The sequence below is a fragment of the Haliotis rubra genome, unplaced genomic scaffold (genome assembly GCF_003918875.1).
Source record: "Haliotis rubra isolate DU_JTF1 unplaced genomic scaffold, ASM391887v1 Scf1488, whole genome shotgun sequence".
NCBI classification, from domain to species: Eukaryota; Metazoa; Mollusca; class Gastropoda; order Lepetellida; family Haliotidae; genus Haliotis; species Haliotis rubra.
In genome coordinates, this window is record NW_025765434.1 from 36,005 (window position 1) to 170,582 (window position 134,578).

General features: G+C 39.6%; 1 protein-coding gene and 42 non-coding genes across 43 annotated transcripts; 22 read left to right on the forward strand and 21 right to left on the reverse strand.

Annotated features, from left to right (window-relative positions):
• Nucleotides 1-3,779: 3,779 nt before the first annotated feature.
• LOC124269907 lies at nt 3,780-10,685 on the reverse strand. Its single transcript, XM_046704952.1, has 7 exons — nt 10,670-10,685; nt 8,279-8,712; nt 7,024-7,069; nt 6,638-6,751; nt 5,681-6,395; nt 5,317-5,505; nt 3,780-4,003 (listed from the first exon to the last, which is right to left on the reverse strand). The coding sequence occupies exons 1-6, from the start codon at nt 10,683-10,685 to the stop codon at nt 5,388-5,390; spliced, it is 1,443 nt and encodes a 480-aa protein (XP_046560908.1). The 3' UTR covers nt 3,780-4,003; nt 5,317-5,387.
• A 70,005-nt stretch (nt 10,686-80,690) lies between these two features.
• Trnal-uaa lies at nt 80,691-80,773 on the reverse strand. The gene has a single exon. It is a non-coding gene; the product is annotated as a tRNA-Leu (tRNA).
• Nucleotides 80,774-81,301: 528 nt separating this feature from the next.
• Trnar-acg lies at nt 81,302-81,374 on the forward strand. The gene has a single exon. It is a non-coding gene; the product is annotated as a tRNA-Arg (tRNA).
• Nucleotides 81,375-81,559: 185 nt separating this feature from the next.
• On the reverse strand, nt 81,560-81,642 carry Trnal-uaa. Its single transcript has one exon. It is a non-coding gene; the product is annotated as a tRNA-Leu (tRNA).
• Nucleotides 81,643-82,170: 528 nt separating this feature from the next.
• Nucleotides 82,171-82,243, forward strand: Trnar-acg. The gene has a single exon. It is a non-coding gene; the product is annotated as a tRNA-Arg (tRNA).
• Nucleotides 82,244-82,429: 186 nt separating this feature from the next.
• On the reverse strand, nt 82,430-82,512 carry Trnal-uaa. The gene has a single exon. It is a non-coding gene; the product is annotated as a tRNA-Leu (tRNA).
• Nucleotides 82,513-83,042: 530 nt separating this feature from the next.
• On the forward strand, nt 83,043-83,115 carry Trnar-acg. The gene has a single exon. It is a non-coding gene; the product is annotated as a tRNA-Arg (tRNA).
• A 185-nt stretch (nt 83,116-83,300) lies between these two features.
• Trnal-uaa lies at nt 83,301-83,383 on the reverse strand. Its single transcript has one exon. It is a non-coding gene; the product is annotated as a tRNA-Leu (tRNA).
• A 526-nt stretch (nt 83,384-83,909) lies between these two features.
• Trnar-acg lies at nt 83,910-83,982 on the forward strand. Its single transcript has one exon. It is a non-coding gene; the product is annotated as a tRNA-Arg (tRNA).
• Nucleotides 83,983-84,169: 187 nt separating this feature from the next.
• On the reverse strand, nt 84,170-84,252 carry Trnal-uaa. Its single transcript has one exon. It is a non-coding gene; the product is annotated as a tRNA-Leu (tRNA).
• A 995-nt stretch (nt 84,253-85,247) lies between these two features.
• Trnar-acg lies at nt 85,248-85,320 on the forward strand. Its single transcript has one exon. It is a non-coding gene; the product is annotated as a tRNA-Arg (tRNA).
• A 189-nt stretch (nt 85,321-85,509) lies between these two features.
• On the reverse strand, nt 85,510-85,592 carry Trnal-uaa. The gene has a single exon. It is a non-coding gene; the product is annotated as a tRNA-Leu (tRNA).
• A 988-nt stretch (nt 85,593-86,580) lies between these two features.
• Trnar-acg lies at nt 86,581-86,653 on the forward strand. Its single transcript has one exon. It is a non-coding gene; the product is annotated as a tRNA-Arg (tRNA).
• A 185-nt stretch (nt 86,654-86,838) lies between these two features.
• On the reverse strand, nt 86,839-86,921 carry Trnal-uaa. Its single transcript has one exon. It is a non-coding gene; the product is annotated as a tRNA-Leu (tRNA).
• A 528-nt stretch (nt 86,922-87,449) lies between these two features.
• Nucleotides 87,450-87,522, forward strand: Trnar-acg. The gene has a single exon. It is a non-coding gene; the product is annotated as a tRNA-Arg (tRNA).
• Nucleotides 87,523-87,709: 187 nt separating this feature from the next.
• Trnal-uaa lies at nt 87,710-87,792 on the reverse strand. Its single transcript has one exon. It is a non-coding gene; the product is annotated as a tRNA-Leu (tRNA).
• A 992-nt stretch (nt 87,793-88,784) lies between these two features.
• On the forward strand, nt 88,785-88,857 carry Trnar-acg. The gene has a single exon. It is a non-coding gene; the product is annotated as a tRNA-Arg (tRNA).
• A 185-nt stretch (nt 88,858-89,042) lies between these two features.
• Trnal-uaa lies at nt 89,043-89,125 on the reverse strand. The gene has a single exon. It is a non-coding gene; the product is annotated as a tRNA-Leu (tRNA).
• A 528-nt stretch (nt 89,126-89,653) lies between these two features.
• Trnar-acg lies at nt 89,654-89,726 on the forward strand. Its single transcript has one exon. It is a non-coding gene; the product is annotated as a tRNA-Arg (tRNA).
• A 1,028-nt stretch (nt 89,727-90,754) lies between these two features.
• Nucleotides 90,755-90,827, forward strand: Trnar-acg. The gene has a single exon. It is a non-coding gene; the product is annotated as a tRNA-Arg (tRNA).
• Nucleotides 90,828-96,040: 5,213 nt separating this feature from the next.
• Nucleotides 96,041-96,113, forward strand: Trnar-acg. The gene has a single exon. It is a non-coding gene; the product is annotated as a tRNA-Arg (tRNA).
• A 185-nt stretch (nt 96,114-96,298) lies between these two features.
• On the reverse strand, nt 96,299-96,381 carry Trnal-uaa. The gene has a single exon. It is a non-coding gene; the product is annotated as a tRNA-Leu (tRNA).
• Nucleotides 96,382-96,904: 523 nt separating this feature from the next.
• Trnar-acg lies at nt 96,905-96,977 on the forward strand. Its single transcript has one exon. It is a non-coding gene; the product is annotated as a tRNA-Arg (tRNA).
• A 185-nt stretch (nt 96,978-97,162) lies between these two features.
• Trnal-uaa lies at nt 97,163-97,244 on the reverse strand. Its single transcript has one exon. It is a non-coding gene; the product is annotated as a tRNA-Leu (tRNA).
• A 529-nt stretch (nt 97,245-97,773) lies between these two features.
• Nucleotides 97,774-97,846, forward strand: Trnar-acg. The gene has a single exon. It is a non-coding gene; the product is annotated as a tRNA-Arg (tRNA).
• A 188-nt stretch (nt 97,847-98,034) lies between these two features.
• On the reverse strand, nt 98,035-98,117 carry Trnal-uaa. Its single transcript has one exon. It is a non-coding gene; the product is annotated as a tRNA-Leu (tRNA).
• A 524-nt stretch (nt 98,118-98,641) lies between these two features.
• Trnar-acg lies at nt 98,642-98,714 on the forward strand. The gene has a single exon. It is a non-coding gene; the product is annotated as a tRNA-Arg (tRNA).
• Nucleotides 98,715-98,898: 184 nt separating this feature from the next.
• Trnal-uaa lies at nt 98,899-98,981 on the reverse strand. Its single transcript has one exon. It is a non-coding gene; the product is annotated as a tRNA-Leu (tRNA).
• A 523-nt stretch (nt 98,982-99,504) lies between these two features.
• Nucleotides 99,505-99,577, forward strand: Trnar-acg. Its single transcript has one exon. It is a non-coding gene; the product is annotated as a tRNA-Arg (tRNA).
• A 186-nt stretch (nt 99,578-99,763) lies between these two features.
• On the reverse strand, nt 99,764-99,846 carry Trnal-uaa. The gene has a single exon. It is a non-coding gene; the product is annotated as a tRNA-Leu (tRNA).
• Nucleotides 99,847-100,374: 528 nt separating this feature from the next.
• Trnar-acg lies at nt 100,375-100,447 on the forward strand. Its single transcript has one exon. It is a non-coding gene; the product is annotated as a tRNA-Arg (tRNA).
• Nucleotides 100,448-100,633: 186 nt separating this feature from the next.
• On the reverse strand, nt 100,634-100,716 carry Trnal-uaa. Its single transcript has one exon. It is a non-coding gene; the product is annotated as a tRNA-Leu (tRNA).
• Nucleotides 100,717-101,241: 525 nt separating this feature from the next.
• On the forward strand, nt 101,242-101,314 carry Trnar-acg. The gene has a single exon. It is a non-coding gene; the product is annotated as a tRNA-Arg (tRNA).
• Nucleotides 101,315-101,498: 184 nt separating this feature from the next.
• On the reverse strand, nt 101,499-101,581 carry Trnal-uaa. The gene has a single exon. It is a non-coding gene; the product is annotated as a tRNA-Leu (tRNA).
• A 527-nt stretch (nt 101,582-102,108) lies between these two features.
• Trnar-acg lies at nt 102,109-102,181 on the forward strand. Its single transcript has one exon. It is a non-coding gene; the product is annotated as a tRNA-Arg (tRNA).
• A 184-nt stretch (nt 102,182-102,365) lies between these two features.
• Trnal-uaa lies at nt 102,366-102,448 on the reverse strand. Its single transcript has one exon. It is a non-coding gene; the product is annotated as a tRNA-Leu (tRNA).
• A 532-nt stretch (nt 102,449-102,980) lies between these two features.
• Nucleotides 102,981-103,053, forward strand: Trnar-acg. The gene has a single exon. It is a non-coding gene; the product is annotated as a tRNA-Arg (tRNA).
• Nucleotides 103,054-103,238: 185 nt separating this feature from the next.
• Nucleotides 103,239-103,321, reverse strand: Trnal-uaa. The gene has a single exon. It is a non-coding gene; the product is annotated as a tRNA-Leu (tRNA).
• A 532-nt stretch (nt 103,322-103,853) lies between these two features.
• Nucleotides 103,854-103,926, forward strand: Trnar-acg. Its single transcript has one exon. It is a non-coding gene; the product is annotated as a tRNA-Arg (tRNA).
• Nucleotides 103,927-104,122: 196 nt separating this feature from the next.
• On the reverse strand, nt 104,123-104,206 carry Trnal-uaa. Its single transcript has one exon. It is a non-coding gene; the product is annotated as a tRNA-Leu (tRNA).
• Nucleotides 104,207-104,743: 537 nt separating this feature from the next.
• Nucleotides 104,744-104,816, forward strand: Trnar-acg. The gene has a single exon. It is a non-coding gene; the product is annotated as a tRNA-Arg (tRNA).
• A 186-nt stretch (nt 104,817-105,002) lies between these two features.
• On the reverse strand, nt 105,003-105,085 carry Trnal-uaa. The gene has a single exon. It is a non-coding gene; the product is annotated as a tRNA-Leu (tRNA).
• A 13,203-nt stretch (nt 105,086-118,288) lies between these two features.
• Nucleotides 118,289-118,364, forward strand: Trnan-guu. The gene has a single exon. It is a non-coding gene; the product is annotated as a tRNA-Asn (tRNA).
• The last annotated feature ends 16,214 nt before the right edge of the window (nt 118,365-134,578 follow it).

Below are 134,578 nucleotides of genomic sequence, written 5' to 3' on the forward strand. Positions count from 1 at the left end.
CACACAATGTAGTAACATTATCAGTGACATGTCAACTCTATGTCAGAATACTTGGCGTCACACAACGTAATAACATTTCATAGTATAATCATAAAAGTTACAAAAACCTTTCCCTAATCACAAGAAAGTCCACTGACTACATGTCAACTTTGTGTCAGAATGCATGGCATCACACAATGCATTAACATATCCTGGTGACCCCATAGAAATAGAAGCAATAAAAATATTTCTATATTCTTTAAAGCGATTAAAACTGTTAAAATCCTAAACTAAAAGCGTGAAAACTCTTTCCAATCATCACATAATCAAAGCAAAAAGTATCGTTTGTGTAAGCATAAAAGTTACAAAAAACTTTCCCTAATCACAAGAAAGTCCATTGACGACATGTATGTCATAAGCATGCATTTATGAATAAGTATCAGCACATTATTATGCCACATTATCTTGAAAACGTGAGAGTATGCTGTCCGACTGGCGGCACCCAATCTGATGAAACACAGGAACATATGACACAAGTAAGGGCCCCAACACAAGGGAGGTACTAGGTAAAGCCACCACAAGAACACAACCAGTCTCGATTATCCGTCCAGTGACTCTATGGGTTGTGACATGCAAGATAGCTGCGAAATTTCTATAACTAGATCACTGCTAATCTACAAACACATTCTCTTAATCAGTTCCGGGTTGCTAACTTCAAATATGTCCAATGACAGGTACATAAAATTAAGTATAAGGAACAATTGTCTGAACTTCCCAAAATGATAGGTTCTTTAAACCACTCCAAATTGATTCTTGTAACCTTAAGAGGATGTTTTGTCGACTGTGTGACCAGATCAGTCACCGGAGATCTACGTTATGATAGTGTAGAATACCAAACATCAAAACCACAATAATGATAGCGATCACAAATGGTACCAAGTTTACTGTACTCTCCCCTTTAACCCTCGAAGGGTGCCGGTCATGCCTGCTCTCCAACATGTATTGAGAGAGTTCTGTTCCTTCAGTTCTTTTCTTTCGAACTTTGGAAATCTCCTTCACAATGCTTGATGTTTATTTGCAAAAGCTAACTCATGAGCTGTTTTGTTGTCTTCGTCTACCTTCTGAGTGTCTACCTTCTCCTGAGAAAGAGTTTTACTATTTTTAGATGTCCTTCCTCGCAGCAATGTGAAGAGGAGTTCTTCCCATCCCCATCATGACAAGTTCGGATCAGCCTTGTTTCTGAGAAGGATTGTACAGTTTCAATGTGGCTGCCCTGAGTTGCTAAGTGCAGCGCTAGTTTCAGATTTCTCGGTCATCAGGTTAACCTCGCTCTTGTTTTGCAAAAGTCTTCCTAATACATATTCATAACCCCACATGGCTGCGTGGTGAATCGGTGCCATGCCATGAATATCTTTAAGATCCACAGACACCTCGGACAAAAAACGCTTTCCGTCTTGTCTAGAAGTAGCTGAATTTCTTTCTATGCTGAGAAGGGATCCACAACAGAGTATCGTCCATTTGTAGCTGCAATATGGAGAAGCGCCATCCTGTCCATGTTTCCTTTCTGAATGTCTAAACCTTCTTTTAAGAGAAGTTTGATCACCCTGTCTGGCCCTTTATTGCTGCCAGATGCAAGGCCGTGTTTCCAAAGGCATCACAGTGATTAATGCATCTATGATCTGTTTTCAGTGACAATTCTAGAATAGACACAGACCCAACAAGTGCTGCTATCAGAAAGCTTGTCCGACCATACTTATCTTTGAGTAGTGTATTGGCTCGAGCTTTTATCAAAGTTTCTGCCACCTGTTCATGCTTACAATACAAAGCCATTGCCAACGCGGTCTCCTTTTCTTATTCAGAACATCAACATCAATTTCATCCTGATTCAAGAGGAGAGATAACAGTTCCAGGTTATCCGAGCTGGCTGCGTGAGTGAAGGGCTGTGTTGCCCGTTTACTGGTGGAGTTGACATCCACATACTTCAACAAAACCCGACATCCTTCTGCATGGTTCCACTTAGCACAGGTTCTAAATAATTCTCCCTCGTTGTATCTCTTTGCTGCAGCATGGAGCATTTTTCTCGATCTTCTCGATAAGCAGTCTCATGAGTCTTACATTACCATATCTGCTACACATCTGAAAGGCATTGCAATGTGGAAATACTTCCTGAAGCTACTTCCAACAATTTCAGTTCTAAGGAGGGTATGTTGCAAATAGGAATGAAGGACAGTATTTGTTTCTTTGAGTGTGCATCTCTCATTTTGAAATTCTCTCTTTGAAGCAGTGTTTGAATTGCGTCGCGATATGCGACTGGGTGTGTCAGTGACATGTGAGACATGACAAACTGAAGATGACCTTTCAACAGTTCTTCACACAGGCGTTGTGCAGAACCGTTGCTGACTTTTGGTGGACGATAATGGCATAATCAAACTCTGCAACTTCATTTGGCTCCAAGCGGACGTGCTCTAAATACTTGAGACTGCAATGAACTATAAATGTAGTTTCATCAAGTTCAGCCAAAACCTTCGCAACTACCTCTGAAGTCCATGCGTGTGAGAACACGAATCCATGAGCTGACTTCTTAAGGATGTAGCTGTCCATCTGTGTAAGAAGTGCCTCAGAGAGCTGCTTACTTCTCAAAGGAGATGCCCCGGACGCTTGTGCACAGTCTTCCTAGTTCCACATTTGAGAGTTCAGCTGGATGTGGGATGCAGTCCTGATGGATACAGATTTGTAAAGTAGACAGAATCCTTCATTGACCATCAAGTTCTTGAGGATTTGTGAAACCTACTTTTCCCTGTCCATGGCCTGAGTGTTAAAAACTTCATGTCTTAGTGTTATCATCATACACAACTTATTGTAGCAGGGGTGATGTTGTCTTTGAACAATCAGTGACATGATCATTTGATGTTTTATCAGCTGTCCTGTCAGTATCCAGTGTTATTTTCTCTTCTGCTTTATAAATCTTTTCAAAGTCAATTCTTTGATGTTCAGAAAAAAATGTATTTTGAAAGGAGTGATATATTTGAGTGCTGTTTGAAACACATTTTTCCTGAACAGGAATATTGTATATACCACTTGACATCTTGAAGCCGACGCTATTTTGTTCCTGACTTTACGTCTAGCAGGACAGGATGCCATTTTTTCGGTAGTGGTCAAACTGAAAGTTGGGATTGCCAAAAATGTTGCTGAAAAGAATGATATACCTGTCACTCTTTTGGATCCGAAAATAATCCTGTGGTGTTTCCACAACATAAACTTTCCATTTCTTTCTGTGCATTTCAGACAAAACCTGGAAAGCAAGAGTAGTTTTGCCATCACCGGGCTGACCAATGATCGCTGTACAAGAATGTTCCTTAAGGCATTTTGTCACATGAGGGCAACGGTGAAGATGCTGCATTCCTGAAATACATTGCTTGATGGTTTGCTCAGCAGTCTGAAATTGGAATATGCAGTCATAAATATTCATCATAGTGGTATTTTAACTAAATATTTTGTGCAAGATTGACGGTTTGGCATTTGAACACAAGAGCTGAAAAAACGTCTGAACGTTTTTAGAAATTCCTGTTAGATCAGATGAGCAATGAATACATGACATTTGTCTGGATAACAACTTCTCTTTTTTTGTTCTTCATAGGATGTTTCAGAGATAATTCTTTCTCCTTCATCAAGTGAATACTGAGTCAAAAGTGCACAGAGTCAATATATATAGATAGAACATGTTTACATAAGGCAAGGTGGAGAATTTACAAAGATGACAATATAATAACATTGCCACAAACATAATGTAAGGCAGCATTAGACAAAGCTTATTCGGAAATAGTCCTACCACGTAGACTGTCATCTCTGGACTTATCTTGCAGCTGTATTTCACCTGCTTCCCTTGCATCATCACTTGATTGTATTGCCTCCATGTCGTCATCATCAGATTCAGTCACCTCCGACCAGTACCCATCCTCATTTCTAGAATGGCTCATGTCATCAGCACTTTCATAAGTAGATGTTTCTCCAGAAAAACTGAGTTCTGAAAGTAAGTGAATCATAAAAGATCACAATACTTGTAAGTACAAATGCAGCATGGAAAATCAAAACATGAATGACATCAGCTGCATCGTTCAATTTCCTGTATCATAAGCTTGCGATGATACTAGGTGGGAAAAGGTATGTTGCAACATCACACACAGCGACAGACAGCAAACAGGAAGGAAAGGCTGAACCATTACTTTGTCATACAGTTTTTTCCATGTCAAGAATAAGAATCCTGATGTATAGATCCAAATGCTTTTGAAATGGACAAGGCTGTTTCACTGTTTCAAGTTGATATTTAGCTAATGTTATATATGAGTGGAAGGGAACTGGCTATTTGTCCATTATGGAATGATATCTTCCATATACCAGGCCCACATTTCTTTCGAAACAAAAGTTCTTACTCAAATTTCTAACTGAGTTTGACAGTTTGAAACAGCTAAATTATCACTTTTCTCGGTGAACTTTATTTTAAATCCTTTTATTTTATGAACCCATATGGTATTTATTCCACTGGTCCTAAATACTTTTGAGGAGAATATATAAAATTCTAACTTAGGAAAAAATAGACATAGTTTGTTTCGAAATCGGGACCAAGACTCTTAAGTCGGACATCTTTGCAAAATCCTCTTGTTCAGATTTTTTGTTCAAACCTGATGACTCGGTAAAGAAAATAGAAAAGTGGAACACATGGTGGCGTTTACTCTGATCAATGTCCTCTCACTGAATGTCTCACTGTGTTGTCTATGAGAAGTCCACATTTCACTTTTCTCAGTGAACTTTATTTTAAATCATTTTATTTTATGAACCCATATGGTATTTATTCCACTGGTCCCAAATACTTTGAGAATATGTACAATCATTCTTCCACATTTAGTTTCAGCAATACGGTCACTATTTGCAACATGGATTTGGTTGTACATTTTCCTGGACCCAACATTATATCTCTATTTGTCAGATTGTCTTGTAGCATGAGATTGCCCATGAATCACAAAGCCTTTCCTTACAATGTTTTGAGAGCCTTTTAGAGTATTATTAGTATATATATTTTTATTATCAATTTACAGTGGAGTCAAAATAATGAATTGGTTTGTTCTTACCACTGTTGTCGTCTCTCAATTCATCTGCACGCTCAAGGGAATGCGTCCTCTCGTGTGTGGCGTTTTCTTGAGCTGTCAGAATATCAAAAGCAAATTTGATATAATATCAGTGTGATATACATTTTAAACTCTCTGATTTCGTTCTTCCTGTTGTAAGAATATCTAATGTAGATTAGTTTACAACCAGTTAGTAATTCCATTACATAGTTACCCTCAGAATTGTGGAAAAGCCAAATGACAGTTTGTCCACTTCTTTCATGGTCTGGTTGAAGTTTCTTGATGTCATTCATTTTTCATATTGGCTGCGACGATGTGTTGTATGTTAGGATAGTTATCTCTAGAAACGTCTTCCAGTTCGTCAGAAGCAAGTATATGAGACACAATGTCTGCATGTTGTTCTCTGGAAAAAAAAGATATGTTATTTAGTCCAAATCCTCATTTATCATTGTAAATACATCACCTTCTTACAGGTACCCATTGGGCAGTGCAGAAAACACACATTAGCATTGGCCCGGTAAGGTATGGAACAGCTATGGTGGTTGTATATATTCTGAATTATGAGTCCGACCACTCACTGCAGCTTTATCTTGAGGTCCTCCTGGACAAGAAGGATGGTTGGTCCCCTCTTCTCTAGCCTCCTTGCAACTTCGATCATAAGTATCTCTGAACATCCATCTGCTTCTGTACTTGTGGCCTTGTCAATCACTACCATGTCCTTATCAATGTTTTCCACCAAATTGCAGAACTGTTGTTTGGACAGTAAGCGCAGTTCCGGTTTCATGCTGTGTCCTTCTGTGAGATCAGTAACTGCTACTGCAGCAAGAAAGGCACGTATTATGTTCATACATTTCACATTGTTCATGCTAAGTGCATGCAAGCTGCATAAAGCAGAGGTTTTGTCTTCAATCGACCTCAAGACATCAGCGAATAGGTTGTCTGATTCTAAATCACCAGGGTCCAGGAGACCATAGACTGCGCTGAAATGTTCATCTGTATACTTCCGGATTTGATTTATTGCTCTCCGGGCAAGACGGAGAACATATTTCCCGAGATCGTCTCTTTTCTCACACACAAAGCAGAGGATCATTGATGGACGATCTGGAAGAACATAGAATACTTCCGATATCACTCCATCTGGAATATCAACCTTCGGAAGATTCAACACCACTGCTAGTGATCTTGTCACAAAAGACAATCCTCCTTCGAAATGTTTTCCATGAATCTGAATTCTCTGGTATAGGATGTCTGACATGGTGCGTGCAGTCTTTGGTGGATATACCGACAGCTTACCTGAAGAAACAAAGCATTGCAAAAAAACCCATCCTTCACTGGTCGTCATGATTGTTCAATAGATGATAACTGATAGAGGAATGTTAACCTATATGATATTCTCGTGATTAATACGATAATCCGGTTATAGCTTCTGCCTTCATTACCTCACTATTATAAACAAAACGTTACTTCCACTTAAATGTAACTAATTTGTCCCACTTAAGATTTTGTCATCATAATGTATGCTGTGAATACGTCACCAGAAGTGAGGACATGCGTCTGGATTGCTTCAAATAGTTTCTCTTGCAGTCTGACCCTCGGAAGAAGTGGGGAGTTACTTGGCCATGAAACAACAACTTCTGTGTTTCGTGGTTCTGAAAGAATGAGTGTTTTTAGCACAAGTTTGGTGATATCACATCATGGCAAGTAATGTTAGGAAATAAAGATCTCAAATATCACCCGTCGGATTAACCGTTGGACGATGACAAACCAACAAACTTAATCTCTGTGACCAGACCTGAAACGTAAGACGTTTTTCGCGGGATAATGCAACATTTCCAATGAGCATTTCGTTTTGGGTAATATCTGAATATCTCTTTACTGATTTAAAAAATAAAAACAAGGGGTACAGTAGATAAGTGTTTACCTTTCATATAGGCAACACCGGCCATGGTACACACGCTTTCCTTCACCTGGATACCATACAATATTAATAAAAAGATTTAATTATTAGGTTTTACGAACATTTAGAAAACAGAATTCGAGGGATCATTCAAAGGGACACACGCAAAGTCTGGATCACATCTGTTTAAACAGTTTTGAAGTAAATGTAATAATGACCTCAGCTAGTCCCACTACAAAGGTTTCGGTACATCTACAACCACTAACCATCTTTACAGCTTGATTGTCAGTTGGACATATGCAATGTTTCAGCTGCCTACAGTCCGAAACTTTTGTTTATCCTGTGATGATTGAGATTATAAGCAACAAGTCATTTTCTCTATCATAATAGGGCGGAGTGAGTGAGTGAGTTAATATTTAACGTCACATCGGCAATAAATAGGGCGGAATACCAATTACTGCTATAATATATGACTTGTAACTTTCTCCTTGAAGATAACGTTGAAAATGACAGGACACACCCTCAAGGGCTATCGGTCCCTTCAGTCAGATTGTCCGGTATTAAAATGTGTCCACTTATCAAATCACTCCTTCTTGTCGTCTGTTATCACTCATTTGGACTGATGAGCAGGTTGGAAAGTCTTCACTTTTTCAAGCCACTCGGAGAAGTCTACTGCTTTCATTTGATTACTCCCCTCAACCATGGTATAGACGTCTGGCGTATCATAGAAGACACATCCAGGCGTGTACCCTACTGCCACTTCAAGGATGTACACTCGGCCTTTGTCCACTTCATGAAACTTAAATTTCACCAGCGAGTCTGCACTACGAGGTTGGGCTACATTCCCTTTTTGAACTGTTGTGTGTTGCCTGATCAACTCTGTCAAACCTTTTTTTACAGTCTCGTGTAAGCTCGGTTCAACACGAATCCCAGAAAGGATCTTGGACTTTGTCTTGTAATTATAACCAGTAATGTCTTCTAAACCTTCGCCTATTCCTAGGTAATAGGAACCACCGTCTTGGTTTTTTGTGAAACAGGAAATATATTCTCTCAGTCTGAGATCCTTCCAAATGTATTCTAGTACTTTTTGAACATTTGATTGTGTAATGATTCCATCAAATAATGTCTTGTCAAATGATTTAAATTCGATATCCCTGCCTTCCTGGATGGATTCTAGGCCTCTTATTCTTGGACGTTTTTCCTTTTGTTGTTTCTCGCTGAACAACAATTTTTGAATATTGAGGGTTGTTGGACGTGTTAAGTTTTCGTCGGAAGTCACCTTGGTTTTGAAATCTGCTGTGGTCAAAGAAGGGGATGACTTAACAATAAGCAGCAAATACTCTTGGTATCCTTCACTCGTCGTGTGTTCACTCAGCCAGATTTTGGTGTATGTGTCGACAAACAGAACTCCGTCTTCGATCAGTTTTGTTAACGTGTCATCGACATATTCGTTAAAGAGCCCGAGACAGCGATCATTGGGTGACAGACCTTGCAGATGAACGAACAAAGCCCCTCCTCCAGCGTTTCGCAAGGCTGAAACCTTTTTGGTCAGCTCTTCAATTTTATCCTCCCTGGCAGTCTTCCGGATTTTCTTATCTTCCTTTGTGAGTGGTTTGTTGACCAGGGTGGCTTTGATGTCGATTGTTAGGCGAAATGGCTCTTGTAAAGGGATGTCGTCATCATTAACAGCAGTCTCGCACAAATCACAGGCATCTGAAATAATTACATTAATTTTATTCACAAAACAGGAAATAATCTATCAGAAAGATGGCGGTAAAGAAAAAAATTGATATAACTTTGGATTCAGATATTTTGCCAGGGTATAAAAGTGATCACTCAACAATAACATTACCCTTTTCAAACTCTTTAAGCTAGGAACGAGTACATGGGTACTGGAAGTTTAATAATTCCTTGTTGTTAAATCCTGAATACGGAAACTTAGTCAGAACGATTTTAAATGACACTGTTCAGGAATACTCAACAGAAAAAATGGATAACTTTAAAAACACTGAAAATATTAAACTTACATTTTCCAAGTCTTTATTTCTAGAAACAGTATTAATGAAAATCCGAGGAAAGACCATATCTTTTTCATCCTACATAAAGAAAACAAACGTAAAACATACAGAAGAACTAGAATTAAAAATAAAACAGGTCGAACATACTATTCGAAAAAACTTCCAAAGCATTGATGAACTTTTGAATAAACTATCAAAATATAAGAAAGAAATGGAAGAAATGAAAAATGAGGAAATGAAAGGAATACAAATCCAAAACCGAATTCTGTGGTATGAAGAAAAAATCCCAAATGCTTGAAATTTTGAATCAGTTCATATCACAAAGAAATGTATTTTTCTGTAGGACGTCATCCACCAGTGGATATATAAATCGTTCAGGTTTCCAGGCATGGTTGTCAAGCTAAGGCAGATCCAATATCGTTGAAGAGTATAAGTAATACTTGAACAAATGACAAGCAATACTGTGTTTTATCATATCATAATCGATGTATTGATTTCGCTGTTTGGATCTGCCCATAATGCTTCTGAAGGTCAAAAGAAGGCAGTGTAACGAGAGCGATTACTTCACTACCTGCGAACAATACATCACATCTCATGAGGTACACTGTTATAGATCGACATACAATTCATGCTCAGAAGAATTTGCATCAAGGGTACAACATTCAAGGCCTCACTAAATATTTTGGAAATTCGCTAGCAGTCAGATGGAGCCAACTTACATTCTGAGGCTACAGTACTGAGTAACACAACCTATTCTAATGCAATTGTCTATGTCTACGTATGTTCCCAGTATTTTCGGATAAAAAATTGAATTGTATGATCGGTTCCAACAGAGCAGTAGGATACGTTCCCTTGGTATCACCATTATGTGATACATAACACATGCTGACAGAAACAGAGCCCTTGTGTGATGAGCCAAAGTATTAACACCGCTACTCAACAGAACGATGTATTTTTTAAAATCCAATACTTGTTGCCACAATCATTTAAGGTCAAACTTCAATGCGTAAAACATATCATTATGTATTTTAAACATGAAATGTGATCAGGTTTAGCTCCGAAATGTATTTTCTTAACTCAAGGAGACGACCAGTCGAGCAATGCTGTTGAGCGACAATCTGTTAAGTTAATAGTCATTGCTTCGAAAGCATATTTCTGTTTTGTTTACTGGGATGGGAACGCATATTCCCTACCTCAACATAATTCCACTAAAACTATTGTCTACTATAGTAGAGTGTTTAGTCAACCGGAGGCCCTAATTAATTAATTCTCAAATTACATAAAGTAAACGTCTCAATTTTCCACACCTTGTAGATTACGTAATGTCCACATAGACCAAACAACACTAAGCTGTGAAGCTGAATACGTATTTAAGTCTCTTGGATAAATACTCCATATGGGTACACTGACTGAGTTTGGCTTTACGTCGCTTTTAGCAATATTCCAGCAACATCACGGCGGGGGACACCAGAAATGGGCTTCACACATTGTAACCATGTGTGGATTCGAACCCGGGTTTTTGGCGTGACGAGCCAACGCTTTAACCACTAGACTATCCCACCGCCCCCCCATATGAGTCCGACGTGGAGCTATTGCTTAATTTCTTCGGATAATGTTTTAGAAATTGCGGATTGAAAGGAATTAACACTCACCTTGCACCCCTGCCATTCACGTTGAACGTTCACCTGACAAGTTGCAGTCCCACCAGTAATAACCAACACTACGTACTACGTATCTAAGGGTGTATACGTGGTGGGTAACTGTGTAAGATTGTTCCGTGATAACTCCCTGTGAGGCAGCCTTCTGTAATCACTTTGTCAGGCAACACAGGTCAGCTGCTTATATATCCATATACTATGACGGCTGGTTCAATTACATACACACGATGCCTCCTGAATGTGACTGTGCAATACTAACCTCTACACCCAGATAAGGATATAATCAGTAAAGTTTTTCAATTTTCAATCGGAGTGTTGCTTTATCTGGCAACGACGACATGCCACATACATTCATAGATAAAAGGCTTACTCGTTATATTAATAGCACGCGTACACTGTGTCACAGCGACCTCCAGTAAAAAAGCTCCAGTACTGGCGTGGTCTTAATATAGTACAGGAGCATGGCCAGGTAAACAACTTGTTGATTTTGATTTAAACATATTTTATTCACAAATGTGAAAGGGATTGGGGACAAGTAATCCAACTTAAAATACCCGCTTGTTAACACCTATTACATATGTCTGTTCTACGGGCATATCCAAATGTACAGGAGCATATCCAGGTAAAACAACTTGTTAACACCTATTACATACAATGTCTGTTCTATGGGTATATCTAAATGTACAGGAGCATAGCAAGGTAAAACAACTTGTTAACACATATTACATACAATGTCTGTTCTATGGGTATATCTAAATGTAGAGGAGCATGGCAAGGTAAACAACTTGTTAACACCTATTACATACAATGTCTGTTTTACGGGTATATCCAGATGTACAGAAGCATGGCAAGGTAAACAACTTGTTAACACCTATTACATACAATGTCTGTTCTACGGGTATATCCAAATGTAGAGGAGCATGGCAAGGTAAACAACTTGACACCTATTACAAACAATGTCTGTTCTATGGGTATATCCAAATGTACAGGAGCATGGCCAGGTAAAACAACTTGTTAACACCTATTACATACAATGTCTGAATCTACGGGTATATCCAATTGTAACAAATGAAATGAAATCCCTATTTCACAACGAACCGTAAACGTTTGTCGTTGCCTAAAACATTGAATGATGGAAAGTTGATGCAGTGATTGTTTGTTTGATTGTTTAACGCCGCACTCAGCAATATTCTAGTTATATGGTATGGCAGTGGTCTGTAAGCAATCGAATCAGGACCAGACAATCCAGTGATCAACATCCATCGATCTACGCAGTTAGGATACGATGATATGTGTCAACCATGTCAGAGCGCCTGACCACCCGATCCCGTTATATGGGACGAGTCTTTGCGCCATACATATCACATAAAAAGAAGTCCAGATGTTGTGTGAAGATCACTTTCACCCTGCATACTCAGCCTAGGCTTGACCCCTTTTATAGCACGGTGAATATCATCATCACTCTCTGTATTACTATAATCACTGTTTTTTTTTATTATGCTGCCCTTGAATTTGTATGGCAACTCCATTTTAGTGGCAGTGCATTTCCTTTGAAGTGATTTGTATATATTAGTAAACATAGTTATATTTCGAATACATCTGTTCACATTCCTTTGTTGTTTTGGTTTCACGCTGCGGACAAATTCCTGTTAGCAATAGTGAACTTGGTGTTAATCAACACTTTGTATGAGTGATGGCGAGGCTTAGAATAGAAATCTAAGCTTATAATTTGTGTAGATAATAAACTTAGGCTCTATCTGCTTACAAAAGGCAAATTCAAAAGACTCGATTCAATATGACCATTCGCATCGGTATGCTCCGATACAATTTCTCAAAACTCATGCAACCGGAGTGTTCAACTGATAAAAGTCATAGATAATGTTATGTATTCTGACAGACAATTGTCACACAATCGTTAACTTAGCGTGATAATACCTGGCAAAATTGCGGAAGCGTTCGAGTCAGTAGTTGACGTTGCTGGACACGGCTATCGAGTTAATCCCATAGATGGTAGTCATTAAAGTACAGTAATATATAAAAATACCTGCAACGTGGTCGTTGTCTCGTTGAGGAACGATAACAGGAAGTGGGTGAAACTGGAATACACTAAACGCCAAAAGAAACGTTACCCTCCTTCCTTAATGACGGAGGTACCTATCTTCAGCTGGCGTTGTGATGCGTGGACGTCCACTTCTTGGTCTGTCTACGGTGATCCCGTCTGTCTGAAGCCCTGAAGAAGTCTTATAACCGTGATACGGTGGCATCCGTGGGCGTTGGCAACAGCATTGTATGTCGATCCCATCTGCACCATCCTGATGGCTCTTTCTCTCCCTTCAGCTGTTAATCGTGGCATATTTCTGGTACTTGTGTATCAGATCATGTCTTCTATGCTCTCTTTATACCCTATAGAATAATTCTACATATGAAATGGATGTAAATACTGCTTGAATATTGCTGCGTATTGGCAATTGATATTGCTATGTGTAAACAGAAAATGGAAAATGTTACTTTGCAAGCAAACATGTTAACAAAGATAATACCATCAATATGCATATTTTAAGGAAATACATTTTTTATCAGAGCCACTAATGTTAGAAAACTTGAAATATCAATTTACATAATTTTAAAATATTTCCCCATGACAACACGTTGACTAGAAATACCTAAACAACATAGCTAACTATTTCACTAACATTCGAAAACAGCATTCGTAGTAGGGTATTAGGTGCATTCATACTAGGTGTACAAACCTTTGTGGTTTAGAAATTAGAAGCTAATTGAGGCTGTCAGATGCGCTTCTCTGGGAACTGACTCTGGTAGAACAGGACAAGCTAATTCTACCGAGGAACGAAAGCCGCACAGCCATCTCTAAGCGCATACAACTTTATAGACATTATTGCCCCAGATAGCCCAAGCTGCCTTTGATGCTCCAGAGGGTTAGTGGTCACATGGCCTATGAGGCTCTAGAGGGTTAGTGATCACATGACTTATCCTACCGGGTACCCATTCACTGCTGGGTGAATGGTTACAGTTCGGGAAAACCACATTATGAGGCTCTAGAGGATTAGTGGTCACATGGCATATGAGGCTCTAGAGGGTTAGTGGTCACATGACTTATCCTACCGGGTACCCATTCACTGCTTGGTGAATGGTTACAGTTCGGGAAAACCACATTTCAAAAACAGATAGCCAAATTTGATGTAGCTCTGCCGACAAAAGTTATGGTTGCGTGAGCGTAGAATGTGGCTTTCCCCGGCTGTGCTGTCAAAACATGCTTAGTGATTCAAACAGGTTACCGTATTTAACAAAACAAAACATGTTTCCTCATAATCGTATTCAGATCATAACAGGGTAATATCTTCATTAGAACAATATAATATACTAATAGGTATATTATGTATAACATCACTAATAATAATAAATGTTAATATAAAACAATAATAATATTGATAAGGGCCTGACGATGTACGCCTCTTCGTGGTGGGCGCCACACACACACACACACACACACACACCACGCTAGGAACTTACTGCGTTACAAACAATAGACACGCAGAATTCAATCTTATACTTCCGGTTACCGAGAGCCAAGGCAATTATCATCTTTCAACTCCGCAGCCTAGTCAGCCTCCCCCCGGTAGTCAAACCAACCTTACTGGAGAAATGGACTTGCCGCAGGGGAAGGCACAGAACCCGACCAAGAATATCTTGGTCAAACCATCTTAAAACCACACTACTTGAGTGTGCGAGAGCGACAGGATGGCCTGAAAATGCACGTATCAATGGCAAGCCGCTGAAGCTTCATTGGGACAATGCCATGCCCATGTATGCTTACCTGACGGAGCAAAAGCTCCGAGACCAATTGGGGCGGCTTAAAAATCTCGAGCCCCGTGAGCCAGTTGAACCCACAACTGGAGCCCGTCAGGAGCCTTTGCATCAATAGAGTGCTCAAGTGGAAGCAGACCCAAAACTTCGGATGGACGTCCGTGTCAACCTCTTTCCCCTTGCTGATGGAAACTCTTCCGACATACGGCCAATCGGCTCCGAAATTTCTGATCCAAACTCTTCTTCTTCCTCACAGATCTTTCCGAAAATCCTGTTTACATTTTGTTCAATTCTATTTATTAGGAAATTTGTGATTTACCTTTAGAGAAACGGAGGCCAATTAAACAACTAAACGTGTCTTTCCCCCCAAAAATGTAATTGACTGAGTGGGTGAGTGAGTGACTTAATGAAACTATTTCTCTAAATCTTTCTAGGGGCTGTTCGTTACATGAAGTAAATTGCTGTGTCTGTGCTGCTGCTCGAACTTTGTAGGAACTTCACACAGTTACTAAAGACAAACCATCTATTGATAACAACAAAAGATCAAAGAAAAACCGGTTTCTTGTAAAACTTACTGGAACTAGAAGAAATATTTTCTGGATAGAGTGGGTGAGTGAATGAGTGAGTGAGTTGGGTTTTACGCCGCTTTTACCAATATTCTATTTTCTGGTGGGGGGCACCAGAAATGGGCTTCATACATTATAACCATGTGGTGAATCGAACCCAGGTCTTCGGCGTGACGAGCGAACGCTTCAAACACTATAGGCTACAGCCCCTCCTAGATAGAGCTGTGTCTTAAAATAACATCGTCAGGGAACCGAATGTCTAAAAGATAAAAGTGAATTTGGAGAAAATTAAAATGACAATACAAGACAACGAGAGAAAAGGTATTCTCTAAATTGTCCATTCCCTAAAGGCAAAAGTAAAAGTTTGGACTGAACGAAAGAAAAAATGGTAAAAGAAGAAGACATTTATAATACAAAATAAACTCTTTCGAAATAATGAAATGCATTTTTTACAGGCAACTGGAAACAAACGGTGATGGTGGACATGACAAACGGCCTCCAATGGATGTCAATGAAAGGTTTTGGAAACAGTTGTGGTCTGTACCCGGCGCCTGTAACCTAGAGGCACCATGGGTCTGTGATTACGATCACGCTTGTGGATGTCTGTTACATCTCACCATATTGCCTGAAAAGAGTTATATTATCAAAAAGTCCAAATCTAATACAGCTCCAAGGCCTGATGGCATGCGAAACTGGTATTGGAAACTATTCCCTGTGTACAAACATCATTACTTTACTGTTTCAACTCTCTTGTGGACACAGGTGATGTTCCTCCATGATTCTGCAAAGGTCGCACAATACTCCTCCCCAAAAAGAAGACTTGACTGATCCCCCCAAACTTCCACCCTATCACATGTTTGAATACTCAGTATAAAATCTTCACATGTTTGACAAACCTCGTGTCATTGACAAACCTCGTGTCATATTACTGCTCTTCTACTGACATAATTTATAGAGAGCAGAAGGGAGAAAGGAAGGGATGTTGGGGATGCAAGGATCAACCTCTTGTACAGAAATTGATTTTGGAAGAGGGTAAAACATATAACCGCAACCTCTCCATGTGCTGGATTGACTACAAAAAAGCATGATACGACTTGTGGTGATATGAAGGACAACTATCACTGAATTATGTGGGTTTATTCCAGCTCACAATTGGCTTACATAACAAGCATGGCAAGACAGTGGCTATGTGCTCTCAACTCACCAGAACAAGGTCAGTTAGAGTTATCCCCCTTACACTACCTTGGGCTATAAATAACACTGGGGCCCTGTTGGGGATAGAAGCCCATTTAGGGTTGTACAGTTTATAGTAGAATATCTGATACCACACGACTCTGTCCCTCAGGAATGGATTCTGAAGTCTCTTCATTGTATTGACCTCCCTGAGCGACTACTTGATTTGCTCAAGTCTTTAATGAGTTGCTGGTCGACTCAACTTGAGATGTACTCGCAAGGGCAGGTGCAGACTTTGGAATCTATTCTAATCAGAATGGGAATATTTCCTTGGCTTTATGCTTGTCCTTAAACCCTTTGAGCTTTCTGCTCAACAGAGAGGAGGATTACTATCCTGGACCTCTTCAGCACAGATCCCCAACACCGCTTACTCACCTCCCTTACATGGATGACATTGAGCTCCTTGCCAAAGGAGATACCAATTTGAAAGAACAGGTTCTCCTTGTCGAGTCCTTTTCTAACGATATTGGCATGGCATTTGGACTCGACAAATGTAGTCCTCTTCATCTGGATCATGGCAAGGTAACTAATGATGGATCGGTCAAGTTACAAGGGGGAGGAGTTATTGAGAATCTTGGGAAGATCAGGCTGACATCTATCTTGGAATGCAAGTTCGAGAAAAGCTCCAGAATGCCCAGATTCAAGAAAAACTTCGGACTGAGTACAATACTTTTGCTGTGACAGTCCTTTCCTATTCCATTTGAAGTATTTGATTAGGCAAAACAAGTCTTGACCAGAAGGATTATGTCTGATAAAAGCCGACCACCCACGTTCCTCTCTTAACCTTTTTTATATGCCAATCAGTTTGGTAGGTAAGGGTTTGATTGATTTTGATTTAAACATATTTTATTCAGTGAAGAAAGGGATGAGGAACAAGTTACCCAACTTAGGTAACCATCTCCCGAGTATTTACAACATGATAAATATACAACAACATACATGTAATATGGAAAGAAATATAGTACAGAAATGGTAGAAACCTATGTACGGAGAGTTATTAAGACATATGAAAATATTTACAGCATTCAAGAAAAACGCTTGCTATTTGATATGTAATGCTGAACTGCTTTAAATATTGCATGATTTTGAGTATATGCAAAGTTCTTGCTGCCATTTAATAATAAATCTAAATTTAAAGCAGCAGCATGTACTTGTAATGTTAAAAGGTTAAACATTAATGTGGAGGCTCTTCATGGTAGAATTTTATTGGAAACTTTTGTGCATATTTATTTATCGGATGATTCTCTGATGCATGTCAAGACTCTCTCTGAGGTCTATCCATGGTACGACCCTGAACATGTCACCAGGGCGTCATGGAAAATGATGTTCTTGAACTTTGGAATAGGCCCATATACAGCCTCAGAAGAATTCCTGCCAAGAAACCTGATCTTGTCCTTTTTGATAAAGCTATTGAATTTATTTGTATCATTGATTATTCTGTCCGTTTTGAGAGCAACGTGATTGGCAAGATTCAGGAAAAGCATGCTATGTATCCGGGTCTCGCTTGCATCCCAAGTACACTGTCGTCAGACTCCCCATTGTTCTCGGTGCCCTTGGTTTGGTACCTCCTGATCTCTTAGCGCAGATCAGAAGAGTCTGCAGGGAGCACAGCCCTTCTGACACTCTGGGTAATGCAGAAGGCTGCAGTGTTGAAGAGTCTGCATATTCTCCGGAAAGTTCATGGTGGGTTCGACTAGGCAGCATTTCCTGGGAGACGTCCCATGGGCTGCGTGTAGAGGGGTCAAGGGCCCTGAGCTGATGATGAGCCTTACCAGCTGTGCCAGGATCACCCGAACCCTCTCTGCTGCAGTTTCCATCTTAATCTGTATAAAACATAATGATAATAGTTTAGTTTGTTGTCATGTGTACAAACATACATATTCATTTTTAAAACACAACGCCATCACTGGCTGAAAAGACACCTGGCGTAAGATTACAAAACAACATTAACAACCATTCTTTTTCTTACGCCCCTTTACCCGTGAAGGTCCGGATTAGAATATTGATCATCTTAAGTAACACATGCTTGTCGTAAGAGGCGACTAACGGCATCGGGTGGTCAGACTCGCTGACTTGGTTGACACATGTCATCGGTTCCCAATTGCGCAGATCGATGCTCATGCTGTTGATCACTGGATTGTCTGGTCCAGACTCGATTATTTACAGACCGTCGCCATATAGCTGGAAAATTGCTGAGTGCGGCGTAAAACGAAACTCATCTGCCCCTTACTGGAGATGAAGGAGGTCGCCCACATGATCCGCATATTCCATCTCACTCAGGTGTTAGTTCAGGAGCTTGGTCTTGAGGGATGCAATACAAGCATCAATGATTCTGCATTTCTTTCTTCGTGAGGATGCTGTCCTCTGTGAGAGACTGTTCACTATCTCGTAAATGTTTGGGTGGCTCTTCTGGGCAAGTCTCTTTACCTTATTGTGCCATCCTTTTAGGTGACTGTTGGTACGGTGGCCCTGGTTTTCGAAGTGATTCCAAATCTCTGAGGTGAAGGTCTTGAACCCAGTTGGTTGTCACATGGGGCCGGCAGGAGAGTCAGCAATGGCATTAAGGTTATACATCATCCACCTTATCACGAGGTACTAGAGGGAGGGCAGCAGCTCTGCTCACTAGCTTCCTCACTCCGTCATTTTCCTTATAGTCAATCACCAGACTTTCCTTCCTCCATATACACTGGGTGAAATGGGAAAACTCCACACACCCTCTAACAGAGGAAATACATCGGTCACGGCCTGGTGAACTTCCCGTTCAATGTCCAGCTGGATTGTAAGTGGAGCAAACTGTAAGACTTGCCTACGAGCAAAGTCACACCAGTACTGAAACATGCTAACATAACAGTCCTTTGTTCTATTGGATAGCAAGCAATAAACTAATGGAAAAAATATGAACAGACACCATGTATACAATAAATCTGATCAAACTATTTTGGAAAGGCATAAAATGTACTATCACAAAACACAATATCTGCAGTGTTCAATGTTCTTGTCAGTAGTGAAAATTAAATCAACACGTCGTTGTATTTTTCCCCAATAACAAAATTTCTGATTTTTCGATGTTGATTTTTGCACCCGTTGCCTCACGAAATGTTTGAAGGACAGTGCTAACATCTAAGACAGTGATTGTAGTGTCATCAGCATGTTGCTATATTTAAGAGTTAATATCATTGCTGATGCTAATTCCATGAATATCAGGATTATTTTTGATTATTAAATTCAGTGGCTCTGATACCAAAACATATAGCATAGAGCTCATTGGATTCCCTTCCCGAACTCCACGGGTTAGTGTGAAATACGGTGGCCATTGCACTTAACAGAACTCTTTATATCACTATATAAAATCTTAATCCATGAAATGAAAAGATCTCCAAAGTGTATTTCCTAAGAATTTGTGTGAAAACCTGTCAAAAGTTTTTTCTTGATCTATTTTAATGAGATAGGAGTCATCATTACGATTATTGATAACATCAATATTTTCAATAACATCTGGAACAGAGGGAAGGTTGTTGGCTATGTCACCACTTCCTCATTCGTCACCACTCGCCTATCGATACTTGTTATGTGCGAAAATAAGACAAACCAATCAGAACGCCCGTAAATGACTGCTTTGGTAAAAATAATCCTGAGTACTTAAATCGTTTATGGCATTATGTCATTGTTTAAATAATCATGAAAACTATATATAGTCATACTGAAAGTACAAAGAACTTAGCTAACAGGATTTTGCTGCCTATTTATAAAAATGATGCGATCGATGGTGAGAGCTTCCAATGCTGACGTGCGTTTGTTGACATAACGGCTCTCATGTGTCCAACTGAGGGTATTTCTGACGATCTTGCGGGCTTGCTATGGAGATTGTAATGCGCTTTCAACAATATATCTATATGTAACTATTCAACTTTAATCTCTAACACTGGGCATATATTTCACATCTCTAGAAATATTTTAGTCTGACTGTTTTTTTGGTCATTCATATATTTTGTAGCGAATTCATTTAAAATTCCACTTAGGGTATGACAGCAAGGTTACACGAATGTTCATGTTGGGAAATATTTTATTTTTGAGTTTCTGCTTTGGGATTTAATGTACCTTTTATAAATTGTATTTACATATTTAATAAAGCAAATCCCATTTGTGATTATCAAACCCTATTTAGAAATATAATTGGAAATATAAGGTGAACATAATTACGTCAGAATAAGTGTCACAAATATGTCTTTCTCCTTCTTTTAGTTGTATCAAAAAGGTTTAATTCTTTAAAACATAAACAGCAATACAATGTATGATTACTTCGGTTATATTAAGTACCATTGGAATCAAACAAGAATACAGTTATCGTTCCTGTCTGGTCCAGACTAAATTATTTACAGACGGCCGCCACATGGCTGGAATATTGCTGAGTGCGGCGTAAAACTAAACTCACTCACTCTGCTTTAAGTAAAGGTCACTGTTTCGCCCCCTCTATTAATGCAGTAATTCTTAGGTAGAAAGTGCAATCTCCCATATCCCGGGACTTCTTTCTATTGAAGAAAAGTCCAATCCCAGTGCAACTATGCTGTGATCACTCACAGAGTAGTATCTAATGTAACTGTTTATAACGCTTGTAATAAGATCTCTTGAAACAATTATGAGATCAATTCTAGATTGTTTAAAACTCCTAAGACAGATTGCGTTCTAGTAAACGCTTTTTTGTCATAGTTTTTATACCTCCATATATCAACAAGGTTGTTATTGGAGAGAAAATTGTTCAAAAGTTGCTACTTTGAATGTCAAACGATGTGCTATTTGTGTCCTTGTCAAGTAAAGGATTGATTATCTCATTAAAATCTCCAGCACAAATTAAATGTTCTTTTTCAATCAATTTTCTCAAATTGTTGAAAAAATGTATTCTCTCTTTGGTTTCATTTGTGGCATACATATTTAATAAACTCACTGTTCTATCTTTAATAGATACAGATGCCTCTATTATTCTTCCATCTTCATCTTTTTAAGCATCGTAACGTTTTGCTCAAAACCAGTTGAGACTAATGTAGCTACACCTCTTCTGTCATTTTCTGCATTGGAACATAAAGTAGTTCCTAAATGTTTATATCAACGTTTTTCGATATATTCATCCGGCCAAAAGTTTCCTGCGAAAAAGCAATATCAACGTCGTGAGAGTTCAGAATTAGTGCAAATACATTTTGTATTTTAGCTGGACCACGGAGTACACATTCCATGACCACATTGTGACCATTACAATTAAGAGTAACAGGTGGTTAATAAACAACATTATGGGGTTTCCATAACACTTTTCGACACACCTGATATTTCTCTTCTATCGTTGACCTTTTCTGCTTTCTTTTTCTTTTGTGTGTCTTTTTTGTTTTCTCTCACTTTTTTTCTTCAGATCATTGTGCTGTATTACTGTGTCGTTAATTTTGGCTGTAGTTTTGTGCCTTCTTGCACGTTTACGGGAAGTAATTGTCCACTTCGCAGATGTTACACATGTTGTATGTGGAATGTCTTTATCAACTTCTATCATGTGAAGTCTATCTTAAGGCCAAGAGTTTTTGGCAGTACTGCCATTGTCCTTCTCCTTGTCACAACTAGAAATTTTGTCAGAATACGGAATTGCACATGTACATGCTTCCTCAGCCTTTCTGTCTCCTTCTGTCTGTTCCTCTTTATTTTCCACCTTCTAGTCCATCTGTATGGTTCTCATTTGACTCAGTATCATCTTCCAGAGAACCTTCATCCCAATATCTCTTTGAGGCGAGCTCTCTGTCTAACGCAGCTTCAGAAACGCTGAACTGATTCTTATCTTCCACATCGGAGAACCACTTGCAGATACCAATAGGACGAAAACTGCGTTTCTGTTTTCTTTCCGCATTGCCCTTTCTGGCTATATGACGTCATCCGTTGCATTTAAAGCATTTGGTGTTTGGGCAATCTTTCACCACGTGGCTCCCAGAATGGCACCTGAAACATTAACGCTCTTGGTTGTTATGTATCACCCTAAAGTATCTGTAGCCATTTAGGGTGTTAAATGTGGTGATGAGGTGCGCTCCGGGGGAAATACAATCTTGTTCCATAAAAAAATGTTTGTGCCTTTAAGGGTTCTGTGTTTGATGTCAGTTTTCATAGTGATTTCTCTTTTGATGAGTATCTTTTCGATTTCTACATCATCAATGTAAGGCGGGAGGTGTAAAAAATGACACCACCACAATGCTGTCACTGTGAAGCAGTCTAAATGAGATGTGTTGTTCTCCTATGACCAACTCATCGATTTCTGCAAGAATTCTTACCTCGGCAGTATCTGGGTCTGTTACATCATAGCAATGGGTCCCTTTCAAAACACTTGAACACAACATACCTATTGCATCAAATTTATCACTCTCTCGTCAACACGTCCAGACACCACCGTATCAAGGGAGGTAACCCAACGCCTTAACCACTCGGCCACCGGAATCCAAATTGTCGCACATATAACAGGGCCTCGGACCGGCTTCCGCTGTCAACGAGGTCGGACGTGTTGACAGCTGCTCTCGCTGTTTGGGCATATATGGCTACCTACTGTTTCATCTTTCAAAATGAAATATACCAATAATATTATCAAGGTAAGTTAAGTACACAGTGCGTTAAAAATATTGGCTTATTTTGTCATTTTTTCTGTATTGTCTGGCGAAGTGGTGTTGCACGGACTTCTCGCCCCACGTGGCATGTGCTAGTTTTCGCTGGTTGTGTTTTGGCTAATACTTCGTTGGTCGTTAATATGCATGGATAGTGATATTGACAGGGATGATGATTTCATAATTACATTTGAGGAAACATCTACCGATGCAGAATTTACCGAAAGATATAATGCAGAATTTACCGAAAGATATAACACAATGGTGTAAAAAAAACTTAAACACCATGACATGTCTCAGTATGACTGTCTTCTTGACATCCCAGCCAAGCCTGTTGTATTTTCTCCAGTTGATCCTAGACTTACTCTTAAAGAATTGGGTCAGTATTTTGTAAGTATGATTTTAGATTCTGCAAGCTGTATGAAGAAACGTGTATCGATCGCACCGCCGCGAAACAGCCCACCCTTAAATGCTGAGTGTAAGGCTGCACGACGGGTTGCACGAAAATCTCTAAAGACATTTAGACGTAAACGTAACGATATCAATAGAAAACTTTATTGTAAAGAACGAAATATATACAGAGACTGCTGTAGAAGATTTAAATCGGACCTGAGTAAACGAAATGTCGATAACTTAACAAAGGCAACAAAAAGCCCTACCTCATTTTGGAAACAAATCAGATATTTATAAAGTCGACCAACACGAAAAAATGTAATTACGAAAGCGGAATGGTTAAATCATTTTAAAATGGTATTTCATAATGATTTTGTTTTTAATGATTCTCTTGATGATTGTCCTTTGCAGGATGATGCAACACCAGATATTTTCACTGCAGATATGTCAGACGTCGAATCACTTGTATTAGACTCACCCATAACAGATAATGAAATATCAGAAGCGTTATTGCATTTGAAAAATGGAAAATCAGCTGGTCTTGACCTCGTTGTGGTGGAAATGCTTAAAAGTTCAGAGTTTCTTATCATGCCCTTTTTAAATAAGTGTTTTAATAAATTGTTTGAAAATGGTATTTTCCCGCGTTGTTGGGCGTGATCAATTATTGTTCCCTTACATAAGAAAGGTGATGTCACCAATCCAGATAATTATAGAGGAATTTCCCTTATGAGTATTTTAGGTAAAGTCTTTTCATCTGTTCTAAATAACAGACTCACCAAATGGGCAAGTATGACACTAAATGGGCAAGTATGACAGATAAAATTCCCGAATCACAAGCAGGCTTTAGAAAGAAATATTCAACTTCTGATCATATCTTTACACTATTTGCACGAGCCCAGAAATGCCTATCCCGTCGTAAGCGTAAATTATATGTAGCTTTCGTTGATTTCCGTAAAGCATTTGATTCTGTCAATCGTTCTAAATTGTGGTATTCTTTAAGTAATGCTGGCCTGAAAGGTAGAATGTATTCGATTTTAAAAGCAATGTATACTAATGTGAAAGCTTGGCTACGTTGTGGTGATGATAAGACTAATTGTTTCGACTGCCCCGTTGGCTTAAGACAAGAATGTGTCCAATTCTATCTTCCCTGTTTATCAACGAATTGTACTACGATATTATCGCAAATGGTAAGCATGGCATCCAAATGTTTCCAGATCTCTTAGAACGTTTTATTTTTTTATTTGCTGATGACGTAATTCTTTTATCAGAATCTGTAGTTGGATTACAAACCCAGTTAAATATTTTGGAACGGTATACTAAAACATGGGATTTATCCGTTAATCTAGATAAAACTAATATTGTGATATATTTAGAAAAGGTGGCCGTGGACCTTTAATGACCAACCTGTAATTGTCTCTGATCATTACACTTAATTTGGTATAAAGTTTATATCTGCTATGAACTGGAAAACATCTATTACTGAATAATCATTGAAAGCTAAGAAAGCATTGATAAGTCTTTTATCTGCCTTGTGTAAAATTGGTGTGTTGACGCCCAGTATTTACTTTAAACTATTTGATTGTCAAATTCAGCCTATACGTTTGTATGGATCCGATATTTGGGGATTCCAGAGATATGAATGCATAGAAAAAAATACATCTGATAGCCTGTAAGAAATTTTTAAATGTAGGACCCTCTACACCGAATTGTATGGTGTACGGTGAATGTGGGAGGTATCCCCTGTATATAAATATATATTGTGTATGCAAGAACATAGATTACCCAAAAAGGCTTATAAAATGCTTGTTCATTTGGACAACATTGTTAAAGTGATGTGGGCATCTTATGTAAGAAATCTTCCGTTTGCACATGGTTATGGTTTTGTATGGTTAAGTCAGTCAGTTGGTGATGCAAGTTTGTTTTTAACTCAGTTTCGAGAAAGAAGTCTTAATATGTTTAATCAAGAATTGTATTCAGTTATAGATAATAGTTCACGGTACGACTCTTATAGAATATACAAATCACTACTTCAACCGGAGAAATATCCGTCGTTTTTAACATCAAACAAATTAAGATATCCATTTACACGTTTTAGGTTAGGTTTGATCAACATAATGGTACACGAAGGAAGACGTTTTTTATATTGAATGATGCAAGAGAATGTGCCCACTGTGTTCTAATATAGATGTGGAAAATGAAATCCATTTTTTACTTGTATGTCCTTTGTATAAAGATTTGCGTACGAAATATATTGCTGAATATTATCTATGTAAGCCACCTACATTAGCATTTAAACCACTTCTTTCATCAACTGACCAGCATGTAATAATAAAGCTGTCGTACTATATCAATTATGCTCTTATTAAACGTAACAATCTGATAAAAAGTTTTGTAGATCCATCGTATTTCACTACTTGTACATAATTTACTGCCTGTATCATGATTTGCTGTTTGGATCACTAATTACTACTTATTGCACCATATGTATAATGTATATGGGCCGGAGGCCTTTTGTACAATAAACATCTTTGACTTTGACTTGGGTCCACTCTCTTTGGCTCGTGACATTCAGAATAATTTAGGAGATGCTGTGTTTGTGAAAACATTAGAAAAAGGTGACTTTAGTGATCCACTGCACATCAACTGATCAGTTGAAGGGTGCCTTGGTCTTAACATCCATTTGTGACATTCGTAGTGTCCCGAAAAGTTTAATCCAAAGCAAGGGAGTCATTTATAACGTTGACTTTGATATGAGCACTGTGGAAATAATTGAGCAACTTAAGAATCTAAAGGTCATAGAAGCTAAGCGTGTACTGCCTGGGAAGGAAAAGGAAACTACCATTTCTGTTTGCTTACATTTGCAACCCCTCATCTTCCTGAACGGGTCAAAATGTAGTTTCAGTCTTTCCGGGTACGTCTTTTTGTTCCCCCAGCTGTGAGATGCTACAATTGTCAACAATTTGGCCATGTTTCACCTCAATGTGAAAATAACCCTGTGTGCACCAGATGTAGTTGGGATCATAAGGTGGACGATGGTAAGGCTGAGGGTGTTTCAAAATGTCGTAATTGCGGAGGGGATCTCAGGGCTGTCTATAAGGGCTGTCAGAAATATAAGGAAGCCGTACACAGAATTGGTACAGAATGTGGATTCAGCCTCTTGTTTTTGCAAGTGGTCTGCTCATAGTTCAAATGTGGGTAAGGCTCTATCAACGATATCAGCATCTACTGAGACTACTCATGTGGCTCCAACTGCTATTCTTGGTAGTTCCCTTAAAAGTTCCGGACTTTTTTGTTCGATGACATTGCCAGTTGTTTCAGTACAACTAACACATAGGAGCAAATAGAACGGATGGTGTCTGCTGCAAGAAACCATTTGTTTCTTGATGTGTCAAGATATATCTTGCATAATTTACACGTTGACAATGAATAATGGATAGAGCTCTCGTTTTCCTCACTACCTTGCATTGGGTGAGTGAGTGAGTTTAGTTTTACGCCGCACTCAGCAATATCCCAACTATATGGCGGCGGTCTGTAAATAATTGAGTCTGGACCAGACAATCAAGTGATCAACAGCATGAGCATCGATCTGCGCAATTGGGAACCGATGACATGTGTCAACCAAGTCAGCGAAACTGACCACCCGATCCCGTTAGTCGCCTCTTACGACTAGTAGCCTTTTATGGCAAGCACATGGGTTGCTGAAGACCTATTCTATCCCGGATCATCACGGGTCTATCTTGCATTGGCATGCTCAAAGTCTTGTTGCACATGGAGACACTCTTAACACTTTTTATCAAACATTTCACAAATGCCAGATATTATTTGCGTACAGGAAGCATTTCTGTGGCCTGAAATTAATTTAAAAATCAATGGTTATACCAGTTTGCGAAAGGATAGAATAACAAGTAATCCTAATGTAAACCATCCCCGCAGAGGAGGGGATGCTAGTGCAGTAGAAATATATTATGGTCACAAAAGAAAAATCATAGTAATTAATCTATACAAACACTGAAAAACCTAGTGTGAATGATTATTTGAAAATTGTTGAATCATCAAATGGTCCACATTTAATTTGTGGTGATTTCAACAGCCACAATGAATTGTGGGTCAGTGATAAATCAGATTATAACGGATCAGTTGTTGAAGCATTTTTGGATGATGCTGATCTGGTTATCCTTAATAACGGTAAAAATACTAGAATGGATCCTGGAAGAGGGACATTTTCTCCTTTAGATCTATCTATGGTTTCCTCTTCATTGGCAAACAAGTGCAACTGGGATGTTTTCCAAGATGATGCACTTGGTAGCGATCATTTCCCAGTGTTTATAGAAATTCAGGTGAGTCCAATGCGGTAATTAAAGAATTAATTACCCAGATGGAAGTTTAAAAAGGCCAACTGGGTTGAGTTTTCCTCACTGTGTGATAAGCATATCACTCTTGATTTGATCAATGATGATATAGATATTTCCAATGATAATATCACTAAACAGATTGTTGCAATTGCACAGGCATCTATTGGAATGTCTACTGCAAATGAACGTCCAGCTTTAGCCCCCAAATCCTGGTGGAATCAAGAATGTGAAAAGGCCACCAGAGCTAGAAAAAAGGCTTACAATAAAGTATGTCATACATCACTTCCTTGCGATTTGGCTGATTTTCAAAGAAGAGTGCACAGTTCCAACGTATTGTTAGGAGTACCAAACGCTCAAGTTGGAGATCGTTCATCTCTACACTGAATAGGTTTATTCCATTAAAATCGATTTGGTCTAGGATAAAAATGATGAGTGGCGCAAGTAACAGGTCTCCTGTTCCTGCTATGGGCATATCTGGTAACATAGTGACGAATAGTGAAAGAGCGCACAGGCTGATAGAACAGTTTAAGAGTGCAAGTAGTTCTGAAAACTTCCTTCAAGGCTTTCAAGGTGTGAACGAAACCTACGAAGCTGAGTTTATGCCAGATATATCTCTGGCTACGGCTGATGTTTCTTAAGATTTAAATACATCAATTACACATGATGAGTTCAAAGGGGCAATCTCTAAAGCCTGCAACTCTGCAGGAGCAACTAATTTGTGCTATGAGTTGTTTAAGCATATGCCTGATTCTGCTCTTGAAATTGTTCGCGAGCTTTTGAATTAGTTCTGGCATGCTGGATCTGTTCCCAAGGCTTGGAGACATGCCATTATCGGGTCTAGGACAATTGCCACCAGACAACTGCCACCTAGGACAATTACCTTCCGGACAATTGCCACCTAGGACAGTTACCACCCAGGATAATTGCTACCCGGACAATTGCAATCCAAAACATGTATTGATAATTTCCTTTTCTTTACCAACTTTTATTGAGTTTGACATGGTAATTCATAACAACATAATCTTCCATATAACCAACGTGACAAATGTTGCACATCAGCCTAGAATGTTTAAGACCACCAGACATTATTACAATAGAATTACTGTTTTTCTAGCAAAGTCTGTATGCTAACCTTCTAAAAACATACATATGTAAGAACAAATTGATTTTTCTAAACACTTGATTTTCTAAACACAAAAAGACCAGATCTAATAAGTAACATATACAGAAGAATACTATACTACCAAAATAAAAATAATCAAATACATGGGTTGGGTGTAAAAACCAAAAAACCCAATAACAATAACCATTTATTACACTACATCTATATTAAATTCCAAATCTCTATTACTCTTTACCTATTTCATATTTTTTACCTTTTTAATTCGGCCTCCCATTCAAATTCCCCTTAATATGCAGTTTGTTTTCCTTTCTGTTTTTGTTTTTCTTGGTATTAACACCACTCTTTCAAAATTTCTAATATACCTCAAAACATTAACTTTTCATCATCTAAAGTTGTGTTTATTGACAACCTCCATCCATTTTCTCAAATAAAATTACATAAAATTTTGGGTGCCAAATGTCCTCTCAATTATAGTGAAAATAACTGGGTTGCAATTGTCCTAGGTGGCAATTGTCCTGCTCCCACCCTGAATCATGGCACACGTCTGTCAACATTTCAATTACTGTTGTTTGCAAGGAACATAACCCTTTGCAATAGAAGGACAGATGTAAAATGTCTGCTGTTTTACTTAGACACACTGAGCAAACATCTGTGTTTGACCGTCCAATTTTAGAGAGTTTTTCATATGTAAAGACAATATTATGAGCAATTTTGAAATCTAACTCTACAGAATCTGATGATTTATCTGCTTGCCATACATTTAGCCAAATATCTTTCCAATTAAAATCGAAGGCAGTGTTATCCCACCAGCCGATAACTACTGGTTCCTTGAAATATTTTTTCCTGAAAATTTCATAACAATATTTAGCCGTAAATACGTCAGCATATCCCCTGTTCAGTAATTGTGCAGATTATGTCCCATGAAGGAAGTTTTTAGCCAACAACAGATAAAATGATCCTTTTCCACTCTGACGGAAGCGCATATAAAGTGATCCTATAACATTGTTGTATTGAACTTGTGTCTATCTACGGTAAGGTGTCATGGACTATTTTCACAATACTTTGTTCAGACATGAATTTGGGAATGACTTCAATACAAATATGTTTAATACAAATAATCCCACTCGAAATGAACGATTGAAACATGAGAGTTTTTCCATTAATTGAATCAGTGGATTTTTAAACAGTGGTTGAATCATAATGTCCATTATATTCCGAAGTAATGGTATTTTTCCTTCATTAATTTCGTTCCATGCAGCGAAAAGCTCACCATAAAAAGGGCTTATATTCTGTAAATAAGATCTATTATGTTCCTGAGAAAAAGCATAAATTCCCAAGTTCATTGTCAGAAGGTGAGACATAAAATATTCCATGTTTTGTTTCCAAATACAGTTGAGCTGGCTATTGACGAAAGCACTCAGCAATTTTAGCCTCAATGCATATTTTTTTAAAAGTAAGCCTGGTAAATTTCAACATCCATCTACACAAACACCAATGCAAGTATCAAATGCTATTTTGGCAGTCTCATTGTGCCACAAAAAATCCTAAACATCTGAGCAAATTTGTTTTCAACCCACTGTGGAACAGGTATTACAGTAAACATATATCACAACCGAGAGCTCATAAGTACACTTACTACCGTGGCTCTGCCTTGTAAAGTAACTTGTCTACGAAGCCAAGAATTTAATAGTGTTTGTATTTTTTTGTATTTTCTTTTCCCAGTTTAATGTTTCACACATTGGTTTATCCGTGACAAAGTAAATGCCAAGTATTTTTGTGCAATCTCTCTTAACTTTAACCGGGATTTGGATTAAAAAAAGCATAAAACCTATCTTTGTCAAAATTTCAGATTTTTCAATGTTGATTTTGGCACCCGTTGCCTGACAATATAGGTTGACTGTGCAAAATGATTCCATAGCAGAGCTCACATCTGAGACAGTGATTGTGGTGTCATCAGCATGTTGATATATGAAAGACGGAATGTTATTGATTTTGATACCTTTAATGAGAGGGTTGTCTTTTATCAACAAATTTAATCGTTCTGATATAAGAACAAATAGCATCCAGCTCATCGGATCTCCCTGCCTTACCCCACATGATAATTTGAAATGTCCATTACACTTGACAGACCTTTAATATCTGTATATATTTTTTTATGATTCCCAAAATTGAATTTCTGTAAAACATCTAACATGTAACTGTCTGAAACTCTGTCAAAAGCTTTCTCTTGATTTATTTTTATCAAAAACGCATCCTCATCTTCATGATCAACAATATCAACTATATCTCTCAAGGAATGTAAATTGTGCGCAATGTCTCTCCCAGGTACACATGTTTGTTCAGGGGAGATAATATCTGACAATACGGACTTAAGTCTGAATGACAATGTGCGTGATATTAATTTACAATCAACATTGATTAGTGAAATAGGTCTGTAACATTTTATATCCTTTTCATCACCTTTCTTTTTATAGAACAACTAATAACGCTAGATTTCATAGAACGAGATAATTCCTTCTCTTCAAAAATACTCTTGGCACCCGTGAAGAGCCACCTCCTCGTGGTGGGTGCTGGGTAACGCTAAGTGCTCTTCAATCCCCCGTTGTGGACCCGGGGGTATATTTGGTCCACCAACCCGTTTGCCGTGGGTTGCGCCCCTGTGTCGGTGGAGGACGGGATTCTGGTGGTTGAAGGCACTGCTTCCAGGAACAGCGTTCCTTTGTCCAACACACCACTTCGCCCCTTACTTCACCTAGACGGGTGGTAGAACTGGCCCGGTTCTATCAATCGGCTGGTCACGCCAAGCCCTGTGCTACAACTATATAATGTTGCACAAATTTTGATATTTTTAAGTCTTGGCAAATTTTTGAACTAAGAATTTCAAGTACACAAGTTCATGTATGTGTTTTGCCTAGAGTCGTATGCCCAGAAGGCGGTGGCTCATGGGCCAATCTGGTGGAATCATTAATCTTTTAATGTTTCTGCTGGTGTATATCATTCGGGTATCCTTGGTGCTGCTAGTCGGAGATCCGCTTGATTTTAGCATTGTCCTTGCGATACTCCATGGTGGGTGGGGAGCGCGGATGACGAACCTTGAAAACTAAACCATGGTTTACGAAACCCCCTTGAAAAAAACCAAACGTCCACTGGACACTGATCCAGTTGATAATGATCAACGACTGTCCACATCCATTGAATACTGGCCACGATTTCTTGTAATTGAAACTGTTGACAAGACACCATTAAAGTTGAACCCTTTTGCCATATCTAAGGGTATTCAAGGCATTGCCGGTGAAGTTAAAAATATTAAACGTTTACGTTCCGGTGCTCTGCTGGTTGAGTGTAAAACGGCTTCCTTATGAGTACAGAATCGTTTGTCGGCGTTCCAGTCACAGTTCATAAAACTTTAAACACAAGGAAAGGAATCATCAGAGACCGTGATCGATTGTTTGCAGATATGTCAGAACTTGACATTGTCTCTGAGATGAAGATCAAGGCGTACTCTATGTAAAACGTTTCACATACCGGAAAAAATGATGCTGTTCTAAAAACCAATACCTACTTGTTTTCATTTTCTTCACCAAATGCTCCAAAATCTCTTAAAGCAGGTTATTGTAACATCAATGTAGAAACGTACATTCCGAACCGTCAAAGGTGTTTCAAATGCCGAAAGTTCGGTCATGGCGTCAATACTTGCACATTGTCTGTTGTATGTGCTCACTGTGGTGAGAAGCCACATACAACAGAAGATTGTGACAGTAATGTCAAAAAATGTACAAGCTGTGCAGGGGATCATTCCTCTTACTCTAAAAGCTGTCCTGTTTGGAAACGTCAAATGGACATAAATCAAATCAATTTCACCCAAAACATTAGTTTTAAAGATGCCAAAAAACTAGTTCAAAGCTCAGAGCATAAAGAGAGCTATGCTTCTATCACCAGAACACCGTCAGAAGCGACAACTACAGTGGATATTTTGTCAGACAAACCTAATCACATTGTAAATCACCGATTTTATGCATTTGTATTAAAGAATCTGTCTATGTAACTGTCAACAAAATAAACAGCAGAACGCAGACTGCTTGCAGAGGGAGGGGAGCCAATGACCTGTAAGAGCGGCAGTGTTGGGTTACACTTAACACTAATCTCCAAGCTGTCGCAGTGCGACTTACTCTGGCTGTAGCATTTACATTATGCTCTCTGTATATTCCGCTTTCATCAGCACTTCAGCAGAATGATCTTCAATCACTCTATGATCAACTCCCAAAGCCATGTGTTATTATGGGTGACCTAAACAGTCACAACCAACTCTGGGGCAGTACTAACACTAATACTAAAGGCAAAATACTGGAAGATTTCATTTCCAATAATAACCTGTGCATATTTAATGATGATTCAAGCACCTATCTGCATCCTGCAACTGGCACTTATTCTTCTCTGGATTTGTCTCTTGCAGATTAACCTTCTGAATGAATTTGATTGGTCTGTTCATAATGACCTTTGTGGAAGTGACCACTTCCCAACTATCCTTTCAGAAATAACTCCATCTGATTCTCCATCGTATACAAGATGGATCATTTCGAAGGCTAACTGCTCTTTCTATCAAACTATATGTAAATCGAAACTACGACCTGAATGTTTCAGTGATATAACTGATCCCATTCAAACTTTTGCTGACGCTTTAAAGCAAATAGCCGATGAGTGTATACCAAAGTCCTACGACTCCACATGTACGAAAACCATGGTTTAATACAGATTGTAGACAAGCCAGAAAAGCGAGAAAAAAGGCAGAGCGTTATTTCCGCCATCATCCAACTTTCCATAACTTAAATAAATTTAAAATACTCAATGCAAAGGCATGTCGTACCTTTAAACAAAACAAACGACAATCTTGGAAAAATTATGTCTCCAAAATTAATTCACGCACGCCAATGTCTAAGGTATGGAACATGGTTCAAAGAATTAAAGGCAAGGGTTCAAAATCTGCTGTTCACCATCTTAAAGATGGTGATAATTTAATTACTGACAAGTCTAAAAATTGCAAATAAAATTGGCGAAACTCTTGCCAAAAATTCATCGGTCAAGATTATAACGAAGTGTTTTCATTACATAGCTACATACTGCTCTTGAGCAAGCTCATGACACTGCAGTGGGTGATGATAATATACATTACCAGCTACTGAAACACTTACCTGAACCATGTCTGATGACCCTTTTAGATATATTTGACCAAATATGGACGTCTGGAGAATTTCCTCCTTCGTGGTGTAATGCCATTGTAGTCCCAATACCAAAACCTGGCAGGGATCATACAGATCCGTCTAATTACAGACTGCATGATATCTCTAACTAGCTGTGTCTGTAAAACCATGGAACGTATGGTGATTAACTTGGTATCTTGAAACCAATAACCTTATAACCAATATTCAATGTGGTTTCAGGAAAAATCGTAGTACCACTGATCATTTGGTACGTTTAGAATCCTTTGTTAAAAATGCTATAGTAAAAAACAACATGCTGTATCAATTTTCTTTGATCTTGAGAAAGCTTATGATACGACCTGGAAGCATGGCATTTTGAAGGATTTACATGATTTCGGTTTGAGAGGCCGTTTGCCTCTTTTTATATCACAGTTTTTAAAAGACAGGCAATTTCAAGTCCGAGTGGGTTCAACCCTGTCTGATCGTTATAATCAGGATCAGGGTGTCCCACAAGGCAGTATTTTGTCTGTCACACTGTTTAGCATCAAGATCAATTAGTTTATCAACGGTTTTAAATGATTCAATTGATGGATCATTATTTGTGGATGATTTTAATATTTCTTGTCGTGGTTAAAATATGCATACTATTGAACGGCAACTGCAGTTATGTTTAAACAAAATAAATAAATGGTGTCTTGAAAACGGCTTGAAATTGTCTAAATGAAAAACTAATTGTATACATTTCTGTAGAGAACATAAGCCTCATAAGGACCCAGAACTATCTTTAAATGGCCCTACCATCAAAGTTGTAAAGGAGGCCAAATTCTTGGGCCTAATATCGATTCCCATTTAACATTCCTGCCACATATTAAATCCCTTAAAGCTAAATGCCTGAAGGCACTCGATTTGTTAAAGGTTGTCTCCAATTCAAAGTGGGAAGGGGATCAAACTACCCTCCTTCACTTATACAGATCATTGGTGCGATCTAAACTTGATTATGGCTCGATCGTATATGTCGGAGCCTGCACAAGCAACCTTAAACTACTTGATTCTGTTCACCACAAAGGTCTCGGATCATTTAGAACTTCACCAGTTGATAGTCTCTATGTCGAGGCAGATGAGCCTTCTCTTTCCCAACGCCGTATTAAATTATCTTTACAATATATTACCAAACTATATTGTAACGAGTCTAACCCTGCATTTAACTGTGTCTTCAATCCTCTTTATGAGGATTTGTATAACAAAAAGTCTTCTCTTGTTTCGCCTCTTGGGCACAGAATTAAAACCATTCATTTCTGCTGCCGGCATTGAGCTGGAGAATATATCTTCTTCTCGTCTTCTTTCTTCTCCTCCTTGGCAGTTAGTCAGTGTGAGGTCAAGTTGTGGTCTCACTAAGTTTAAGAAAGCAGAAACTAATGAATTAGTATAAACAAGAACATAATCAATGAAAAAAATAAATATAATACATACAAATCCTTATTTACAGATGATCCAAGGATGGTGGCGCAGTTGCTTGTGCCACTGTCATTGGATCCTGAACAATATCCTCTCGAATACCAAATAGAATATGTATCTATTTACAAATCAGTTAACAAGTCTATTTTTTTTAAAAAGGCAATAATTAAATGAGAACTTATATTACTAAAACGATCCTTCATAGAGATATCCCTTGTGATGGAGAATTGAACACAGTCAAGCAGGAGATGCTTGACTGTGACTCTCTCATCACAAGAGATACAAAACGGAGGATCTTCACCTTTTTAACAAATATTTGTGAGTGTACCTTGTATGGCCAATACGACATCGTCGCATGATGACCTCTTCAAATCTGGACTGACAACCCAAGTAGGTGTAACCAATATAGGGTTTCATTTCATGTAATTTATTAATACCTACTTGAGTGTCCCACTTATTCTGCATCAGATCGCGGATGTAAGTTCTAATGCAAGCTTTGTAATCAGAGTATGGAAAAAGAAGTGGTGTCACCGATTTGTTGAGTGCTGCCTTTGCAGCAGGATCGGCCATTGTATTCCCAGAAATGCCAACGTGGCTGGGTAACCAACAAAAGACGATGTCGCATTGGCCAGTAGCAAGCTCATTATACACTTCAATAATTTCTAATAAAAGTGGATGTTTACAAGAAATATTTTTAATAGCCTGAAGACACGAAAGAGAATCGGAAAATATTATGTATTCTTTATATTTACGGTGTTTATTAATAAACTCTGTCAAAAAAGAAACGCAACCCCTGTATTTTAGAGATTTTGATCTGAAGTTTTAGGACGACACGGCATTTTTATTATTTAAGACAGAAGTCTGAAATTTGGCAGAATAATAACCCAGATGGGCATGTTTAAAATTGTCATTTCAAAAGTCATCTCACAGACACCAGTTTGTCACCAGGGGGGCGTCTTTCTCAGTATCTCGTATGAGCACCACGCGCTGCAATCACTGCACGGCATCTCCTTGGACAAGAACGGATAAGACGCCGGATTCTTTCCTGGGGAATGGCTCTCCACTCCTCCTGCAGTGCAACGGCGAGCTGTTGCAGCGTCTGTGGCGGCGGCTGACGTTGACGTACGCGTCGATCCAGAGTATCCCACAGGTGTTCAATAGGGTTGAGGTCTGGTGATTTAGAGGGTCATGGCAAGACATTGACGTTGGAATTCTGCAGAAAGTTCATTGTTGCACGTGCAGTATGAGGCCGGGCGTTGTCCCGTTGAAAATCTGTGTCTGTTGGTCAATAATCGGGAGAAGGTGAAGCTCTAACACGTGGTTGATGTAACGTTGGGCTGTCAGGTTCCCTGGAACGATCACCAAGTCTGATTTCTGGTTGTATGAGATGGTTCCCCAAACCATGACGCTTTCTCCGCCAAATCTGTCCACCTGTCGGACGCAGATGGGCGCAAAACGTTTATGACGTCTCCTATACAGACGCTGTCTTCCGTCGTGACGTTGCAAAAGAAAACGTGATTCATCAGAAAACCAGATTCGCCTCCAGTTTTGTAAAGTCCGTATCCTTACGTTGTTGCACCACCTGAGTCGTCGGCGTCGATGTAGGGGGCGTAGTACAGGTCCAACAACTGGTCTACAGGCACGTAAACCCGCTTCTTTCAGACGGTTCCTAATCGTTTGAGCTGACACTCTCCTCAAACCTGGTATTTGTGTGGCAGTCACGGTTGGTAGGGCATGCCGATTACGCAGGTGATGGACCCGGATGTACCGATCTTGAAGGGGGGGTCGTGATTCTTGGCCTTCCACTTCTCGGGCGATCGTTGGTCAAATTGAAGTTGTTGTAGCGGCTCCAAAGTCGGGATATCGTTGTTTTGTGAACATTTAGGTGCCGTGCAACCGTTCCAAAACTTTCTCCGGCTTGAACACGACCAATGGCGATATTTCGGTCGGCAGCACTCAATCGTGGCATTTTTAACACAGCTTTTCGGCGACAAATGAATGAATATAATACGGAAGCACATGGGCTTTTATACACCCCTACATTAACTGCCATTTTCATGATTTGCATGTGTTTTTTTTGTGCGAAGTCACCATGAGGGTCATTTCATGCGTTGTGACGGAATAAGCAATAAAATACACTTATGCGTACAAATGCAGTTGTTTGGATGGTAATCTTCATTAATTACGTGTATCATTTCAATACATTCGAATAAAATTTAGTTTGGAAGCAATAACTTCATTCAAACGAATTTTTCATATCTGAGGACAGGGGTTGCGTTTCTTTTTTTGACAGAGTTTATATTGAAGGGCTGTTAATATGGCCTTAACCTCTGCTTTGAAAAGAGGGCTGTTGTTTGGTAGTCGAGAAGATATTGTTCGGGATCCAATGACAGTGGCACATGCCACCGCGCCACCATCCTTGGACCCATCTGTAAATAAGGATTTGAATGTATTATATTTATTTTTTAATTGATTATATTCTTGTTTGTATTGCAATTTCAGATTTCTTAAACTTTGTCAGAGTTAGGTCAACTTCAGGCCTCACCAGTTGCCAAGGAGGAGAAGAAAGAAGACGGGAAGGAGCTATATTTTCCAGCTCAATGCCGGCAGCAGAAATTAATTAAAAGCCGTTCTCAAGACACCATTTATTTATTTTATTGAAACAAAACTGCAGTTGCCGTTCAACAGTATGCATATTTTTACCACGACAAGAAATATTAAAATCATCCACAAAAAGTGATCCATCGATTGAATCGTTTAAAACCTTGGATAAACTGTTTATCTTGATACTAAATAAAGTGACAGACAAAATACTGCCTTGAGGGACGCCCTGATCCTGATTATAACTATCAGACAGGGTTGAACCCACTCGGACTTGAAATTGCCTGTCTTTTAAAAACTGTGATATAAAAAGAGGCAAACGGCCTCTCAAACCGAAATCATGTAAATCCTTCAAAATGCCATGCTTCCAGGTCGTATCATAAGCTTTCTCAAGATCAAAGAAAATTGATACAGCATGTTGTTTATTTACTATAGCATTTTTAACAAAGGATTCTCAGCGTACCAAATGATCAATGATACTACGAATTTCCTGAAACCACATTGAATATTGGTTATAAGGTTATTGGTTTCAAGATACCAAGTTAATCTATTATCCACCATACGTTCAATGGTTATACAGACACAGCTAGTTAGAGATATTGGTCTGTAATTAGACGGATCTGTATGATCCTTACCAGGTTTTGGAATTGGGACGTCAATGGCATTACGCCTCGAGGGAGGAAATTTCCGGACGTCCATATTTTGTCAAATATATCTAAAAGTGTGGCCAGACATGGCTCAGGCAAGTGTTTCAGTAGCTGATAATGAATGTTGTCATCACCCGCTGCAGTGTCATGAGCTTGCTCAAGAGCTGTATATAGCTCATGTAATGAAAACAGTTCATTATAGTCTTCACCATTATTTGATTCAAAATTAAGTTGTTTTTTTTTCCTGTTGTTTCTGATATCTCTGAAACCCAGAGACATAATTTGCCGATGAAGAATTTTTGGCAAGAGTTTCGCCAATTTTATCTGCAATTTAAGATTTGTCAGTAATTAAATTATCACCATCTTTAAGATGGTGAACAGCAGATTTTGAACCTTTGCCTTTAATTCTTTGAACCATGTTCCATACCTTGGACATTGGCATACGTGAGTTAATTTTGGTGACATACTTCCTCCAAGATTGCCGTTTATTTTTTTTGAAGTTGCGACTTGCCTTTGCATTGGGTATGTTAAATTTATTCAAGTTGTGGACAGTTGGGTGATGGCGGAAATATTTCTCTGCCTTTTTCCACGTTTTTCTAGCATTTTTACAGTCTGCATTAAACCATGGCTTTTCATCAGCTATTACATTTAAAACGCCAGAAAATACCTGAATAGGATCAGCAATATCACTGAAACATTCGGGTCTTAGTTTAGATGTGCATAAAGTTTGAAATAAGTGCCAGTCTGCCTTCGAAAAAGTCCATCTTGTATAAGATGGAGAAGTTTCTGATAGTATCGTTGGAAAGTGATCACTTCCACAGAGGTCGTTGTGTACTGACAAATCAAATTCATTAAGCAGATTTGAGTCTGCAAGAGACAAATCCAGAGAAGAGTAGATGCCTGTCGCAGGATGCAGGTACGTGCTTGAATCATCATTGAATATGCACATGTCATTATTTGAGATAAAATCTTCCAGTATTTTACCATTAGTGTTAGTATTTGTACCGCCCCAGGGTGGATTATGGCCATTAAGATCACCCATTATAATGCAGGGTTTCGGAAGTTGATCACAGAGAGCTTGAAGATCAGTCAGGCGAAGTGTTGAAGAAGGCGGAATATACAGTGAGCATAATGTAAAGACAACATGAAGTGTAAGTCTCACTGCAACAGCTTGAAGATTAGTTGTAAGTGGGACAGGGCTGTGAATAATATTCTGCTTAACAAGGATTGATGATCCACCAGTGGCTCTATCACCGGGAGGTGAGAAGGAATGATATGCAACGTACTGAAGTAGATTAAAAGTATCTGTCTGTTTCAGATGGGTTCCTGCAGACAGAAGGATGATGGTGCCAGATCTTGGACTAATAGATGTAACTCATTTAAATTAGTTCTTAATCCTCTACAATTCCACTGTACTATATTTCTGGAAGACATTATCTTTTTGGTCGGTTGATTGGGGATCTACCCCACACTTTCTTGGAGGGCGACGAGCTATGTGCCCGAGGATGGATGTTATCAGACACATCCATATCTTCTAATGACCCAAACTTATTAGATAGTTTGATCTTGTCTGACCCTGTAGGGGCCGGATTTGTACTTGAAGTTTCTGATCTTGGTTTGACTTTTGTTTTTCAGTTTTCTCAGGTTGAGATTGAGTGAGTGAAATAAGAGATTGTTGCTGAGAGAGGTTCTGCTGATCAGGAAGTGAATTTGCTGTCTGTGTTGATTGTTCAGGGGAAAAGAGTTCGGGAGTGTCCGTGCTGATCCATGTCGAGTCTCTTTGACAGGCATGTGACAAAGTAATTACTTTGGTTTCTTTTGGGGTTGTTTCTGATGGTTTCCTTGCGATGCCTGCGTAGGTTTCAGTAGTATCAGTTGACTGTGTCAACTTTTTGGCTTCAGCAAAACTGATATTATTGGTGAATTAAATTCTGTTGATCTCCATATGTTTTTTTCCAAATGGCACAATCCTTAGAAAAGGCTGAACGATTACCGTGGCAGTTTGCACATTTTTGGGAACTACTGTCACAATCTTCTGCCACATGTGTATTCTCAGCACAGTGAGCACATGTAACAGACAATGTGCAAGTGTTCACACCATGTCCATACTTTTGTACAAATCATGGTTAACATTACGGTAACCTGCCCTGATTGATTTTGGCGGATTCGGCGCAGAAAACGAAAACAGATATGTGTTAGTTGGAACAGTCTCATTATTTTTCCGGGTTGAAAATCTTTTTACATACATCACTCCTAGATCCTTCATTTCTGAAACGATATCAATTTCAGTCATATCTGCAAATAGACGATCACGATCTCTTACAATACCTTTACTGGTGTTCAGAGTTCTATGTGCAGAGTCCTTAACCGGATCTCCAACAAACATTTCGGTGGACAGCAGGTTGGTTGCTTGCTGTTTTCTATTACATTCGAGCAATAGGGATCCTGAACGCAAGCGTTTCACGCCTTTGATTTCTCCTACTATTCCGTGGACACCCTTTGATATCGCAAACGGATTCAGCTTTAAGGGAGTCTGATCAAGAGTCTCAAGAATCAGAAAAAGTGGCCAGTAATCAATGGATTGCGAGGGTCGTTGTTCGTTGTCATCATTGTCGAGTAGACGTTTCGGTTTTTTGTGTTTGGGGTTTAGCATTCCATGGTGAGTTTATTTTGATTCGTCATCCGGGGTTCCCCACGGAGTATCACTAGGACAATGCTAAAAACAGGCGGGTTTCCAGCCTGCAGCACCAAGGATACCCGGATGATATAATACTCAAGCAGAATAATCAACAAGTGAGTTATTCCACCAGATTGGCCCATGAGCCACTGCCTTCTGGACATAGGACTCAAGGCAAATTACAAAATTGGAGTTGAACAAATATATTTTCATGAAGCTAAGACAACTGACCAAAAATTTAAAGAATTTCAAAATTGTTGCAGCAAAATGTACATGTACAGGGCTTAGCATGACCAGCCGATTGATAGAACTGGGCCAGTTCTACCACCCGTCTAGGTGAAGTGAGGGGCGAAGTGGTGTGTTGGGCAAAGGAACGCTGTTCCTGGAAGCAGTGCCCTCAGCCACCAGACTCCCGTCCTCAACCGACACAGGGGCGCAACCCACGGCAAACGGGTTGGTGGACCAAATATACCCCCGGGTCCACAACGGGGGGTCGAAGAGCGCTTAGCATTACCCAGCACCCACCACGAGGAGGTGGCTCTTCACGGGTGCCGATTAGTAACTGAGATTGTTAGTGGCTGTACCCTCAAAGGGGATTGAAGTAGCGTAAAATTATTGTCCTCCTGAGAGGGTACATAAGTCCCGAAACATGCAAAGGAAATTGAAATATTTCCAGCTGTTTTAAATGTAGTATTCTTGTCATTTTAATTTTGGCTAAATTTGACTTCAATCGCCAGCGGCTGAAGGGGTGATATAAATACAACTAGGGTCCATGCAGGTAGCAAAAGTACTGTAAGTCCCCATGGTCCCTAGTTTGGTGATCTACCTTCAGTTGTTGGCGATCTATAGCCTGCTTTTATATTGTATTGTCCAAATAGTGCTATTAGTTTTAATTTTCCACACTAGTTTTAGTTGTAATTGTGATATTCTAGTTGTTTTACTGTCCTTCGTGGACAGGTTTTTATAATATACATCATATGTTCTCGTCACGATATTGCTGAAATATTGCCGATGTGACGTTAAATAATAACTCACTCACTCATTCAAAAATACTCTGATGAAAAGGAGGACATAAAATCTCCCAGAACCTCAGGTAAAATTCAACACTCATCAGGACCTGGGCCTAGATTTTCGAAGCTCTCATAACTAAGACAGGTCGTAAGAAGTTATGTCAACAGTTAAGATAATCTTAGCGCGACCATCCCCGATGACGTCATGGAATTCCCCTATGTAAATATAGCAGACGTCAACATGGACACCAAACGAACCGAAGTGGCCAAAAACACCTGCGTGAAAAGAGCCAGGAAAGCCAACTGGCCGGCCTCCGAGATGGAGATATTAGCCTAGGAGGTCGGTCTACGTTCGGCCGTGCTCTTTTCGAGTTTTAGCAGCACTATGAATCTCAAGACCAAAATAAAATGCTGGGAGGAGGTGGTCGAGAAGTGAGTTGTTTTACTGTCAGCGACCGTGAAAATGATTATATTTATCCGGTTGAAATTAAGATGCAGTTTGTAATGTGTTATAACGTTAAATTACTGCTAATTAATATCACGTTATTATACATGTAATGATGGAAACATACAGTAAAAAAGATATCATAGATGAGTAAAACACACTGCCCAATAAGTTGGCAATAACAATATTGACAAATTCATGATATTGTTTTCAACTTACCGTAGGAAATAGTGTAGGGTATATATATGGCCGAGTTTCCTTCATAACTTAACTCGTACACAGTATAAAAGTAATATAAGTTTATAAAGGTTTTCCTATATATTAATTATTTAAAGGTAGCTTTTACGGTATTTCATGTAAAAACATTTTGGTAGTTATTGAAATTATGTTGATGCTTAATCTGATAAGTTTTCACCAATATGCCCTGTTTCTCATTTAGACTGAATGACTGACTGAGTTTGGTTTTACGCCGCTTTTAGCAATATTCCAGCAATATCACGGCGGGGGACACCAGAAATGGGCTTCACACATTGTGCCCATGTGGGGACTCGAACCCGGGTCTTCGGCGTGACGAGCCAACGCTTTAACCATTAGGCTACCCCCACCGCCCCTTCTCATTTAGAATAAATGCCAACAGCTCTGTAAAGAGAGAGACTGGGTGGAAATAAAGAAAAAGTGGACTGACATGGAGTAAAGAAAACATGACGTTTATTGAATTGACAATGGAAATAAGAACATGATTAATCAATGTGTAGGCCTACTGTTATTAAATATAATAAGTACATAAATTTCAGATGAATCACTGATTGCCAAAGTTCAGTTATTTTGATTTGTGCTTATACTACAATGTGGAAAAATAAATTATTGAATAACATGAAAATTTCAGTTATGAATAGGTCACTTCAGAATAATTGATTAAATGAAATTTCGCTGTAACAAAGAAGCCAGACAAGGAAGCGGGCATCTCACTGAAGGGGCGGAAGAGCGTGAAGACGGGGGCAGGCTCCTGTGATGGTGCTGAATAGTCTGGAGGAAATGGTAATAATAACAACCATTAATAACAGTTGAACCATTAATGATGTCATATTAATTATTTACTTCTTATGTTAAAGTTATTGGCCTGATATAGAGTTACAAAACATATCATACAAAAACAAAGTTACAATTTCAAATGAGACTTGATATAAATCAGAGTGATCCCTTCGTTTATGTTATAATATTTAACAATTATTATTGAATTATTTGTCTCTATTTCCCTTTACTAGGTGGTGTCTCTTATTCCAAATTGCCAGCTCGAAGGCTGTGAGGGAGGCCTGGAGAGTGAAGAGTGTAAGTTCATGTTGCAGTAATTCAGTATAGTAGTAAGTTATAATTATATGGAATTTAAACAGTATAATACTCAACATAGAAAGATATGATAGAAATCTATTGTAACCACTTTTAACATTTATAAATGAAATGGAACTGTCCTATGAAATAAATATCATGCAACATTTACAAAATAAAAGGGATTTGAAAATGACTGTTTAAGTACTAACATTACCAACATTAGATGTTAACAGGATACTGTTTTTAATATTAAAAGTGACGAGGTCCCTCAGATTTAAATTCAGAGGGTTATGGATCCTTTATATTATATTATATAATTATATATATATATTATATATTATATATTATACACTATTTTTTAGGCATAGGGCAACAGAGTATGACAAATAGTCTTTGAGCTTAGCTCACATCGACATGTATTTTTAGCAAACACACCGTACCTGTCTTTTGCATGACAAGGAGCAGGGATCTTGTCATCTGCATCGTCCGTGTCGTCCTAATCAACAGGTGGTGTGGGTAGTCTCAAGTCTATGGCAAAATTATGCAGCTGTTTCACACCATACCACAGGCAGCCTGCAGACTTGTGGATGCACCTTTGAAAAATAACATGTCATTAGATAAATTAAGTAGTTAGTACTATTTCTTCTGAGTATGAGACCGCCTCCGTGGTGTAGTGGTTAGAGCGTCTGCCCGGAGAGCGGAAGGTCGCGGCTTCGATCCCCGACCGCGTCATACCAAAAGACGTTAAAATATGGTAGTTGTTGGACCCTGCCTGGCGCTCGGCATTAATGGGTACAACAAGGACTGGTCGGCTCGGAGTCAGTATAATGTGTCTGAGTGGGGTATTCATGCTTCACTGCGGCATGGTATCTCAGTGAGCTAGCACTATAAAACCAGCTTCAGTCTGGGTTTAGTACAAGCAGCCGCACATACACACGCATGCACGTCGTCATATGAGCGAAATATTCTCAAGCACGACGTTAAACCCAATTTCACCTCATCTAACCTCTGACTATGAAAATATAGTTTACGTTTTTATTTTAAGCTTATGTATGAGATATATGTTAAGCTTGACAAGACTGATATAAGATACCTAAATCTGGACTTCAAGAGACCAAAAGCTCTCTCGATGGTGTTGCGGGTTCGACAGTGAATACTGTTATATCTCTCCTCTGCACGGGTCTGAGGCTGGGCCAGTGGGGTGAGCAGCCACGGTCTGCATGGGTATCTGATAACATACACCAAACATATCAACATTAAATATATTAATTTTGTCAATATTTATGTAATATAAAAGAATTTTGAAGTTAGAATCTTAGTTTATATATATGTCATGAAATATAGAATCAATATTATTTATTCAGTATGAAAGGCTTCCAGCCCAGAGTACATTGTTAACATGAAGTCACTGCAATATACAAAAATACTTACCCAGAATCTCCTAGTAACCATCCATCGTCTTTATGGGCTTCCAGGTGGGCTCCAATCTGGCTGTTTGCAAATATGAATGAGTCGTGTGTAGATCCAGGCCATTTACAAACAATATTCAGGAAGCTGAAAATTCAATTTTTTATGAGTATTGATAGTTTAAAAATTATATTTGATGATAACAAAATTTGCATTATTTTTTTCTTCATTTAGAATTAATTCAAAATTAGAATCTACTATAAATACAAGTATTTGAAATATAATGTTCATAACTTCAGATTCATTGTATGGGTGTTGTTTTCATTAATTTGAAGTGCATGATATCACTCATGTAATAAAGCAGTGTGTGTATTCAAGTCATATATGTAACAGCCATTTTATGGGCGCTTCATTTACGCATTTGCACATAAAGTTTTTTATGTTATTTCACTGGATAACGTGAACAAGTTTATGTTTGATACTTTGTGGAAATTTGATGTGGGGGTTATGCAAGTATTCCACATTTCTAAATCTTCAGGTTACTTGCAATGTCAAGGACTCAACCTTCGATGTGTAGCGTTTGTTGTGAATGTGCTGGGAAAAGTATCGTTTCATTGCATTTGATTTTCATTGAATTGTATTGAGATAACATTGAGTCGTACCGCATGTCAGGGTCACAGATGGCCTGTATGTTGATTGCGTGATAGCCCTTCCGACACACGTAGGCGACCTCTTCATTTGCAGGGGACGTTTGATGGCCACTACAGTCCCGTCGATACAGCCAAGCACATTCGGAAAACCGAATTTCCTGTGAAACTTCTCTTTCAGTTGTCTCAACGAAGACCTGTCTTTGGAAAACTTGATCAAATCAAGGACTTGACAAAGTTGTTCAATAATGTTTCTAATCGCAATCGATACGCTGGATTGCACAATGCCGTGCATATCCGCCAGCTCAGACTGGAAACTGCCTTTGGCAAGAAAGCGGAGGGTAACCATCACCTGTATTTCAGGTGAGAGGGGCATCGAACGCTGGGTCTCCCGAACCAAACCAGCCTCAACAAGAGATACTAATTTAAAGATAGCATGACGAGGCATTCTATAACGAGAGATCAGTTCATCGTCGTCCAACGTGTCTAACCTACGCGAACGGTCGCGAAATTCCGGGGTTTTCTGTAAACTTCATTAAGATTATCTTCACAATCAAACCCAAGACCAATGTAGGTTGCCATCTTGAATAAGGTGTAAGTGCGCGCAACCTTAGTTACGACAGGTATATGCCTATCTTAGATTATGATCTTAGCTAAGATATCTAAGTTTTACGATCGTTTCGAAAATAGTCTAATACAAAGATAGATGTAACTACAAAAGAGGCTACGACTATCTTAAGCTAAGAGAGCTTCGAAAATCTAGACCCTGGAGTTACGTTTCATTCCTTTCAGTGCATCTGTCATTTGTTCGACAGAAATAGGAAGTTCACAATATTCTTTCTGTTCATCATTGATAAATTTGTGTATGATATTTACTACTTCCCGTTGATGATGATAATCAAGTCTTTCATCTGTGTATAACTTTCATAGAAAGATTGTGCTGCGTTTACAATGCCTTCCGTTTTTGGCAACAATGTTCCACCTTCAGCAAAGAGCTCTTTAATCGAGTTAGCTTGTTGCTTGGATTTTTCCAACTTCAAAAAGTATACAGTGCATCAATCTGACTCAAGAGTCAATTGTGCTTTTGATCTTAAGATAGCTCCCCTGTAAGTAATATTGTCATAATCTTCCATTTTTTTCTCTAAATCAGACAGTTGTGTAGATTCATACCCAGATATTTGTAGCTAATTTGTGATATTCATTTCAAAGTTTATTTTGAGTTTTGTAATAATCAGTCTTTGCCAACTTACTTCGTTTACTTGAATATTTTTTTAAACTTTTTCATTTGATATTTCAACTTGTCCCACCAGATAAGTGGCTCTGATTCAAAAAGTGGACAAGCCATGAATTTTATAAAGAAAGATACCATCTTCCAAAAGCTGATTACTAAAAATTCAAATTCCTGGACCTCTTTCGATGTCACTCAAATCAACTTTAAGTGACACAATGTTGTGATCACTTATCTTGCAGTATTTGATATAACAGTTTATGGTGTTTTTTTAAAGAGGCATAGACAAAAGAAAAACAGCCATTCTAGATTGTTTTAAAAGACCATTTACACTTTGGATTCTGGAGAAATTGTTTTTATCAAAAGTTTTGTGTCTCCAAACGTCAGCCATGCTATGCTGATGAATGATAGAAGTCAGAGCATCACTGCTTTTAAGATTAAATGTTTTGTTGTTTATGCCCTTGTCCAACGTAGGATTTAGTATATCATTAAAATCTCCTCCCACAATCATATTATTTGGTTCTATCCACTTTTTCAGTTCTTTATAAAATATTAACCTTTCATCTAGGCAAGTAGGAGCATATACATTCAGTAAGTAATATGTTTTACCATCCACATCAATTTCTGCTTTTAATAATGTGCCCTCAGAATCCCTAGTTACCATGTTTATTTGGTATTGAAATGTTTGCAATACCAAAATAGCTACAATCCTGTGATTTACACTTTTTGAATTCCATAAAAAGATTTTCCCAGACCACATATGTTTATAGTTATTGACAAACTTTTCATCCCAAAACTTTTCCTGTAGAAATGCTATGTCTACATGTGACGTGTTAATAAGTGATACTTGTTCAGATTTTCTCACATCTCTTAAACTATTAACATTCATTGACCATATGTGCAACGTGATGAGAAGTAATAAATACATATTAAGCATCAAGATTTGTTTTAACGTGATCTTTTTCTCTTTCTGGATTTTATCACATTCTTCTTTTTTCTAGGAGGCCTTCCCCCAACATGAGCCTTAATAACATCCTCATTAGGTTTCAAGACATTCCATTTGCCTCTCACACTTCCTGGAGCACCATCCCCTCGATAAGGCTGTGCCAGAACATTGTGATTGTCTCCTGTGGGGACTACTATCACACCATGATCATCAACATGTATATAATTTTCATTTGGTTCATGGTCAACTTGTCTTATCATGTTTAACAGTGTGCTTGTGACATCATCTATGATACCAAGGAGATACAAACTGTTTGGTATCACTCCTGCACTTATCAACATGTATGCTTCTATCAATTGTCTCTAGTAAAATGTCAAAGACAAAGTCATGTGTTTCTTTGTTCAACTATGGACACAGAAACATCTTCTGCCAATTCCTCAATGTCCTGCTCAGTGGCTGAAGCAATCCTTTCTTCCTCTTCTTCCATTCTACCCTTAATAGGCATCTCCTGAACAACTGGCCACTTGGCTAGGGTCGCATATGCCTCCATGTCATCCTCATTTTCATAATCACAACCTTGACAATTATCATCATTTTCTTCAGACATATCATCATAGCCAAAGCAGGTGCAGTCTTTAGGTTTACGTTTACACCTGTGGCATTTGGGAACACGGCAATTGTATTGAACATGTACTTCGGATCCACAGTTTCTGCACACAAATTTCGGGCAAGGTTTTTGTTCATGCTGATCAGAAAGACAATGATGACATACCTGGTCATTATGGAGAACTCTGAAGAATTCAAATCCTCCATGTGTTTTAAATTTGATGCTGTATGGAAGACTATGAATTCCTGTGGGAATTGTTCGTCCGCGGATGGTGACAACCTCATATATTCCAAACGAATGCAGAACCTCCATAATTTCTCCATGTGTTGTGTAGCTCGGAAAGTTCATTTGCTAAAGGTGTGATATCATACACCTCATTGTTGACAATTAGACCATGACCCAGTGATTTTACGGGCGAATTCTCCGCTAGGGTAATTTCATAGTAATTATTTCTTGGTGTGCAACAATAATCAGTGTTGTCTCCCAGTTCAATTTCAAGAGCATTGCACACGTCAAAAGCTTTCGGGAGAACATGACTCCCATACTGCACTCGAATAACGTTCTCTTTCTGATAGACGGCCATTTTCCTTGTTTACCTGACTAGGGGTGACCTTTGCCCCTGGTGCCTCATAGTCTATTTTTCTTTAAATAACAAAACGTTTCCAAATAACCTTAAACCATAGTGTACCATTAGTTCAAGAGATGAGACAGGAATCTTCACAAACGATGAAGTACTTACTGAAAATATAAGAGCACTGCAAATCAGCGCGTTCACAAGGAAAAGTCCAACGCCTTAACCACTCGGCCACCGCGCTGATGCCTTTCAAAGTGAAAACGTGGAGCTGTGTGTCGGATAATTGCTAATGCACAGACATGTGCCCAATAGCCAAGAATATGTGTTATATATATGTAACGTACACATTTGCAAGCCATGTTGTCCTTAAACTCGTTTGTTCCCTACCCTGACTGGAATTTAGACCTACAATTAGTGCTATGAACTGCTGCTTGTATTAAAAAAAACAATCATGTATTTGCAAGCTCATTGTTATCATTGTTGTCGTGTTTGACAAGGGATAAGACGTCTGACTACTGTTAAGAAGATGCCAACATGGAATCGTGGCACGCTAGAACTTATGTTTTGTTGTTTCGTCATGGAATGTCATCGTCAAAATGAACTCACTTTTGTCAGTGCAAACATGTTTTGGCAACACATAGCATCAGAAGATTCCAGGTTCGAATCCTGGCACGTTCGAAATATTCGTTTTGACATTTTGGTCTTGAAAAATAACTGAAACGGTAATCATGTTTCGAGGAAGATTATGTCAATAGCAGTCCCCTTTTTCTGCATTAAAAAAAACCCTTAAGTGGATCGTTACATTGAGAAAATCAGTTGAAATCAACATTTCATGTCAATAATTACACATTAAAAATGCTGAAGTTAGCACGGGTGGGGTTCGAACCCACGCGGACATACGTCCATTGGATCTTAAGTCCAGCGGCTTTCTTTTCTCTTTAATAAAATGTCTATTCATGTCATTGGGAACCGACTGTACATGTACGGTATACCTCCATTTGGATAGAATAAAAGAATTTACAACAATGGATTTCTCTTGTAATGATAAATTTCTTTGTGACCACAAACCAAACAATGATTTCAGTTTGGCAAATTTACTTTTCTAATTAATGTTGTCACACATTTTTTTATCTCGGCCAAGGAAAATGCCAAGTATTCTAACACAATCTGTTTTAACTTCAACCGGAATGCTGAAGGAAACATGATTCAAGCGATTAGTTCCTACACACAAAACTTCCGATTTTGAAAGATTAACTTTGGTCCCTGTAGCTGAGCAAAATTCATTCACTGTATGAAAATACTGTAAAGAGATTGTGCGTCAGACACTGTAACAGTGGTGTCATCTGCATGTTGGTATATGAGTGATTTGCAGTTGTCAGAAATTTGTATGCCATGAATATGTGCATTATTCTTAATAAGCTAATTAAGGGGTTCACTGATGATGGCATACAACAAACTGCTAAGTGGATCTCCCTGTCGAACAGACTGACTTAATTTGAAATATGGTGTAAGATGACCATTAATTTTAACACTACTTTACAAGTCAGTGTATATAATCTTTATCCATGACACAAAGTTATTACCAAAGTTAAACTTTTCTAGTGTTTTAAACAGAAAGGAATGTGAAACTCTATCAAATGCTTTCTCCTGGTCAATAGTGATAATATATGCATTATCTTCATTTTCATTTGCTAAATCAATAATATCTCTGTTGAGTGGATATTATCAGATATATCTCTTCCGGAATGGAACAAGTTTGTTCGGGTGAAATAAAACTAGACACAACACCTTTTAATCCTAAGGACAGTGTGCGTGAAATGAGCTTAGAATCAACATTCAAAAGTGAGATGGGCCTGTAATTACGAATATCTCTTTTGTTCGCTTTCTTCTTAAGAAAGGACTTACAACACATTGTTTCATTGTCCTCGACGTCTGTTTCTCTTCAAATATAAAATTTACTTATTGACAAAAATTGGTTTCAGTACATCCCAAAATGTAAGGTAGAACTTAACAGTAAGCCCATCATTACCTGGTTATTTATGACGTGTCATTCCTTTTAACGCTACAGTAATTTCTTCAGCAGTGATTCCCTCATCCAGTCTTCATCTGATACACAATCAGTTACTAAACCCAGAATTTCATCATGTTTATCAGCATCAGTTTCTACTGCTGAATACAGATGGTAGTAAAACTTGTAGACATGATCTAATATGTCCTCCGTGGACTGAACGAGTCCTGAGCCTGTCTCAAGTTCTTTAATACAGTTTGCTTCTTGCTTACTTTTTTCCCGGTTTAGAAAAAAAGAAGTATTTTTATCTGATTCAAGAGACCACTGAACCTTGGATCTCAGAATAGCTGCTTGACATTTTGTATGTTAAAAAATCGCTAAATCTTTTTCAAGAGTTTGAATATGGGAGATATCCCGACTTGGAAACTTTGACAGTTTGTCATATTCAATGCGCAACATGTTTTGGAGTTTAAAATAGTCAGCTTTCTCCTTTTTTGACTTTTAACAGGAATAATAGATAGCGCATCTCCTAAACTTGTAATTGAAGCAATTCCACCAAACCAATGGTTTAGATTGGTAAGTTTGGCAAACAATATTATATTCAACAATGTTTCGAACTGCATTTATAAATTCATCATCTTCGAGCAAGTTATTGTTAAATATCCATAGACCTGGCCCCCTTTCAACTCTGCTGAAGTTGATATGAAGACAATTAATGTTATGGTTACTAAAAGATGACTATTTTATGTAGCAATTTATGGCAAAAGAAATGAGTGATCTTGATATTAGAATCAAATCTATCCGTGACTGTTTCATGATACCATCAACAAGTTGCTGTCTTGTATATTCCCGTTTGTTGGGATTTCTGTACCTCCATAAATCACACATATTTTTGTTGCTCAACAACATTTGCAATCGATTACTACTTTTGATATTAAATGTTTTCATGTTGGCACCTCTGTCATAATAAACATCGAGAATTTCATTAAATCTCCTCCAATTATTGCATTATCATCTCAAATTTATTTATCAATTTCATCAAAGAATGCTATTCTCTCTCTAGGTTGATTTGGTGCATAAATATTAATACAAGTATATTCGGTATCGTCAACATTAAACACAACTTTCAAGATTCTACCATCAGTATCAGAATATATTTTTCAAACATCATATGGAAATTTAGAATGAAATAAAATGGCAAACTCTTTTCTTTTCTCTGTTGTGCAATTACCATAAAATATTTTCCCATGCAACATATGTTTAAACTTTTCAATAAATTCGTTATCCCAGAAGGTATCTTGTAAAAACAGATATCAATATGAGAAGTTTGGAGGGTTGAGAAAACACTTTCTATGTTTCCAATATTCCTAGGCCATTGACATTCTAAGATGAAATATCATGATAAAGATAAGATTAATGAATAATGATATATGTTCCATTTTGACAACCTGAATCAGTCAATCCCAAGGCGCCCTTTTCTCCTGTTTTTTGTTTGGAATTATCATAGTCCTTTTCTTCCTTTCACCAGTGACTTTTTGGTAAACATTACTTATTGGCGGTGGTTTATTAGTCCTTGAAGTTGACTGTTTTTCATTCATTGTATTGTTATTGCCCTGTAGGCCACACAAATCATCATCATTATTGTTTCTCTCACTTAAAACTGTGATGTGATTGCCGAACTGTGCGGGTGTGTGCACAGACAATCGACTGTCACTATCTGCGCTGTCCTCGTCACTAAGCTCGGAATCATCCAATGCAGGATCTGACGGTTCAATATCACAGTCACATCTGTCAGGGAGCAGTCGACAAATCGTGCACCTTTTTGATATCTCACTTGTCTCCGATGCTTGATCTTCGGGGATATTATCATGAGATTTATGGCACCCGTGAAGAGCCACCTGCTCGTGGTGGGTGCTGGGTAACGCTAAGCGCTCTTCGACCCCCGTTGTGGACCCGGGGGTATATTTGGTCCACCAACCCGTTTGCCGTGGGTTGCGCCCCTGTGTCGATGGGGAACGGGATTCTGGTGGTTGAGGGCATTAGGTTCCTGGAACCGTGTTCCTTTTGCCCAACACACCACTTTGGCCCCTACTTCACCTAGACGGGTGGTAGAACTGGCCCGATTCTATCAATCGGCTGGTCACGCCATGCCCTGTGCATAGAAATTATTTTTTGCACATTTAATTATTGAGTATTGGTCATTTTCTATTTGGCATATACAAATGATTGCTATATTAAATTGCCTAGAGTCCTATGCCAGAAGGCGGTGGCTCATGGGCCAATCTGGTGATTATGACCTCTAAATTCTGTATGTCTCCAAGTTTCTGTTAGAGCCGAACCAGCCTGACATATTTGGTAGACAAATATAGCTATTCATGTCGTATTTACTGGAGTATATCACCCTTGTATCCCTGGTGTTTGCATGCTGGATATCCGCTGCAGATAGACACTGTCCTTGTTGACACTCGGTATTTCAGTTCCAAAACAACAGGACAACTGGTCAAAAGTTATAGTCGTTGAGGCTACAAATGGTGAACCCCTCAAATTAAATCCTTTTTTGATTTCCAAGACTATCCAATCTATATGTGGAGAAGTCAAAAACGTCTCGTGTCTCCGAGGTGGTCAGCTCCTTGTAGAATGTGCAAGGAAACAACAATCAATTAATCTGTTACAACAACAACAATTTGCAAATGTCAGCATTAAGGTCACTGAACATAAAACACTCAATTCTAGCAGAGGCATTGTTCGGGACAGAGCCCGTTGTTTGTCGGACATGTCAGTGGAGGAAATCGTTGACGAACTTAAAGATCAACATGTCACGTCTGTAAAGCGCTTCACAGTCAAGAAACAAGATGGTAGAACTGTTCCAAGCAACACTTATCTGTTTACGTTTTCATTGAGCACAGTCCCTAAATCAATAAAAGCTGGTTATTTCAATATCGGAGTGGAGGTGTAAATCCCCACTCCACTCCGATGTTATACATGTCAGAAGTTTGGACATGGCTCAAAATCCTGCTGAAATATTCATCGTTGTCATCGTTGCAGTGAGGATCATGAAGATGCTGACTGCAGCAAAGATCCTAAATGTGTAAACTGCGGCAGTGAGCATTTTTCATCTTCAAAAGCCTGCCCTGAATGGCAGATTCAATCAAAAATCCTGAAGTTGAAATATGAAAATAATATTTCCTTTTTTGAGGCCCCAAAAACAAGTACATCAAATGCAGTCGAAGCCATCTTCGACAGTAAGTTATTCAGCTGCTGTCTCCAGAAAAACCACATCAGTGTCGGTTTAATGCCAAACCGATTTGACTTGGACTAAATCCAAACATCCTATCTCTATGCAAACTACTTGTAATAGCCAGACCACTGTGACGCCTCTCAGACTGTCAGCCAATCAGAGCAAACGATTGCTCAGACAACTGTTAATGTTGAGGAAAATGTTGCAGTGTCGAAAGCTCACCGGAACCGCTTCAATCGGATGCAAACATCAAAAACTCCCTCTACTGTAGAGACGCCTGTAACAATAGAGGTTCACAACTCCTTTGAACCCCTGGAGATGGAGGTATCTCCACCTTCAAAACACAAACATAGGAGTTCTTCCTCACGTTCTCGTGAGAGATCACCAATAGAACCACCATGAGACAGAATCGTAATCTACTACAATGGAATTGCAGAGGCCTTAAGACCAATTTTAATGATCTACGATTATTATCACAAGATTTTAAACCATCAGCCTTTAGTTTACAGGAGACATACCTGAAAAGTACAGATAAATTTGATTTTCGTCAGTACAATTCCTTTCATTCGTTTTCACCCCCAGGTGAGAAAGCCACTGGTGGCGCTTCAATTTTGGTGAGGCAGGGTGTGATTCATAGCCCTGTCCCTCTTAAAAGCAATCTTCAGGCTGTTGCTGTCCGCCTTTCTTTACAAATAACATTCACGCTTTGCTCACTATACATTTCTCCATATTCGGCTCTTCAGCAGTCAGATCTTCAGGATCTCTTCGATCAGCTTCCCAAACCCTGTATTATCATGGGTGATCTTAACGGACACACCCCTTTGTGGGGAAGTACCGATACTAACAATAAAGGGAAAATCCTCGAAGACTTCATTTCTAATAATAATTTATGCATATTTAATGATGGATCAGCCACTTATTTACATCCTGGATTTGGAACTTATTCTGCACTTTATCTGTCTCTTACAGATCCCAATATTTATAACGAATTTGAATGGTCAGTCCACGATGACCTGTGTGGAAGTGACCATTTCCCCACAATACTTTCAGCTAAAAACCCGAATGTTGATCCACCTGCCACAAGGTGGAATTTTAGTAAGGCCAACTGGCCATTATTTCAAACACTGTGTACTGACAACTTGAAATCTGAATTCTTTTACAATGCTCTAGATCCAATTCAGTTATTCTCTGATACACTGAAGACTATTGCTGATGAAACTATACCTAAGTCCTCTGCAACTCCTCATATTCGTAAACAATGGTTTAATAATAGCTGTAAACAGGCCAGGAAGAATAGGAAGAAGGCAGACAAATATTTTCGCCGACATCCTACAGTCCATAATTTAGATAAAGTTAAAATTTTAAATGCCAAGGCTCGACGTGCATTTAAACAAAATAAGCGTCAGTCTTGGCGAAACTATGTTTCCAAAATTAATTCTCGCACACCGATGTCAAAGGTGTGGAACATGATTCAACGAATAAAAGGCAAAGGCTCAAAATCCACTGTCCACCATTTGAAGGATGGTGACAATTTATTGACGGATAAGGTTGATATTGCCAATTAGCTTGGTGAAACTCTCGCCAAACATTCTTCTTCGTCCAATTACGTCCCTGAATTTCAAACATACCAGAAACAACAGGAGAAGAAGCGACTTAATTTTACGTCGGATAATGGCGAAGACTATAATGAATTATTTTCATTACATGAGCTCCACACTGCCCTTGAGCAAGCTCATGATACAGCAACAGGGGCTGATGATATCCATTATCAGCTCCTGAAGCATTTACCAGAATCATGTCTGGAAACGCTGCTACATGTTTTTGATACAATATGGACTTCAGGGAATTTCCCGACTTCCTGGCGTAATGCCATTGTAGTCCCATTCCAAAACCTGGATCATACTGATCATACTGATCCGTCTAATTACAGACCAATCTCTTTAACCAGTTGCGTCTGTAAAACCATGGAACGAATAGTAAACAATAGATTAACATGGAATTTTGAAACCAATAACCTTATAACCAATATTCAATGTGGTTTCAGGAAAAATCGTAGTACCATAGATCATTTGGCACGCTTAGAATACTTTGTTAAAAATGCAATAGTAAATAAACAACATGCAGTATCGATATTCTTTTATCTCGAGAAAGCATACGATACCACCTGGAAGCATGGCATTTTAAAGGATTTACATGATTTTGGTTTAAGGGGTCGTTTACCTCTTTTTATATCACAGTTTTTAACAGACAGACAATTTCAAGTCCGAGTGGGTTCAACCCTGTCTGACCATTATAATCAGGATCAGGGTGTCCCACAAGGTAGTATTTTGTCTGTAACATTGTTTAGTATTAAGATTAACAGTTTATCCAAGGTTTTAAACGATTCAATTGATGGATCACTTTTTGTGGATGATTTTAACATTTCTTGTCGCGGTAAGAATATGCATACTATTGAACGGCAACTACAGTTGTGTTTAAACAAAATAAATAAATGGTTGTCTTGAAAACGGCTTCAAATTTTCTAAATCAAAAACTAATTGCATACATTTCTGCCGTAAGTATAAACCACATAAAGACCCAGAACTGTTTTTAAATGGCACTCCCATCAAGGTTGTAAAAGAGGCCAAGTTCTTGGGTCTGATTTTCGACTCCCATTTAACCTTTCTTCCGCATATTAAATCCCTAAAAACTAAATGCATGAAGGCACTTGATTTATTGAAAGTCGTTTCTAATTCAAAGTGGGGAGGGGACCAAACTACCCTCCTACACCTATATAGATCACTGGTCCGCTCGAAAAAAAGCAATCTAAACCTATTAGATTCTGTCCACCACCACAGTCTGAGACTTTGTCTTGGGTCATTCAGAACATCTCCTGTTGACAGTCTCTACGTCGAGGCAGATGAACCATCTCTTACCCAAGGCCGTATAAAATTATCATTACAGTATATTACCAAAACTCTATTCTAACAAGTCCAATCCTGCGTTTCACTGCGTCTTTAATCCTCTTTATGAGGATTTGTACAACAAGAAATCTTCTCTTGTTCCGCCTCTTGGGGGGCACCCATGAAGGGCCACCTCCTCGTGGTGGGTGCTGGGTCACGCTAAGCGCCCTTCACCCCCGTTGTGGACCCGGGGGCATATTTGGTCCACCAACCCGTTTGCCGTGGGTTGCGCCCCTGTGTCGGTGGAGGACGGTAGCCTGGTGGTTGAGGGCAATAGGTTCCTGGAACCGTGTTCCTTTTGCCCAACACACCACTTTGGCCCCTACTTCACCTAGACGGGTGGTAGAATCGGCCCGATTCTATCAATCGGCTGGTCACGCCATGCCCTGTGCATAGAAATTGTTTTTTGCACATTTCATTGTTGGGTATTGGTCATTTTTGATTTGGCTTTTACAAATGATTGCTATATTAAATTGCCTAGAGTCCTATGCCAGAAGGCGGTGGCTCATGGGCCAATCTGGTGATTATGACCTCTAAATTCTGTATGTCTCCAAGTTTCTGTTAGAGCCGAACCAGCCTGACATTATATTTGGTAGACAAATATAGCTATTTATGTCGTATTTACTGGAGTATATCACCCTTGTATCCCTGGTGTTTGCATGCTGGATATCCGCTGCAGTTAGACACTGTCCTTGTTGACACTCGGTGGCGGGTGGGGAGCAGGGGTGCTGAAATTTTCGATACATCATGAGTCAATTACATTCTGGTTCCGCTAGAAATGACAAGAAAAGGCGTCTCGAGGCTGAAGATATTTCAGCTCCACAACAACAGGACAACTGGTCAAAATTTATAGTCGTTGAGGCTACGAATGGTGAACCCTCAAATTAAATCCTTTTTTTTTTGATTTCTAAGACTATCCAATCTATATGTGGAGAAGTCAAAACGTTTCGTGTCTCCGAGGTGGTCAGCTCCTTGTAGAATGTGCAAGGAAACAACAATCAATTAATTTGTTACAACAACAACAATTTGCAAATGTCAGCGTTAAGGTCTCTGAACATAAAACACTCAATTCTAGCAGAGGCATTGTTCGGGACAGAGCCCGTTGTTTGTCGGACATGTCAGTGGAGGAAATCGTTGATGAGCTTAAAGATCAACATGTCACGTCTGTAAAGCGCTTCACAGTCAAGAAACAAGATGGTAGAACTGTTCCAAGCAACACGTATCTGTTTACGTTTTCATTGAGCACAGTCCCTAAATCAATAAAAGCTGGTTATTTCAATATCGGAGTGGAGGTGTATATCCCCACTCCACTCCGATGTTATACATGTCAGAAGTTTGGACATGGCTCCAAATCCTGCCGAAATATTCATCGTTGTCATCGTTGCAGTGAGGATCATGAAGATGCTGACTGCAGCAAAGATCCTAAATGTGTAAACTGCGGCAGTGATCATGTTTCATCTTCAAAAGCCTGCCCTGAATGGCAGATTCAATCAAAATTTGAAGTTGAACTATGAAAACAATATTTCCTTTTTTGAGGCCAAAAAACAAGTACATCAAATGCAGTCGAAGCCATCTTCGACAGTTAGTTATTCAGCTGCTGTCTCCAGAAAAACCACATCAGTGTCGGTTTCATGCCAAACCGATTTGACTTGGACTAAATCCAAACATCCTATCTCTGTGCAAACTACTTGTAATAGCCAGACCACTGTGACATCAGCCTCTCAGACTGTCAGCCAACCAGAGCAAACGATTGCTCAGACAACTGTTAATGTTGAGGAAAATGTTGCTGTGTCGAAAACTCATCGGAACCGCTTCAATCGGATGCAAACATCAAAAACTCCCTCTACTGTAGAGACGCCTGTAACAATAGAGGTTCACAACTCCTTTGAACCCCTGGATATGGAGGTATCTCCACCTTCAAAACACAAACATAGAAGTTCTTCCTCACGTTCTCGTGAGAGGTCACCCATAGAACCACCATGAGACAGAATCCTAATCTAATCCAGTGGAATTGCAGAGGCCTTAAGACCAATTTTAATGATCTACAATTATTATCACAAGATTTTAAACCATCAGCCTTTAGTTTACAGGAGACATACCTGAAAAGTACCGATAAATTTGATTTTCGTCAGTACAATTCCTTTCATTCGTTTTCACCCCCAGGTGAGAAAGCCACTGGTGGCACTTCAATTTTGGTGAGGCAGGGCGTGATTCATAGCCCTGTCCCTCTTAAAAGCAATCTTCAGGCTGTTGCTGTCCGCCTTTCTTTACAAATAACATTCACGCTTTGCTCACTATACATTTCTCCATCTTCGGCTCTTCAGCAGTCCGATCTTCAGGATCTCTTCGATCAGCTTCCCAAACCCTGTATTATCATGGGTGATCTTAACGGACACAACCCTTTGTGGGGAAGTACCGATACTAACAATAAAGGAAAATCCTCGAAGACTTCATTTCTAATAATAATTTATGCATATTTAACGATGGATCAGCCACTTATTTGCATCCTGGATTTGGAACTTATTCTGCACTTGATCTGTCTCTTACAGATCCCAATATTTATAACGAATTTGAATGGTCAGTCCACGATGACCTGTGTGGCAGTGACCATTTCCCAACATTACTTTCAGCTATAAACCCGAATGTTGATCCAACTGCCACAAGGTGGAATTTTAGTAAGGCCAACTGGCCATTATTTCAAACACTCTGTACTGACAACTTGAAATCTGAATTCTTTTACAATACTCTAGATCCAATTCAGTTATTCTCTGATACACTGAAGACTATTGCTGATGAAACTATACCTAAGTCCTCTGCAATTCCACATATTCGTAAACCATGGTTTAATAATGACTGTAAACAGGCCAGAAAGAATAGGAAGAAGGCAGAAAAGTATTTTCGCCGACATCCTGCAGTCCATAATTTAGATTAAGTGAAAATTTTAAATGCCAAGGCTCGACGCGCATTTAAACAAAATAAGCGTCAGTCTTGGCGAAACTATGTTTCCAAAATTAATTCTCGCACACCGATGTCAAAGGTGTGGAACATGATTCAACGAATAAAGGCAAAGGCTCAAAATCTACTGTCCACCATTTGAAGGATGGTGACAATTTATTGACAGATAAGGCTGATATTGCCAATCAGCTTGGTGAAACTCTCGCCAAACATTCTTCTTTCGTCCAATTACGTCCCTGAATTTCAAACCTACCAGAAACAACAGGAGAAGAAGCGACTTAATTTTACGCCGGATAATGGCTAAGACTATAATGAATTATTTTCATTAAATGAGCTCCACACTGCCCTTTGAGCAAGCTCATGATACAGCAACAGGGGCTGATGATATCCATTATCAGCTCTTGAAGCATTTACCAGAATCATGTCTGGAAACGCTGCTACATGTTTTGATGCAATATGGACTTCAGGGAATTTCCCAACTTCCTGGCGTAATGCCATTGTAGTCCCCATTCCAAAACCTGGCAAGGATCATACTGATCCGTCTAATTACAGACCAATCTCTTTAACGAGTTGCGTCTGTAAAACCATGGAACGAATAGTAAATAATAGATTAACATGGTATCTTAAAACCAATAATCTCATAACAAATATTCAATGTGGTTTCAGGAAAAATCGTAGTACCATTGATCATTTGGTACGTTTAGAATCCTTTGTTAAAAATGCTATAATAAATAAACAACATGCTGTATCGATATTCTTTGATCTCGAGAAAGCGTACGATACCACCTGGAAGCATGGCATTCTCAAGGATTTACATGATTTTGGTTTAAGGGGTCGTTTACCTCTCTTTATATCACAGTTTTAAAAGACAGGCAATTTCAAGTCCGAGTGGGTTCAACCCTGTCTGACCATTACAATCAGGATCAGGGTGTCCCACAAGGCAGTGTTTTTGTCTGTCACCCTGTTTAGTATTAAGATCAACAGTTTATCCAAGGTTTTAACTGATTCAATCGATGGATCATTATTTGTGGATGATTTTAATATTTCTTGTCGTGGGAAAAATATGCATACTATTGAACGGCAACTGCAGTTGTGTTTAAACAAAATACATAAATGGTGTCTTGAAAACGGATTTAAATTTTCTAAATCCAAAACTAATTGTATTCATTTCTGCCGTAAATACAAACCTCATAAAGACCCAAAACTATCTTTAAATGGCACTCCTATCAAAGTTGTTAAGGAGGCCAAGTTCTTGGGTCTAATTTTTGACTCCCATCTAACATTTCTGCCACATATTAAATCCCTAAAAACTAAATGCCTGAAGGCACTTGACTTGATGAAAGTCGTTTCAAATTCTAAGTGGGGAGGGGATCAAGCTACCCTCTTACATCTGTATCGATCATTGGTCCGTTCCAAACTTGATTATGGCTCCATCGTATATGGTGGAGCCTGCAAAAGCAACCTACAACTTTTAGATTCTGTCCACCACCAAGGCCTGAGACTTTGTCTTGGGTCCTTGACAGTCTCTACGTCGAGGCAGATGAGCCATCTCTTGCACAACGCCGTATAAAATTATCTTTACAATATATTACTAAACTATTTTCTAATGAGTGTAACCCTGCATATAACTGTGTCTTTCATCCCCTTTATGAGGATTTATACAACAACAAACCTTCTTCTCTTATACCGCCTCTTGGGCACAGAATTAAGCCTTTCATTTCTGCTGCCGGCATTGAGCTGGAAAATATAGCTCCTTCCCGTCTTCTTTCTTCTCCTCCTTGGCAACTGGTGAGGCCTGAAGTTGACCTAACTCTGACAAAGTTTAAGAAATCTGTAACTAATGACTTACAATATAAACAAGAATATAATCAATTAAAAAATAAATATAATACATATAAATCCTTATTTACAGATGGGTCCAAGGATGGTGGCGCGGTGGCTTGTGCCACGGTCATTGGATCCAGAACAATCTCTTCTCGTTTACCAGATAACAGCTCTATTTTTACAGCAGAAGCTAACGCCATATTAACAGCTCTTCAATATATTAATAAACACCGTAAATATGAGCAATACATCATCTTTTCCGATTCTCTTTCGTGTCTTCAGGCTATTAAAAATCTTTCTTGTAAACATCCACTTTTATTAGAAATTATTGAATTGTATAATGAGCTTGCTACTGGCCAATGCGACATCGTCTTTTGTTGGTTACCCAGCCACGTTGGCATTTCTGGGAACACAATGGCTGATATTGCTGCTAAGGCAGCACTCAACAAGTCTGAGACCCCACTTCTGATCCCATTCTCTGATTACAAAGCTGCTATAAGATCTTATATCCGCGATCTGATGCAAAAGAAGTGGGACACCCAAGTAGGTATTAATAAATTACATGCAATAAAACCCTACATTGGTTACACTTACTTGGGTTGTCAGTCCAGATTTGAAGAGGTCATTATGCGACGATGTCGCATTGGCCACACTAGATATACTCACCAATATTTACTGAAAGGCGAAGATCCTCCGTTTTGCATCCCTTGTGATGAAAGAATCACAGTCAAGCATGTCTTGCTTGACTGCATTGAATATTCCATCACAAGGGATAAGTATTTTAATGTCAAGACATTGAAGGATCTTTTTATAATGTTAATTATCATTTAATAGTTGAATTTTTAAAAGAATTAGATTTGTGGACTGATCTGTAAATAGTTAAATATTATATTGATGGTAGTTTCTGTTAGTAACTGAGATTGTTAGTGGCTGTACCCTTAAAGGGGGTTGACGTAGCGTAAAATTATTGTCCCCCTGAGAGGGTACGTAAGTCCCAAAACTTTCAAAGTCAATTTAAACTTGCCAGGATTTTTAAACGTAGTATTCTTGTTCTTTTAATTTTGGCTAACATTTCTTCCAATCGCCAGCAGCTGAAGGGATGGTGTAAATCCAGCTAGGGTCCATGCAGGTAGCAAAAGTAATGTAAGTCCCCATGGTCCCTAGTATGGTGATCTACCTTCAGTTGTTGGCGATCTATTGCCTATTTTTTATATTGTGCTGTCCCCTAAAGTTAAAATGTTTTAGATTTAATTACTAGATTTACATGTATATCTGTGATATTCTAGTTGTTTTACTGTCCTTCGTCGGCAGGTTTGTATAATATCTGTATATATATTCTATTTAAATGTTCTCGTCACGATATGGCTGAAATATTGCCGATGTGACGTTAAATATTAACTCACTCACTCACTCCGCCTCTTGGGCTCAGGATTAAGCCATTCATTACTGCTGCCGGCATTGAGCTGGAAAATATATCTCTTTCCCGTCTTCCGAAAGCAGAAACTAATGAATTACAATATAAACAAGAATATCATCAATTAAAAAGTAAATATAATACATATAAATCCTCATTTACAGATGGGTCCAAGGATGGTTGCGCGGTTGCTTGTGCCACTGTCATTTGGTCCAAAACAATATCTTCCAGATTACCCAATGACAGTTCAATTTTCACAGCAGAAGCAAACGCAATACTAACAGCTCTTAAATATATTAATAAACACCGTAAATATAAACAATATATCATCTTTTCAGATTCTCGTTCGTGTCTTCAGGCTATTAAAAATCTTCTTGCAAACATCCACTTTTATTAGAAATTATTTAATTGTATAATGAACTTGCTACTGGCCAATGCCACATCGTCTTTTGTTGGTTACCCAGCCACGTTGGCATTTCTGGGAACACCATGGCTGATCTTGCTGCTAAGGCAGCACTCAACAAGTCTGTGACACCACTTCTTATCCTATATTCTGATTACAAAGCTAGTATTAGAACCTACATCCGTGATCTGATGCAGAAGAAGTGGGACACCCAGGTAGGTATTAATAAATTACATGAAATAAAACCCTACATTGGTTACACCTACTTGGGTTGTGAGTCCAGATTTGAAGAGGTCATTATGCGGCGATGTCGCATTGGCCACACAAGATATACTCATGAATATTTATTGAAAGGCGAAGATCCTCCGTTTTGCATCCCTTGTGATGAAAGAATCACAGTCAAGCATGTCTTGCTTGACTGCATTGAATATTCCATCACAGGGGATAACTATTTCAAAGTAAACACTATGAAGGATCTTGTTAATAATGTCAGTTCTCATTTAATTATTGCATTTTTAAAAGAATTAGATTTGTTAAGTGATTTGAAAATAGATATATATTTTATTATTGGTAGTTTGAATTAGTAACTGAGATTGTTAGTGGCTGTACCCTCAAAGGGGGTTGAAGTAGCGTAAAATTATTGTCCTCCTGAGAGGGTACGTAAGTCCCAAAACATTTCAAGTCAATTTAAGTGTACCAGGTTTTTAATCGTAGTATTTTTGTGTTTTTAATGTATGGCTAAATCTGAGCATCAACGCCAATGGCTGAAGGGATGGTGTAAATCCAGCTAGGGTCCATGCAGGTAGCAAAAGTAATGTAAGTCCCCATGGGCCGTAGTATGGTGAGCTACCTTTGGTTGTTGGCGATCTATAGCCCGTATTTTATATTGTATTGTCTTCTTTAATTGGAATATTTTAACTTTCCGCTAGTTTTATATTTAATACTGTGATTTTCTAGTCTGTTTACTGTCCATCGCCGACAGGTTTTAATCTTCACAATGTTTCTACTTTTTATTGTATGGCTTGTTTTTGTCACGATATGGGTGCAATATTGCCGATGTGACGTTAAATATTAACTCACTCACTCACTCACTCATGAGATTTATCTGTCTTGAACACTCTTTGGCTATGTGCCCAAGCATTTGGCATTTGTTGCACTTGACCTCATGACAGTTTCTGATGACGTGGTCAGGAGAGTCGCATTTATAGCACACTCTAATCTGATTATTATGCAATACCCTAAAGTATTTTGCTCCATTCACAGTTTCAAAACACATTGAATATTGGAGTGATTTTAAATCCGTTGGAAATCTGACTTTCACAAACCTTGTCCCATCTACAATATAGGTACCCTTGTACTTTCTTCTCCTGATCGGTGACAAAAATTCAATGTTTTTCTGTTCAAGTTTTTCTCTGATATTATCATGTGTTATATACACAGGCAAATGCATAAACGAGACCAAAACAGTCGGGTTGTAGAGAAAACTGCACTGATAAGTGTCACCATCAATTTCCAACCCTTCAACTACAATGAGTTTTGCATCAACAGTGTCTTTCAACGATAATTCAAAACAATCCCCACCTCTCAAAACGACTCCGGTTACATGTCCCACCATATCCAGTGCTCCTCTGATAACATCCTCAGCTCGAATCTTAGATGTATCTCCAACATCGACGATGATAGTATCATTTGAATAAACATCTTCCACTTCAGTTTCAGTTCTAACATCAACTTTCCCACTGTGACTGGTACTCGGGACTCCAGTCGTCAATTTATCTCGTGCAGTGCACAGAATGCCTTAAAACACAAGGAACTTGTAAATCAGTTTCATGTGTTGTGCAAGAATAGAATCTACAACTTGTTTGCAGAATATAGCCACAGATTTCATACTCTGCAGACAATTTACCATCTGTCATGAGACCTCAGGTAAACACGTCAACTCTCAATCAAATCAAGGGAGACAACCCAACTGGAAGTAAGACCTACAATTAGTGCTATCAACTGCTGCTGGGGCGGTGGGGTAGTCTAGTGGTTAAGGCGTTCGCTCGTCACGCCGAAGACCCGGGTTCGATTCCTCACATTGGTACAATGTGTTAAGCCCATTTCTGGTGTCCCCCGCCGTGATATTGCTGGAATATTGCTAAAAGCGGCGTAAAACCAAACTCACTCACTGCTGCTTGTATAAAAAACAATCATGTATTTACATGCGCATTGTTATCATTGTTGTCGTGTTTGACAAGGGATAAGACGTCTGACTACTGTTAAGAAGATGCCAACATGGAATCGTGGCACCCTAGAACTTATGTTTTGTTGTTTTGTCATGGAATGTCATCGTCACCAGCATAAAATGGGATCATATTCTGTTAATAGGTTTTATCATATTCAAGAGATAAGGCATAAATTCCTTAGTTCATTGTCAAAAGATGTGACATAAAATATACAATGGTTTGTTTCCCAATACAATTGAGCTGGCAATTGACAAAGGCTCTCAGCAATTTCAGCCTCAATGCATATTTTTTTTAAAGTAAATTTGGTATATTAAGACCTCCATCTAAACAAACACCAATTCATGTATTGTATGCTATTTTGGCAGTTTTATTGTGCCACAAAAAGTTCCTAAACATTTGAGTGAATTTATTCTCAACGCAATATGGAACAGGTAGTACAGTGAACATATACCACAAACGAGAGCTCATTCTTTCCCCAATTTAATGTTTGACACATTGCTTTGTCCATGCCAAATAAATGCCTAGTACTTCTATACAATCCCTATTAACTTTAACCGGAATTTTGATTGAAAAAATATCTGAACCTATTTTTACCAAATAACAAAATTTCAGATTTTTCAATGTTGATTTTTGCACCTGTTGCCTCACAATATAGGTTAACTGTACTAAATGTTTCAAGGACAGAGTTAACATCTGAGACAGAAATTGTAGTGTCATCAGCATGTTGGTACATTAAAGAGTTAATATCATTGCTGATGCTAATTCCATGAATATCAGGATTATTTCTGATTATCAAATTCAGTGGCTCTGATACCAAAACATTTAGCATCGAGCTCATTGGATCCCCTTGCCGAACTCCACGGGTTAGTGTAAAAGTACGGTGTCAAATGGCCATTGCACTTCACAGAACTCTTTATATCAGTATATAAGATCTTAATCCATGAAATGAATAAATTTCCTATGTTAAATTTCCTAAGAATTTGAAATAAATATTGGTTTGAAACCCTGTCAAAAGCTTTTTCTTGATCTATTTTAATGAGATAGGAGTCATCATTACGATTATTGATAACATCAATAACATCTCGAACAGAGTGAAGGTTGTTGGCTATGTCTCTTCCTGGTACACAACAAGGTTGTTCAGGGGAGACAATTGAAGCCATGACATTTCTCAATCTCGACGATAACTCTCTTGATATGAGTTAGAATCTACATTAATCAATGAAATAGGTCTGTAACACTTAATGTCTCTCTTGTCTCCTTTCTTTTTATAAAACAAACTGATAATACTCTTTTTCATGGAACGAGAAAGATTATGATCTTTGTATATACCATCTACAACTTCTAAAAAGAAGGGACATAAAATATCCCAAGACTTTAAATAAAACTCAACAGTTAGCCCGTCCGGGCCAGGTGATTTATTCTTTTTCATTCCTTTGAGTGTCACTGTAAGCTCACTCTGAGAAATAGGTAGGTCACATGAATTTTTTTCTGCCTCAGAAAGGTTTTTTTCAATATTATCAATGAGGCCCTGTTGTTTTACTAAATTACATTGCTCGTCAGTAAATAAGGATGAGTAAAATTGCTGAGCAGTATCCAAAATATCCTCTGTGCTCCTGGCTATCGTACCATCTCCCTTGAAGAGTGATGTTATTGAATTAGCCTGTTTTTTAGTTTTTTCAAGGTTCAAAAAGTAACTGGTGTTTCTATCTGAATCCAGCGTGCACTGTGCTTTTGACCTGAGAATGGCACCCTTGCATTTATTATTCTCATATATCTCAAATTCATTTTCCAATGATTGTAAATCAGTAGATGTATAGCCAGGAATGGACGATATTTTATGATATTCAATTCTAAGCCTATTTTGAATTTTGTAATAATCAGCTTTTGCTTGGTTGCTTTTTTTAGATGCATAAAATCTGGAAAATGTTTTGAACTTGTATTTTAAGTTATCCCACCATATCAATGGCTCTGTTTTAAGTAAAGGGCACTGTTTTACCTCCTCTATTAATGCAATAATTCTTAGGTAGAATGTAAAATCTTCCAGAAGCTGATTATTAAAAATCCATACCCCAGGACCTCTTTCTACTGAAGAAAAGTCCAACCTCAGTGCAACTATGCTGTGATCACTCACAGAGGAGTATCTAATGTAACTGTTTATAGCGCTTGTAATAAGATCTCTTGAAACAATTATGAGATCAATTCTAGATTGTTTAAGAACTCCTAACACATACTGCATTCTAGTAAACTCTTTTTTGTCATAGTTTTTATATCTCCATATATCAACAAAGTTGTTATTGGAGAGAAAATTGTTTAAAACGTTGCTACTTTGAATGTTAAACGATGTATTATTTATGCCCTTATGAAGTAAAGGATTTATTATCTCATTAAAATCTCCAGCACAAATTAAATGTTCTTTTTCAATCCATTTTCTCAAATTGTTGAAGAAATGTATTCTCTCCTTAATCTCATTTGGGGCATACACACTTAATAAACTCACTGTTCTATTTTCAAAAGACAAAGAAGCCTTTATTATTCTTCCATCTTTATCTTTTTTTAAGCATCGTAACTTTTTGCTCAAAACCAGTTGAGACTAATATAGCTACACCTCTTCTGTCATTTTCTGCATGAGAATATAAAATAAAAAAAAAGTTCCTGGCCATAAATGTTTATATTTTTCTATATATTCATCCGACCAAAAGGTTTCCTGCAAAAATGCAATATCAACGTGAGAGTTCAGAATTAGTGAAAATACATTTTGCATTTTAGCTGTATCACGGAGTCCATTTACATTCCATGGCCATATTGTGACAATTACAATTAAGAGAAACAGATGGTTAATAAACAACATTATGAGGTTTCCATAACACGTTTCGACACTCCTGATAGTTCTCTTCTATCGTTGACCTTTTCTGCTTTCTTTTTCTTTTGTGTGTCTTTCGTTTTCTCTCACTTTATTTTTCAAGTCATTGCTATGTATTACTGTGTCTGTTAACTTTGGCTGTAGTTTGTGCCTTCTTGCACGTTTACGTGAAGAAATTGTCCACTTAGCAGATGTCACACATGTTTGTTGAATGTCTTTATCATCTTCTGTTATGTCAAGTCTATCTTGAGACAAAGCGTTCTTGTCTGTGCTGCCATTGTCCTTCTCCTTGTCACAACTAGGAATGTTCTCAGAATACGGAACTGCACGTGTATTTGCCTCCTCAGTCTTTCTTTCCTTTTCTTCTACTTTTGTCTCTTCCTCTTCATTTTCTTTTGCTTCTTCTGGTCCTTCTGTATGGTTCTCATTTGACTCAGAATCATTTTCCAGAGGAACCTCATCCCAAGATTTCGTTGGGGCTAGCTCTCTCTCCAACTCAGATTAAGAAACGCTGACCTGATCATAATCTTCCACATCGGAGAAACAGTTGCAAATATCAATTGGACGAAAACATATATCGCAATTGCGTTCCTGTTTTCTTTCTGCATTGCAATTTCTGGCTATATGACCTCGTCCATTGCATTTAAAGCATTTGGTGTTTGGGCAATCTTTTACCATGTGACCCCCCAGAATTGCACTTGAAACATAAACGCTCTTGAGGGTGTTAAATCCCATGGAATATGGTAATGAGGTGCACTTAGGGGGGAAATACAACCCCCACATATTGTGTTCCGTCAACAATGTTTGTGCCTTTCAGAGTCCTGTGTTTAATATCACTTTTCATTGTGATTCCTCATTTGATGAGAAGCCTTTCAATTTCTACATCATCAATGTAAGGCGGGAGATGTAAAACTGACACCACCACGATGTCACTGTGAAGACGTCTAAATGAGATGTGTTGATCTCCTATGACCAAGTCATCGGTTCCTGCAAGAATCCTTGCCTCGGTACTATCTGGGACTGTTACATCATAGCAATCGGTGCCTTTCAAAACACATGCCCACACATCAGATACATATTCCACCAATGCATTGGATAGCATAGTTGCACTTACAACTTTATTATCTCCAATATTAACTTCAATTGTGCAGTCTGATCTGATACTTTCTTTTTGATTTGATGTCCGCCATTTTGTATCCAGTCGGCAAGATATCAACAAGAAAGACAAAGTCTTGAGCACGCACCAAAGTGCTTGCTAATACGGCAGGTTCACCTACAATTACATTGTGAATGTTCTCCTACCTTTTAAGCACCGAATTGAAATCCAGACGCGCGTATAAACGATGATATCCGAGAACATCTATCACTCTCTCGTCAACACGTCCACACACCTCCGAATCAAGGGAGGTAACCAAAGTCCAACGCCTTAACCACTCGGCCACCGTGCTGATGTCTTTCAAAGTGAAAACGTGGAGCTGTGTGTCGGGTAATTGCTAATGCATAGACATACGCCAAGAATATGTGTTATATGTAACTTACCCATTTGCAAGCTATTTCTCGAGGTACCATGTTGTCCTTAAACTCGTTTGTACCCTACCCGGACATTAAAAATACTGAAGTTAGCACGGGTGGGGTTTGAACCCACGCGGACATACGTCTATTGGATCTTAAGTCCATTGCCTTTTTTTTTTTTCTTTTTTTTTAATAAAATTTTATTACTGAAGATATTGTACATGAGGCATTTATAATGCTACATAAAAGGGCTAAAAGGTACCACAGATGTTGAATTGCATTCAAGTCATGTATAACATTACATGCATTTCATTCTTGAAACGGATACCTAAATACAAGCTTACTACCGTCTAACTCCAGGAAGTTTACTGGCATGATATATCGCTGAATAAACTTATCAGCGCGGTTTTCAAATTGATACCTTGCCCACAACAGATTAAAGTGTTGTTTTGCGTAACAGTTGAATAATTTTTCCAGACTGAGATTGCATCTCTGTAGAGAAAGAACCGCTCTTTTCTTGAAAACAGAGATTCTATATACAAATAGCAATATGTTGATACTGTGCTCAGACGAGACTGATTTGTCATGATTGAAACCAAATAGAAGGCAGGAAACTAACTGATTAAATGAAAATCCAGTGTCCATTATTAAATCTGTGAACAGAGATTTAAGAACGGAAATTGTGTCATACAATTCATCACAGAATACGAACATGTGAAGCAAATTTTCAACTTCAGTTTTACAAACCGGACACAGGTCAGTGTCTGTTTTGCCATATTTGAATAATTTTTCATTTGTGTAGATAATATTATGGCTTAACCTGAAATCCAAATCAATTTGTTCAGAGGATTTATCTATCAAGAATACACTTTTCCAAACTTCTGGCCAGTTAATGTCAATTGCATAGTTATCCCAGAATGAAATGGCTGTTGGCTCACAAAATTATGCAGTAACAAATAAGGAATAATTAAATTTAACTGTGAGATCTTTAGAAGAAATATTTACATCATCTTTGCAAATAACAGCATCAGAATAATGTTCATTGTTATGTTTTATCGTTTTACTGGACAAAATTGGCAACCACTCACTTGGTAGTGACTGAATGATAATACAGTATGCTGTCTGTATCTCTGACACAGGTATATCATGTCTGTGATCGTGTATAATTTCTTTTATTGCTGGAAGAGGTAAAAAGCCGGGGATAAACTCATAACAAATATCGGCAATAGTAACAATTCCTGAATCAATGAAAAATCTAAACAGCAGCATTTTGCCCTTATAGCAAATGTGCGGATTATGAAACAAAGGTTGCGACATGATATCCTCGTGCTTAGTGACAAGCAGTCGCCTGCCGCACTTGATTTCGTCCCATGCAATCAAAACCTCAGCATAGAACGTGTTCATATGGGTCAAACCAGGACGACTGTAAACAATACTGAAAATATTTTTCTTCAAACCCATGTTCATGTATTGGGACATGAACACAGAACACGTTTGCTTCCATACTGCATGGAAATTAGCATCCATGAGTTTTCGAATGACTTTTAATCTAAATGCATATATTTTGTATTTAAAATATGGAATTGATAAGCCCCCCCTGTGTAAAATGACCACAGCATGTCGACTGCTTGATCAGTGGGGTTTTACCGCCCCAGATAAAATGTGAAATTGCTGAATTTATTTCTTTCCTTGCCCACTCTGGAACAGGCACTACATGTACAGTATACCACAACCTGGACATTATGAACGTATTTATCACAATAGACTTACCCTGTAAGGATAAGTTTCTTTGTGACCACAACCCTAACAGAGACTTGATTTTAGATATTTTGGTCTTCCAGTTTTTGCTTTCACGTTGAGCTTTATCAGGACCAAGGAAAATCCCTAATATTTTGACACAGTCATTTCTAACAGTAACTGGTAAGTTAAAATTCATATTGTTTGACCGGGCTTTACCTAAACACAGAACTTGAGATTTTGTTAGATTGACCTTTGCCCCGGTTGCATCACAATAGTCATTCACAGTGTCGAAAGTATTATATACAGACTGAGCATCAGACACTGTAACAGTAGTGTCGTCTGCATGTTGATATATTAAAGATGAGCACTGATTTGTGATTTGCACCGCATGTATAGATGAGTTAGCCTTAATGAGTAAGTTCAAGGGTTGACTACCAATAACAAAAATTAAGCTACTGAGGGGATCACCTTGTCGGACAGATTGTCCTATTGGAAAATATGGTGTAAGGTGACCATTGATTTTTACACTGCTTTTTAAGTCAGTGTATACCCAGCGGGCACACAACGTTGAATCAACGTTGAATCAACGTTGAATTTTGGTTGTTTGGTTGATCAACCTTTCATAAACGTTGATTCAACGTTTATCATGCGACCAAAGAAAGTTAGTCGAGATTCGTTTAGTTGTCAACGTTGTTTCAACGTAAGGAACCAACAAAATGTCAACTAATTGTTTCCTTGGCAAATTTGATACATAATTCATATTGGTAATAGGTATCCAACATATCAACTATCATTTCGGAACATTATTTTCATAAAAGATCAAGATCGAGCTAGTGACAGATATAATCTTATATATTATTTGATTGTGCATCGATCAACGGACGGAAATATTACGTAAATCGCAGTTTTAGGTATAAAGTCATCAGTTATCCAAATTGCATTACATTTGATATTTTCCCACAAAACTGTGAAAATTGTATAATTCCCGACAATTTGCTTTCAAACACAAGCCAGATGTTGACCTTTCGATCGCCTCGTTTGGCCATATCCGGACATGCGCACAATTATCGCGCGCGCAAAGGCAGCTGATCGTTGTCAGTTCACCTTGGCGAAGTTCAACGCAATATCGTTCTATTTTCACCATCTTCACGGCATGCTGGTGTTTATTTGGTAAGTATGTCCTTCATGTATAATGAAAACGTAGGAATGCCGTTTAAATCTAGCAGTAGCAAGAAACTCCGAATTAGGGCTCATGTTTTATCTCACAAGGTTACCGGTATGTCACAGTACATGTTTCTCAAAAGTTTGTTTTGTTATTTTTCAATATATTTGCATGCATATATTTGGCATTTTATTATGTAATCGAATAAGATTTCCTTTCGTACCCATCACCTGATTTGAATTTTGCAAATATACATTTTCAAATAATCAATGAAGTACATCAATATAAGGAACCGTTCATAATTAAATATATGGCTGCGGGTGGGGGTGTTGATTGTAAGGGTTGGAGGTGGGGTGGGGTGGGGTGGGGTGGGGTGTCACCCATTTTGTTCAGGGGAGCTAAGGGGTCAGCATTTTTGTACACACGCACTATGTTTAGAAATTATGGGAAGGGGAGAGGGCGTCATAGATAATGTACATGACATGCAGGGTGGGCCGTCTCTTATTCTGTACATACTCATACACTTTTAGGGGTGGTGGTGTAATTCACATTGTACATAAAAATCAACATCACCCCAAAGCCATACATTATGAACGGTCCCTAAGGGCAGCTATACAAAATCGGATAGGTTTAATCAACATTTTATATTGCATCCCATTATTATGAACATTTGTTCGTTTGAATAGATCTATCAGTAAATGATGCATTGAGCACGCCCTGAACCCCTTTTAACATATGTATATTATTGGGGGGGGGGAGGGGGTGGTGGAGAATGGCGTAAGGAAATGCAACGAAAATTTTCACTTTAAAATGTCTTGTGAAAGTCTTTGTTAAGGATGAAATTGTATATAATTTATTTGAACTTTTATTTATTTACATAAAGTGTAACTTCACTAATGATTCTTTGATGGGACAATTAACAAAACTGCACCCACAGACTTTCATTCTTACACTTGTTTGGATGGGGTATGATAATTCATGTCTCTTAAAGGTTACAATCTTACATACAAAAGAAGTAATTTTAATGTAAGGAACATTTAATTATGAAATAAGATTATTTTAATGGAATTTGCAGAAATCTCATCTTCGAACACTGGGTGGCAGCAATTTTGTGGATCACATAAAAGGAGCAAGGCTAAGGTAACGCGTTTTTTTAACATTTCACTTGTTTCCAGTATATCCACCACAAAGTTTAAGAGAAAGATGATAATGTTCTTTCATTACCACCTGTTTTGAATATTTGTGATAATGTTTGGTCTTTTTTGGTGAAAATAGCTGGTCTTTGTTTTCATTTATATATTAAGGTTGATCATTTAAAAGAAAAAATTGACAATGATTTCTCCCGGAGATGTTTAGTTTAATGAGCACTCCCTTGCTTGGCGCCATATTGTTTTTCGCCGTAAACAGCTGGATGCAAGATAGCACGCGAGAGGACAGAAGTCATACATTTATAGATATATATAGAGATGTTTATTGCTGGGAAACACACTCTTCAGGTATTTGGTCAGCTGTAGAATTTGAATATGATGTTTTTTATTATTGTCTAATGGTAGGTTTTTTCATTATTTGCAATCTAATATGTGTGCAGTGAAACATACCGAGATTTGGAAGAGTCCATTATTTAAAGTACAGGTGTTGTTAGATATCAGCATTTTATGTACATGTTCCCCGTTAAGATCATCTATCGAGTATATTAGAGAAGGTGTATATTTGTAGTGTTTTTAAATCAGAGTTATTTTCAGTGAATGACCTACATTTCAATATGTTTTGGCCACCTGTCACCCCTTTGGTCAAATACAGTAGGACTTCCATTTCTTGGAATTGAGTGTCAGAGATGCACTGTTTCCAAGAATTTGCGTTAGCCAGCGATGTTTGTTTACGAGTACATTTAAGTCTTTTTTGAGTGTAGATTGGAGTTGTAAGAGATGTTATTCAATGTCTTATTATTCATGGTATGATAGATTATTTCTGGCAATGTAGAGTTTAATCTCATTATTTTATTGTTCATGATTCAGAGAAGCATAGTTATGACGTCGCAGATAATACGCACACATAATTCATTATATGAGAGATTTTCTAAGCGTTCCTATAAGAGATTAAGTGTAAACATTTATGAATTATAAAAAAGTTATTTATCTGAGTTTTATGAGTGTACAAATGACAAAGAGAGAGAGAGAGAGTAGATACTTGAGAATATATTGTATACTTATGAGAGCTCATTATTGTTTTTCAGAACTCCATGATCCATACTTCCTTGTGTTTGGGAACAAATGGTGTTGGGAGACCTCCCACAATAGACTTGTTCTTTGACCTGTGAACCACCACCCATTTTGTTTTCTTATCATTTAATGTAAAATTGCTTTTGTTACAAATTATGACTCCTGGTAGCAAAATTGCTACATCAGTTCAACTCCTATTAATTTGAAATAATCATTTCCGAGAATCTCTAAAGAAAACTAAATCTGACAGAATAACAACAATCTTCCATTGTTTTGCAGGACAATGTCAAACAATTTGATGTCAAGAATGAATGTTGATGGGCAAAACGGCAAGTTTTCTTTTAAGAATACAAGGTTGTATTCAATCATCTCTGGTAAGTTAATTACCAAGTGCAGCATTTTCATCATGACCATAGCAAATAATATATGACAGTAAAGCATCGTCTAATTCATCCTACCGGTAATTCATAGTCTAATTAAATAATCAACTTGCAAATGAGGATTTTCTTTAAAAAATGTTTAAGAAAACTTCCATTCCTTCGGTTAAAAATATAAATTGTTTACACTTTTCGTCATATTTTGTATTGATGCTGTTCATATGTTCACATGCCAAGTTACAGCAGTGAAATGAACCTTTCAAGTGATTGATTAAACAAATACTTGAATCATTTAAGACAATATATCTTCCATATAACTTATTCATGTATTTAAATATAAAATTTCAGAATGTGTCCTATCTCAAGGGAATGAGATGGGAATGCATCCGAAGCAAATTTCAAGAAAGAGTTAGGAACGTTTCTGAAGTATCCACCTGACCGCCAGGCAGGGGAGTGGCAGAAAGAAGAGGAGCTGATAATTGTGTTTTTGGAGTTGTAATTGTGTTGAAAAATCTGAACTGTGGTATTAAAATTGGTGGCGTAAATGTCACTTTGATGCTATATGCAGATGATATTGTGTTATTAGCACAACAGAGATCACCTACAGACTATGTCATGTGTGATGTTTTACATTATGCATTAAACCACGTTTTCTGTGTGCGCGTGTGTTCATAAAGATTTCATGAAAAGTGACTTGTTTTATGTGCTGTCTCCAGGTATAGTTCCTGGTCATCTTGGATCCCTTTCATGGTGAAAGTAATTGCATTGTGTTTATTCAGGGGTCTGTCTAAGAGCTGAAATTCAGACAAAATGTCTTCTCGGGACAATTTTCACCTTTTCAAGGTAACAATACAACAGTAAATAGTTTTTCTTAATTTGGAATACTCTTTTCTTCTTACTGGAATTATACGTCCAACTGACATAAAACTTAAATGAACATTATATTGAATGTGGAATTGTAACCAAGTATTTTATCAGGTAAATATTTTTACTGCAATTTTCTGTTTGAACACTGTTTATTGCAGGTAGCTTTTTGGGTATTTTAGCTGGATGCAGGAGTTTGGTGCTACTTTATTGTAGTTTAAAGATGAAATGCGAGTCTATTTACAGGAAAGCGTAATACCTCCCAGACACAACCACGGAACAACCCATTTTCAACGTTAATAATATGTCAGACTTCAACATTGATTCCACGTCGGATATCTACGTCAAAACAACTTTCATATACAACCTATTTTCAATCTATTTTCAACGTTGAGGATCAACCTATTCTCAACGTTGATAATCGGTCAAACTTCAACGTTGATTCCACGTCGGATATCTACGTCAAAAAAACTTTCATATACAACCTATTTTCAATCTATTTTCAACGTTGAGGATCAACCTATTCTCAATGTTGAAACAACGTTGATGTGCCTGCTGGGTAAAGTTTTGATCCAAGAAATGAATGATGTACCAAAATTTAGTTTTTCCAAAATCTTGAAAATGAATGAATGTGAGACGCGATCAAATGCTTTTTCTTGATCAATCGTGATTAGATATGCATCTTCATTACCTTTATCCACTATTTCTATAACGTCTCTCACAGAGAGAATGTTGTCGGAAATATCCCTTCCTGGAACACAACATGACTGTTCCGGCGAAATTATTTTTGGCATAATTGTTTTTAATTTAAGAGCAAGTGAACGAGATATAAGTTTACAATCAACATTGAGTAACGAAATTGGTCTAAAATGTCTTAGGTCTGTTTTATGACCTCTTTTCTTATAGAAGAGGCTAATAACACCTTTCTTCATTGATCTTGACATGTTTTTTTCATCAAAAATACATTTCACCACTCGTCCAAATATGGGGTTAAGTATCTCCCAAAATGCAGCATAAAATTCAACTGTTAGTCCATCGTTGCCTGGGGATTTATTTCTTTTCATACCTTTAAGAGCTTTAGTTAGATCTTCTATGGAAATAGCAGCTTCAAGACTTTCTCTATCATTATCTGGAAGAACATCAGTTATTAAATCTAGAATTTGATCTTGCTTATATAGATCGATCAGTTTCTCCGAGTGAATATAACTTGGAATAAAATGAATATGCGTGATCAAGAATATCTTCAGTTCTACGAGTTAAACCATTTTCTGTCATAATTTCTTTGATGCAATTAGATTCTTGTTTACATTTTTCTAAAGCCCATTGAACGTTTGAGCGTAGAATAGCCCCTTGACATTTAGTTTGTTCATAATTCTCCATATCTATATGAAGACTTTGGATGTGCGTAAGATCATGATTAGGATGTTTAGATAACTTGTCATATTCGCAGCGTAAATTATTTTGCAGTTTGTATTATTCACCTTTTTCTTCTTTGCTTTTTTTGCAAGAAAAATATATTGCACATTTTTTAAGTTTATATTTAAGGTTATCCCACCATATCAATGTTTCTTCTTCATAAAGTGGACATAATAAACTTTCATTGATAATGCTTATCACCCTCAGCCGAAATTCAGTGTTCTGAAGCAACTGATTATTGAAAACCCATAATCCAGCACCTTTCTCTGCATGAGAGAAATCTAAATTAAGGCATGTGATATTATGATCTCTTTAAGTTGAATATTTTATATATGTATTCATTACATGAGGAATTAGGGATCTTGAAATCAAAATGAAATCAATACGAGACTGTTTCATTTCACCTTTGACAATTTGCTGTCGTGTGAATTCTCTCTTATCAGGATTTCTGTGTCTCCATATATCACATAGGCTTTTGCACCGTATGATGTTTTGTAATATATTACTACTTTTTATATTAAAGGATTTCATATTAGCTGCTCTATCCATTAATACATCTGTAATCTCATTATAATCTCCAGCTGCTATCACATTATCTCCTGATAAATATGTAACTAATAAGTCATAAAACACGATTCTCTCAGTTGCATTATTTGGTGCATAAACATTTACACATGAATACAGAACGTTATCATTTTTAAAAGTCACTTTTAAAAGTCTACCAGTGTTGTCACAACTGTGAAAGTTTACTTTGCTTGGAAACCGTGACGAGAAGAGTATTGCCACTCCCTTCCTTTTTTCATTGGGCCAATTATTGAAAACATTTTCCCTTGCCACAGATGTTTATAGTGTTTTACGAAATCGTCATCCCAGAAGGTGTCCTGAAGAAAACAAATATCAGCATGTGAATTTTTCACAGTTGTGAAAACATGATGAACTTTAGAAACATCTCTCAGACCATTCACATCCCTGACATGATTACCACCATGACAATTAAGGTGTAATAGAGGTGATACATTGTTAATCTTTGTATTCACATTCAAAGTCATTAACGTCATGTTTTTTACCATCAACTTTACCTCTAGCCTTGACCTTTCTCATTTGCTTCTTGCTCATTCCATTCCCCCCATTTACTGTTTTTTTCCTCTTTCTTTCCTCATTCATACCTTGTATTTTTTAAATTTTGGTATTCTGCTTACCCTTGGCTGGAGATGGTTTGTGATCAGTGTTCTCCTCGCCAATAACTTCTTTCTCTCCCTTTCCTTCTTCTTCATTCTCACTTTAACTCCCACCCTTCTCATTCTCACTTTCCACATTCATTCTCTCTGGTACAACATCATCAGGTTCAGTGACAGATCCACTATCCGTTTTGTCGTTTACTTTGCTGTTGGTTTTAGTAGGGCCTGACAAAGACCAGTCATTTTCATAATTGGCTGCCTCCCCTTCAATCGGTTCCATACATAAACTATATGGATCCACATACACACTGTCTTCAATTGTCTCATCTTCTGAAACAGATGTATGTCTAGTTTGTTCTGTGACTGGTTCTTCATTCCTGTTTATGTCACATTTGCATTGTCTCATAAAATGTTTGCAAGTGTCACAACGTCGTTTTCGTGGACAAGCTCGTGCAATGTGTCCCTTTTCATGGCAAACACGGCACTCCACGAACTGACATTCAGCCATGACATGGTCTGTTTTAAAACACAAGTTGCACGTTTTAACTTGTCCATTACGAATGACCCTGAAATGTTGAGGTCCATCACACGTGTCAAATTTCACACTGTATGGAAGCGACTTTAATCCCAAAGAAAATTTAACTCTGACATACCTAGTTCCATCTGTGATTTTCCTCTCAATAGCAGTCCCATTTTTTCTGCATTCAAAAAATCTCAAGTGGATGGTTTCACTGAGAAAATGAGTTGAAATCACATTTCATGTCAATAATTACACATTAAAAATACTGAAGTTAGCACGGGTGGGGTTCGAACCCACGCGGACATACGTCCATTGGATCTTAAGTCCAACGCCTTAACCACTCGGCCACCGTGCTGATGTCTTTCAAAGTGAAAACGTCGAGCTGTGTGTCGGGCAATTGCTAATGCATAGACATACGCCCATGAGCCAAGAATATGTGTTATATGTAACTTACCCATTTGCAAGCTATTTCTCGAGGTACCATGTTGTCCTTAAACTCGTTTGTACCCTACCCTGACTTGAATTTAGACCTACAATTAGTGCTATCAACTGCTGCTTTTATAAAAAAAAACAATCATGTATTTGCTTGCACATTGTTATCATTGTTGTCGTGTTTGACAAGTGATAAGACGTCTGGCCACTGTTAAGAAGATGCCAACATGGAATCCTGGCACGCTAGAACCTATGTTTTGTTGTTTTGTTATGGAATGTCATCGTCAAAATGAACTGACCTTTGTCAATACAAACATGTTTTGGCAACACATAGCACTTGCAGCGTGCAAGAATAAAAACAAATGAGAGATTAATGCCATGCAGGAGACCAGACAATGTATTGTAAAAAGAGCACAGGGTAAAAGCCCAAATAGAAGCCCCTACTTCCAGTGGGCGTGTGGCGCAACGGATAACGCGTCTGACTACGGATCAGAAGATTCCAGGTACGAATCCTGGCACGCTCGAAATATTCTTTTGGACATTTTCTTTTTGAAAAATAACTAAAACGATAATCATGTTTCGAGGAAGAATATGTCAATAGCAGTCCCATTTTTTCTGCATTCAAAAAATCTCAAGTGGATGGTTTCACTGAGAAAATGAGTTGAAATCACATTTCATGTCGATAATTACACATTAAAAATACTGAAGTTAGCACGGGTGGGGTTGGAACCCACGCGGCCATACGTCCATTGGATCTTAAGTCCAACGCCTTAACCACTCGGCCACCGTGCTGATGTCTTTCAAAGTGAAAACGTCGAGCTGTGTGTCGGGTAATTGCTAATGCATAGACATACGCCCATGAGCCAAGAATATGTGTTATATGTAACTTACCCATTTGCAAGCTATTTCTCGAGGTACCATATTGTCCTTAAACTCGTTTGTACCCTACCCTGACTTGAATTTAGACCTACAATTAGTGCTATCAACTGCTGCTTTTATAAAAAAAAAACAATCATGTATTTGCATGCACATTGTTATCATTGTTGTCGTGTTTGACAAGTGATAAGACGTCTGACCACTGTTAAGAAGATGCCAACATGGAATCCTGGCACGCTAGAACCTATGTTTTGTTGTTTTGTTATGGAATGTCATCGTCAAAATGAACTGACCTTTGTCAATGCAAACCTGTTTTGGCAACACATAGCACTTGCAGCGTGCAAGAATAAAACAAATGAGAGATTAATGCCATGCAGGAGACCAGACAATGTATTGTAAAAAGAGCACAGGGTAAAAGCCCAAATAGAAGCCCCTACTTCCAGTGGGCGTGTGGCGCAACGGATAACGCGTCTGACTACGGATCAGAAGATTCCAGGTTCGAATCCTGGCACGCTCGAAATATTCTTTTGAATATTTTTTTTTTGAAAAATAACTAAAACGATAATCATGTTTCGAGGAAGAATATGTCAATAGCAGTCCCATTTTTTCTGCATTCAAAAAATCTCAAGTGGATGGTTTCACTGAGAAAATTAGTTGAAATCAACATTTCATGTCAATAATTACACATTAAAAATACTGAAGTTAGCACGGGTGGGGTTCGAACCCACGCGGACATACGTCCATTGGATCTTAAGTCCAACGCCTTAACCACTCGGCCAACGTGCTGACGTCTTTCAAAGTGAAAACGTCGAGCTGTGTGTCGGGTAATTGCTAATGCATAGACATACGCCCATGAGCCAAGAATATGTGTTATATGTAACTTACCCATTTGCAAGCTATTTCTCGAGGTACCATGTTGTCCTTAAACTCGTTTGTACCCTACCCTGACTTGAATTTAGACCTACAATTAGTGCTATCAACTGCTGCTTTTATAAAAAAAAAAACAATCATGTATTTGCATGCACATTGTTATCATTGTTGTCGTGTTTGACAAGGGATAAGACGTCTGACCACTGTTAAGAAGATGCCAACATGGAATCCTGGCACGCTAGAACCTATGTTTTGTTGTTTTGTTATGGAATGTCATCGTCAAAATGAACTGACCTTTGTCAATGCAAACATGTTTTGGCAACACATAGCACTTGCAGCGTGCAAGAATAAACACAAATGAGAGATTAATGCCATGCAGGAGACCAGACAATGTATTGTAAAAAGAGCACAGGGTAAAAGCCCAAATAGAAGCCCCTACTTCCAGTGGGCGTGTGGCGCAACGGATAACGCGTCTGACTACGGATCAGAAGATTCCAGGTTCGAATCCTGGCACGCTCGAAATATTCTTTTGGACATTTTGTTTTGAAAAATAACTAAAACGATAATCATGTTTCGAGGAAGAATATGTCAATAGCAGTCCCATTTTTTCTGCATTCAAAAAATCTCAAGTGGATGGTTTCACTGAGAAAATTAGTTGAAATGAACATTTCATGTCAATAATTGCACATTAAAAATACTGAAGATAGCACGGATGGGGTTCGAACCCACGCGGACATACGTCCATTGGATCTTAAGTCCAACGCCTTAACCACTCGGCCACCGTGCTGACGTCTTTCAAAGTGAAAACGTCGAGCTGTGTCGGGTAATTGCTAATGCATAGACATACGTCCATGAGCCAAGAATATGTGTTATATGTAACTTACCCATTTGCAAGCTATTTCTCGAGGTACCATGTTGTCCTTAAACTCGTTTGTACCCTACCCTGACTTGGATTTAGACCTACAATTAGTGCTATCAACTGCTGCTTTCATAAAAAAAAACAATCATGTATTTGCATGCACATTGTTATCATTGTTGTCGTGTTTGACAAGTGATAAGACGTCTGACCACTGTTAAGAAGATGCCAACATGGAATCCTGGCACGCTAGAACCTATGTTTTGTTGTTTTGTTATGGAATGTCATGATCAAAACGAACTGACCTTTGTCAATGCAAACCTGTTTTGGCAACACATAGCACTTGCAGCGTGCAAGAATAAAAACAAATGAGAGATTAATGCCATGCAGGAGACCAGACAATGTATTGCAAAAAGAGCACAAGGTAAAAGCCCAAATAGAAGTCCCTACTTCCAGTGGGCGTGTGGCGCAACGGATAACGCGTCTGACTACGGATCAGAAGATTCCAGGTTCGAATCCTGGCACGCTCGAAATATTCTTTTGGACATTTTTTTTTTTGAAAAATAACTAAAACGATAATCATGTTTCGAGGAAGAATATGTCAATAGCAGTCCCATTTTTTCTGCATTCAAAAATCTCAAGTGGATGGTTTCAATTGAGAAAATTAGTTGAAATCAACATTTCATGTCGATAATTACACATTAAAAATACTGAAGATAGCACGGGTGGGGTTCGAACCCACGCGGACATACGTCCATTGGATCTTAAGTCCAACGCCTTAACCACTCGGCCACCGTGCTGATGTCTTTCAAAGTGAAAACGTGGAGCTGTGCGTCGGGTAATTGCTAATGCATAGACATACGCCCATGAGCCAAGAATATGTGTTATATGTAACTTACCCATTTGGAAGCTATTTCTCGAGGTACCATGTTGTCCTTAAACTCGTTTGTACCCTACCCTGACTTGAATTTAGACCTACAATTAGTGCTATCAACTGCTGCTTTTATAAAAAAAAATTTAAAAAGGGCGCTGGTATAGCCTAGTGGTTAAAGCGTTGACTCGTCACGCCGAAGACACGGGTTCGATTCCCCACATGGGCACAATGTGTTAAGCCCATTTCTGGTGTCCCCCGCCATGATATTGCTGGAATATTGCAAAAAGTGGCGTAAAACTAAACTCACTCAGTCAGTCAGTTTTATAAAAAAAAACAATCATGTATTTGCATTGGATCTTAAGTCCAACGCCTTAACCACTCGGCCACCGTGCTGATGTCTTTCAAAGTGAAAACATCGAGCTGTGTGTCGGGTAATTGCTAATGCATAGACATACGCCCATGAGCCAAGAATATGTGTTATATGTAACTTACCCATTTGCAAGCTATTTCTCGAGGTACCATGTTGTCCTTAAACTCGTTTGTACCCTACCCTGACTTGAATTTAGACCTACAATTAGTGCTATCAACTGCTGCTTTTATAAAAAAAAACAATCATGTATTTGCATGCACATTGTTATCATTGTTGTCGTGTTTGACAAGTGATAAGACGTCTGACCACTGTTAAGAATATGCCAACATGGAATCCTGGCACGCTAGAACCTATGTTTTGTTGATTTGTTATGGAATGTCATCGTCAAAATGAACTGACCTTTGTCAATGCAAACCTGTTTTGGCAACACATAGCACTTGCAGCGTGCAAGAATAAAAACAAATGAGAGATAAATGCCATGCAGGAGACCAGACAATGTATTGTAAAAAGAGCACAGGGTAAAAGCCCAAATAGAAGCCCCTACTTCCAGTGGGCGTGTGGCGCAACGGATAACGCGTCTGACTACGGATCAGAAGATTCCAGGTTCGAATCCTGGCACGCTCGAAATATTCTTTTGGACATTTTTTTTTTTTTGAAAAATAACTAAAACGATAATCATGTTTCGAGGAAGAATATGTCAATAGCAGTCCCATTTTTTCTGCATTCAAAAAATCTCAAGTGGATGGTTTCACTGAGAAAATTAGTTGAAATCAACATTTCATGTCGATAATTACACATTAAAAATACTGAAGATAGCACGGGTGGGGTTCGAACCCACGCGGACATACGTCCATTGGATCTTAAGTCCAACGCCTTAACCACTCGGCCACCGTGCTGATGTCTTTCAAAGTGAAAACGTGGAGCTGTGCGTCGGGTAATTGCTAATGCATAGACATACGCCCATGAGCCAAGAATATGTGTTATATGTAACTTACCCATTTGGAAGCTATTTCTCGAGGTACCATGTTGTCCTTAAACTCGTTTGTACCCTACCCTGACTTGAATTTAGACCTACAATTAGTGCTATCAACTGCTGCTTTTATAAAAAAAAATTTTAAAAGGGCGCTGGTATAGCCTAGTGGTTAAAGCGTTGACTCGTCACGCCGAAGACACGGGTTCGATTCCCCACATGGGCACAATGTGTTAAGCCCATTTCTGGTGTCCCCCGCCATGATATTGCTGGAATATTGCAAAAGTGGCGTAAAACTAAACTCACTCAGTCAGTCAGTTTTATAAAAACAATCATGTATTTGCATTGGATCTTAAGTCCAACGCCTTAACCACTCGGCCACCGTGCTGATGTCTTTCAAAGTGAAAACATCGAGCTGTGTGTCGGTAATTGCTAATGCATAGACATACGCCCATGAGCCAAGAATATGTGTTATATGTAACTTACCCATTTGCAAGCTATTTCTCGAGGTACCATGTTGTCCTTAAACTCGTTTGTACCCTACCCTGACTTGAATTTAGACCTACAATTAGTGCTATCAACTGCTGCTTTTATAAAAAAAACAATCATGTATTTGCATGCACATTGTTATCATTGTTGTCGTGTTTGACAAGTGATAAGACGTCTGACCACTGTTAAGAATATGCCAACATGGAATCCTGGCACGCTAGAACCTATGTTTTGTTGATTTGTTATGGAATGTCATCGTCAAAATGAACTGACCTTTGTCAATGCAAACCTGTTTTGGCAACACATAGCACTTGCAGCGTGCAAGAATAAAAACAAATGAGAGATAAATGCCATGCAGGAGACCAGACAATGTATTGTAAAAAGAGCACAGGGTAAAAGCCCAAATAGAAGCCCCTACTTCCAGTGGGCGTGTGGCGCAACGGATAACGCGTCTGACTACGGATCAGAAGATTCCAGGTTCGAATCCTGGCACGCTCGAAATATTCTTTTGGACATTTTTTTTTGAAAAATAACTAAAACGATAATCATGTTTCGAGGAAGAATATGTCAATAGCAGTCCCATTTTTTCTGCATTCAAAAAATCTCAAGTGGATGGTTTCACTGAGAAAATTAGTTGAAATCAACATTTCATGTCGATAATTACACATTAAAAATACTGAAGATAGCACGGGTGGGGTTCGAACCCACGCGGACATACGTCCATTGGATCTTAAGTCCAACGCCTTAACCACTCGGCCACCGTGCTGATGTCTTTCAAAGTGAAAACGTGGAGCTGTGTGTCGGGTAATTGCTAATGCATAGACATACCGCCATGAGCCAAGAATACGTCTTATATGTAACTTACCCATTTGCAAGTTATTTCTCGAGGTACCATGTTGTCCTTAAACTCGTTTCTACCCTTCCCTGACTTGAATTTAGACCTACAATTAGTGCTATCAACTGCTGCTTTTATTAGAAAAAACAATTATGTATTTGCATGCACATTGTTATCATTGTTGTCGTGTTTGACAAGTGATAAGACGTCTGGCCACTGTTAAGAAGATGCCAACATGGAATCCTGGCACGCTAGAACCTATGTTTTGGCGTTTTGTTATGGAATGTCATCGTCAAAATGAACTGACCTTTGTCAATGCAAACATGTTTTGGCAACACATAGCACTTGCAGCGTGCAAGAATAAACACAAATGAGAGATTAATGCCATGCAGGAGACCAGACAGTGTATTGTAAAAAGAGCACAGGGTAAAAGCCCAAATAGAAGCCCCTACTTCCAGTGGGCGTGTGGCGCAACGGATAACGCGTCTGACTACGGATCAGAAGATTCCAGGTTCGAATCCTGGCACGCTCGAAATATTCTTTTGGACATTTTTTTTTTTGAAAAATAACTAAAACGATAATCATGTTTCGAGGAAGAATATGTCAATAGCAGTCCCATTTTTACTGCATTCAAAAAATCTCAAGTGGATGGTTTCACTGAGAAAATTAGTTGAAATGAACATTTCATGTCGATAATTACACATTAAAAATACTGAAGATAGCACGGGTGGGGTTCGAACCCACGCGGACATACGTCCATTGGATCTTAAGTCCAACGCCTTAACCACTCGGCCACCGTGCTGATGTCTTTCAAAGTGAAAACGTCGAGCTGTGTGTCGGGTAATTGCTAATGCATAGACATACGCCCATGAGCCAAGAATATGTGTTATATGTAACTTACCCATTTGGAAGCTATTTCTCGAGGTACCATGTTGTCCTTAAACTCGTTTGTACCCTACCCTGACTTGAATTTAGACCTACAATTAGTGCTATCAACTGCTGCTTTTATAAAAAAATTTAAAAAGGGCGCTGGTATAGCCTAGTGGTTAAAGCGTTGACTCGTCACGCCGAAGACACGGGTTCGATTCCCCACATGGGCACAATGTGTTAAGCCCATTTCTGGTGTCCCCCGCCATGATATTGCTGGAATATTGCAAAAAGTGGCGTAAAACTAAACTCACTCAGTCAGTCAGTTTTATAAAAAAAACCAATCATGTATTTGCATTGGATCTTAAGTCCAACGCCTTAACCACTCGGCCACCGTGCTGACGTCTTTCAAAGTGAAAACGTCGAGCTGTGTCGGGTAATTGCTAATGCATAGACATACGCCCATGAGCCAAGAATATGTGTTATATGTAACTTACCCATTTGCAAGCTATTTCTCGAGGTACCATGTTGTCCTTAAACTCGTTTGTACCCTACCCTGACTTGAATTTAGACCTACAGTTAGTGCTATCAACTGCTGCTTTTATAAAATAAACCAATTATGTATTTGCATGCACATTGTTATCATTGTTGTCGTGTTTGACAAGTGATAAGACGTCTGACCACTGTTAAGAAGATGCCAACATGGAATCCTGGCACGCTAGAACCTATGTTTTGTTGTTTTGTTATGGAATGTCATCGTCAAAATGAACTGACCTTTGTCAATGCAAACCTGTTTTGGCAACACATAGCACTTGCAGCGTGCAAGAATAAAACAAATGAGAGAGATTAATGCCATGCAGGAGACCAGAAAATGTATTGTAAAAAGAGCACAGGGTAAAAGCCCAAATAGAAGCCCCTACTTCCAGTGGGCGTGTGGCGCAACGGATAACGCGTCTGACTACGGATCAGAAGATTCCAGGTTCGAATCCTGGCACGCTCGAAATATTCTTTTGGACATTTTATTTTGAAAAATAACTAAAACGATAATCATGTTTCGAGGAAGAATATGTCAATAGCAGTCCCATTTCTTCTGCATTCAAAAAATCTCAAGTGGATGGTTTCACTGAGAAAATTAGTTGAAATGAACATTTCATGTCAATAATTACACATTAAAAATACTGAAGTTAGCACGGGTGGGGTTCGAACCCACGCGGACATACGTCCATTGGATCTTAAGTCCAACGCCTTAACCACTCGGCCACCGTGCTGATGTCTTTCAAAGTGAAAACGTGGAGCTGTGTGTCGGGTAATTGCTAATGCATAGACATACCGCCATGAGCCAAGAATACGTCTTATATGTAACTTACCCATTTGCAAGCTATTTCTCGAGGTACCATGTTGTCCTTAAACTCGTTTCTACCCTTCCCTGACTTGAATTTAGACCTACAATTAGTGCTATCAACTGCTGCTTTTATTAGAAAAAACAATTATGTATTTGCATGCACATTGTTATCATTGTTGTCGTGTTTGACAAGTGATAAGACGTCTGGCCACTGTTAAGAAGATGCCAACATGGAATCCTGGCACGCTAGAACCTATGTTTTGGCGTTTTGTTATGGAATGTCATCGTCAAAATGAACTGACCTTTGTCAATGCAAACATGTTTTGGCAACACATAGCACTTGCAGCGTGCAAGAATAAAAACAAATGAGAGATTAATGCCATGCAGGAGACCAGACAGTGTATTGTAAAAAGAGCACAGGGTAAAAGCCCAAATAGAAGCCCCTACTTCCAGTGGGCGTGTGGCGCAACGGATAACGCGTCTGACTACGGATCAGAAGATTCCAGGTTCGAATCCTGGCACGCTCGAGATATTCTTTTGGACATTTTTTTTTTTTGAAAAATAACTAAAACGATAATCATGTTTCGAGGAAGAATATGTCAATAGCAGTCCCATTTTTTCTGCATTCAAAAAATCTCAAGTGGATGGTTTCACTGAGAAAATTAGTTGAAATGAACATTTCATGTCAATAATTACACATTAAAAATACTGAAGTTAGCACGGGTGGGGTTCGAACCCACGCGGACATACGTCCATTGGATCTTAAGTCCAACGCCTTTTTTTCCTTTTTTCTTTAAAACATTTATTCACATGATGAGATTGTTACAGATGCAGACAGTGCTGACACTACCACCCAAAATTTAAAAGAGTTATCACAGAGTTTAGGTGGCAGCGACTAACAGTTCATTTCTAAAGGCAGGAAAGATATTCAATAGTTTTGTACAGTTTCATAACAATATGCATTTGTGACTATACAACACATTTCAAGTGAAAACAGTTTTACTCCTTAGAAATATATACTTAAGGGTGAAAAGCATCTTAATGTAACGGATCGTTTAGAACAACCTCATTTCCGTTCAACTCCATGTATGTGTTGGTCATAATGTATTTTTGAATGAAGATGTGTGATTGATTTACTTTCGAATATTTAAACAGCAAATATCTAAAATGGCGCCTTATCATAGTCTTGAATAATGCCCTCACATCAAATGAGATGGTGTTGTGACTTGTCATTATAACTCTACTTTTAAATACAGACAGACGAAATATTGACAATACAATATCTATGAATCGTTTACATGATAATTTCTTTTCTGGTAGGAATCCGAACAATAATCAGAGTGACAGTTGTCCAAAGGTAAACCCTGAATCATGGCACACATCTGTCAACATTTCAATTACTATTGTTTGCAAGGAAGATAACTCTTTGCAATAGATGAAGAGATGTAAAATGTCTTCTGTTTCACTTAGACACACTGAAGGGCAAACATCTGTGTTTGACAGTCCAATTTTCGAGAGTTTTTCATATGTAAAGACAATATTATGAGCAATTCTTGGGCGTGTGGCGCAACGGATAACGCGTCTGACTACGGATCAGAAGATTCCAGGTTCGAATCCTGGCACGCTCGAAATATTCTTTTGGACATTTTATTTTGAAAAATAACTAAAACGATAATCATGTTTCGAGGAAGAATATGTCAATAGCAGTCCCATTTTTGCTGCATTCAAAAAATCTCAAGTGGATGGTTTCACTGAGAAAATTAGTTGAAATGAACATTTCATGTCAATAATTACACATTAAAAATACTGAAGTTAGCACGGGTGGGGTTCGAACCCACGCGGACATACGTCCATTGGATCTTAAGTCCAACGCCTTTTTTTCCTTTTTTCTTTAAAACATTTATTCACATGATGAGATTGTTACAGATGCAGACAGTGCTGACACTACCACCCAAAATTTAAAAGAGTTATCACAGAGTTTAGGTGGCAGCGACTAACAGTTCATTTCTAAAGGCAGGAAAGATATTCAATAGTTTTGTACAGTTTTATAACAATATGCATTTATGACTATACAACACATTTCAAGTGAAAACAGTTTTACTCCTTAGAAATATATACTTAACGGTGAAAAGCATCTTAATGTAACGGATCGTTTAGAACAACCTCATTTCCGTTCAACTCCATGTATGTGTTGGTCATAATGTATTTTTGAATGAAGATGTGTGATTGATTTACTTTCGAATATTTAAACAGCAAATATCTAAAATGGCGCCTTATCATAGTCTTGAATTATGCCCTCACATCAAATGAGATGGTGTTGTGACTTGTCATTATAACTCTCCTTTTAAATACAGACAGACGATATATTGACAATACAATATCTATGAATGGTTTACATGATAATTTCTTTTCTGGTAGGAATCCGAACAGTAACCAGAGTGACAGCTGTCCAAAGGTAAACCCTGAATCATGGCACACATCTGTCAACATTTCAATTACTATTGTTTGCAAGGAAGATAACTCTTTGCAATAGATGAAGAGATGTAAAATGTCTTCTGTTTCACTTAGACACACTGGGCAAACATCTGTGTTTGACAGTCCAATTTTCGAGAGTTTTTCATATGTAAAGACAATATTATGAGCAATTTTGAAATCTAACTCTACAGAATCTGATGATTTATCTGTTTGCCATACATTTAGCCAAATATCTTTCCAATTAATATCTAAGGCAATGTTATCCCACCAGCAGATAGCTACTGGTTCCTTGAAATATTTTTTCCTGAAAATTTCATAACAATATTTAGCTGTAAATACTTCAACAGATACATCCTGTTCAGCAATTGTGCAGATAATGTCCCTTGAGGGAAGTTTTTGCCAACAACAGATAAAATGATCCTTTTCCACTCTGACGGAAGCGCATATAAAATAATCCTATAACATTGTTGTATTGTACTTGTGTCTATCTCAGGTAAGGTGTCATGGACTATTTTCTCAATAATTTGTTCAGACATGAATTTGGGAATGACTTCCAAGCAAATATGTTTAATACAAATAATCCCACTTGAAATGAACGATTGAAACATGAGAGTTTTTCCATTAAATGTAATCAGTGGATTTTTAAACAGTGGTTGATTCATTATATCCATTATATTGCGAAGTAATGGTCTTTTCCTTCATTAATTTCATTCCATGCAGCGAAAAGCTCAGCATAAAAAGGGCTTATATTCTGTAAGTAAGACTTATCATATTCAAGAGATAAGGCATGAACTCCCAAGTTCATTGTCAGGAGATGAGACATAAAATATTCCATGGTTTGTTTCCAAATACAGCTGAGCTGGCTATTGACGAAAGCTCTCAACAAATTTAGCCTCAATGCATATTTTTTTAAACGTAAGCTTGGAAGATTTAAACCTCCATCAACACAAACACCAATGCAAGTATCAAATGCTATTTTGGCAGTCTTATTGTGCCACAAAAACTTCCTAAACATCTGAGCAAATTTATTTTCAACCCACTGTGGAACAGGTATTACAGTAAACATATACCACAAGCGAGAGCTCATAAGTACATTTATTACAATGGCTCTGCCTTGTAAAGTCAGTTGTCTTCGAAGCCAAGAATTTAATAGCATTTGTATTTTTAGTATTTTCTTTTCCCAATTTAGTGTTTCACACAGTGTTTTATCCGTACCAAAGTAAATGCCTAGTATTTCTATACAATCTCTCTTAACTTTAACCGGGAGTTGGATTAAAAAATCACGAAACCTATTTTTGCCCAATAACAAAATTTCAGATTTTTCAACGTTGATTTTGGCACCCGTTGCCTGACAATATAGGTTGACTGTGCGAAAAGATTCAGCAGCACAGCTCACATTTGAGACAGTGATTGTGGTGTCATCAGCATGTTGATAGATTAAAGATGAAATGTTTTTATTTTGATACCTTGAATGAGAGGGTTGTGTTTTATCAACAAATTTAATGGTTCTGATATAAGAACAAATAACATCGAGCTCATCGGATCTCCTGCCTTACTCCACGTGATAATTTGAAATATGGACTTAAATGTCCATTACACTTGACAGAACTTTTAATGTCTGTATATAAAATTTTTTTACCCAAGTTATAAAATGATCCCCAAAATTGAATTTCTGTAAAATATCTAACATGTAACTGTGTGAAACTCTGTCAAAAGCTTTCTCTTGATCTATTTTGATCAAAAACGCATCCTCATCTTCATGATCAACAATATCAACTATATCTCTCAAAGAATGTAAATTGTGCGCAATGTCTCTCCCAGGTACACAACATGTTTGTTCAGGGAGATAATATCTGACAATACAGACTTTAGTCTTAATGACAATGTGCGTGATATTAATTTACAATCAACATTAATTAGTGAAATAGGTCTGTAACATTTTATATCCTTTTTTATCACCTTTTTTTATAGAACAAACTAATGACGCTAGCTTTCATAGAACGAGATAATTCCTTCTCTTCAAAAATACTCTTAGTGACATGATGAAAAAGAGGACATAAAATCTCCCAAAACCTCAGGTAAAATTCAACAGTCAGACCATCAGGACCTGGAGTTTTGTTACGTTTCATTCCTTTCAGTGCATCTGTCATTTGTTCTACAGAAATAGGAAGATCACAATATTCTTTCTGTTCATCATTGATAGATTTGTGTATCATATTTACAACTTCCTGTTCCTTATAATAATCAAGTGCTTCATTTGTGTATAACTTTTCATAGAAAGATTGTGCAGCGTTTACAATGTCTTCCGTCGTTCGCAACAATGTTCCATCTTCAGCAATGAGCTCTTTGATCGAGTTAGCTTGTTGCTTGGATTTTTCCAAATTCAAAAAATATGAAGTGCATCGATCTGACTCAAGAGTCAATTGTGCTTTTGATCTTAAAATAGCACCCTTGCAAGTAATATTGTCATAATCTTCCATTTTCTTTTCTAAATCACACAGTTGTGTAGATTCATAACCAGGTATAGTAGCTAATTTGTGATATTCATTTCGAAGTTTATTTTGAGTTTTGTAATAATCAGTCTTTGCCAACTTACTTCGTTTACTAGAATAATATTTTGAGAACTTTTTCATTTGATATTTCAAGTTGTCCCACCAGATGAGTGGTTCTGTTTCAAAAAGTGGACAAGTTTGAGCTTCCTCAACAATGCTATGAATTTTATAAAAAAATATACCATCTTCCAAAAGCTCATTATTAAAATCCAAATTCCAGGACCTCTTTCAATATCACTCAAATCAAGTTTAAGTGACACAATGTTGTGATCACTTATCTTGCAGTATTTAATATAACAATTTATGGTATTGTTTAAAAGGTGTCTAGACAAAAGAAAAAAATCAATTCTGGATTGTTTTAAAACACCATTTACACTTTGGATTCTGGAGAATTCCTTTTTATCATAATTTTTGTGTCTCCAAACGTCAACCATGCTATGCTGTTGAATGATAGAAGTCAGAGCATCACTGCTTTTAAGATGAAATGTTTTGTTGTTTATGCCCTTGTCCAACGTAATGATGACATACTTTCACCTGATCATTATGGGGAACTCTGAAGAAGTCAAATCCTCCATGCGTTTTAAATTTAATGCTGTATGGAAGACTATGAATTCCTGTGGGAAACTTTACCTGTGTGTACCTGGTTCCATCTTCCCAGTTAGTACCAGGTATTTTTCGTCTGCGGATGGTGTCAACTTCATATACTCCAAACGAATGTAGAACTTCCGTTATTTCTCCATCTGTTGTGTAGTTGGGCAAGTTCATGAATGACACAACAACTTTGTCATTTACTAAAGGTGTGATATCATACACCTCATTGTTGACAATTAGCCCATCACCCAGTGATTTTACGAGCGAATTCTCCGCTAAGGTAATTTCATAATAATTGTGTCTTGGTGTGCAACAATAAACAGTGTTGTCCCCCAATTCAAGTTCAAGAGCATTGCATACGTCAAACGCTTTCGGGCGAACATGACTCCCAAACTGCACTCGAATAACGTTCTCTTTCTGATAGACACGAGGTCGGCCATTTTCCTTGTTTACCTGACTAGGGGGTGGCCTTTGCCCCCCAGCCTGGTGGCTCATAGTCTACTTTTTCAATAAACAAACGTTTCCGACTAACCATAAACCATAATGTACCATTTGTTCAAGAGATGAGACAAGAATCTTCACAACCGATGAAGTACTTACTGAAAATATCAGAGCACTGCAAATCACCGTGTTCACACCACCTCACCAAGGGAGGTAACCAAGTCCAACGCCTTAACCACTCGGCCACCGTGCTGATGTCTTTCAAAGTGAAAACGTGGAGCTGTGTGTCGGGTAATTGCTAATGCATAGACATACGCCCATGAGCCAAGAATATGTGTTATATGTAACTTACCCATTTGCAAGCTATATCTCGAGGTACCATGTTGTCCTTAAACTCGTTTGTACCCTACCCTGACTGGATTTTAGATCTACAATTAGTGCTATCAACTGCTGCTTTTATGAAAAAAAAAAAAATCATGTATTTGCATGCACATTGTTATCATTGTTGTCGTGTTTGACAAGGGATAAGACGTCTGACCACTGTTACAAAGATGGCAACATGGAATCCTGGCACGCTAGAACCTATGTTTTGGCGTTTTGTTATGGAATGTCATCGTCAAAATGAACTGACCTTTGTCAATGCAAACATGTTTTGGCAACACATAGCACTTGCAGCGTGCAAGAATAAAACACAAATGAGAGATTAATGCCATGCAGGAGACCAGACAATGTATTGTAAAAGAGCACAGGGTAAAGCCCAAATAGAAGCCCCTACTTCCAGTGGGCGTGTGGCGCAACGGATAACGCGTCTGACTACGGATCAGAAGATTCCAGGTTCGAATCCTGGCACGCTCGAAATATTCTTTTGGACATTTTGTTTTGAAAAATAACTAAAACGATAATCATGTTTCGAGGAAGAATATGTCAATAGCAGTCCCATTTTTAATGCATTCAAAAAATCTCAAGTGGATGGTTTCACTGAGAAAATAAGTTGAAATCAACATTTCATGTCAATAATTACACATTAAAAATACTGAAGTTAGCACAGGTGGGGTTCGAACCCACGCGGACATACGTCCATTGGATCTTAAGTCCAACGCCTTAACCACTCGGCCACCGTGCTGATGTCTTTCAAAGTGAAAACGTGGAGCTGTGTGTCGGGTAATTGCTAATGCATAGACATACGCCCATGAGCCAAGAATATGTGTTATATGTAACTTACCCATTTGCAAGCTATATCTCGAGGTACCATGTTGTCCTTAAACTCGTTTGTACCCTACCCTGACTGGATTTTAGATCTACAATTAGTGCTATCAACTGCTGCTTTTATAAAAAAAATCATGTATTTGCATGCACATTGTTATCATTGTTGTCGTGTTTGACAAGGGATAAGACGTCTGGCCACTGTTAAGAAGATGCCAACCTGGAATCCTGGCACGCTAGAACCTATGTTTTGTTGTTTTGTTATGGAATGTCATCGTCAAAATGAACTGACCTTTGTCAATGCAAACATGTTTTGGCAACACATAGCACTTGCAGCGTGCAAGAATAAACACAAATGAGAGATTAATGCCATGCAGGAGACCAGACAATGTATTGTAAAAGAGCACAGGGTAAAAGCCCAAATAGAAGCCCCTACTTCCAGTGGGCGTGTGGCGCAACGGATAACGCGTCTGACTACGGATCAGAAGATTCCAGGTTCGAATCCTGGCACGCTCGAAATATTCTTTTGGACATTTTGTTTTGAAAAATAACTAAAACGATAATCATGTTTCGAGGAAGAATATGTCAATAGCAGTCCCATTTTTAATGCATTGAAAAAATCTCAAGTGGATGGTTTCACTGAGAAAATAAGTTGAAATCAACATTTCATGTCAATAATTACACATTAAAAATACTGAAGTTAGCACGGGTGGGGTTCGAACCCACGCGGACATACGTCCATTGATCTTAAGTCCAACGCCTTAACCACTCGGCCACCGTGCTGATGTCTTTCAAAGTGAAAACGTGGAGCTGTGTGTCGGGTAATTGCTAATGCATAGACATACGCCCATGAGCCAAGAATATGTGTTATATGTAACTTACCCATTTGCAAGCTATATCTCGAGGTACCATGTTGTCCTTAAACTCGTTTGTACCCTACCCTGACTGGATTTTAGATCTACAATTAGTGCTATCAACTGCTGCTTTTATAAAAACAACAAAATCATGTATTTGCATGCACTTTGTTATCATTGTTGTCGTGTTTGACAAGGCATAAGACGTCTGGCCACTGTTAAGAAGATGCCAACCTGGAATCCTGGCACGCTAGAACCTATGTTTTGTTGTTTTGTTATGGAATGTCATCGTCAAAATGAACTGACCTTTGTCAATGCAAACATGTTTTGGCAACACATAGCACTTGCAGCGTGCAAGAATAAACACAAATGAGAGATTAATGCCATGCAGGAGACCAGACAATGTATTGTAAAAAGAGCACAGGGTAAAAGCCCAAATAGAAGCCCCTACTTCCAGTGGGCGTGTGGCGCAACGGATAACGCGTCTGACTACGGATCAGAAGATTCCAGGTTCGAATCCTGGCACGCTCGAAATATTCTTTTGGACATTTTGTTTTGAAAAATAACTAAAACGATAATCATGTTTCGAGGAAGAGAATATGTCAATAGCAGTCCCATTTTTAATGCATTCAAAAAAATCTCAAGTGGATGGTTTCACTGAGAAAATAAGTTGAAATCAACATTTCATGTCAATAATTACACATTAAAAATACTGAAGTTAGCACGGGTGGGGTTCGAACCCACGCGGACATACGTCCATTGGATCTTAAGTCCAACGCCTTAACCACTCGGCCACCGTGCTGATGTCTTTCAAAGTGAAAACGTGGAGCTGTGTGTCGGGTAATTGCTAATGCATAGACATACGCCCATGAGCCAAGAATATGTGTTATATGTAACTTACCCATTTGCAAGCTATATCTCGAGGTACCATGTTGTCCTTAAACTCGTTTGTACCCTACCCTGACTGGATTTTAGATCTACAATTAGTGCTATCAACTGCTGCTTTTATAAAAAAAATCATGTATTTGCATGCACATTGTTATCATTGTTGTCGTGTTTGACAAGGCATAAGACGTCTGGCCACTGTTACGAAGATGCCAACCTGGAATCCTGGCACGCTAGAACCTATGTTTTGTTGTTTTGTTATGGAATGTCATCGTCAAAATGAACTGACCTTTGTCAATGCAAACATGTTTTGGCAACACATAGCACTTGCAGCGTGCAAGAATAAACACAAATGAGAGATTAATGCCATGCAGGAGACCAGACAATGTATTGTAAAAAGAGCACAGGGTAAAAGCCCAAATAGAAGCCCCTACTTCCAGTGGGCGTGTGGCGCAACGGATAACGCGTCTGACTACGGATCAGAAGATTCCAGGTTCGAATCCTGGCACGCTCGAAATATTCTTTTGGACATTTTGTTTTGAAAAATAACTAAAACGATAATCATGTTTCGAGGAAGAATATGTCAATAGCAGTCCCATTTTTAATGCATTGAAAAATCTCAAGTGGATGGTTTCACTGAGAAAATAAGTTGAAATCAACATTTCATGTCAATAATTACACATTAAAAATACTGAAGTTAGCACGGGTGGGGTTCGAACCCACGCGGACATACGTCCATTGGATCTTAAGTCCAACGCCTTAACCACTCGGCCACCGTGCTGATGTCTTTCAAAGTGAAAACGTGGAGCTGTGTGTCGGGTAATTGCTAATGCATAGACATACGCCCATGAGCCAAGAATATGTGTTATATGTAACTTACCCATTTGCAAGCTATATCTCGAGGTACCATGTTGTCCTTAAACTCGTTTGTACCCTACCCTGACTGGATTTTAGACCTACAATTAGTGCTATCAACTGCTGCTTTTTATAAAAAAATCATGTATTTGCATGCACTTTGTTATCATTGTTGTCGTGTTTGACAAGGGATAAGACGTCTGGCCACTGTTACAAAGATGGCAACATGGAATCCTGGCACGCTAGAACCTATGTTTTGTTGTTTTGTTATGGAATGTCATCGTCAAAATGAACTGACCTTTGTCAATGCAAACATGTTTTGGCAACACATAGCACTTGCAGCGTGCAGAATAAACACAAATGAGAGATTAATGCCATGCAGGAGACCAGACAATGTATTGTAAAAAGAGCACAGGGTAAAAGCCCAAATAGAAGCCCCTACTTCCAGTGGGCGTGTGGCGCAACGGATAACGCGTCTGACTACGGATCAGAAGATTCCAGGTTCGAATCCTGGCACGCTCGAAATATTCTTTTGGACATTTTGTTTTTGAAAAATAACTAAAACGATAATCATGTTTCGAGGAAGAATATGTCAATAGCAGTCCCATTTTTAATGCATTGAAAAAATCTCAAGTGGATGGTTTCACTGAGAAAATAAGTTGAAATCAACATTTCATGTCAATAATTACACATTAAAAATACTGAAGTTAGCACGGGTGGGGTTCGAACCCACGCGGACATACGTCCATTGGATCTTAAGTCCAACGCCTTAACCACTCGGCCACCGTGCTGATGTCTTTCAAAGTGAAAACGTGGAGCTGTGTGTCGGGTAATTGCTAATGCATAGACATACGCCCATGAGCCAAGAATATGTGTTATATGTAACTTACCCATTTGCAAGCTATATCTCGAGGTACCATGTTGTCCTTAAACTCGTTTGTACCCTACCCTGACTGGATTTTTAGATCTACAATTAGTGCTATCAACTGCTGCTTTTATAAAAAAAAACAATCATGTATTTGCATGCACATTGTTATCATTGTTGTCGTGTTTGACAAGGGATAAGACGTCTGGCCACTGTTACAAAGATGGCAACCTGGAATCCTGGCACGCTAGAACCTATGTTTTTTGTTTTGTTATGGAATGTCATCGTCAAAATGAACTGACCTTTGTCAATGCAAACATGTTTTGGCAACACATAGCACTTGCAGCGTGCAAGAATAAACACAAATGAGAGATTAATGCCATGCAGGAGACCAGACAATGTATTGTAAAAAAGAGCACAGGGTAAAGCCCAAATAGAAGCCCCTACTTCCAGTGGGCGTGTGGCGCAACGGATAACGCGTCTGACTACGGATCAGAAGATTCCAGGTTCGAATCCTGGCACGCTCGAAATATTCTTTTGGACATTTTGTTTTGAAAAATAACTAAAACGATAATCATGTTTCGAGGAAGAATATGTCAATAGCAGTCCCATTTTAATGCATTGAAAAAATCTCAAGTGGATGGTTTCACTGAGAGAAAATAAGTTGAAATCAACATTTCATGTCAATAATTACACATTAAAAATACTGAAGTTAGCACGGGTGGGGTTCGAACCCACGCGGACATACGTCCATTGGATCTTAAGTCCAACGCCTTAACCACTCGGCCACCGTGCTGATGTCTTTCAAAGTGAAAACGTGGAGCTGTGTGTCGGGTAATTGCTAATGCATAGACATACGCCCATGAGCCAAGAATATGTGTTATATGTAACTTACCCATTTGCAAGCTATATCTCGAGGTACCATGTTGTCCTTAAACTCGTTTGTACCCTACCCTGACTGGATTTTAGACCTACAATTAGTGCTATCAACTGCTGCTTTCATAAAAAAAAATCATGTATTTGCATGCACATTGTTATCATTGTTGTCGTGTTTGACAAGGGATAAGACGTCTGGCCACTGTTACAAAGATGGCAACATGGAATCCTGGCACGCTAGAACCTATGTTTTCGTTTTTTGTTATGGAATGTCATCGTCAAAATGAACTGACCTTTGTCAATGCAAACATGTTTTGGCAACACATAGCACTTACAGCGTGCAAGAATAAACACAAATGAGAGATTAATGCCATGCAGGAGACCAGACAATGTATTGTAAAAAGAGCACAGGGTAAAAGCCCAAATAGAAGCCCCTACTTCCAGTGGGCGTGTGGCGCAACGGATAACGCGTCTGACTACGGATCAGAAGATTCCAGGTTCGAATCCTGGCACGCTCGAAATATTCTTTTGGACATTTTGTTTTGAAAATAACTAAAACGATAATCATGTTTCGAGGAAGAATATGTCAATAGCAGTCCCATTTTTAATGCATTGAAAAAATCTCAAGTGGATGGTTTCACTGAGAAAATAAGTTGAAATCAACATTTCATGTCAATAATTACACATTAAAAATACTGAAGTTAGCACGGGTGGGGTTCGAACCCACGCGGACATACGTCCATTGGATCTTAAGTCCAACGCCTTAACCACTCGGCCACCGTGCTGATGTCTTTCAAAGTGAAAACGTGGAGCTGTGTGTCGGGTAATTGCTAATGCATAGACATACGCCCATGAGCCAAGAATATGTGTTATATGTAACTTACCCATTTGCAAGCTATATCTCGAGGTACCATGTTGTCCTTAAACTCGTTTGTACCCTACCCTGACTGGATTTTAGACCTACAATTAGTGCTATCAACTGCTGCTTTCATAAAAAAAAAAATCATGTATTTGCATGCACATTGTTATCATTGTTGTCGTGTTTGACAAGGGATAAGACGTCTGGCCACTGTTACAAAGATGGCAACATGGAATCCTGGCACGCTAGAACCTATGTTTTGTTGTTTTGTTATGGAATGTCATCGTCAAAATGAACTGACCTTTGTCAATGCAAACATGTTTTGGCAACACATAGCACTTGCAGCGTGCAAGAATAAACACAAATGAGAGATTAATGCCATGCAGGAGACCAGACAATGTATTGTAAAAAGAGCACAGGGTAAAAGCCCAAATAGAAGCCCCTACTTCCAGTGGGCGTGTGGCGCAACGGATAACGCGTCTGACTACGGATCAGAAGATTCCAGGTTCGAATCCTGGCACGCTCGAAATATTCTTTTGGACATTTTGTTTTGAAAAATAACTAAAACGATAATCATGTTTCGAGGAAGAATATGTCAATAGCAGTCCCATTTTTAATGCATTGAAAAAATCTCAAGTGGATGGTTTCACTGAGAAAATAAGTTGAAATCAACATTTCATGTCAATAATTACACATTAAGAAGCTGAAGTTAGCACGGGTGGGGTTCGAACCCACGCGGACATACGTCCATTGGATCTTAAGTCCAACGCCTTAACCACTCGGCCACCGTGCTGATGTCTTTCAAAGTGAAAACGTGGAGCTGTGTGTCGGGTAATTGCTAATGCATAGACATACGCCCATGAGCCAAGAATATGTGTTATATGTAACTTACCCATTTGCAAGCTATATCTCGAGGTACCATGTTGTCCCTTAAACTCGTTTGTACCCTACCCTGACTGGATTTTAGATCTACAATTAGTGCTATCAACTGCTGCTTTTATAAAAAAAAACAATCATGTATTTGCATGCACATTGTTATCATTGTTGTCGTGTTTGACAAGGGATAAGACGTCTGGCCACTGTTACAAAGATGGCAACCTGGAATCCTGGCACGCTAGAACCTATGTTTTGTTGTTTTTTTATGGAATGTCATCGTCAAAATGAACTGACCTTTGTCGAAATGCAAACATGTTTTGGCAACACATAGCACTTGCAGCGTGCAAGAATAAACACAAATGAGAGATTAATGCCATGCAGGGAGACCAGACAATGTATTGTAAAAAGAGCACAGGGTAAAAGCCCAAATAGAAGCCCCTACTTCCAGTGGGCGTGTGGCGCAACGGATAACGCGTCTGACTACGGATCAGAAGATTCCAGGTTCGAATCCTGGCACGCTCGAAATATTCTTTTGGACATTTTGTTTTTGAAAAATAACTAAAACGATAATCATGTTTCGAGGAAGAATATGTCAATAGCAGTCCCATTTTAATGCACTGAAAAAATCTCAAGTGGATGGTTTCACTGAGAAAATAAGTTGAAATCAACATTTCATGTCAATAATTACACATTAAAAATACTGAAGTTAGCACGGGTGGGGTTCGAACCCACGCGGACATACGTCCATTGGATCTTAAGTCCAACGCCACAACCACTCGGCCACCGTGCTGATGTCTTTCAAAGTGAAAAACGTGGAGCTGTGTGTCGGGTAATTGCTAATGTCATAGACATACGCCCATGAGCCAGAATATGTGTGATATGTAACTTACCCATTTGCAAGCTATATCTCGAGTGTACCATGTTGTCCTTAAACTCGTTTGTACCCTACCCTGACTGGATTTTAGATCTACAATTAGTGCTATCAACTGCTGCTTTCATAAAAAACAAAATCATGTATTTGCATGCACATTGTTATCATTGTTGTCGTGTTTGATAAGGGATAAGACGTCTGGCCACTGTTAAGAAGATGGCAACCTGGAATCCTGGCACGCTAGAACCTATGTTTTGTTGTTTTGTTATGGAATGTCATCGTCAAAATAACTGACTGACCTTTTGTCAATGCAAACATGTTTTGGCAACACATAGCACTTACAGCGTGCAGAATAAACACAAATGAGAGATTAATGCCATGCAGGAGACCAGACAATGTATTGTAAAAGAGCACAGGGTTAAAAGCCCAAATAGAAGCCCCTACTTCCAGTGGGCGTGTGGCGCAACGGATAACGCGTCTGACTACGGATCAGAAGATTCCAGGTTCGAATCCTGGCACGCTCCAGGAATTATTCTTTTGGACATTTTGTTTTTGAAAAAAATAGCTCCAAAACGATAATCATGTTTCGAGGAAGAATATGTCAATAGCAGTCCCATTTTTAATGCATTGAAAAAATCTCAAGTGGATGGTTTCACTGAGAAAATAAGTTGAAATCAACATTTCATGTCAATAATTACACACATTAAAAAATACTGAAGTTAGCACGGGTGGGGTTCGAGACCCACGCGGACATACATCCATTGGATCTTAAGTCCAACGCCTTAACCACTCGGCCACCGTGCTGATGTCTTTCAAAGTGAAAACGTGGAGCTATCGTGTGTCGGGTAATTGCTAATGCATAGACATACGCCCATGAGCCAAGAATATGTGTTATATGTAACTTACCCATTTTGCAAGCTATATCTCGAGGTACCATGTTGTCCTTAAACTCGTTTGTACCCTACCCTGACTGGATTTTAGACCTACAATTAGTGAATTTATCAACTGCTGCTTTCATAAAAAAATCATGTATTTGCATGCACATTGTTATCATTGTTGTCGTGTTTGACAAAGGGATAAGACGTCTGGCCACTGTTACAAAGATGGCAACATGGAATCCTGGCACGCTTCAGAACCTATGTTTTGTTGTTTTGTTATGGAATGTCATCGTCGTCAAAATGAACTGACCTTTGTCAATGCAAACATGTTTTGGCAACACATAGCACTTGCAGCGTGCAAGAATAAACACAAATGAGAGAGTTAATGCCATGCAGGAGACCAGACAATGTATTGTAAAAAAGAGCACAGGGTAAAAGCCCAAATAGAAGCCCTACTTCCAGTGGGCGTGTGGCGCAACGGATAACGCGTCTGACTACGGATCAGAAGATTCCAGGTTCGAATCCTGGCACGCTCGAAATATTCTTTTTGGACATTTTGTTTTTGAAAATAACTAAAACGATAATCATGTTTCGAGGAAGAATATGTCAATAGCAGTCCCATTTTTAATGCATTGGAAAAAATCTCAAGTGGATGGTTTCACTGAGAAAATAAGTTGAAATCAACATTTCATGTCAATAATTACACATTAAAATACTGAAGTTAGCACGGGTGGGGTTCAGACCCACGCGGACATACGTCCATTGGATCTTAAGTCCAACGCCTTAACCACTCGGCCACCGTGCTGATGTCTTTCAAAGTGAAAACGTGGAGCTGTGTGTCGGGTAATTGCTAATGCATAGACATACGCCCATGGAGCCAGAATATGTGTTATATGTAACTTACCCATTTTGCAAGCTATATCTCGAGGGTACCATGTTGTCCTTAAACTCGTTTGTACCCTACCCTGACTGGATTTTTAGACCTACAATTAGTGCTATCAACTGCTGCTTTCATAAAAAAAAAAATCATGTATTTGCATGCACATTGTTATCATTGTTGTCGTGTTTGACAAGCCATTTCATGCCGAACCACAATGCATGGAATGAATTAACGAAGGAAAAAGAATTCATTACTAAAAATGTAGAAGACATCATGAATCTCCAAAGTCATCATTTAAAAAATCCATTAATTGAGCATTTAATGGAAAAACTCTATACCAAATGCCATCATGGAATTATTTGTATCAAACATATTTGTTTCTGGAAGTCATTCAAAAATTCATGTTCATCACATTATTGCAACAGTCCATGACAATCTTACCCGAGTATGGACATTAGCACCACAACAAATGTTAAGGGGGTTATTTTATTAGCGCTTCCATCAGAGGAAAAGATACTCTATCAGAGGTTGCCACAAAGCCCTCAGGAACATAATATGGATTGTTGATGAACAGGATCTGTCTGTTGATTTATATTTACAACAAAAATTTGTTATGAAGTTCTCAGGAAAACATTTCAAGAAAAACCAGTATTATCTCTTGGTGGAAATCAAATTGCCTTTAGATATCAATTGGAAAGATATTTGGCTGAACGTATAGGAAAAAGATAAATCAACAGATTCCGCACAGTTAGATTTCAAATTGCTCATAATATTTGTCTTCAAACATGATAAACTCCTAAAAATTGGACTGTCAAACACCGATGTTTGTCCATGTGTCAAAGTGAAACAGAAGACATTTTACATCTGGTCCACTTCCGCAAGAGTTATCTTCCTAAAGAACTGGTGACTGAAATGTTTAATGATGGTGCCATGGATGCAGATTTCTTGGATAGTTATCCCCTCCTGGTTATTGTTTGACTTTATCGCAGTTAGAAGTTGTCACAAAAAAACCATCATGGACATTGTATTGTCAATTTATCAGTCTTGTTGCATTTAAAAGGAGAGCTATATTGAGCCAAAACACAATCTTCATTTCATTATGAGGGCATTTTCACCATTGAAAACGCCATTTTAGCCTGTTGTTGTATAAATATTCGAAAACAAATCAATCCACATTTTCACTCGAAAATATGTCATGAGCAACGCATTCATATCGTTAGATGGAAATGAGATTATTCTCAATCCACCTTTAGATTACAACAATAATGGTGGTCAATACATCCGTAGAAGTGCATGCATTAGAGTTTCGAATGAAATACATTTCTATATTTATTCATGTACACATGTGGATTAAATTGTAAAATAATCATGAATATGTTCTCTTTAATAATTGATATGTTAACCACTACCACCCAAACCCAGGATAAATACTTTATTTGAGGTGGTGGTGTGAGCACTGTCTGCGCCTGTACTATCCAATCAAGTGTGAATAAATATTTTAATGAAAAAAAAAAGGATTCTGGTTACTCCAGGCACCAATTGATTCTACATTGGAACAAATTCTTTTTTCCATTCACAAGAAAATGAGTTCAACTGCAAGAAGTATGCTTTTGTCATGTGCACAGTCATAAGTAAAGGCATGTATTTGAATTATAGATTTAAGTTTGCTATATCCCCAGTGTCCACATTTTCCAATACATCAAGTCAGCCAGTGTGTTATTGTAAAACACCACCATCTCACACACCAGAGGATGAAACACAGCATGAGACGTTTCCTTCTGCAAGGACACTTACCCACCACACCAGTCACATTCAAATGCCCACCGTTGTTCTGTCTTGTGGCGTACCTGTTAGCGTTCGGTTGTGCTAACTGAAAGGTTGTGGTTCAAGTCACCAGGACGCAGGCCTCTATTGTAAACATAGTACTGATATTTCGTTTTCATTTGACAGATGCTCCATAGTTGACACAAACATGTTAAGCAAAATGATAAGATCAATCTGGATGCTTCTGACGCACTTGGGATATTCATTAATGTCAGGTCGTCATCTCTTGAGCATCCTAATGAACAACAACCTGTGTGACATGCACGGCAGGAATGAAGCCAGTATTCTCACTTTCAACATTCTGCTATCTATCAGCTTCCAATGGTCTTAGGTTAGGATTCCCGCTTCTCACTCCAGGCGGTCTGCTCGATTCCCGGTATTGAACAAATTTTTTCCATTCTCACAAGAAAATGAGTTCAACTGCAAGAAGTATGCTTTGTCATGTGCACAGCCATGTACAAAATGCATTTCACCATAGATTTAAGTTCATGTATATCCTAGTGTCCACATTTTCCGGGTCATATGCATCAAGTCAGCCAGTGTGCAGTTGTGGGAACACTATCCCATCCCTCACACACCAGAGGATGAAACACAGCATGAGACGTTTCTTCTGTACGACACTTACCTTTCCACCACACCAGTCACATTCAAAATGAGTTCCACCTCACGTCTCCGTCTCTGTGGCACCGAAGAAGTGCTACTGGCTGTTAACCGAAAGGCCAGGTCTGCCCACCCAGGACGCAACTTGCTTTTTGTAAACATAAGTAATGATATCGCCTTTTCTATTTGACAGATGTCTATAGCTGACACAAATACATATACATAAAATGATAAGATCACCTAAGCAAAGTTTCTGACGCACTTGGGATATCTATTAATGTCAGGTCGTCAGCCCCTTACATCCTAATGAACAACAACCTGTGCACATGCACGGCAGGAATAAAGCTAGTATTCACCCTTCACCATTCCCTGCTATCTATCAGCCCAATGGTCTAGTGGTTAGATTCCGGTTTTCACTCCAGTATGCCCGCCTGATTCCTGCATTGGAACAGCCCTTCAATTTCAATAAGAAATGAGTTCAACCGCAAGAAGTATGCTTTGGTCGCACAGTCATATGTACAAGCATGCATTTGAATTACAGATTTTAAGTTCATGCATATCCCAGTGTCCACATTTTCCAATACACGCATCAAGTCAGCCAGTGTTGTCAGGAACACTAACCCTTATCCCTCACACACCAGAGGAGAACATTGAAGATGAGACGTTTCCGCAAGGACACCCTTTTCTTCTACTCCACCACACCGAAGCCCATTAACTAAAATGAGCCCCACCCCGTCAGTTCCGTCCGTGGCAATCGGTTAGCGCGTTCATTGTTAACCGAAAGGTTGGTGGTTCAAGTTCACCCGGTGGACGCACTTCTGTTTTAAACATAAGTAATTGATATTTCGCTCTTTTCACTTTGACAGACGTTCATATAGCCGACACAGAACACATGTTACAAAATGATAACAATCCAAAGTTTCTGACGCACCTTTGGGATATTCATTAATGTCAGGTCGTCATTCTCAGCATCCTAATGAATAACAACCTGTAAGACATGCACGGCAGGAATAAAGCCAGTATTCACCCTTCAACATTCCTGCTATCTAGCCCAAATGCGGTCTAAAGTGGTTGTGATTCCCGGCTTCACCCAGGCGGCCCAAGTTCGATTCCCGGCATTGCAAACAAATTCTTTTTTCCATCCCCACAAGAAAAATGAGTTCAACTGCAAGAAGTATGCTTCTTGTCATGTGCACAGTCATAAGTAAAGGCACATTTGAATCTCAGATTTGGTTCACGTATATCCCAGTGTCCACACATTTTCCAACACATGCACTGTCTGCAAAGCACAGGACCACCATCCCATCCCTCACACACCAGAGGATGAAACACAGCATGAGACGCCTTTCCAAGGACACTTCATCTTCCACCACACCAGTCACATTCAAAATGAGCCCCACCTCCGTCGTTCTGTTCCTGTGGCGCACCGGTTAATAGCGCAGCCTGGTTTCAGCAACTGAAAGGTTACAGGTTCAAGCTCCACCCAGGGACGCACTTGTTTTTAAACATGCATTGATATTTTGCTTCTTTTTTCATTTGACAGATGTCTATAGTTGGCCGCCAAATACATGTTGTCAGTATCAATCTAAGTGTTTCTTGACGCACTTGGGATATCTATTAATGTTGTGTCGTCATTCTTGAGTTAGTCCTAATGAACAACAACTCCGTGCATTACGCACGGTAGGAATAAAGCCAGTATTCACTCTTCAACATTCCTGCTATCTATCAGCTTCCAATGTCTAGTACATTCCTATTACCTGTGGCGGCCTGCTCGATTCTCGGTATTGAACAAATTTTTCCATCTCACAAGAAATGAGTTCAACTGTTAGCGTATGTTTTGCTGCAAAAGTAACAGTCACAAGTAAAGGCATGCATTTGAATCTATGATTTAAGTTCATGTATATCCCAGTGTCCGCTTCAATACATGCATCAAGTCAGCCAGTGTGTTATTGTAAACACTATTCCCATCCTCACACACCAGAGGATGAACAGCCAGCATGAGACGTTTCTCTGCAAGACACTTACTCTCTCACCACACCAGTCACATCTAAAATGAGCCCCACCTCGTCAGTTCCGTTCTGTATAACGAGTTAGCGCGTTCGGCTGTTAACAACCGAAAGGGTTGGTGGTTCAAGCTCACCCAGGGACGTAATCTTGCTTTTGTAAACATAAGTATTCATATTTCTGCTCTTTTTCATTTGACAGATGTCTATAGTTGACACAAATACATGTTACAAATGATAATATCAATCTAAGCAAGTTTCTGACGCACTTTGGGATATTCATAATGCTGGTCAGTTATCTTTTTGAGCATCCACGAATAACAACTCTCAGACATGCACGGCAGGAATAAAGCCAGTATTCACTCTTCAACATTCTGCTATCTATCAGCTTCCAATGTGGTCTAGTATAGGACTTCTGCTTTTCACTCAGGCGGCCTGTCTGATTCTGGCATTGAACAAATTTTTCCATCTCACAAGAAAATGAGTTCAACTGCAGTTAGCTATTTTCGTCATGCAACAGTCATAAGTAAAAGGCATGCATTTGAATTCATAGATTTCAAGTTCATGCATATCCCAGTCCACATTTTCCACGTCTAAGTCAGCCAGTGTTATTGTGAAACACTATCCCATCCCCTCTTCACACCAGAGGATGAAACACAGCATGAGACGCTTCCTCTGCAAGGACACTTATCTTTCCACCACACCAGTCACACTAAAATGAGCCCCACCTCTCGTCAGTTCCGTCTCTGTGGCAATCGGTTAGCGCGTTCGGCTGTTAACCGAAAGGCTGCGGTTCAAGCTCACCCAGGGACGCACTTGCTTTTTGTAAACATAAGTAATTGATATTTCCGCTCTTTTTCATTGACAGATGTCTATAGTTGACACAAAATACATGTTACAAAAATGATAAGATCAATCTAAGCAAGTTTCTGACGCACTCCTGGGATATCTCACAATGTCAGGTCGTCATCTCTGAGCATCCTAATGAACATCACCCGTGCACATAACGGCAGGAATAAAGCCAGTGCATTCACCTTCAACATTCCCAAGCTATCTATCAGCTTCCAATGGTCTAGTGGTTGATTCCTGGCTTTCACCCAGGCGTTCCGGGTTCGATTCCCGGCATTGGAACAAATTTTTTCCATCTCACAGCAAAATGAGTTCAACTGCAAGTATGCTTTGTCATGTGCACAGTCATGTGCTACGCATTTGAATTCATAGATTTTAAGTTCATGTATATCCCAGTGTCCACATTTTCCAACACACGCACCGTCAGCCAAAGCGTAAGCACACAGAACACTCATCCCATCCAACAACTGTGAGGATGAAACACGTTACGAGACGCTTCCTCTGCAAGGACAATTTATCTCTCCACCACACCCACAGTCATATCTCGAAAATGCAGCCTCCCACCGTCAAAGCCCCGCCCCCGTATAACCGTTAGCCGCCAGGTTCGGTCAGAACTGAAAGGCTGGGTGTCTGCTCACCCAGGACGCACTTGCTTTTTTGTAAAACATAAGTACTGATATTTCGCCTTTTCATTTGACAGTGATGCCCATAGTTGACACAAATACGTTACAAAAATGACAAGATCAATCTACAAGTTTCTGACGCACTTGATATTCATTAATGTCAGGTCGTCATCTCTTGAGTATCCTAATGAATAATAACTCAGGTATTGAGGACGTAGAATAGTTAGACCACTCTTCAACATTCTCCTATCTATCAGTTTCAATGTGGTTCGGTTAGATTCTGGCTTTCACCTTAGGCGGCCTGTTCGATTCTGGCATTGGAACAATTTTTCCATTCATTAAGAAAATGAGTTCAATCAGGCATATGCTTTTTGTCATGTATTGTCATAAGTAAAGGCATGCATTGACTCATAGATTTAAGTTCATGTATATCCTATGTTCCAAGACATTTTCTCAATACATACCGCTCGCTTCAGCGGTTGTACTATCCCATCTCACACACCAGAGGATGAAACACATGAGACGTTTCTGCAAGGACACTTACCTTTCCACCACACCAGTCACATTCAAATGAGCCCCACCTCGTCGTTCCATCTCTGTGGCGCACCGAAGCCAGCGTTCGGCTGTTAACCGAAAGGTTGGTGGTTCAAGCTCACCCAGGGACGGGCCTTGTTTTGTAAACATGCAATTGATATTTCGGTTTTTTCATTTGACAGATGCTCCAAGCTGACACAAAATACATGTTAGAAATGATAATATCAATCTAAGCAAGTTTCTGACGCACTTGGGATATTCATTAATGTCAGTCGTCATTCTTGAGTATCCGTAATGAATAAACAACTCAAAAATATGCACGGTAGAATAGCCAGTATTCACTCTTCAACATTCTGCTATCTATCAGCTTCCTTCCAATGGTTCCAGTATAGATTCCTATTACCTAGGTGGCTCCGTTCGACTTCGGTATTGGAACAAATCTTTTCCGGTTTTCACAAGAAAGTCGAGTTCAACTGCGTTAGCATGCTTTTGTCATGTGCACAGTCGAGCAAGTAAAAGGCATGCATTTGAATTCATAGATTTGCCCATGCCATCTCTAGTGTCCATATTTTCCAATACATGCACGTCGCCAGTAAGTAGTTGTGGAACATATCCCATCCTCGCTGTCAATTAGAGAGGATGAAAACACAGCATGAGACGCCTTCGCAAGGACACTTACCTTCCACCACACCGGTGTCACATTCAAATGAGCTCCCCACCTCGTCAGCTGCGTCCTGTGGCGCAATCCGGTTAGTGCGTTCGGCTGTTAACCGAAAGGTTGGTGGTCTGCCCGAATCTGTGACGCACTCTGCTTTGCAAAACACAAGTACCGACATTTCGCTCTTACTACTCCGACAGACGTTCATAGTTGACACAAACATGTTACAAAAATGATAAGATCAATCTACAAGACTCTGACCGCAATTTGGACATTCAATGTCAGGTCGTCATCTCTTGAGCATCCCATCGAACAACAACCCGCAACACACGCAGGAATAAAAGCCAGTATTCACCCCTTCAACATTCCTGCCATTCATCAGCCCAATGGGTTCAGTGGTTAGATTCCCGGTTTTCACCCAGGCGGTCTCGGGTTCGATTCCCGGCACTGGAACAAACTTCTTCCGTCCTCACAAAACAGAGTTCAACGCAGCGCATAAGCTTCGTCATGCAACAAACATAAGTAAAAGGCATGCATTTGAACTACAGACGGTCCGCATATCCCAGCGTCCACATTTTCCAACACAACGTCAGCCAGTGTGTTATTGTGAACACCATCCCATCCCTCACACACACCAGAGGATGAAACACAGCAGCGAGACGCTTCCTTCATGCAAGGACACTTACCTTCCACCACACCAGTCACATTCAAATGAGCCCCAACTGCTCCAGTTCCGGTTCGTGGCGCAATCGGTTAGCGCGTTCGGCCGTTAACCGAAAGGTCAATGGCTCCAAAGCCCACCCAGGACGCACCCTGTTTTTGCAAACATAAGTACTGATATTCGCTCTTTCATCTGACAGATGTTCATAGTTTCGACACAAATACATGTTACAAAAAAAACGATAAGATCACCCAAGCAAAGTTTCCGACGCACTTGGGATATTCCGACACGTCGCATCGTCATCTTACATCCTATCGAACAACAACTCGTGTATTACGCACGGCAGAATAAAGCCAGTATTCACTCCTTCAACACCCATATCTATCAGCTCCAAATGTGGTCTATAATAGATTCCTGGTTTTCACTCCAGGCGGCCCGGGTTCGATTCCCCGGCATTGGAACAATTTATCTTCACAAGAAAATGAGTTCAACTGCAGAAGTATGCTTTTGTCATGTGCACAGTCATATAAGTATGTATTTACTCATAGATTTAAGTTCGATGTATATCCTAGTGTCTATTTTCTCAACACATGTATCGCGTCAGCCAGGGCAGCATAAACACTATCCCATCCTCACTCAGAGGATGAACACAGCATGAGATGTTTCCTTCTGTAAGGACACTTACCTTTCCACCTACACCACCAGTCACATCTCAAAATGAGCTCTACCTGTCAGTTCCGTTCCTGTGGCGCACTGTTAGCGCGTTCGGTTGTTAACTGAAAGGTTGGTGGTTCAAGCCCACCTTAGGGACGCACTTTGCTTTTTGTAAACATAAGTAATTGATATTTCGTTTTTCATTTTACATGTCTATAGTTGACACAAATACACGTCACAGCACGATAAGATCAACGGTAAAGTTTCTGACGACCTGGGATATTCATTAATGTCAGGTCGTCATCTCTTGAGCATCCTAATGAACAACTCAGGTAATGATGCACGCAGAATAAAATGCAGTTCACTCCTTCAAATATTCCCTAAGTATTCTACCAGTTTCCAATGGTCTAGTATTAGATTCCTGGTTACCCAGGCGGCTCGTTCGATTCCCTTGGCATTGGAACAAAATTCTTTTCCATTCTCACAAGAAAATGAGTCTAACTGTAAGAAGTATGCTTTTGTCATGTGCACAGTCATAAGTAAAGGCATGCATTTGAATTCATAGATTTCAGTTCATGTGTTAATCTTAAAGGTGTCCACATTTTCCAACATGCATCAAGTCACAGTAAGTTATTAGGAACACTATCCCATCCCTCACACACCAGAGGATGAACACAGCATGAGATCGCTTCCTTCTGCAAGGACATTCTACCTTCCACCACACCAGTCACATCTCAAAATGAACCCACCGCCAAAGCCCGGTCTCCTGTGGCGCACCGGTTAGCGCGTTCGGCTGTTAACCGAAAGGTTGGTGGTTCAAGCTCACCCAGGACGCACTTGTTTTTGTAAACATAAGTAATTGAGATTTCGTTTTTCATTTGATGATGTCTATAGTTGACACAAATACATGCACTACAAAATGATAATATCAATCTAAGCAGTTTCGTGACGCACTTGGGATTCATTAATGTCAGGGTCGTCACCCCTGAGAGCATCCTAATGAACAACAACCTGCGCATACGCAGGTGAAATGCCAGCACCACCTTCAACATTCCTGCCATTCATCAGCTCCGTGGTCCAGCGGTTAGATTCCCGGCTTTCACCCAAAGCTATTCCAGTCCGGATTCCTGTCAAAACTCTTCCATCCCGTAGCAAACGAGTTCAACTGCAAGAAGCATGCTTTTGTCATGCACAGTCACAAGAAAAGGCACGCATCTGAATCATAGAGCCAAGTCCATGTACATCCCAGCGTCCACATCTTCCAACACACGCATCGCCTCCAGCTCGCAAGCCATTGTGAACACTATCCCATCCCTCAACACCAGAGGATGAAACACGTTACGAGACGCTTCCCCGCATGACACCACCTTCCACCACACCAGTCACATATTCAAAATGAGCCCCACCCCGTCAGTTCCGTCTCTGTGGCGCAATCGGTTAGCGCGTTCGGCTGTAAACCGAAAGCAGTTTGCGGTTCAAGCCCACCCAGGACGCACTTGCTTTAAACATGGCACTGATATTTCGCTCTTTTTCATTTGACAGATGTCTATATTGACACAAATACATGTTACAAAAACATAAGATCAATCTGCCAAAGTTTCGACGCACTGGGGATATTCACAACGCCAGTCAAGTCATCTCCCTGCCAATCCTCCACGAACAAACAACCCTGCACATGCAGCAAGGAAATGCCCTCACCCCTCCAAACATCTGCCATTCATCAGCCTCCAAATGGTCTTAGTGGTTAGGATTCCCAAGCCTTCACCCAGGCGGCCCGGGTTCGATTCCCGGCATTGGAACAAATTCTTCCATCCACACAAGAAAATGAGTTCAACTGCAAGAAGTATGCTTTATTACGTGCACAGTCATATAAAGGTAATGCATTTGAATTCACAGGATTTTAAGCTCCATGTATATCCTAGTGTCCAATATTTTCCAATACATGACCAAGTCAGCTTGCAGCATAGGAACACTATGCCATCCCTCACACACACCAGATAGATGAACACAGCATGAGACGCTCTGCAAGGACACTTACCCCACCACACCAGTCACATCTCAAAATGAGCCCCACTCGTCAGTTACGTCTCTGTGGCGCACCGGTTAGCGCTGCCTGGCTTGTTAACCGAAAGGTTGGTGGTTCAAGCCCACCTAGGGACGCACTTGTTGTAAACATGCAATTGATATTTCTGCCTTTTTCATTTGGATGATGTCTATAGTTGATTACTAAATACATGTTAAGCAAAATGATAAGAATCTAGCAAGTTTGACGCACTTGGATATTCATTAATGTCGTCATCTCTTGAGTATCCATTTAACAACAACTGCGTACGATGCACGGCAGTGAAATAAAGCCAGTATTCACTTCAACATTCTGCCCATCAGCTTCCAATGGTCTAGTGGTTAGATTCCTCGTTTCACTCCAGTACCTGGTTCGATTCTGCATTGGAACAATTTTTTTCCATTCAGAAGAAAATGAGTCTAATCAAAGAAGTATGCTTTTGTCATGTGCACAGTCAAGTAAGTAAAGGCATGCATTTGAATTCATAGAGCAGTCATGTATATCCTAGTGTCCATATTTCAATACATGTATCAAGTCAGCCAGTGGGAAAGGTTAGAATGTCAACCTATCCCTCACACACCAGAGGATGAAACACAGTGCATGAGACGTTTCTTCTGCGACACTTATCTTTCCACCACACCAGTCACATCTTAAAATGAGCTCCCACCTCGTCAGTTCCGTCTCTGTGGCGCACCGGTTAGCGCACTATTAAACTGAAGTACAGGGTTCGCCACCCAGGGACGCACTTGTTTTTAGAAACATATAATTGATATTTCGCTTTTTCATTTGATAGATGTCTATAGTTGATACAAATACATAAGTATAGCCGATAAGATCAATTCTAAGTAAGTTTCTGACGTAATTGGATATTCATTAATGTTGTCGTCATCTTCTTATATCCTAATGAATAACAACTCCTCGCGTACGGTGCAATGCAGGAATAAAGCTTTCAGTATTCAATTCTTCAACATTCCCAAGCAATCTATCAGCTTCCAATGGCTCCAGACTTGCTTCACCAGGCGGCCCGGGTTCGATTCCCGGCATTGGAACAAATTCTTTTTCCATTCACAGTTGAAATGAGTTCAACTGCAAGAAGCATGCTTTGTCATGTGCACAGTCAAGGGCAAAAAAGGTATGATTTGAATTCATAGATTTAAGTCTCGCGTATATCCTAGTGTCCACATTTTCCAACACATGCATCAAGTCAGTCAGGAAGCGTGTCATTGCGGAACACCATCCCCAATCCCCAACCAGAGATGAACACAGCATGAGACGCTCTCTGCAAGCGACACTTACCTTCCACCACACCAGCCCAATATCTGAAATGAGCCCACCGTCAGTTACGTCTCTGTGGCGCACCGGTTACGTTCGGCTGTTAACCGAAGGTTGCGGTTCAAGCCCACCCAGGACGCACTGCTTTTTGTAAACATAAGTAATTGATATTTCGCTCTTTTCATTTGACAGATGTTCATAGCTGACACAAAATACATGTTACAAAACATGATCAATCTGCCAAAGTTTCTGACGCACTGACATTCCACGTCGTAGTCGTTACCCTTGAGCAGTCCTAATGAACAACAACCTTGGGTAATACGCACCAGCAGGAATAAAGCCAGCATCACTCGTAAATACCCTGCCATTCATCAGCTTCCAAATGTAATATGTTTAGGATCCTGGCTTCAAACCAAAGCGTCCGGGTTCGATTCCCTACTGGGAAACGTTCCTTCCATCCTCACAAAGAAAACGAGTCCAACCGGCAAAGAAGTATGCCTCTTCGTCACGCAACAGTCACAAGCAAGCGTACGCATTTGAATTATAGATTCTGTCACGGCAATCCCAGTGTCCACATTTTCCAATACATGCATCAAGTCAGGCCAGTGTGTTATTGTGGAACACTATCCCATCCCTCACACAACAGAGGATGAACATAGCATGAGACGTTTCCTTCTGCAAGCACACACCTACCTTCCACCACACCAAAGTCACATTCGCGCCCATTCTCACCGCCGTGTTCCGCCTTCGCAGTGGGGTTACCTACACGTTCCGTCGAGTTCAGGTTATACCTGTCAATTAGGGACACTTATTGAAATATGTGGTGGCTTCCGATAATGCCGCTATTTTTGATGGATGCTCAGATGACACAAAATAATATATATAAAACGAGGATCATCTGTTAAAAGCTTGACGCATTCTAGATATCTATTAATGCTTGTGGTTGTCATTCTTTGAGACATCCTAATATCGAATAACACCTGTACAGATAGTAATGCGGTGAATAAAGCTGCAGTCTATTCTTCCCAACATTCCTGCTATCTATCAGCTTCCAATGGTTCTAGTGGTTAGGATTCCTGGTTTTCACCCAGGCGGTTCTGGGTTCGATTCTATTGAACAAATTTTTTTCCATTCTACAAGAAATGAGTTCAACTGCAGCGCAAGTGCTTGCACAGTCATAGTAAGTGCAGGTACGAATTATAGATTTAAGTTCATGTATATCCAGTGTCCACATTTTCCAATACATGCATCAAGTCAGCCAGTGTGTTATTGTGGCACTATCCCATCCTCACACCAGAGATGAACACAGCATGAGACGCTTCCTTCGCAAGGACACTACCTTCCACCACACCAGTCACACTAAAATGAGCCCCACCTTCGTCAGTTCCGCCCTCGTGGCGCAATCGGTTAGCGCGTTCGGCTGTTAACCGAAAGTTGCTGGTGGTTCAAGCCCACCCAGGGACGCACTTGTTTTTTGTAAACATAAGTAATTGAGACTTCGCTCTTTTTCATTTGACAGATGTCTATAGCGTTGACACAAATACATGTTACAAAATGATAAGATCAATCTAAGTGCTTCTTATTTGAATTTGGGATATTCATTACTGTGGTCGTCATCTCTTTTTGAGCATCCTAATGAATAACAACCTGCAGACATGCACGGTAGGAATAAAGTATTCACTCCTTCAACATTCTCTCATCTAGTCGTGCTTCCAATGTGGTTCAGGAAACAGGATTCCTATTTCACCAAAGTACCGTTCGATTCTGGCATTGCAACAAATTCTTTTCCATCTCACAGCACGAGTTCAACTGCAGAGTACGTCATGTGTACGTCATAGTAAAGGCATGTGATGAATTCATAGATTTAAGTTCGCGTATATCCTAGTGTCCACATTTTCCAATACATGCATCAAGTCAGCCAGTGTTATCGCGGGAACACTATCCCATCCCTCACACCAGGATGAAACACAGCATGGCATGCTCTTGGCGACACCACCTTCCACCACAACAGTCAAAGATCTCAAAATGAGTTCACCTCGTCAAGTTACGTTCCTGTGGCGCAATCATTAGCGCCCGGCTGTTAACCGCGCTGCACCCAAGCCCACCCAGGGACGCACTGCTTTTTGCAAACATGGCACTGACATTTCGCTCTTTTCATTTGACAGACGTTCGCGAAGCTGACACGATCGCCATCGATGAAGATCAATCCATGCCTGACGCTAACTTGGGACATCCACAACGTCAGGTCGTCATCTCGGTTAATCCCACGAACAACCCGCGCATTGATGCAACGGCAGAATAAAAGCCAGTATTCAATTCCCTTCAACATTCCTGCTATCTATCAGCTTCCAATGTGGTCTAGTGGTTAGGATTCTGGCTTTCACCCAGGTGGCGTGGCCCGGGTTCGATTCCCGGCATTGAACAGTCTTTCCACCCCACAAGAAAATGAGTTCAACTGCAAGAAGTAGCGCTTTGTCATGTGCACAGTCATAAGGCATGATTTGAATTCATAGATTTAAGTTCATGCATATCCCAGCGTCCACATTTTCCAATACATGCATCAAAGCCGACAGTGTTGGCTGTGTTCACCATCCCAACAACCAGATGGACAAACACCAGCATGAGACGCTCTCCTGGGTGCCATCACTTCACCTTCCACCACACCAGCTCCACATCTCAAAACACCCCACCCCGTCAGTTCCGTCTCTGTGGCGCAGTCTGCCACCACGCCAACGAAAGGCTGGTGGTCTCAAAGCCCAACCAGGACCCACCCTTGCTCTTTGCAAACATAAGTACTGATATTTCGCTCTTCATTTGACAGATGTTCATAGTCGCATCAATGAACAATGTTACCAAAAACGATAAAGACCGGTCCAAGTAAGCTTCAGACGCATCTCTTGGGATATTCATTAATGTCAGGTCGTCATCTCTGAGCATCCCACGAACAACCCGCACATAACGGCAGGAATAAAGCCAGTATTCATTCCTCTTCAACATTCTCATTCATCAGCTTCCAATGGTTCAGGCTGGCCACCAGTGCGCCTGTTCGATTCCTGGCATTGAACAGTTCTTTTTCATTCAAGAAATGAGTTCAACTGTAAGAAGTGGTGCTTGTCACGTGTACAGTCATGGGGGTAAAGGTAGTATTTGAATTAGTAGGATTTGTCTATGTATATCCTAGTGTCCACATTTTTCCAATTACATGCATCAGTCAGCTAGTGGAAAGCATAGGGACACGTCCATATCCCTCACACACCAGAGATGAACATACATGAGGATGCCTTCTGCAAGGACACTTACCCACCACCAGTCATTATTCAAATGAGCCGCCCCACCTCGTCAGTTCCGTCTCTGTGGCGCAATCGGTTAGCGTTCGGCTGTTAACCGAAAGGTTGGTGGTTCAAGCCCACCCAGGACGCACTTGCTTTTGTAAACATAAGTAATTGATATTTCGCTCTTTTTTCATTTGACAGATGTCTATAGTTGACACAAACACATGTTACAAAATGATAATATCAATCTAAGCAAGTTTCTGACCTAACTTGGGATATTCATTAATGTCAGGTCGTCATCTCTTGAGCATCCCAATGAACAACAACCTGCAATACGCAACGGCAGGAATAAAGCCAGTATTCACTCCTTCAACATTCCTGCTATCTATCAGCTTCCAATGTGGTCTAGTGGTTAGATTCCTGGCTTTCACCCAGGCGGCCCGGGTTCGACTGGGTATTGGAAATTAAATTTTTTCATCTTGCTGCTAAAATGAAAGCTCAAATTGCAAGAAGTATGCTTTTGTTGCGTAATGGCAGTGCATGTATTTGAATTATAGATTTAAGTTCGCGTATATCCTAGTGTCCATGGTTTTCAATACATGCATCGGGTCAGCTAGTGTGTAAAGCATAGGGAATTACTATCCTGTCCCCGTCAGAGATACGCAGCATGAGATCGCTTTCCTTCTGTAGCGACACTTACCTTCCGTCGCCACCAGTCAAGATTCAAATGAGCTCCCACTCGTCAGTTCGTCTCTGTGGCGCAATTGTTAGCGTTCATTGCATCCGAGTTGTGTTCGCTTTCCACCCAGGGACGCACTTGCTTTTTGTAAACATAAGTAATTGATATTTCGCTCTTTTTTCATTTGGACAGATGTCTATAGTTGACACAAATACATGTTACAAAATGATAATATCAATTCAAGTAAGTTTCTGATGCACTTGGGATATTCATTAATGTCAGGTCCGTCATCTCTTGAGCATCCCAATGAACAACAACTCGTGCATGCACGCAGTGCCAGTATTCACTCTTCAACATTCCTGCTATCTATCATTCCAATGGTCTAGTGGTTAGATTCCCGGCTTTCACCAGTAAGGCCCGGTTCGATTCCACCTTTTTCCACCGAAACGAGTTCAACTAAAGAAGCATGCTTGTCACGTGCACAACAAGTAAAAAGCATGCATTCAAATCCGCGATTCGTCACGCTAATCCCAGTGTCCACATTTTCCATCACACGCATTAAGTCAGCCAGCAGTGTTATTGTGAACACCATCTCCATCCTCACACACCAGAGGATGAAACATACGAGACGCTTCCTTCCTGCAAGGACACTTTACCTTCCACCAACAATCTCGGAAGCCCACATCTCTCAAAATTTGTCTCAACCGTCAGTTCCGTCCTGTGGGCGCAACGGTTAGCGTTCGGCTGTTAACCGAAAGGTTGGTGGTTCTCAAGCCCCGACCAGGGACGCATCAATTGCTTGTAAACATAAGCACGATATTTCGCTCTTTTTCATTTGACAGGATGTCTACAGTTGACAACACATGTTACAAACGATAATCATCAACTGCCAGTTTCGACGCACTTGGGATATTCATTAATGTCAGGTCGTCATCCTCGAGCATCCCAACGAACAACCCGCGCCACGCACCCGCGAACAAGCTCAGCATTCACCCTTCAACATTCCCGCCATCTATCAGCCTCCAACGGTCTAGCAGCCGACTCCTGGCTTCGCCCAGGCGTCCGGGTTCGATTCCCGGCACAAAACAACCCTTTTTCCATCTCGTACAGAAAGTCCAACCGCAAGAAGCATGCTTTCCGCAAAAATAGCCCATAAAAGGCATGCATTTGAATTCACACGGTTCATACATCCCAGTGTCCACATTTTCCAATACATGCATCAAGTCAGCCAGTGTGTTATTAGAACACCATCCCATCCCCGCCACCAGAGGGATGAATACAGCATGAGACGTTTCTTCTGCAAGCGACACTTTTACCTTCCACCACACCAGTCAAGGTTCAAATGAGCTCCACTCACAAAGTCAGTGTTCCGTCTTGTGGCGTAATGAGCAGGCACCACAGCAATCAGAAAGGTTATGGTTCAAGTTTCACCCAGGACGCACTTGCTTTTCAAATATAGATTGATATTTCTGCTCTTTTTCATTTGACAGATGTCTATAGTTGACACAAATACATGTTACAAAAATGATAAGATCAATCTAAGCAAGTTTCTGACGTACTGGGATATTCATTAATGTCAGGTCGTCATCTCTTGAGCATCCTAATGAATGAATAACTCGTACATTACGCACGGTAAGTGAATAAAGCCAGTATTCATTCCTTCAACATTCCTGCTATCTATCAGCTCCAAATTTGTCTGTTAGATTCCTGGTTTTCACTCAGGCGTGTCTGGTTCGACCCTGCATTGGAACAATTTTTCCATCTCATAAAGGAAAAATGAGTTCAACTTCAGGCATATGCTTTTGTCAGCGTGCACAGTCATAAAATGCGTTTTACTGAATTCATAGATTTGGGTTCATGTATTATCCTAGTGTCTGCTTCTTCCACGGCGTATCAAGTCAGCCAGGTGGTTATTAGGAACACTATCCCATCCTCACACCAGAGGATGAAATACAGCATGAGACGTTTCTTTCTGCAAGTGATGACTTACCTTCACCACACCCGCTACATTCAGAAAATGAGCCCCGTCAGTTCCTGTTCTGTGGCGCACCGGTTAGCGTTCGGCAAAGCACCGAAAGGTTGGTGGTTCAAGTCACCCAGGGACGCACTTTGCTTTTGTAAACATAGTAATTGATATTTTTTTCATTTGATGATGCTCCATAGTTGACTACCAAATAAGGCTGTTACAAAATGATAATATCAATTCTGGCAAGTTTCTGACGCACTTGGGATATTCATTAATGTCAGGTCGTCATCTTCGAGCATCCTAATGAACAAATGGAACTCCGGGTGCACATGCACGGTGAATAAAGCCAGTATTCACCTTCAACATTCTGCTATCTATCAGTTTCCAATGTGGTTCAGTGGTTAGATTCCTGGCTTTCACCCAGGCGGCACCTGGTTCGATTCCCGGCATTGGAACAAATTCTTCATCTCAAGAAAATGAGTTCAACCGCAAGCAGCTACGCTTTTGTCATGCACGTCACAAGTAAAAGGCACGCACTTTAACCATAGATTTAAGTTCATGCATATCCCAGCGTCCACATCTTCAACACACGCACGTCGCCAGTAAGCTATTGTGGAACACCATCCCATCCCCACAACACCAGAGATGAAACACATACGAGACGTTTCCGTAGCGACACTTACCCTCCACCACCATCTATTCAAAATGAGCTCCCACCGTCAGTTCCGTCTCTGTGGCGCAATCGGTTAGCGCGTTCGGCTTACACCCGAGTTAGTTGGTGGTTCAAGCCCACCCAGGACGCACTTGCTTTTGCAAACATAAGTACTGATATTTCGCCTTTTCTCATTTGACAGACGCCCATAGCCGACACCAAAATACATGCCAAACGATAATATCAATCTGCCAGTTTCTGACGCACTTGGGATATTCAATGTCAGGTCGTCATCTCGAGCATCCCAATGAACAAACCGCGCAACATCACTACCCAAGGAACAGTCAAAGACCACCCTCCAACATTCCTGCCATTCATCAGCCCAATGCAATCTAGTGTTAGGATTCCCGGTTTCACCAGGCACCCGGGTCTCGATTCTCGAAGTACGGGAACAAATTCTTCCATCCGCTGAAAACGAGTCCAACTGCACAGCGCATGCTTCGTCACGCACAAAACAAGCAAAACAATGCATTTGAACTACAGATCAAGTTCATGCATATCCCAGTCCACATTCCAACACACGCATCGCCAGCGTTACCAGGAACACCATCCCATCCCTCACAACACCAGAGGATGAAATACGCATGAGACGTTTCCTTCTGTAGCGACACTTCACTTCCACCACACCAGTCGCTATTCGTACCGAGCTCCCACTCTGTCGTTCCGTTCTGGCATCGATAAGTGTCTGGTTGTTAACCGAAAGGTTGGTGGTTCAAGCTCCACCCAGGGACGCACTTGCTTTTGTACTAAGTAATTGATATTTCGTTTTCATTGACAGATGTCTAGTTGATTACAAATACATGTTGCAAAATGATAATATCAATTTGGCAAGCTTTTGATGCACTTTGGGATATCTATTAATGTCACGTCGGCCCTTGAGCATCCTATTTAACAAATAACTCGTAGACATGCACGGCAGGAATAAAGCCAGTATTCACTCTTCAACATTCCTGCTTGGTCTATCAGCTTCCAAATGTGGTCTAGTGGTTAGATTCCTGCTTTTCACCTTAGGCCCGGGGTTCCTTGATTCCCCGGCATTGGAACAAATTCTTTCCATTCACAAGAAACAGTTCAACTGCAAGAAGTATGTTTTGTCATGTGCGCCAGCCTATGGGGTAAAAGGCATGCATTTGAATTATAGATTTGCCTCATATCCTAGTGTCCACTTTCCACACATGCATTAAGTCAGCCAGTGTGTTATTGTGGAACACTATCCCAAGTCCTCGTTTCAACCAGAGGATGAAACATGCATGAGACGTTTCCTTCTGCGCGACACTACCTTCCACCACACCAGTCACATTCAAAATGAGCCCACTCGTCAGTTCCGTCTTGTATGCAATCGGTTAAGCGCGTTCGGCTGTTAACTGAAAGGTTATGGTTCAAGTTCTCACAATTCAGGAATGTACCGCTTTTTGTAAACATAAGTAATTGATATTTCTGCTCTTTCATTTGACAGATGTTTCATAAAGGACATAAATATATATACAAAATGATAATATTTAATTTGCTAAAAGCTGATGCACTTGGGATATTCCTATTAATGTCAGGTTGTCATTCTTGAGCATCTCACGAACAACAACAACTTCCAGAACATGCACGGTAGTAAATGAAGCCAGTATTCACTTTCTAACATTCTGCTATCTATCAGCTTCCCAAATGTGGTCTAGTGGTTAGATTCCCGGTTTTCACCAGGCGGCTCCGGTTCGACCTCGGTACTTTCGGGAACAAAATTCTTTTTCCATCTCACAAGAAAATGAGTTCAATCAAGTAGCGGCATGCTTGTCATGTGCACAAACAGCAAGTAAAAATGCATGTATTTGAATTCAGATTTTCAGTTCATGTATATCCTGTGTCCACATTTTTCTGATCACACGCATCACCAGTGCTGGCCAGGAACACCATCCCGTCCTCACAACACCAGAGATGGAAACACAGCATGAGACGTTTCTCTGCAAAGGACACTTTACCCTTCCGACCTCACACCAGCCCACATCTCTAAAAACATTCCCACCTCACAGTCTCTGGTTCTGTGGCGGGCCCATTAGCGCGTTCGGCCAATCCCAGTACAGGTCTGCCTTCCACCCAGGACGCACTTGCTTTTTTGTAAACATAAGTAATTGATATTTCAGCTCTTTCATTTGACAGATGTCTATAGCTGACACACAAACAATTACGTTACAAAAACGACAAGATCAATCTAAGCAAGTTTCTGACGCACTTGGGATATTCATTAATGTCAGGTCAGTCATCTCTGAGCATCCCAATGAACAACAACTCCGTGCACATGCACGGCAGGAATAAAGCCAGTATTCATTCCCTTCAACATTCTGCTATCTATCAGCCCAATGTGGTCTAGTGGTTAGATTCCTGGCCACCCAGGCGGCCCAAGGTCTGGATTCTCGGCATTGGAACAAAATCTCTTCCATCTCACAAGAAAATGGAGTTCAACTGCAAGAAGCAGCGTTTCTGTCATGTGCACAGTCATAAGTAAAGGCATGCATTTGAATTCATAGATTTAAGTCCGCATATCCCAGTGTCCACATTCCAACACATGCATCGTCAAACAAGTGTGTTATCAGGAACACCATCCCATCCCCCGCCAATAACCAGAGGCATTTTGAAACACAGCATGAGACGTTTCCTCTGCAGCGACACTTTACCTTCCACCACACCATCACATTCAAAATGAGCCCCACCGTCGTCTGTCTCTGTGGGCGCAATCGTTAGCGCGTTCGGCTGTTAACCGAAAGGTTGGCGGTCTCAAGCCCAACCCAGGACGCACCCTGCTTTTGTAAACATAAGTAATTGATATCGCTCTTTTTCATTTGACAGATGTCTATATTGACATTAAATATATGTTACAAAATGATATCAATTCCAAGTGTTTCTGACGCATCTTGGATATCTTATTAATGTCAGGTCGTCATCTTGAGTATCCTATCGAACAACAACTCGTGCACATGCATCGGCAGGAATAAAGCCAGTATTCACTCCTTCAACATTCTGCCAGTCTATCAGCTTCCAATGGCCCAGGAGCAGGGATTCCCGGCTTTCACCAGGCGTGCCCGGGTTCGATTCCTGCATTGGAACAAATTTTTCCATCTCACAAGAAATGAGCTCACCCGCAAGAAGTATGCTTACTGCGCAATAAATGGCAAGTAAAGGCATGCATTTGAATTATAGATTTAAGTTCATGTATATCCTAGTGTCCATATTTTCCAATGATACGCAACAAGTCAGCCAGTGTGTTATTGTGGAACACTATCCTCCATCCCTCACACCAGATGATTTAAAACACAGCATGAGTATCGCTCCTCCCGCACACCTACCTTCCACCACACCAGTCACATCTCAAAATGAGCCCCACCGTCAGTTCCGTCTCTGTATGAATCGGTTAGCGCACAGCTAACCGAAAGGTTGGTGGTTCAAGCTCACCCAGGGACGCACTTTATTTTGTAAACATAGTACTGATATTTCGCTCTTTTTTTCATTTGACAGATGTTCATAGTTGACAATAAATACATGTTACAAAATGATAATATCAATCTACAAGTTTCTGACGCACTTGGGATATCTTATTAATGTCAGGTCGTCATCTCTTCTTTGAGTATCCTAATGAATGAACAACTCGTAAGATTACGTAATGGCAGAATGGGGCCAGTATTCACATTCCTGCTAGTCTATCAGCTCCAAATGGTCTAGTGAAATAGATTCCTTATTTCACCGGTGGCGGCTCCGGTTCGATTCCCGGCATTGAACAAATTTTTCCAGTTCATTAAGAAATGAGTTCAACTGTACATGCATGCTTTTGTCATGTGTGTACAGTCATAAGTAAAAGCATGTATTTGAATGCTAGATTTAAATTCATGTATATCCTAGTGTCTACATTTTCCAATACATGCATCAAGTCAAATAGTGTGTTATTGTGGAACACTCATCCTATCCTCACACAATTGTGAGAGCTTTGAATACAGCGAGACGTTTCTTCTGCAAGCGGTTACCACTTTCACCACACCAGTCACATTCAAATGAGCCCTTACCTCGCCGTTCCGATTCTGTGGCAACGGTTAGCGCGTTCGGCTGTTAACCGAAAGGTTAAAATTCAAGCTCACCTAGTATTTTAATTTGCTTTTGTAAACATAGTACTGATATTTCGCTTTTTCATTTGACAGATGTCTATAGTTGACACAAATACATGCCGCGCCTACGCTATCACCGCCAAAGCTTGACGCACTTGGGATATCTACAATGTCAGCCCTGAGCATCCTAACGAACAACAACTCGCGCACATGCACGGCAGGAATAAAGCCGCATTCCCCTCAACATTCCGCTATCTATCAGCTTCCAACGTGGTCTAGTAAAGTTAGACTCTGGCTTTTCACCCAGGCGGCCCGGGTTCGATTCCCAAGCAGTTGGAAAACAACAAATTTTTTCCATTCACAAGAAATCGAAGTTCAACTGCAAAGAAGCATGCTTTGTCACGTGCACAGTCAAGGCAAAAGGCATGCATTTGAATTACATAGATTTGGGTTCATGTATTATCCCAGTCCACATTTCCAACACACGCATCGTCAGCCAGCGTGTTATTGTGAACACCATCCCATCCCTCACACACCAGAGGATGAAATGTCAGCATGAGACGCTCCTCCCGCAAGGACACTCCTACCTTCCACCACCAACATCCTGGTTCCACCCCGTCGTCCCGTCTCGTGGCAAATCGGTCAGCGCCAGTTCGCCGTTAACCGAAAGCGTCAACGGTCTCAAGCCCACCCAGGACGCACTCGTTTTCTTGTAAACACAGCAATTGATACTGCTCTTTCATCGAGTTTATTCATAGCCGACAATAAACACACGTTACAAAATGATACGAACACCCATGCTTCTGACGCACTTGGGGACATCCACAACGTCGTAACGTCACCCCCGAGCATCCCAATGAACAAACAACTCGAAAGTAATACGCACGGCATGGAATAAAGCCAGTATTCTCACCCTTCAACACCCTGCCATTCATCAGCTTCCAATGGTCTAGTGGTTAGGATTCCTGGCCACCCAGGCGGCCCGTTCGATTCCCATTGGAACAACCCTTTTCCATCCACAAAGAAAAAATGAGTTCAACCCGCAGCAGCATGCTTGTCACAAAAAGTACAAACAGCAAAGGCATGCATTTTGAATTCATAGGATTTGGGTTCATGCATATCCTAGTGTCCACACTTTCCATCACATTGCACGTCAGCCAGTGTTATTGTGACTCATCCCATCCCCACACCAGAGGATGAATACAGTATGAGACGCTTCTTCTGCAAGGACACCTACCTTCCACCAGCACCAGTCACATCTCAAAAATGAGCCTGCCCCGTCAGTCCGTCTCTGTGGTGCGTCTGAGTTAGCGTTCGGTTGTTAACTGAAAGGTTATGGTTCAAGCCCACCTAGGGACGCACTTGCTTTGTAAACATAAGTAATTGATATATTTCGCTTCATTTGACAGATGTCTATAGTTGACACAAATACAGCTACAAAATGATAATATCAATCTAAGCAGTTTCTTGACGCACTTGGGATACCACAATGTCAGGTCGTCATCTCTGGAGCATCCCAATGAACAACAACTCCGTGCACATGCACGGTAGAAACAGCGCCAGTATTCTCACTCCTTTCAACATTCCTGCTATCTATCAGCTTCCAATGTGGTCTAGTGTTAGATTCCTGGCTTTTCACTCCAGGCGGCCCAACGATTCCCTGCATTGAACAAATTTTTCCATCCTTTGCAAAATGAGTTCAACTGCAAGAAGTATGTTTTGTCATGCACAGTCATAAGTAAAGGTATGCATTTGAATTCATAGATTTAAGTTCATGTATATCCTAGTGTCCACACTTTCCATACATGTATCAAGTCAGCTAGTGTTATTGTGGAACACTATCCCATCCCTCACACACGCCGAGGATGAACATTGTTAGATGAGACGTTTCCCTCTCTGCAAGACCACTTACCTCCCACCACACCAGTCACATTCAAAATGAGCCCCCACCCCTGTCAGTTCCACTTGTGGCGCACCGGTTAGCGTTCATTACACCGAAGGCTGCGGTTCAAGCTCAAATCTAGGACGCACTTGTTTTTGTAAACATAAGTAATTGAGCGAGCCGCTCTTTTTCATTTGACAGGATGTCTATAAGCCGACACAAATATACGTTAAGCAAAATGATAATATCAATCTAGCAAGTTTCTGACGCACTTGGGATAGTCTATTAATGTCAGGTCGTCATCTCTCTTTGAGCATCCTAATGAACCCGCGCACATGCACGGCAGGAATAGCCAGTATTCACCTTCAACATTCTGCCATTCATCAGCTCCCACGTGGTCTAGTGGTTAGATTCCTGGCTTTCACTCAGGGCGGCCTGCTCCGATTCCCGGTACGTTCGTACCTTTTCCATTCACAAGAAAATGAAGTTCAACTGCAAGAAGTATGTTTTTGTCATGTGCACAGTCATAAGTAAAGGCATGCATTTGAATCTTAGATTTAAGTTCATGTATATCCTAGTGTCCATTAATTCTTCCAATACACGCATCAAGTCAGCCAGTGTGTTATTGTGGAACACTATCCCATCCCTCACACACACCAGAGGATGAAACACAAGCATGAAGACGCTTCCTCTGCAGACACCTCACCTCCACCACACCAGTCACATTCAAAATGAGCCCCACCTCGTCAGTTCCGTCTCTATGGCGCACCGGTTAGCGCGTTCGTTGTTAACCGAAAGGTTGCGGTTCAAGCCCACCCAGGGCCTTAACTTGCTTTTTGTAAACATAAGTAATGGATATTTCAGTTCTTTTCTCATTTTACAGATGTTCTAGTTGACACAATACATGCTACAAAATGATAATATCAATTTGCTGCGCTTCTGACGTGAATTTGGGATATCTATTAATGTCAGGTCGTCATCTCTTGAGCATCCCATCGAACAACATCCCCGCACGCACGGCAAGGAAACACAGCCAGCATTCACCCCTTCACCTGCCATCTAACAGCTCCAATGTGGTCTAGTGGTTAGATCCTTGCCTCGACCCGCATGGCCCGCACCGACTCCCAAGTACCGGGAACAAATTTCTTCCACCCCAATAGGCTGAAAACGAGTTCGAACTGCGCTGCTGCCTTTGTCATGCGCACAGCCTACAAGTGCGCACTTGGACCACATTTTAAGTTTCAGCAGTATGTCCGCGTCCACATTTTCCAATACATGCACCGAAGTCAGCCAGTGTGCTATTGTGGTCACTATCCCATCCCCACACACCAGAGGATGAAACACGCACGAGACGCGCTCCTGCAGCGACACCACCCTCCACCAATAACCAGTCAAAGATCTCAAAATGACCACCCGTCAGTTCCCGTCTCTCGTGGCGCACCGGTTAGCGCCCGGCCGTTAATCAGCGCCATGGTTCACCACCCAGAACGCACTTGCTTTTTAAAACACAAGTAATTGATATGCTCTTTTCACTTTTACAGATGTCTATAGTTGACAAATACATGCCACAAAATGATATTACCTAAGCAAGTTTCTGACGGCACTTGGGATATTCATTAATAATGCCTGGCCCTGAGCATCCCACGAACAACAACCTGTGGCATGCACGGCAGGAATAAAGCCAGTATTCACCTCTTCCAATATTCCTGCTATCTATCAGCTTCCAATGGTCTAGTGGTTAGGCTTTCACTCCAGGCGGCCTGCTCGATTCCCGCATTGAACAAATTTTTCCATCTCACAAGAAAATTCCAGAGTCAACTGCAAGCAGCATGCTTTTTGTCAAGTGCACAGTCATAAGTAAAGGCATGCATTTCACCATAGATTTAAGTTCATGTATATCCTAGTGTCCACATTTTCAATACATGTAACAAGTCAGCGTGTTATTGTGGAACACTATCCCATCCTCACACACCAGAGGATTTGTCATTGTAGCATGAGACGTTTCTAAAGGACACTTACCTTCCACCACACCAGTCACATCTTCAAAAATGAGCTCACCTCGCCGTTCCGTTCCCTGTGGCGTACTGAAAGAAGGTGTCTGGCTGAAGTTAACCGAAAGGTTGGTGGTTCAAGCTCACCCAGGGACGCACTTGTTTTGTAAACATAGGTAATTGATATTGCTCTTTTTCATTTGACAGATGTTCATAGTTACACAAATACATGCTACAAAATGATAATATCAATCTAAGCAAGTTTCTTGACGCACTTGGGATATTCATTAATGCCAGGTCATCATCTCTTTGAGCATCCTAATGAACAACAACCTCGTGTGACATGCACGGCAGGAATAAAGCCAGTATTCACTCCTTCAACATTCCGCTATCTATCAATGTGGTCTAGTGGTTAGGATTCCGGTTTTCACTTCAGGCAGGCTCAAGTCTGATTCTTGCATTAAACAATTTTTCATCTACAAGAAAATGAGTCAACTGTAAGTAGCGCTGCTTTGTCATGCACAGTCATAAGTAAAAGGTACATTTTGACTATAGGATTTGGGTTCATGTATATCCTAGTGTCCACATTTTCCAATACATGCATCAAGTCGTTAGTGTGTTATTGTGGAACACTATCCCATCCCTCACACCAGAGGATGAAATACAGCATGAGACGTTTCTGCAAGGCGACACTTTACCTTCCACCACACCAGTCGTTCATGAGCCCCACCTCGTCAGTACCGTCTTGTGGCGCAACGGTTAGCGCGTTCGCTGTTAACCGAAAGGTTGCGGTTCAAGCTCCACCCGTGGACGCAATTTTGTTTTTGTAAACATGGGTACTGATATTTCGCTCTTTTCATTTCCAGCATAGATGTCTATAGCTGACAAATACATGCCACAAAACGATACCATGTCACCCAAGCCAAAGTTTCTGACGAATTTGGGACCATAATGCCAATGTCATCTCTTTACATCCTAATGAACAACAACTCCGTGCACATGCACGGTAGGAATAAAGCCAGTATTCAATTCTTCAATATTCTGCTATCTATCACTTCCAATGTGGTCTATATTAGGATTCCTGGTTTTCACCCAGGCGGCCCGTTCGATTCCCGGCATTGGAACAAATTCTTTTTCCATCTCAAGAAGATTGACCATATTTAATTTGATGGAGCGATATCCCAGTGTCCACATTTTCCAATACATGCATCGTCAGCCAGTTATTGTGAACACTATCCATCCCCACACACCAGAGGATGAAACACGTTACGAGCACGCTTCCTCTGCAAGCGACACTCTACCCTCCACCACACCAGTCAAGACCAACGAGCCCCACCGTCGCACCGTCTCTGTATGCAATCGGTTACGTTCGGCTGCCAACCGAAAGGTTGGGTGGTCCAAGCCCACCAGGACGCACTTCAAGTTTCTGTAAAACATAAGTACTGATATTTCGCCTTTCAAGCCTACAGATGTCTGCCGACACAAATACATACAAAAATGATAATATCAATTAAGCAAGCTTCTGACGCACTTGGGATATTCATTAATGCCAGGTCGTCATCTCTTGAGCATCCCACGAACAACAACCCGTGCACATGCACGGCAGGAATAAAGCCAGTATTCACCCTTCAACATTCTGCTATCGTGCTTCCAAATGGGTCTAGTATATCTTCTGGCTTTCACCCAGTGGCCTGTTCGATTCTCGGCGTTGAACAAATTTTTCCATCTCACAAGAAAATGAGTTCAACTGTAAGAAGTGCGTTTTGTCATGTGCACAGTCATAAGTAAAAGGCATTCATTTGAATTCATAGATTTAAGTTCATGTATATCCTAGTGTCCACATTTTCCAATACATGCATTGTCAGCCAGTGTGTTATTGTGGAAATGTCATCCCATCCCTCACACACCAGAGGATGAACACAGCATGAGACGTTTCCTTCTGCAAGGACACTTTACCTTCCACCCGTCTCGTCGATTCAAATGATTCCACCTCGTCGTTCCGTCTTCTGTGGCGCACCGGTTAGCGCGTTCTGGCTGTTAACCGAAAGGTTGGTGGTTCGGCTCAAATCTTAGACGCACTTGCTTTTTGAAACATAAGTAATTGATATTTCTGCTCTTTTTTTCATTTTACAGATGTCTATAGTTGACACAAATACATGCTACAAAATGATAATATCAATTTAAGCGTTTCGACGCACTTTGGGGATATTCATTAATGTTGTCGTCATCTCTTGAGATCCTAATGAATAACCTCGTGCACATGTACGGCAGGAATAAAGCAGTATTCACTCTTCAATAGTTCTCATATTCATCAGCTTCCAATGTGGTTCAGGAAAGTTAGGATTCTGGTTTTCACCAGGCGGGCTTGGTTCGATTCCTGGTATCAAACAAATTTTTCCATCTCACAAGAAATGAGTTCAACTGCAAGAAGCATGCTTTTTGTCATGCACGTCATGGCAAAGGTATGCATTGAATTATAGATTAGTTCATGTATATCCTAGTGTCCATTTTCCAATACATGAACAAGTCAGCCAGTGTGTTATTGTGGAACACTATCCCATCCCCGCACACCAGAGGATGAAACACAGCATGAGACGTTTCTGTAAGGACATTCTACCTTCCACCACACCAGTCACATCTCGCACGAGCTCACCTCGTCAGTTCCGTCTCTGTGGCGCACCGACATGCTAAGTTCGGCTGTTACCGAAAGTATTGGTGGTTCAAGCTCACCCAGGGACGCACTTGTTTTGTAACAAGGTAATTGATATTTCGCTCTTTTTCATTTTACAGATGTTCATAGTTGACCAAATATTATTTTCGCCAAAATGATAATATCAATCTAGCAAAGCTCTTGACGCACTTGGGATAATTACAATGCCGGTCGTCATCTCTTGAGCATCCTATCGAACAACTCAGACATGCACGGCAATGGGCCAGTATTCACTCCTTCAACATTCTGCCATTCATCAATGGGTCTAGTGGTTAGATCTGCTTTCACCTGGCGTCTGAGGTCTCGATCTCCGCAAATACTGGGAAATTCTTCCATCCTCACGAAAACGATATTACCACGCAAACCAAACGAAGCACCGATTTTTTA

Coding starts and splice junctions, on each gene's coding strand:
- LOC124269907 (XM_046704952.1), bottom strand. Junction 7,070..8,278: donor CAGCAGATTTCAAAACCAAG/GTGACTTCCGAC, acceptor TATGGTATCCAG/GTGAAGGAAAGCGTGTGTAC. Junction 6,396..6,637: donor GACGCATGTCCTCACTTCTG/GTGACGTATTCA, acceptor TTGTTTCTTCAG/GTAAGCTGTCGGTATATCCA.